Genomic DNA, 143614 nt, shown 5'->3' with positions numbered 1-143614 from the left:
TCAGCAAGAACTTAAGCAGCAGAAGTTGAAAGGATTCATGGAGTTAAAGCAAGGAAGCCTTCCAGTTCAGACCTTCACCGATAAATTCAATGAGTTGGCTCATTATACAACTAGATTGGTGAAGGATGACAATGAAAAAGCCTTCTTTTATCTTGAAAAGCTCTCTCCTAAAATCAAAAGTATGGTCCGACGGGATTCCACTAGCTTTGTTTCAATTTATAATGATGCTTTATGGGCTGAGAATTCATTGAAAGAGATTGAAAATGAAGCTCGTGCAACTAGTTCTAATCTTGGCAAGAGGCCTCTATATCCATCTTCTAGGCCCTTTACTCCTTCACCTAGGTTCATCTCTTCTCCCTCTGACTCAAACAAGAGGAGATTTGTTTATAATGTGCAAGCTAACCGGGGTGGTCAATCTTCAGCTTTTAATGACAATAAAGGTACTAAAGACCGAGTGTGCTATAACTGCAAGAAACCAGCACACCCTGGTAAATGCTTCGTCGATCCTATTATATGCTTTTCTTGTAACAAACCGGGCCACAAGGCCAATGTTTGCCCGGAGAGGAAGGTGATGGCTCCTACTACTCCTGCCGCCCCAGTGAGGCCAGTGAGGCCGAAGGGTCGGATCTTTGTCATGAGCCGAGCAGAAGCTGAGGCACACCCTGATATCATTACTGGTACATTTTCTATTTTTGATGTTCCCTGTTTGATACTATTTGATACGGGTGCATCTTTATCTTTTATTTCAATGAAACTTTCCGATAAATTATCACTTGAATCATCACAAGAAGAAAGCACATCTATATCCTTACCCTCTGGGGATGTCTTTTCCTGTTCTAAAATTTATCCGGAAATCCCTATTTCTATTATGGGATCTATATTTCCAGCAAATCTTTTCCAATTTCCGCTTGAAGAATTTGATGTCATTTTGGGCATGGATTGGTTACATACTTATCATGCTCGATTTGAATGTCGAGATCAGAAAATAATTCTTACAAGCCCTTCAGGTCACCGTGTGTCTTATCAAATGGTTAAAAGACAAACCGGTACTAAATTAATTTCTGCTATGAAGTTTGTCAATGCGATGAAAAAGGGTCATCAAGCCTTTTTGTGTATGGTGACTACTTCAAATTCTTCCTCTCTGCCTCCTAAAGAGAACATTCCTGTAGTATGTGAATTTCCCGAAGTTTTTCCTGATGAGCTACCGGGAATTCCTCCTGAAAGGGAAGTTGAATTTGCTATTGATCTTATTCCTGGTACCGGCCCTATTGCTAAAGCTCCTTATAGGCTGGCACCGTCTGAAATGAAAGAGCTGAAGACTCAGCTGGATGATTTAATTGCCAAAGGTTTTATCCGACCTAGCTCTTCACCTTGGGGTGCTCCTGTTCTCTTTGTAAGGAAGAAGGATGGATCTATGCGATTATGCATAGATTATCGTGAACTTAACCGGGTTACTATCAAGAATAAATATCCTCTTCCTAGAATTGATGATCTTTTCGACCAACTCCGAGGTGCTTCTACTTTTTCTAAAATTGATCTTCGTTCGGGCTATCATCAAATTCCAGTCCGAGAAGCTGATATTCTAAAAACCGCCTTCAGTACGAGATATGGTCATTTCGAGTTTACGGTGATTCCATTCGGATTGACCAATGCTCCAGCAGTGTTCATGGATCAGATGAACCGTACTTTCAGAGAACACCTCGACAAATGCGTTGTAGTGTTCATTGATGACATCCTGATCTATTCTAAATCTGAAGAAGAACATGCCAAACACCTTCGTGCTATTTTGGAGATTTTGCTCCGTGAAAAATGGTATGCTAAATTCTCTAAATGTGAGTTCTGGTTACCTAGAGTGACCTTCCTTGGGCATGTCATTTCAAAAGAGGGCGTTATAGTAGATCCTGCCAAAATTGAAGCCGTTGTTGATTGGAAAAGTCCAACCAATGTTTCTGAAATCCGTAGTTTCCTTGGCTTGGCGGGTTACTATCGGCGATTTGTGAAGGATTTTTCAAAGATTGCTAGGCCGATGACTCGATTCTTTGAAGAAAGAGTCTAAATTTGTGTGGTCTGAGGAGTGTGAGAATGCCTTCCAGGAATTGAAAAAGAGGTTGACTACCGCTCCGGTGTTGACCTTACCTGAAGAAGGAGTGGACTTTGATGTTTACTGTGATGCTTCTAAGAATGGTATAGGTTGTGTCTTGATGCAAAAGAGGAAAGGCATTGCTTATGCCTCTCGACAGCTTAGAGTTCATGAAGTTAACTACCCGACTCATGATCTTGAATTAGCTGCGGTGGTGCATGCTTTAAAGATTTGGAGACACTACCTCATTGGAGTCCATTGCAACATCTACACCTACCACAAGAGCCTGAAATATCTCTTTACCCAAAAAGAGCTGAACATGAGACAAAGAAGATGGTTAGAATTGGTGAATGACTATGATGCCGATCTAATTTATCACGAAGGAAAAGCTAATGTGGTGGCCGATGCTCTTAGCAGAAAATCCTGTCATTCTTTGAATTCTTTTCGGGAATTACCTCCTGAACTTGCTTTAGAACTTCAAAAATTAGGAGTAAGCCTTGTAAAAAGGGGATCTCATCATCTTGATGCCATGTCAGCCGAACCTGACTTCCACCGTGAGATCCGTGCTTGCCTTCCTGATGATCTTACTTTCAAATCCATTCGAGCTAAAATTCAACTTGGGCAAGCTAAGGATTGTAAGATTGATGATGATGGGTATCTTCGTTATCATGGTAGAATCTATGTTCCGAGTGCAGCCGATTTGAGAAAAAGAATTCTTGATGAAGCACACCTCTCTCCTTACTCCATTCATCCGGGAGCTACCAAAATGTACAAAGATTTGAGATTGCAATTCTGGTGGCCTAGGATGAAGATTGAAGTTATGGAGTATGTCAGTAAATGCCTCACCTGCCAGAAAGTAAAGATAGAACATCAAAAGCCCGGGGGTTTGCTTCAACCCTTGGATGTTCCTCTTTGGAAATGGGAGTCTATTTCCATGGATTTTGTGATGGCTTTACCCGGGACTTCCTTTGGGAAGAATCTTTGTTTGGGTGGTTGTGGACCGATTGACTAAGTGTGCTCGGTTTATTCCCATCAAAGAGACCTGGAGATTAGAAGTTCTAGCTGGTGCCTATGTGAATGAAGTAGTGCGCTATCATGGGGTTCCTAAAGATATAGTTTCAGATCGAGACCCTCGATTTTGTTCTCGTTTCTGGACTGCATTACAAGAGGCCTTGGGTAGTAAACTATTGATGAGCGCTGCTTTTCACGCCGCCACTGATGGTCAAATGAGAGAACAATTCAAACTTTAGAGGATCTTCTTCGTGCTTGTGCTTTAGATTTCCAAACTTCTTGGGAGAAATGTTTACCTCTGGTTGAGTTTTCTTACAACAACAGCTATCAAGCCTCCATTAAAATGGCACCGTATGAAGCTCTGTACGGTAGAAAATGCCGTACTCCAGTCTGTTGGGATCAAACCCAAAATGTTCCAATGTTAGGACCTGATTTGGTGACCGAGTCCATTGAACAAGTTAAGCTCATTCGGGAGCGGATGAAGGCCGCTCAGGATCGTCAAAAATCATATGCTGATGTCCGTCGTCGACCACTTTCCTTTGAGGTTGATGATCAAGTATTCCTTAAAGTGTCACCTATGAAAGGGGTAAAACGGTTTGGCGTTAAAGGGAAGCTGAGCCCTAAATATATTGGACCTTTTCGGGTGATTGAAAAGATTGGTCCTGCTGCTTATCGTTTAGAATTGCCCCCAAATCTGAGCAAGGTTCATAATGTCTTCCATGTTTCTCAGTTGAGGAAGTACATTAGTGACCCTAGCCATATCATCCAAGAAGAGATTCTTGAATTGGAGCCTAACTTGGTGGTTGAAGAAAGGCCAATTCGGATTCTTGAAAAAGCCAACAAGCAACTTAGGAGCAAAGTTGTACCTCTAGTCCGTGTTCTTTGGCGTTGTGGAAATGTCGAAGAAGAGACTTGGGAGACTGAAGCTTCTATGTTAGCTAAATATCCTGAACTATTCTCGTAAGGTATTCCTTTTCTTACTCTTTTTCCGAGTTACTAAGCCGTATTTAATCATAATTAGTAAAGATATTATTCTTATTATAGAACTTTAAACTAAAAGTTTGAAAATGCTTTTATGATTTTCAATGGTTTTAACATTAGTGAATGTTAAATCTCGTTGTTGGTGACGTCCCAATAATGGGTTTTCTCATTTATTGGTGTAGAAATATTTTTATGTCTTGATATGAATGTGGATGTTCTTGTCTGATCAACGAGAATATCACCGTTTCATTGAAAAGATACCTGTATTTTCTTATAACTATATTATTAAGATGTTGTATACTATGATTTCTCCTTCAGAGTTTCGAGGACGAAACTTTTTAAAAGGAGGGGTGATTGTAACGCCCCGTAATTTCGGACCGTTAATATATTTCGGAAGTAATTTATTAATCAAGTAAAATTTGATATTAATGTATTTAAAGTAAAAATAATTCAAAGAAATATAATTTTATTATATTTTGAAGAAAAGTATTTATTTTGATAGTTTCGAAATGTTTAAAAATAGTTTAAACCGTGTAAAAACTTTCATTTCGAAATAAGGGCATATCGGGAGGAAAATGACAATTCTATTGAAAATTGGGTAAACGATTTTGGAAATGGGTCGTATGAATACTCAATTTTCTTGTAATCTCGTGTTTAAGAACTTTGGTCTTGTCGGAATTTGCATTTGACCAACGGTTTTAATTATTATCGAAACGAGCCAAAACCGACTCGTAAAATCCCGACTAAACCCGCACCTTTCCTTTCCTTTCTTCCTTTCCCGCGGACACCCCCCTTCCCCCTTTCTTTTTTCTGATTTTCTCACCTAACATCACCTTCTTTATTGTTCTAAAACATTCCATCACCCATAAACACCATTTTTCACATAAAATCCAAGCTAAATTTACCATAACTTTCTCGTTTCTTGACGGTTTTTTACAAAATTTATATTTCCGGAATCCTCTCGACGAGATCTACAACCTAGTATGTTTTAATTTCAGTTTTCTTGAAGTTGTTTTAAGACGAATTTTGGCAAATTTCGGTATTTATACTTATTTATTGTGTTTTTATTGTTTATTTAGGTGAAGAATTGGAAGACGAGTTTGGGGACTCGTATATTGTCGAAGATAGCGGATAGTTGCTTGTTAGGGTTTGGTTTTTAAGGTGCTAATTGCTCATTTTCTAGCTTAAGGTAACATATTTCGAGTTACTCGACGAATAATCGTCACATTCTTTGCTTTTTGTATGTTTTTTGTGATTTTTGGTTAAGTAGTAAGTTTTCACATGTTTAAATGGGTTGCATGCATGTCTAATGCTTGTCTTTTGTTAGTTAAGTTAACATATTTGTATTGGGAACGATTAATTAATGTTCAGACGATGTTAAAATGAACAAAAACGGAAAAAAAGGAGGAGTAGGGGTGGCGGCAGCAGGCCCGGCAGGCCCACGGCAGGCCCACGGCTGGCCCGGGTTTGTCCGTTGCTTGTTTCGCAGTTTTCCATGCAATATTTGTCATTTCGGGTTTATTAATGTCATAGTTAGTATGAGTTAATATGAGTACACTTTTGAATTAAATCATATTAGTAGTAAAAATTATGTTAAAGGTAAAAATTATGTTTATATTGGTAGTTGCACATGTTAGGATAGATTTTAAATTGAAATTGTAATGAATAGGCTCAAAATGAATTTTATAGCGATAATTGTAATGTCTTGATGATTGTGCCGAAACTGAGCCTTGGTCCCTTTGACTGATTCGATGTCAGTCAATTGTGTGATTGGTCAGCCGCAATTTAACCCGTACCTGTCGCAAGACTGGGGTTGCGGGTAAAAATTCGGTTGGATGAAATTTTGAATGAATTAGATAATTGGCCTTTTTCTTGTTTTAGGCCATTTATTATATTTTTATTTCACATATGTAGTTAGTTGGTTTAAGTAGCTTCTTATATTGTAGAAACGGCCCTAGATTCCCTGAAGCCTTTAATATTGTTAATATTGCTAGAAATGGTATTGGTATTAAATACTTTCTTGCAGGTTGTTGTGTTTGTCATAGATAGGTCTTTATAGTCTCTGACGAGTATATGTTCACTGCTTAATAGCCTTTGTGTTCCTGACTAGTGGATTTATATCCAAGTTGGGGCATGACCTCGTTACTTATTTTGATAGTAAGTGGTCAGCTTAAGTACTAGCCAACCCTTTGGTGGACTCCTTAGGGTACTCACTTTGTTTTAGAAAAATTGTGGGTCTTGGGTGCGGTGGTGTGTATCCGCATGTCTAGGTCTGCGCAGATTTTAGGCTAGAGTTGTGTTGTGTCTTGGCCATGTTTTATTAATATTAACCGCTGAGCCAAGATACCGGTTCGATTACCTTCCCTACCTCGTGGTATAGACTCGAGTTACAGAGTGACTATTGACCGTACTAAGAACTTATGCCTGTCTTTGATATATTGCCCTTTCTTGTATGGTGATTTTATGAATTATAATAGGTGAGATGTAAGCCGGTTACAGTTGATAAAGTTTGGATTACTACTTGTTATATGTTTCACATGATAGTTTAAATTGGTCAGTTTAGTATTCGTATGTTAGAATACTTGATAATTGAATTATTTATCATGTTGTTTACATGTTTCATTACATGTTACATTAAATATGACGATTCGTGCCTGGGAGGACTCGAAGTTACTCCCCACTGAATTGTGGCTTTCGTATTTGTATAAAATGCGATTGACAGGTTGATGAATGCTTAGTTGGGGTTCACAGACGAGCTAGTGAGCATAAGGAACCTTGGACCTTGTTTGGCTATTCTTATAGTAAACCTTTTAACTTTTGGTTTTGTACATAATTTGAAGGGACATATGTCTCCCTTTTCTATTTTGGTTTGTATCATTATATTCCCGTGTCTTTAGCGTGGTTATGTAAATTAGTTTATTAGCTTTTGCAGGTATTGGCACTCTTAAATTTGGAGATGTTTGTGAATGGTTTAGGAAAAGTTTTTAAAATTACAGGTTTTGTCTAGTTGAACCAATTACAAACATATCCTACCAGTTTTTCTGTAGATTTTACGTGTTTAATTATCGCGTTATTTAAGGATGTCACACGTTATTTGAGGCTGAAATCGAACAGGTTGATTCCTTAAATCGAACAGGTTGATTCCTGAAATAAGCTCGGACGTGTAATTGAAAAGCAGGGAGAAGAAGAAACGAGGTTAGACGACCTTCCGAGAACGGTCAAATTGAATTGTATATAATACACGGTTTTGAAATTCGGGGTCCTGGAATAAAATTCTCCGGAAATCACATAGAAAGTTCCTCGGGTCAGATAAAGCGGCCACGCAAAGTTTGAGCACCAACGGAAGACATTTGGGGTGCGGTGTGCCACAAACCAAGATTCGCCGAAACTCGGATTATCGTGAAAAATGTGTTAAAGCTCGTTATTTGATTTGAAATCCAACAGGTTGATTTTCAAACCGAACACAGTTGATTCTGCAATGAGCTCGGAAGCGTGATTGAAGAACAAGGAGAAAAAGAAACAGGTTCCGGTACGACCTTCCGAACGGCTGAAATTGAAGTGTATACATACACGGTTTTTCGGGATTCCGGGGTCCCGGAATAAAATTCTCCGGAAATCACATAGAAAGTTCCTCGGGTCAGATAAAGCGGCCACGCAAAGTTTGAGCACCAACGGAAGACATTTGGGGGTGACGGTGTGCCACAAACAAGCATTCGCCGAAACTCGGATTATGTGATTTCCGTGTTAAAGCTCGTTATTTGAGGCTGAAATCGAACAGGTTGATTCCATAAATCGAACGGGTTGATTCCTGAAATGAGCTCGGATGCGTGATTGAAAAACAGGGAGAAAAAAAACAGGTTCCGGTACGACCTTCCGAACGGCTGAAATTGAAGTTTATAATAATACACGGTTTTGAAATTAGGGGTCCCGGAATAAAATTCTCCGGAAATCACATAGAAAGTTCCTCGGGTCGATAAAGCGGCCACGCAAAGTTTGAGCACCAACGGAAGATATTTGGGGTGCCGGTGTGCCACAAACCAGCATTCGCGAAACTCGGATTATCGTGAAAAATGTGTTAAAGCTCGTTATTTGAGGTGAAATCGAACAGGTTGATTCCTGAAATCGAACAGGTTGATTCTGAAATGAGCTCGGACGCGTGATTGAAAAATAGGGAGAAAAAGAAACATGTTCAAAGACGACCTTTCGAACGGTTGAAATTGAAGTGTATAATACACGGTTTTCGGGATTTGTGGTCCGGAATAAAATTCTCCGGAAATCACATAGAAAGTTCCTCGGGTCGATAAAGCGGCCACGCAAAGTTTGAGCACCAACGGAAAATATTTGGTGGTGCCGGTGTGCCACAAACCAAAAGATTATTTGAAACTCGATTATCGTGAAAAATATGTTAAAGCTCGTTATTTGAGGTGAAATCGAGCGAGGTTGATTTCGAAATCGAACGGGTTGATTCTGAAATGAGCTCGGACGCGTGATTGAAAACAGGGAGAAAAAGAAACAGATTCGATACGACCTTCCGAACTATTTGAAATTGAAGTGTATAATACACGGTTTTTCGGGATTCCGGGGCCCCGGAATAAAATTCTCCGGAAATCACATTGAAAGTTGCTCGGGTCAGATAAAGCGGCCACGCAAAAGTTTGAGCACCAACGGAAGACATTTGGGGGTGCCGGTGTGCCACAAACCATCATTCGCCGAAACTTAGATTATCGTGAAAAATGTGTTAAAGCTCGTTATTTGAGGCTGAAATCGAACAGGTTAATTCCTGAAATCGAACAGGTTAATTCCCGAAAGAGCTCGGACGCGTGATTGAAAAACAGGTAGAAAAAGAAACAGGTTCCGGTACGACCTTCCGAACGGCTGAAATTGAAGTGTATATACACGATTTTTCTGGTTTCGGGGTCCTGGAACAAAATCTCCGGAAATCACATAGAAAGTTCCTCGGGTCAGATAAAGCGGCCACGCAAAGTTTGAGCACCAACGGAAGACATTTGGGGGTGCCGGTGTGCCACAAACCAGTATTCGCCGAAACTCGGATTATCGTGAAAAATGTGTTAAAGCTCGTTATTTGAGGCTGAAATCGAACAGGTTGATTCCTGAAATCGAACAGGTTGATTCCTGAAATGAGCTCGGATGCGTGATTGAAAAACAGGGAGAAAAAAAACAGGTTCCGAGACGACCTTCCGAAATTTGAAATTGAAGTGTTTATAATACACGGTTTTTGAAATTCCGGGGTCCCGGAATAAAATTCTCCGGAAATCACATAGAAAGTTCCTCGGGTCAGATAAAGCGGCCACGCAAAGTTTGAGCACCAACGGAAGACATTTGGGGGTGCCGGCGTGCCACAAATCAGCATTCACCGAAACTCGGATTATCGTGAAAAATGTGTTAAAGCTCGTTATTTGAGGCTGAAATCGAACAGGTTGATTCCTTAAATAGAACAGGTTGATTCCTGAAATAAGCTCGGACGCGTAATTGAAAAGCAGGGAGAAGAAGAAACAGCTTCCGGTACGACCTTCCGAACGGCTGAAATTGAAGTGTATATAATACACAGTTTTTGAAATTCCGGGGTCCCAGAATAAAATTCTCCGGAAATCACATATAAAGTTCCTCGGGCCAGATAAAGCGGCCACGCAAAGTTTGAGCACCAACGGAAGACATTTGGGGGTGCCGGTGTGCCACAAACAAGCATTCGCCGAAACTCGGATTATCGTGAAAAATGTGTTAAAGCTCGTTATTTGAGGCTGAAATCGAACAGGTTGATTCCTGAAACCGAACAGGTTGATTCCTGAAACCAAACAGGTTGATTCCTGCAATGAGCTCGGACGCGTGATTGAAGAACAAGGAGAATAAGAAACAGGTTCCGGTACGACCTTCCGAACGGCTGAAATTGAAGTGTATACATACACGGTTTTTCGGGATTCCGGGGTCCCGGAATAAAATTCTCCGGAAATCACATAGAAAGTTCCTCGGGTCAGATAAAGCGGCCACACAAAGTTTGAGCACCAACAGAAGACATTTGCGGGTACCGGTTTGCCACAAACCAGCATTCGCCGAAACTCGGATTATCGTGAAAAATGTGTTAAAGCTCGTTATTTGAGGCTGAAATCGTACAGGTTGATTCCTGAAATTAGCTCGGATGCGTGATTGAAAAACAGGGAGAAAAAGAAACAGGTTCCGATACAACCTTCCGAACGGCTGAAATTGAAGTGTTTATAATACACGGTTTTTGATATTCCGTGGTCCCGGAATAAAATTCTCCGGAAATCACATAGAAAGTTCATCGGGTCAGATAAAGCGGCCACGCAAAGTTTGAGCACCAACGGAAGACATTTGGGGGTGCCGGTGTGCCACAAACCAGCATTCGCCGAAACTCGGATTATCGTGAAAAATGTGTTAAAGCTCGTTATTTGAGGCTGAAATCGAACAGGTTGATTTCTGAAATCGAAACAGTTGATTCTGAAATAAGCTCGGACGCGTAATTGAAAAACAGGAGAAAAAGAAACAGGTTCGATGACGACCTTCCGAACAATTTGAAATTGAAGTGTATAATACACGGTTTTGAGATTCCGGGGTCCGGAATAAAATTCTCGGAAATCACATAGAATGTTCCTCGGGTCGATAAAGCGGCCACGCAAAGTTTGAGCACCAACGGAAGACATTTGGGGGTGTCGGTGTTCCACAAACCAACATTCTCCAAAACTCGATTATCGTGAAAAATGTGTTAAAGCTCGTTATTTGAGGTGAAATCGAACAGTTGATTTCTGAAATCGAACAGTTGATTCTGAAATGAGGTCGACGCGTGATTGAAAAACAGGAGAAAAAAAAAGGTTTGGCACGACCTTCCGAACGGCCTGAAATTGAAGTGTATAATACACGGTTTATCGGGAGATTAGGGGTCCCGGAATTAAATTCTCCGGAAATCACATAGAAAGTTCTCGGGTCGATAAAGCAGCCACGCAAAGTTTGAGCACCAACGGAAGACATTTGGGGGTGCCGGTGGGCCACAAACCAGGATTCGCCGAAACTCGGATTATCGTGAAAAATGTTTTAAAGCTCGTTATTTGAGGTCGAAATCGAACAAAGGTTGATTCCGAAATAGAACAGTTTGATTCTCGCAATGAGCTCGGACGCGTGATTGAAAAACGGGGAGAAAAAGAAAAAGGTTCCGAGTACGACCTTTCGAAGCAGTGAAATTGAAGTGTATATAATACACGGTTTTTCGGGATTCCGGGGTCCCGGAACAAAATTCTCCGGAAATCACATAGAAAGTTCCTCGGGTCAGATAAAGCGGCCACGCAAAGTTTGAGCACCAACGGAAGACATTTGCGGGTACCGGTGTGCCACAAACCAGCATTCGCCGAAACTCGGATTATTGTAAAAAATGTGTTAAAGCTCGTTATTTGAGGCTGAAATCGTACTGAGGTTGATTCTGAAATGAGCTCGGATGCGTGATTGAAAAACAGGGAGAAAAAGAAACGGGTTCCGATACAACCTTCCGAACATCTGAAATTGAAGTGTTTATAATACACGGTTTTTGATATTCCGTGGTCCCGGAATAAAATTCTCCGGAAATCACATAGAAAGTTCATCGGGTCAGATAAAGCGGCCACGCAAAGTTTGAGCACCAACGGAAGACATTTGGGGGTGCCGGTGTGCCACAAACCAGCATTCGCCGAAACTCGGATTATCGTGAAAAATGTGTTAAAGCTCGTTATTTGAGGCTGAAATCGAACAGGTTGATTTCTGAAATCGAACAAAGTTGATTCTGAAATAAGCTCGGACGCGTAATTGAAAAACAGGGAGAAAAAGAAACAGGTTCCGGTACGACCTTCCGAACGGCTGAAATTGAAGTGTATAATACACGGTTTTTCGAGATTCCGGGGTCCCGGAATAAAATTCTCCGGAAATCACATAGAATGTTCCTCGGGTCAGATAAAGCGGCCACGCAAAGTTTGAGCACCAACGGAAGACATTTAGGGGTGTCGGTGTTCCACAAACCAGCATTCTCCAAAACTCGGATTATCGTGAAAAATGTGTTAAAGCTCGTTATTTGAGGCTGAAATCGAACAGGTTGATTTCTGAAATCGAACAGGTTGATTCCTTAAATGAGGTCAGACGCGTGATTGAAAAACAGGGAGAAAAAGAAACAGGTTTCGGTACGACCTTCCGAACGGCTGAAATTGAAGTGTATAATACACGGTTTATCGGGATTCCGGGGTCCCGGAATTAAATTCTCCGGAAATCACATAGAAAGTTACTCGGGTCAGATAAAGCAGCCACGCAAAGTTTGAGCACCAACGGAAGACATTTGGGGGTGCCGGTGGGCCACAAACCAGCATTCGCCGAAACTCGGATTATCGTGAAAAATCTGTTAAAGCTCGTTATTTGAGGCTGAAATCGAACAGGTTGATTCCTGAAATAGAACAGGTTGATTCCTGCAATGAGCTCGGACGCGTGATTGAAAAACAGGGAGAAAAAGAAAAAGGTTCCGGTACGACCTTTCGAACGGCTGAAATTGAAGTGTATATAATACACGGTTTTTCGGGATTCCGGGGTCCCGGAATAAAATTCTCCGGAAATCACATAGAAAGTTCCTCGGGTCAGATAAAGCGGCCACACAAAGTTTGAGCACCAACAGAAGACATTTGCGGGTGCCGGTGTGCCACAAACCAAAGATTCGCGAAACTCGGATTATCGTGAAAAATGTGTTAAAGCTCGTTATTTGAGGTGAAATCGTACAGTTAATTCCTGAAATGAGCTCGGATGCGTGATTGAAAACAGGAGAAAAAGAAACAGGTTCCGATACGACCTTCCGAACTATTTGAAATTGAAGTGTTTATAATACACGGTTTTTGAAATTCCGTGGTCCCGGAATAAAATTCTCCGGAAATCACATAGAAAGTTCATCGGGTCAGATAAAGCAGCCACGCAAAGTTTGAGCACCAACGGAAGACATTTGGGGGTGCCGGTGAGCCATAAACCAGCATTCGCCGAAACTCGGATTATCGTGAAAAATGTGTTAAAGCTCGTTATTTGAGGCTGAAATCGAACAAGTTGATTCCTGAAATCGAACAGGTTGATTCCTGAAATGAGCTCGGATGCGTGATTGAAAAACAGGGAGAAAAAGAAACAGGTTCCGGTACGACCTTCCGAACGGCTGAAATTGAAGTGTTTATAATACACGGTTTTTGAAATTCCGGGGTCCCGGAATAAAATTCTCCGGAAATCACATAGAAAGTTCCTTGGGTCAGATAAAGCGGCCACGCAAAATTTGAGCACCAACGGAAGACATTTAGGGGTGCCGGTGTGCCACAAACCAGCATTCTCCAAAACTCGGATTATCGTGAAAAATGTGTTAAAGATCGTTATTTGAGGCTGAAATCGAACAGGTTGATTTCTGAAATCGAACAGGTTGATTCCTGAAATGAGGTCAGACGCGTGATTGAAAAACAGGGAGAAAAAGAAACAGGTTTCGGTACGACCTTCCGAACGGCTGAAATTGAAGTGTATAATACCCGGTTTATCGGGATTCCGGAGTCCCGGAATAAAATTCTCCGGAAATCACATAGAAAGTTCATCGGGTCAGATAAAGCGGCCACACAAAGTTTGAGCACCAACGAAAGACATTTGGGGGTGCCGGTGTGCCACAAACCAGCATTCGCCGAAACTCGGATTATCGTGAAAAATGTGTTAAAGCTCGTTATTTGAGGCTGAAATCGTACAGGTTGATTCCTGAAATGAGCTCGGATGCGTGATTGAAAAACAGGGAGAAAAAGAAACAGGTTCCGATACGACCTTCAGAACGGCTGAAATTGAAGTGTTTTATAATACACGGTTTTTGAAATTCCGTGGTCCCGGAATAAAATTCTCCGGAAATCACATAGAAAGTTCATCGGGTCAGATAAAGCGGCCACGCAAAGTTTGAGCACCAACGGAAGACATTTGGGGGTGCCGGTGTGCCACAAACCAGCATTCGCCGAAACTCGGATTATCGTGAAAAATGTGTTAAAGCTCGTTATTTGAGGCTGAAATCGAACAGGTTGATTCCTGAAATCGAACAGGTTGATTCCTCAAATGAGCTCGGACGCGTGATTGAAAAACAGGGAGAAAAAGAAAATGGTTCTGGTACGACCTTTCGAACGGCAGAAATTGAAGTGTATAATACACGGTTTTTCGGGATTTCAGGGTCCCGGAAAAAAATTCTCCGGAAATCACATAGAAAGTTCCTCGGGTCAGATAAAGCGGCCACGTAAAGTTTTAGCACCAACGGAAAACATTTGGTGGTGCCGGTGTGCCACAAACCAGTATTCGCCGAAACTCGGATTATCGTGAAAAATGTGTTAAAGGTCGTTATTGGAGGCTGAAATCGAGCAGGTTGATTCCTGAAATCGAACAGGTTGATTCCTGAAATGAGCTCGGACGCGTGATTGAAAAACAGGGACAAAAAGAAACAGATTCCGGTACGACCTTTTGAACGGCTGAAATTGAAGTGGTATAATACACGGTTTTTCAGGATTCCAGGGCCCCGGAATAAAATTCTCCGGAAATCACATAGAAATTTCCTCGGGTCAGATAAAGCGGCCACGCCAAGTTTGAGCACCAACGGAAGACATTTGGGGGTGTCGGTGTGCCACAAACCAGCATTCTCCAAAACTCGGATTATCGTGAAAAATGTGTTAAAGCTCGTTATTTGAGGCTGAAATCGAACAGGTTAAATCCTGAAATGAGGTCAGACGCGTGATTGAAAAACAGGGAGAAAAAGGAACAGGTTTCGGTACGACCTTCCGAACGGCTGGAATTGAAGTGTATAATACCCGGTTTATCGGGATTCCGGGGTCTCGGAATAAAATTCTCCGGAAATCACATAGAAAGTTCCTCGGGTCAGATAAAGCAGCCACGCAAAGTTTGAGCACCAACGGAAGACATTTGGGGTTGCCGGTGTGCCAAACCAAAGATTCGCCGAAACTCGGATTATCGTGAAAAATATGTTAAAGCTCGTTATTTGAGGCTGAAATCGAACAGGTTGATTCCTGAAATCGAACAGGTTGATTCCTCAAATTAGCCCGGACGCGTGATTGAAAAACAGGGAGAAAAAGAAAAAGGTTCCTGTACGACCTTTCGAACGGCTGAAATTGAAGTGTATAATACACGGTTTTTCGGGATTTCAGGGTCCCGGAATAAAATTCTCCGGAAATCACATAGAAAGTTCCTCGGGTCAGATAAAGCGGTCACGCAAAGTTTTAGCACCAACGGAAGACATTTGGGGGTGTCGGTGTGCCACATACCATCATTCGCCGAAACTCGGATTATCGTGAAAAATGTGTTAAAGCTCGTTATTTGAGGCTGAAATCGAACAAGTTGATTCCTGAAATCGAACAGGTTGATTCCCGAAAGAGCTCGGGCGCGTGATTGAAAAACAGGTAGAAAAAGAAACAGGTTCCGGTACGACCTTCCGAACGGCTGAAATTGAAGTGTATATACACGATTTTTCGGGATTTCGGGGTCCCGTAACAAAATTCTCCGGAAATCACATAGAAAGTTCCTCGGGTCAAATAAAGCAGCCACGCAATGTTTGAGCACCAACGGAAAACATTTGGGGGTGCCGGTGTGCCACAAACCATCATTCGCCGAAACTCGGATTATCGTGAAAAATGTGTTAATGCTCGTTATTTGAGGCTGAAATCGAACAAGTTGATTTCTGAAATCGAACAGGTTGATTCCTGAAATGAGGTCAGACGCGTGATTGAAAAACAGGGAGAAAAAGAAACAGGTTTCGGTACGACCTTCCGAACGGCTTAAATTGAAGTGTATAATACACGATTTTTCGGGATTCCGGGGTCCTGGAATAAAATTCTCTGGAAATCACATAGAAAGTTTCTCGGGTCAGATAAAGTAGCCTTGAAAAGTTTGAGCACCAAAAGAAGACATTTGGGGGTGCCGGTGTGCCACAAACCATCATTCGCCGAAACTCGGATTATCGTGAAAAATGTGTTAATGCTCGTTATTTGAGGCTGAAATCGAACAAATTGATTTCTGAAATCGAACAGGTTGATTCCTGAAATGAGCTCAGACGTGTGATTGAAAAACAGGGAGAAAAAAAACAGGTTTCGGTACGACCTTCCGAACGGCTGAAATTGAAGTGTATAATACACGGTTTTTCGGGATTCCGGGGTCCTGGAATAAAATTCTCCGGAAATCACATAGAAAGTTCCTCGGGTCAGATAAAGCAGCCTTGCAAAGTTTGAGCACCAATAGAAGACATTTGGGGGTGCCAGTGTGCCACAAACCAGCATTCGCCGAAACTCGGATTATCGTGAAAAATGTGTTAAAGCTCGTTATTTGAGGCTGAAATCGAACAGGTTGATTCCTGAAATCGAACAGGTTGATTCCTGAAATAAGCTCGGACGCGTGATTGAAAAACAGGGAGAAAAAGAAACAGGTTCCGGAACGACCTTCCGAACGGCTGAAATTGAAGTGTATAATACACGTTTTTTCAAAATTCCGGGGTTCCGGAATAAAATTCTCCGGAAATCACATAGAAAGTTCCTCGGGTCAGATAAAGCGCCACTCAAATTTTGAGCACCAACGGAAGACATTTGGGGGTGCCGGTGTGCCACAAACCAGGATTCGCCAAAACTCGGATTATCGTGAAAAATCTGTTAAAGCTCGTTATTTGAGGTGAAATCGAGCGAGTTGATTCTCGAAATCGAACAGGTTATTCTGAAATGAGCTCGGACGCGTGATTAAAAAACGGGAGAAAAAAAAACAAGTTAAATTTACGACCTTTCGAATTTACTGAAATTGAAGTGTATAATACACGGTTTTTCGAGATTTCAAGGTCCCGGAATAAAATTCTCCGGAAATCACATAGAAAGTTCCTCGGGTAAGATAAAGCGGCCACGCAAAGTTTGAGCACCAACGGAAGACATTTGGGGGTGCCGGTGTGCCACAAACTTGTATTCGCCGAAACTCGGATTATCGTGAAAAATGTGTTAAAGCTCGTTATTTGAGGCTGAAATCGAGCAGGTTGATTCCTGAAATCGAACAGGTTATTCATGAAATGAGCTCGGACGCGTGATTGAAAAAGAGGGAGAAAAAGAAACAGGTTCCGGTGCGACCTTCCGAACGGCTGAAATTGAAGTGTATAATACACGGTTTTTCGGGATTCCGGGGCCCCGGAATTAAATTCTCCGGACATCACATAAAAAGTTCTCGGGTCAGATAAAGCGGCTACGCAAAGTTTGAGCACCAACGGAAGACATTTGGGGGTGCCGGTGTGACACAATCCATCATTCTCCGAAACTCGGATTATCGTGAAAAATGTGTTAAAGCTCGTTATTTGAGGCTGAAATCGAACAGGTTGATTCCTGAAATGAGCTCGGACGCGTGATTGAAAAACAGGGAGAAAAAGAAACTGGTTCTGGTACGACCTTCCGAACGGCTGAAATTGAAGTGTATAAATACACGATTTTTCGGGATTCCGGGGTACCGGAATAAAATTCTCCGGAAATCATATAGAAAGTTCCTCGGGTCAGATAAAGCGCCACGCAAATTTTGAGCACCAACGGAAGACATTTGGGGGTGCTGGTGTGCCACAAACCAGGATTCGCCAAAACTCGGATTATCGTGAAAAATCTGTTAAAGCTCGTTATTTGAGGCTGAAATCGAGTAGGTTGATTCCTGAAATCGAACAGGGTTATTCCTGAAATGAGCTCGGACGCGTGATTGAGAAACAGGGAGAAAAAGAAACAAGTTCCGGTACGACCTTTCGAACGGCTGAAATTGAAGTGTATAATACACGGTTTTTCGAGATTTCAAGGTCCCGGAATAAAATTCTCCTGAAATCACATAGAAAGTTCCTCGGGTAAGATAAAGCGGCCACGCAAAGTTTGAGCACCAACGGAAGACATTTGGGGGGTGCCGGTGTGCCACAAACCAGTATTCGCCGAAACTCGGATTATCGTGAAAAATGTGTTAAAGCTCGTTATTTGAGGCTGAAATCGAGCAGGTTGATTCCTGAAATCGAACAGGTTATTCATGAAATGAGCTGGGACGCGTGATTTAAAAAGAGGGAGAAAAAGAAATAGGTTCCGGTGCGACCTTCCGAACGGCGGAATACACGGTTTTTCGGGATTCCGGGGCCCCGGAATAAAATTCTCCGGACATCACATAAAAAGTTCTCGGGTCAGATAAAGCGGCTACGCAAAGTTTGAGCACCAACGGAAGACATTTGGGGGTGCCGGTGTGACACAAACCATCATTCGCCGAAACTCGGATTATTGTGAAAAATGTGTTAAAGCTCGTTATTTGAGGCTGAAATCGAACAGGTTGATTCCTGAAATGAGCTCGGACGCGTGATTTAAAAACAGGGAGAAAAAGAAATGGGTTCTGGTACGACCTTCCGAACGGCTGAAATTGAAGTGTATAAATACACGGTTTTTCGGGATTCCGGGGTACCGGAATAAAATTCTCCGGAAATCATATAGAAAGTTCCTCGGGTCAGATAAAGCGGCCACGCAAAGTTTTAGCACCAACAGAAGACATTTGGGGGTGCCGGTGTGCCAAAACCAGCATTCGCCGAAATTCGGATTATCAAGAAAAATGAGTTAAAGCTCGTTATTTGAGGCTGAATTCGAACAGGTTGATTCCTTAAATCGAACAGGTTGATTCCTGAAATGAGCTCGGACGCGTGATTGAAAAACAGGGAGAAAAAGAAATAGGTTCCGGTATGACCTTCCAAACGGCTGAAATTGAAGTGTATATAATACACGGTTTTTGAAATTCCGGGGTCCTGGAATAAAATTCTCCGGAAATTACATAGAAAGTTCCTCGGGTCAGATAAAGCGGCCACGCAAAGTTTGAGCACCAAAGGAAGACATTTGGGGGTGTCGGTGTGCCACAAACCAGCATTCGCCGAAACTCGGATTATCGTGAAAAATGTGTTAAAGCTCGTTATTTGAGGCTGAAATCGAACAGGTTGATTCCTGAAATCGAACAGGTTGATTCCTGAAATGAGCTCGGATGCGTGATTGAAAAACAGAGAGAAAAAGAAACAGGTTCCGATACGACCTTCCGAACGGCTGAAATTGAAGTGTATATAATACACGGTTTTTGAAATTCCGGGGTCCCGGAATAAAATTCTCCGGAAATCACATAGAAAGTTCCTCGGGTCAGATAAAGCGGCCACGCAAAGTTTGAGCACCAACGGAAGACATTTGGTGGTGCCGGTGTGCCACAAACCAGCATTCACCGAAACTCGGATTATCGTGAAAAATGTGTTAAAGCTTGTTATTTGAGGCTGAAATCGAACAGGTTGATTCCTTAAATCGAACAGGTTGATTCCTGAAATAAGCTCGGACGTGTAATTGAAAAGCAGGGAGAAGAAGAAACAGGTTCCGGTACGACCTTCCGAACGGCTGAAATTGAATTGTATATAATACACGGTTTTTGAAATTCCGGGGTCCTGGAATAAAATTCTCCGGAAATCACATAGAAAGTTTCTCGGGTCAGATAAAGCTGCCACGCAAAGATTGAGCACCAACGGAAGACATTTGGGGGTGCCGGTGTGCCACAAACCAGCATTCGCCGAAACTCGGATTATCGTGAAAAATGTGTCAAAGCTCGTTATTTGAGGCTGAAATCCAACAGGTTGATTCCTGAAACCGAACAGGTTGATTCCTGCAATGAGCTCAGAAGCATGATTGAAGAACAAGGAGAAAAAGAAACAGGTTCCGGTACGACCTTCCGAACGGCTGAAATTGAAGTGTATACATACACGGTTTTTCGGGATTCCGGGGTCCCGGAATAAAATTCTCCGGAAATCACATAAAAAGTTCCTCGGGTCAGATAAAGCGGCCACGCAAAGTTTGAGCACCAACGGAAGACTTTTGGGGGTGCCGGTGTGCCACAAACAAACATTCGCCGAAACTCGGATTATCGTGAAAAATGTGTTAAAGCTCGTTATTTGAGGTGAAATCGAACAAAGTTGATTCCATAAATCGAACGGGTTGATTCCTGAAATGAGCTCGGATGCGTGATTGAAAAACAGGGAGAAAAAAAAACAGGTTCCGGTACGACCTTCCGAACGGCTGAAATTGAAGTTTATAATAATACACGGTTTTTGAAATTCCGGGGTCCCGGAATAAAATTCTCCGGAAATCACATAGAAAGTTCCTCGGGTCAGATAAAGCGGCCACGCAAAGTTTGAGCACCAACGGAAGATATTTGGGGGTGCCGGTGTGCCACAAACCAACATTCGCCGAAACTCGGATTATCGTGAAAAATGTGTTAAAGCTCGTTATTTGAGGCTGAAATCGAACAGGTTGATTCCTGAAATCGAACAGGTTGATTCCTGAAATGAGCTCGGACGCGTGATTGAAAATCAGGGAGAAAAAGAAACAGGTTCCGGTAGGACCTTTCGAACGGTTGAAATTGAAGTGTATAATACACGGTTTTTCGGGATTTCAGGGTCCCGGAATAAAATTCTCCGGAAATCACATAGAAAGTTCCTCGGGTCAGATAAAGCGGCCACGTAAAGTTTGAGCACCAACGGAAAACATTTGGTCGTGCCGGTGTGCCACAAACCAGTATTCGCCGAAACTCTGATTATCGTGAAAAATATGTTAAAGCTCGTTATTTGAGGTGAAATCGAAAGCAGTTGATTTCTGAAATCGAACAGGTTGATTCTGAAATGAGCTCGGACGCGTGATTGAAAAACAGGGAGAAAAAACAGATTCCGCACGACCTTCCGAACTGAAATTGAAGTGTATAATACACGATTTTTCGGGATTCCGGGGCCCCGGAATAAAATTCTCCGGAAATCACATAGAAAGTTGCTTGGGTCAGATAAAGCGGCCACGCAAAAGTTTGAGCACCAACGGAAGACATTTGGGGGTGCCGGTGTGCCACAAACCATCATTCGCCGAAACTCAGATTATCGTGAAAAATGTGTTAAAGCTCGTTATTTGAGGCTGAAATCGAACAGGTTGATTCCTGAAATCGAACAGGTTGATTCCCGAAAGAGCTCGGACGCGTGATTGAAAAACAGGTAGAAAAAGAAACAGGTTCCGGTACGACCTTCCGAACGGCTGAAATTTAAGTGTATATACACGATTTTTCGGGATTTCGGGGTCCTGGAACAAAATCTCCGGAAATCACATAGAAAGTTCCTCGGGTCAGATAAAGCGGCCACGCAAAGTTTGAGCACCAACAGAAGACATTTGGGGGTGCCGGTGTGCCACAAACCAGCATTCGCCGAAACTCGGATTATCGTGAAAAATGTGTTAAAGCTCGTTATTTGAGGTGAAATCGAACAGTTGATTCCGAAATCGAACAGGTTGATTCTGAAACGAGCTCGGATGCGTGATTGAAAAACAGGAGAAAAAGAAACAGTTCCGGTTCGACCTTCCGAACTATTTGAAATTGAAGTGTTTATAATACACGGTTTTTGAAATTCCGGGGTCCCGGAATAAAATTCTCCGGAAATCACATAGAAAGTTCCTCGGGTCAGATAAAGCGGCCACGCAAAGTTTGAGCACCAAAGGAAGACATTTTGGGGTGCCGGTGTGCCACAAACCAAAGATTCGCGAAACTCGATTATCGTGAAAAATGTGTTAAAGCTCGTTATTTGAGGTGAAATCGAACAGTTGATTCGAAATAGAACAGGTTGATTCTGAAATGAGCTCGGATGCGTGATTGAAAAACAGGGAGAAAAAGAAACAGGTTCGGATACGACCTTCCGAATTTGAAATTGAAGTGTATATAATACACGGTTTTTGAAATTCCGGGGTCCCGGAATAAAATTCTCCGGAAATCACATAGAAAGTTCCTCGGGTCAGATAAAGCGGCCATGCAAAGTTTGAGCACCAACGGAAGACATTTGGTGGTGCCGGTGTGCCACAAACCAGCATTCACCGAAACTCGGATTATCGTGAAAAATGTGTTAAAGCTCGTTATTTGAGGCTGAAATCGAACAGGTTGATTCCTTAAATCGAACAGGTTGATTCTTGAAATAAGCTCGGACGTGTAATTGAAAAGCAGGGAGAAGAAGAAACAGGTCCGGTACGACCTTCCGAACGGCTGAAATTGAATTGTATATAATACACGGTTTTTGAAATTCCGGGGTCCTGGAATAAAATTCTCCGGAAATCACATAGAAAGTTCCTCGGGTCAGATAAAGCGGCCACGCAAAGTTTGAACACCAACGGAAGACATTTGGGGGTGCCGGTGTGCCACAAACCAAAGATTCACGAAACTCGGATTATCGTGAAAAATGTGTTAAAGCTCGTTATTTGAGGCTGAAATCCAACAGGTTGATTCCTGAAACCGAACAGGTTGATTCCTGCAATGAGCTCGGAAGCGTGATTGAAGAACAAGGAGAAAAAGAAACAGGTTCCGGTACGACCTTCCGAACGGCTGAAATTGAAGTGTATACATACACGGTTTTTCGGGATTCCGGGGTCCCGGAATAAAATTCTCCGGAAATCACATAAAAAGTTCCTCGGGTCAGATAAAGCGGCCACGCAAAGTTTGAGCACCAACGGAAGACTTTTGGGGGTGCCGGTGTGCCACAAACAAACATTCGCCGAAACTCGGATTATCGTGAAAAATGTGTTAAAGCTCGTTATTTGAGGCTGAAATCGAACAGGTTGATTCCATAAATCGAACGGGTTGATTCCTGAAATGAGCTCGGATGCGTGATTGAAAAACAGGGAGAAAAAAAACGGGTTAAGACGACCTTCCGAACAGTGAAATTGAAGTTTATAATAATACACGGTTTTGAAATTAGGGGTCCCGGAATAAAATTCTCCGGAAATCACATAGAAAGTTCCTCGGGTCGATAAAGCGGCCACGCAAAGTTTGAGCACCAACGGAAGATATTTGGGGGTGCCGGTGTGCCACAAACCAACATTCGCCGAAACTCGGATTATCGTGAAAAATGTGTTAAAGCTCGTTATTTGAGGCTGAAATCGAACAGGTTGATTCCTGAAATCGAACAAGTTGATTCCTCAAATGAGCTCGGACGCGTGATTGAAAATCAGGGAGAAAAAGAAACAGGTTCCGGTAGGACCTTTCGAACGGTTGAAATTGAAGTGTATAATACACGGTTTTTCGGGATTTCAGGGTCCCGGAATAAAATTCTCCGGAAATCACATAGAAAGTTCCTCGGGTCAGATAAAGCGGCCACGTAAAGTTTGAGCACCAACGGAAAACATTTGGTCGTGCCGGTGTGCCACAAACCAGTATTCGCCGAAACTCTGATTATCGTGAAAAATATGTTAAAGCTCGTTATTTGAGGCTGAAATCGAGCAGGTTGATTTCTGAAATCGAACAGGTTGATTCCTGAAATGAGCTCGGACGCGTGATTGAAAAACAGGGAGAAAAAAAACAGATTCCGGTACGACCTTCCGAACGGCTGAAATTGAAGTGTATAATACACGATTTTTCGGGATTCCGGGGCCCCGGAATAAAATTCTCCGGAAATCACATAGAAAGTTGCTTGGGTCAGATAAAGCGGCCACGCAAAAGTTTGAGCACCAACGGAAGACATTTGGGGGGTGCGGTGTGCTACAAACCAGCATTCGCCGAAACTCGATTATCGTGAAAAATGTGTTAAAGCTCGTTATTTGAGGCTGAAATCGAACAGGTTGATTCCTGAAATCGAACAGGTTGATTCCCGAAAGAGCTCGGACGCGTGATTGAAAAACAGGTAGAAAAAGAAACAGGTTCCGGTACGACCTTCCGAACGGCTGAAATTTAAGTGTATATACACGATTTTTCGGGATTTCGGGGTCCTGGAACAAAATCTCCGGAAATCACATAGAAAGTTCCTCGGGTCAGATAATGCGGCCACGCAAAGTTTGAGCACCAACAGAAGACATTTGGGGGTGCCGGTGTGCCACAAACCAGCATTCGCCGAAACTCGGATTATCGTGAAAAATGTGTTAAACCTCGTTATTTGAGGCTGAAATCGAACAGGTTGATTCCAGAAATCGAACAGGTTGATTCCTGAAACGAGCTCGGATGCGTGATTGAAAAACAGGGAGAAAAAGAAACAGGTTCCGGTTCGACCTTCCGAACGGCTGAAATTGAAGTGTTTATAATACACGGTTTTTGAAATTCCGGGGTCCCGGAATAAAATTCTCCGGAAATCACATAGAAAGTTCCTCGGGTCAGATAAAGCGGCCACGCAAAGTTTGAGCACCAAAGGAAGACATTTGGGGGTGCCGGTGTGCCACAAACCAGCATTCGCCGAAACTCAGATTATCGTGAAAAATGTGTTAAAGCTCGTTATTTGAGGCTGAAATCGAACAGGTTGATTCCTGAAATAGAACAGGTTGATTCCTGAAATGAGCTCGGATGCGTGATTGAAAAACAGAGAGAAAAAGAAACAGTTCGAGACGACCTTCCGAACGGTGAAATTGAAGTGTATATAATACACGGTTTTTCGGGGTCCCGGAATAAAATTCTCCGGAAATCACATAGAAAGTTCCTCGGGTCAGATAAAGCGGCCATGCAAAGTTTGAGCACCAACGGAAGACATTTGGTGGTGCCGGTGTGCCACAAACCAGCATTCACCGAAACTCGGATTATCGTGAAAAATGTGTTAAAGCTCGTTATTTGAGGCTGAAATCGAACAGGTTGATTCCTTAAATCGAACAGGTTGATTCTTGAAATAAGCTCGGACGTGTAATTGAAAAGCAGGGAGAAGAAGAAACAGGTCCGGTACGACCTTCCGAACGGCTGAAATTGAATTGTATATAATACACGGTTTTGAAATTCGGGGTCCTGGAATAAAATTCTCCGGAAATCACATAGAAAGTTCCTCGGGTCAGATAAAGCGGCCACGCAAAGTTTGAACACCAACGGAAGACATTTGGGGGTGCCGGTGTGCCACAAACCAGCATTCGCCGAAACTCGGATTATCGTGAAAAATGTGTTAAAGCTCGTTATTTGAGGCTGAAATCCAACAGGTTGATTCCTGAAACCGAACAGGTTGATTCCTGCAATGAGCTCGGAAGCGTGATTGAAGAACAAGGAGAAAAAAAAAGGTTCGATGACGACCTTCCGAACAATTTGAAATTGAAGTGTATACATACACGGTTTTTCGGGATTCCGGGGTCCCGGAATAAAATTCTCCGGAAATCACATAGAAAGTTCCTCGGGTCAGATAAAGCGGCCACGCAAAGTTTGAGCACCAACGGAAGACATTTGGGGTGCCGGTGCGCCACAAACCAGCATTCGCCGAAACTCGGATTATCGTGAAAAATGTGTTAAAGCTCGTTATTTGAGGCTGAAATCGAACAGGTTGATTCCATAAATCGAACGGGTTGATTCCTGAAATGAGCTCGGATGCGTGATTGAAAAACAGGGAGAAAAAAAACAGGTTCCGGTACGACCTTCCGAACGGCTGAAATTGAAGTTTATAATAATACACGGTTTTTGAAATTCCGGGGTCCCGGAATAAAATTCTCCGGAAATCACATAGAAAGTTCCTCGGGTCAGATAAAGCGGCCAAGCAAAGTTTGAGCACCAACGGAAGATATTTGGGGGTGCCGGTGTGCCACAAACCAACATTCGCCGAAACTCGGATTATCGTGAAAAATGTGTTAAACCTCGTTATTTGAGGCTGAAATCGAACAGGTTGATTCCTGAAATCGAACAAGTTGATTCCTGAAATGAGCTCGGACGCGTGATTGAAAATCAGGGAGAAAAAGAAACAGGTTCCGGTACGACCTTTCGAACGGTTGAAATTGAAGTGTATAATACACGGTTTTTAGGGATTTCAGGGTCCCGGAATAAAATTCTCCGGAAATCACATAGAAAGTTCCTCGGGTCAGATAAAGCGGCCACGTAAAGTTTGAGCACCAACGGAAAACATTTGGTGGTGCCGGTGTACCACAAACCAGTATTCGCCGAAACTCTGATTATCGTGAAAAATATGTTAAAGCTCGTTATTTGAGGCTGAAATCGAGCAGGTTGATTTCTGAAATCGAACAGGTTGATTCCTGAAATGAGCTCGGACGCGTGATTGAAAAACAGGGAGAACAAAAACAGATTCCGGTACGACCTTCCGAACGGCTGAAATTGAAGTGTATAATACACGATTTTTCGGGATTCCGGGGCCCCGGAATAAAATTCTCCGGAAATCACATAGAAAGTTGCTTGGGTCAGATAAAGCGGCCACGCAAAAGTTTGAGCACCAACGGAAGACATTTGGGGGTGCCGGTGTGCCACAAACCATCATTCGCCGAAACTCAGATTATCGTGAAAAATGTGTTAAAGCTCGTTATTTGAGGCTGAAATCGAACAGGTTGATTCCTGAAATCGAACAGGTTGATTCCCGAAAGAGCTCGGACGCGTGATTGAAAAACAGGTAGAAAAAGAAACAGGTTCCGGTACGACCTTCCGAACGGCTGAAATTTAAGTGTATATACACGATTTTTCGGGATTTCGGGGTCCTGGAACAAAATCTCCGGAAATCACATAGAAAGTTCCTCGGGTCAGATAAAGCGGCCACGCAAAGTTTGAGCACCAACAGAAGACATTTGGGGGTGCCGGTGTGCCACAAACCAAAGATTCGCGAAACTCGGATTATCGTGAAAAATGTGTTAAACCTCGTTATTTGAGGTGAAATCGAACAGTTGATTCCGAAATCGAACAGGTTGATTCTGAAACGAGCTCGGATGCGTGATTGAAAAACAGGAGAAAAAAAACGGTTCGGTTCGACCTTCCGAACATTTGAAATTGAAGTGTTTATAATACACGGTTTTGAAATTCGGGGTCCGGAATAAAATTCTCCGGAAATCACATAGAAAGTTCCTCGGGTCAATAAAGCGGCCACGCAAAGTTTGAGCACCAAAGGAAGACATTTGGGGGTGCCGGTGTGCCACAAACCAGCATTCGCCGAAACTCAGATTATCGTGAAAAATGTGTTAAAGCTCGTTATTTGAGGCTGAAATCGAACAGGTTGATTCCTGAAATCGAACAGGTTGATTCCTGAAATGAGCTCGGATGCGTGATTGAAAAACAGGGAGAAAAAGAAACAGGTTCCGGTACGACCTTCCGAACGGCTGAATTGAAGTGTATATAATACACGGTTTTTTGGAAATTCGGGGTCCCGGAATAAAATTCTCCGGAAATCACATAGAAAGTTCCTCGGGTCAGATAAAGCGGCCATGCAAAGTTTGAGCACCAACGGAAGACATTTGGTGGTGCCGGTGTGCCACAAACCAGCATTCACCGAAACTCGGATTATCGTGAAAAATGTGTTAAAGCTCGTTATTTGAGGCTGAAATCGAACAGGTTGATTCCTTAAATCGAACAGGTTGATTCTTGAAATAAGCTCGGACGTGTAATTGAAAAGCAGGGAGAAGAAGAAACAGGTCCGGTACGACCTTCCGAACGGCTGAAATTGAATTGTATATAATACACGGTTTTTGAAATTCCGGGGTCCTGGAATAAAATTCTCCGGAAATCACATAGAAAGTTCCTCGGGTCAGATAAAGCGGCCACGCAAAGTTTGAACACCAACGGAAGACATTTGGGGGTGCCGGTGTGCCACAAACCAGCATTCGCCGAAACTCGGATTATCGTGAAAAATGTGTTAAAGCTCGTTATTTGAGGCTGAAATCCAACAAGTTGATTCCTGAAACCGAACAGGTTGATTCCTGCAATGAGCTCGGAAGCGTGATTGAAGAACAAGGAGAAAAAGAAACAGGTTCCGGTACGACCTTCCGAACGGCTGAAATTGAAGTGTATACATACACGGTTTTTCGGGATTCCGGGGTCCCGGAATAAAATTCTCCGGAAATCACATAGAAAGTTCCTCGGGTCAGATAAAGCGGCCACGCAAAGTTTGAGCACCAACGGAAGACATTTGGGGGTGCCGGTCTGCCACAAACAAGCATTCGCCGAAACTCGGATTATCGTGAAAAATGTGTTAAAGCTCGTTATTTGAGGCTGAAATCGAACAGGTTGATTCCATAAATCGAACGGGTTGATTCCTGAAATGAGCTCGGATGCGTGATTGAAAAACAGGGAGAAAAAACAGGTTCCGATTACGACCTTCCGAACTACAATTTGAAATTGAAGTTTATAATAATACACGGTTTTGAAATTCGGGGTCCCGGAATAAAATTCTCCGGAAATCACATAGAAAGTTCCTCGGGTCAGATAAAGCGGCCAAGCAAAGTTTGAGCACCAACGGAAGATATTTGGGGGTGCCGGTGTGCCACAAACCAACATTCGCCGAAACTCGGATTATCGTGAAAAATGTGTTAAACCTCGTTATTTGAGGCTGAAATCGAACAGGTTGATTACTGAAATCGAACAAGTTGATTCCTGAAATGAGCTCGGACGCGTGATTGAAAATCAGGGAGAAAAAGAAACAGGTTCCGGTACGACCTTTCGAACGGTTGAAATTGAAGTGTATAATACACGGTTTTTAGGGATTTCAGGGTCCCGGAATAAAATTCTCCGGAAATCACATAGAAAGTTCCTCGGGTCAGATAAAGCGGCCACGTAAAGTTTGAGCACCAACGGAAAACATTTGGTGGTGCCGGTGTGCCACAAACCAGTATTCGTCGAAACTCGGATTATCGTGAAAAATGTGTTAAAGCTCGTTATTTGAGGCTGAAATCGAACAAGTTGATTCCTGAAATCGAACAGGTTGATTCCGGAAATGAGCTCGGATGCGTGATTGAAAAACAGGGAGAAAAAGAAACAAGTTCCGGTACGACCTTCCGAGCGGCTGAAATTGAAGTGTTTATAATACACGGTTTTTGAAATTCCGGGGTCCCGGAATAAAATTCTCCGGAAATCACATAGAAAGTTCCTCGGGTCAGATAAAGCGGCCACGCAAAGTTTGAGCACCAACGGAAGACATTTAGGGGTGCCGGTGTGCCACAAACCAGCATTCTCCAAAACTCGGATTATCGTGAAAAATGTGTTAAAGCTCGTTATTTGAGGCTGAAATCGACCAGGTTGATTTCTGAAATCGAACAGGTTGATTCCTGAAATGAGGTCAGACGCGTGATTGAAAAACAGGGAGAAAAAGAAACATGTTTCGGTACGACCTTCCGAACGGCTGAAATTGAAGTGTATAATACACGGTTTATCGGGATTCCGGGGTCCCGGAATTTAATTCTCCGGAAATCACATAGAAAGTTCCTCGGGTCAGATAAAGCAGCCACGCAAAGTTTGAGCACCAACGGAAGACATTTGGGGGTGCCGGTGGGCCACAAACCAGCATTCGCCGAAACTCGGATTATCGTGAAAAATCTGTTAAAGCTCTTTATTTGAGGCTGAAATCAAACAGGTTGATTCCTAAAATCGAACAGGTTGATTCCTGAAATCGAACAGGTTGATTCCTGCAATGAGCTCGGACGCGTGATTGAAAAACAGGGAGAAAAAGAAAAAGGTTCCGGTACGACCTTTCGAACGGCTGAAATTGAAGTGTATATAATACACGGTTTTTCGGGATTCCGGGGTCCCGGAATAAAATTCTCCGGAAATCACATAGAAAGTTCCTCGGGTCAGATAAAGCGGCCACACAAAGTTTGAGCACCAACAGAAGACATTTGCGGGTGCCGGTGTGCCACAAACTAGCATTCGCCGAAACTCGGATTATCGTGAAAAATGTGTTAAAGCTCGTTATTTGAGGCTGAAATCGTACAGGTTGATTCCTGAAATGAGCTCGGATGCGTGATTGAAAAACAGGGAGAAAAAGAAACAGGTTCCGATACGACCTTCCGAACGGCTGAAATTGAAGTGTTTATAATACACGGTTTTTGAAATTCCGTGGTCCCGGAATAAAATTCTCCGGAAATCACATAGAAAGTTCATCGGGTCAGATAAAGCGGCCACGCAAAGTTTGAGCACCAACGGAAGACATTTGGGGGTGCCGGTGAGCCACAAAATAGCATTCGCCGAAACTCGGATTATCGTGAAAAATGTGCTAAAGCTCGTTATTTGAGGCTGAAATCGAACAAGTTGATTCCTGAAATCGAACAGGTTGATTCCGGAAATGAGCTCGGATGCGTGATTGAAAAACAGGGAGAAAAAGAAACAGGTTCCGGTACGACCTTCCGAACGACTGAAATTGAAGTGTATAATACACGGTTTTTCGGGATTTCAGGGTCCCGGAATAAAATTCTCTGGAAATCACATAGAAAGTTCCTCGGGTCAGATAAAGCGGCCACGCAAAGTTTGAGCACCAACGGAAGACATTTAGGGGTGCCGGTGTGCCACAAACCAGCATTCTCCAAAACTCGGATTATCGTGAAAAATGTGTTAAAGCTCGTTATTTGAGGCTGAAATCGAACAGGTTGATTTTTGAAATTGAACAGGTTGATTCCTGAAATGAGGTCAGACGCGTGATTGAAAAACAGGGAGAAAAAGAAATAGGTTTCGGTACGACCTTCCGAACGGCGGAAATTGAAGTGTATAATACCCGGTTTATCGGGATTCCGGGGTCCCGGAATAAAATTCTCCGGAAATCACATAGAAAGTTTCTCGGGTCAAATAAAGCGGCCACACAAAGTTTGAGCACCAACAGAAGACATTTGTGGGTGCCGGTGTGCCACAAACCAGCATTCGCCGAAACTCGGATTATCGTGAAAAATGTGTTAAAGCTCGTTATTTGAGGCTGAAATCGTACAGGTTGATTCCTGAAATGAGCTCGGATGCGTGATTGAAAAACAGAGAGAAAAAGAAAAAGGTTCCGATACGACCTTCAAAACGGCTGAAATTGAAGTGTTTATAATACACGGTTTTTGAAATTCCGTGGTCCCGGAATAAAATTCTCCGGAAATCACATAGAAAGTTCATCGGGTCAGATAAAGCGGCCACGCAAAGTTTGAGCACCAACGGAAGACATTTGGGGATGCCGGTGTGCCACAAACAAGCATTCGCCGAAACTCGGATTATCGTGAAAAATCTGTTAAAGCTCGTTATTTGAGGCTGAAATCGAACAGGTTGATTTCTGAAATCGAACAGGTTGATTCCTCAAATGAGCTCGGACGCGTGATTGAAAAACAGGGAGAAAAAGAAAAAGGTTCCGGTACGACCTTTCGAACTAATTTGAAATTGAAGTGTATAATACACGGTTTTTCGGGATTCTGTGGTCCCGGAATAAAATTCTCCGGAAATCACATAGAAAGTTCCTCGGGTCAGATAAAGCGGCCACGTAAAGTTTGAGTACCAACGGAAGAAATTTAGTGGTGCCGGTGTGCCACAAACCAGTATTCGCCGAAACTCGGATTATCGTGAAAAATGTGTTAAAGGTCATTATTGGAGGCTGAAATCGAGCAGGTTGATTCCTGAAATCGAACAGGTTGATTCCTGAAATGAGCTCGGACGCGTGATTGAAAAACAGGGAGAAAAAGAAACAGATTCCGGTACGACCTTTTGAACGGCTGAAATTGAAGTGTATAATACACGGGTTTTCAGGATTCCGGGGCCCAGGAATAAAATTCTCCGGAAATCACATAGAAATTTCCTCGGGTCAGATAAAGCGGCCACGCAAAGTTTGATCACCAACGGAAGACATTTCGGGGTGCCGGTGTGCCACAAACCAGCATTCTCCAAAACTCGGATTATCGTGAAAAATGTGTTAAAGCTCGTTATTTGAGGCTGAAATCGAACAGGTTGATTTCTGAAATCGAACAGGTTGATTCCTGAAATGAGCTCGAACGCGTGATTGAAAAACAGGGAGAAAAAGAAACAGGTTTCGGTACGACCTTCCGAACGGCTGAAATTGAAGTGTATAATACCCGGTTTATCGGGATTCCGGGGTCTCGGAATAAAATTCTCCGGAAATCACATAGAAAGTTCCTCGGGTCAGATAAAGCAGCCACGCAAAGTTTGAGCACCAACGGAAGACATTTGGGGGTGCCGGTGTGCCACAAACCAGCATTCGCCGAAACTCGAATTATCTTGAAAAATCTGTTAAAGCTCGTTATTTGAGGCTGAAATCGAACAAGTTGATTCCTGAAATCGAACAGGTTGATTCCGGAAATGAGCTCGGATGCGTGATTGAAAAACAGGGAGAAAAAGAAACAGGTTCCGGTACGACCTTCCGAACGATCGAAATTGAAGTGTATAATACACGGTTTTTCGGGATTTCAGGGTCCCGGAATAAAATTCTCTGGAAATCACATAGAAAGTTCCTCGGGTCAGATAAAGCGGCCACGCAAAGTTTGAGCACCAACGGAAGACATTTAGGGGTGCCGGTGTGCCACAAACCAGCATTCTCCAAAACTCGGATTATCGTGAAAAATGTGTTAAAGCTCGTTATTTGAGGCTGAAATCGAACAGGTTGATTTTTGAAATTGAACAGGTTGATTCCTGAAATGAGGTCAGACGCGTGATTGAAAAACAGGGAGAAAAAGAAATAGGTTTCGGTACGACCTTCCGAACGGCGGAAATTGAAGTGTATAATACCCGGTTTATCGGGATTCCGGGGTCCCGGAATAAAATTCTCCGGAAATCACATAGAAAGTTTCTCGGGTCAAATAAAGCGGCCACACAAAGTTTGAGCACCAACAGAAGACATTTGTGGGTGCCGGTGTGCCACAAACCAAAGATTCGCCGAAACTCGGATTATCGTGAAAAATGTGTTAAAGCTCGTTATTTGAGGTGAAATCGTACGGGTTGATTCTGAAATGAGCTCGGATGCGTGATTGAAAAACAGAGAGAAAAAGAAAAAGGTTCCGATACGACCTTCAAAACGGCTGAAATTGAAGTGTTTATAATACACGGTTTTTGAAATTCCGTGGTCCCGGAATAAAATTCTCCGGAAATCACATAGAAAGTTCATCGGATCAGATAAAGCGGCCACGCAAAGTTTGAGCACCAACGGAAGACATTTGGGGATGCCGGTGTGCCACAAACAAGCATTCGCCGAAACTCGGATTATCGTGAAAAATCTGTTAAAGCTCGTTATTTGAGGCTGAAATCGAACAGGTTGATTTCTGAAATCGAACAGGTTGATTCCTCAAATGAGCTCGGACGCGTGATTGAAAAACAGGGAGAAAAAGAAAAAGGTTCCGGTACGACCTTTCGAACGGCTGAAATTGAAGTGTATAATACACGGTTTTTCGGGATTTCAGGGTCCCGGAATAAAATTCTCCGGAAATCACATAGAAAGTTCCTCGGGTCAGATAAAGCGGCCACGTAAAGTTTGAGTACCAACGGAAGAAATTTAGTGGTGCCGGTGTGCCACAAACCAGTATTCGCCGAAACTCGGATTATCGTGAAAAATGTGTTAAAGGTCATTATTGGAGGCTGAAATCGAGCAGGTTGATTCCTGAAATCGAACAGGTTGATTCCTGAAATGAGCTCGGACGCGTGATTGAAAAACAGGGAGAAAAAGAAACAGATTTAAGTCGACCTTTTGAACGGCTGAAATTGAAGTGTATAATACACGGGTTTTCAGGATTCCGGGGCCCAGGAATAAAATTCTCCGGAAATCACATAGAAATTTCCTCGGGTCAGATAAAGCGGCCACGCAAAGTTTGATCACCAACGGAAGACATTTCGGGGTGCCGGTGTGCCACAAACCAGCATTCTCCAAAACTCGGATTATCGTGAAAAATGTGTTAAAGCTCGTTATTTGAGGCTGAAATCGAACAGGTTGATTTCTGAAATCGAACAGGTTGATTCCTGAAATGAGGTCAGACGCGTGATTGAAAAACAGGGAGAAAAAGAAACAGGTTTCGGTACGACCTTCCGAACGGCTGAAATTGAAATGTATAATACCCGGTTTATCGGGATTCCGGGGTCTCGGAATAAAATTCTCCGGAAATCACATAGAAAGTTCCTCGGGTCAGATAAAGCAGCCACGCAAAGTTTGAGCACCAACGGAAGACATTTGGGGGTGCCGGTGTGCCACAAACCAGCATTCGCCGAAACTCGGATTATCGTGAAAAATCTGTTAAAGCTCGTTATTTGAGGCTGAAATCGAACAGGTTGATTCCTGAAATCGAACAGGTTGATTCCTCAAATGAGCTCGGACGCGTGATTGAAAAACAGGGAGAAAAAGAAAAAGGTTCCGTTACGACCTTTCGAACGGCTGAAATTGAAGTGTATAATACACGGTTTTTCGGGATTTCAGGGTCCCGGAATAAAATTCTCCGGAAATCACATAGAAAGTTCCTCGGGTCAGATAAAGCGGCCACGTAAAGTTTGAGCACCAACGGGAGACATTTGGTGGTGGCGGTGTGCCACAAACCAGTATTCGCCGAAACTCGGATTATCGTGAAAAATGTGTTAAAGGTCGTTATTTGAGGCTGAAATCGAGAGAGTTGATTCTGAAATCGAACAGGTTGATTCTGAAATGAGCTCGGACGCGTGATTGAAAAACAGGGAGAAAAAGAAACAGATTCCGCACGACCTTTTGAACTACGAAATTGAAATGTATAATACACGGTTTTTCGGGATTCCGGGGCCCCGGAATAAAATTCTCCGGAAATCACATAGAAAGTTCCTCGGGTCAGATAAAGCAGCCACGCAATGTTTGAGCACCAACGGAAAACATTTGGGGGTGCCGGTGTGCCACAAACCATCATTCGCCGAAACTCGGATTATCGTGAAAAATGTGTTAATGCTCGTTATTTGAGGCTGAAATCGAACAAGTTGATTTCTGAAATCGAACAGGTTAATTTTTGAAATGAGCTCAGACGCGTGATTGAAAAACAGGGAGAAAAAGAAACAGGTTTCGGTACGACCTTCCGAACGGCTGAAATTGAAGTGTATAATACACGATTTTTCGGGATTCCGGGGTCCTGGAATAAAATTCTCTGGAAATCACATAGAAAGTTCCTCGGGTCAGATAAAGCAGCCTTGAAAAGTTTGAGCACCAAAAGAAGACATTTGGGGGTGCCGGTGTGCCACAAACCATCATTCGCCGAAACTCGGATTATCGTGAAAAATGTGTTAATGCTCGTTATTTGAGGCTGAAATCGAACAAAATGATTTCTGAAATCGAACAGGTTGATTCCTGAAATGAGCTCAGACGCGTGATTGAAAAACAGGGAGAAAAAAAAACAGGTTTCGGTACGACCTTCCGAACGGCTGAAATTGAAGTGTATAATACACGGTTTTTCGGGATTCCGGGGTCCTGGAATAAAATTCTCCGGAAATCACATAGAAAGTTCCTCGGGTCAGATAAAGCAGCCTTGCAAAGTTTGAGCACCAACAGAAGACATTTGGGGGTGCCAGTGTGCCACAAACCAGCATTCGCCGAAACTCGGATTATCGTGAAAAATGTGTTAAAGCTCGTTATTTGAGGCTGAAATCGAACAGGTTGATTCCTGAAATCGAACAGGTTGATTCCTGAAATAAGCTCGGACGCGTGATTGAAAAACAGGGAGAAAAAGAAACAGGTTCCGGAACGACCTTCCGAACGGCTGAAATTGAAGTGTATAATACACGTTTTTTCGAAATTCCGGGGTTCCGGAATAAAATTCTCCGGAAATCACATAGAAATTTCCTCGGGTCAGATAAAGCGCCACGCAAATTTTGAGCACCAACGGAAGACATTTGGGGGTGCCGGTGTGCCACAAACCAGGATTCGCCAAAACTCGGATTATCGTGAAAAATCTGTTAAAGCTCGTTATTTCAGTGAAATCGAAAGCGAGTTGATTCCTGAAATCGAACAGGGTTATTTCTGAAATGAGCTCGGACGCGTGATTGAAAAACAGGGAGAAAAAGAAACAAGTTCCGGTACGACCTTTCGAACGGCTGAAATTGAAGTGTATAATACACGGTTTTTCGAGATTTCAAGGTCCCGGAATAAAATTCTCCGGAAATCACATAGAAAGTTCCTCGGGTAAGATAAAGCGGCCACGCAAAGTTTGAGCACCAACGGAAGACATTTGGGGGTGCCGGTGTGCCACAAACCAGTATTCGCCGAAACTCGGATTATCGTGAAAAATGTGTTAAAGCTCGTTATTTGAGGTGAAATCGAGCGGAGTTGATTCCGATATCGAACAGGTTATTCATGAAATGAGCTCGGACGCGTGATTGAAAAAGAGGGAGAAAAAGAAACAGGTTCCGGTGCGACCTTCCGAACGGCTGAAATTGAAGTGTATAATACACGGTTTTTCGGGATTCCGGGGCCCCGGAATAAAATTCTCCGGACATCACATAAAAAGTTCTCGGGTCAGATAAAGCGGCTACGCAAAGTTTGAGCACCAACGGAAGACATTTGGGGGTGCCGGTGTGACACAAACCATCATTCGCCGAAACTCGGATTATCGTGAAAAATGTGTTAAAGCTCGTTATTTGAGGCTGAAATCGAACAGGTTGATTCCCGAAATGAGCTCGGACGCGTGATTGAAAAACAGGGAGAAAAAGAAACGGGTTCTGGTACGACCTTCCGAACGGCTGAAATTGAAGTGTATAAATACACGGTTTTTCGGGATTCCGGGGTACCGGAATAAAATTCTCCGGAAATCATATAGAAAGTTCCTCGGGTAAGATAAAGCGCCACACAAATTTTGAGCATCAACGGAAGACATTTGGGGGTGCCGGTGTGCCACAAACCAGGATTCGCCAAAACTCGGATTATCGTGAAAAATCTGTTAAAGCTCGTTATTTGAGGCTGAAATCGAGCAGGTTGATTCCTGAAATCGAACAGGTTATTCATGAAATGAGCTCGGATGCGTGATTGAAAAAGAGGGAGAAAAAGAAACAGGTTCCGGTGCGACCTTCCTAACGGCTGAAATTAAAGTGTATAATACACGGTTTTTCGGGATTCCGGGGCCCCGGAATAAAATACTCCGGACATCACATAAAAAGTTCTCGGGTCAGATAAAGCGGCTACACAATGTTTGAGCACCAACGGAAGACATTTGGGGGTGCCCGTGTGACACAAACCATCATTCGCCGAAACTCGGATTATCGAGAAAAATGTGTTAAAGCTCGTTATTTGAGGCTGAAATCGAACAGGTTGATTCCTGAAATGAGCTCGGACGCGTGATTGAAAAACAGGGAGAAAAAGAAACGGGTTACGAGTACGACCTTCCGAACATTTGAAATTGAAGTGTATAAATACACGGTTTTTCGGGATTCCGGGGTACCGGAATAAAATTCTCCGGAAATCATATAGAAAGTTCCTCGGGTCAGATAAAGCGGCCACGCAAAGTTTTAGCACCAACAGAAGACATTTGGGGGTGCCGGTGTGCCAAAACCAGCATTCGCCGAAATTCGGATTATCAAGAAAAATGTGTTAAAGCTCGTTATTTGAGGTTGAACTCGAACAGGTTGATTCCTTAAATCGAACAGGTTGATTCCTGAAATGAGCTCGGACGCGTGATTGAAAAACAGGGAGAAAAAGAAATAGGTTCCGGTATGACCTTCCGAACGGCTGAAATTGAAGTGTATAATACACGGTTTTTCGGGATTCCGAGGTCCCGGAATAAAATTCTCCGGAAATCACATAGAAAGTTCCTCGGGTCAGATAAAGCGGCCACACAAAGTTTGAGCACCAACGGAAGACATTTTGGGGTGCCGGTGTGCCACAAACAAGCATTCGCCGAAACTCGGATTATCGTGAAAAATGTGTTAATGCTCGTTATTTGAGGCTGAAATCGAACAGGTTGATTCCTGAAATCGAACAGGTTGATTCCTGAAATGAGCTCGGACGCATGATTGAAAAACAGGGAGAAAAAGAAACAGGTTCCGGTACGACCTTCCGAACGGCTGAAATTGAAGTGTATAAATACACGGTTTTTCAGGATTCCGGGGTCTCGGAATAAAAATCTCCGGAAAACACATAGAAAGTTCCTCGAGTCAGATAAAGAGGCCACGTAAAGTTTGAGCACCAACGGAAGACATTTGGGGGTGCCGGTGTGCCACAAACCAGAATTCGCCGAAATTCGGATTATCGTGAAAAATGTGATAAAGCTCGTTATTTGAGGCTGAAATCGAACAGGTTGATTCCTGAAATTGAACAGGTTGATTCCTCAAATGAGCTCGGACGCGTGATTGAAAAACAGGGAGAAAAAGAAAAAGGTTCCGTTACGACCTTTCGAACGGCTGAAATTGAAGTGTATAATACACGGTTTTTCGGGATTTCAGCGTCCCGGAATAAAATTCTCCGGAAATCACATAGAAAGTTCCTCGGGTCAGATAAAGCGGCCACGTAAAGTTTGAGCACCAACGGAAGACATTTGGTGGTGCCGGTGTGCCACAAACCAGTATTCGCCGAAACTCGGATTATCGTGAAAAATGTGTTAAAGCTCGTTATTTGAGGCTGAAATCGAGCAGGTTGATTCCTGAAATCGAACAGGTTGATTCCTGAAATGAGCTCGGACGCGTGATTGAAAAACAGGGAGAAAAAGAAACAGATTCCGGTACGACCTTTTGAACGGCTGAAATTGAAATGTATAATACACGGTTTTTCGGGATTCCGGGGCCCCGGAATAAAATTCTCCGGAAATCACATAGAAAGTTCCTCGGGTCAGATAAAGCAGCCACGCAATGTTTGAGCACCAACGGAAAACATTTGGGGGTGCCAGTGTGCCACAAACCATCATTCGCCGAAACTCGGATTATCGTGAAAAATGTGTTAATGCTCGTTATTTGAGGCTGAAATCGAACAAGTTGATTTCTGAAATCGAACAGGTTAATTTTTGAAATGAGCTCAGACGCGTGATTGAAAAACAGGGAGAAAAAGAAACAGGTTTCGGTACGACCTTCCGAACGGCTGAAATTGAAGGGTTTAATACACGATTGAAGTGTATAATACACGATTTTTCGGGATTCCGGGGTCCTGGAATAAAATTCTCTGGAAATCACATAGAAAGTTCCTCGGGTCAGATAAAGCAGCCTTGAAAAGTTTGAGCACCAAAAGAAGACATTTGGGGTGCTTGCAGGTGTGCCACAAACCATCATTCATTCGAAACTCGGATTATCGTGAAAAATGTGTTAATGCTCGTTATTTGAGGCTGAAATCGAACAAAATGATTTCTGAAATCGAACAGGTTGATTCCTGAAATGAGCTCAGACGCGTGATTGAAAAACAGGGAGAAAAAAAAACAGGTTTCGGTACGACCTTCCGAACGGCTGAAATTGAAATGTATAATACACGTTTTTTCGAAATTCCGGGGTTCCGGAATAAAATTCTCCGGAAATCACATAGAAATTTCCTCGGGTCAGATAAAGCGCCACGCAAATTTTGAGCACCAACGGAAGACATTTGGGGGTGCCGGTGTGCCACAAACCAGGATTCGCCAAAACTCGGATTATCGTGAAAAATCTGTTAAAGCTCGTTATTTCAGGCTGAAATCGAGCAGGTTGATTCCTGAAATCGAACAGGGTTATTTCTGAAATGAGCTCGGACGCGTGATTGAAAAACAGGGAGAAAAAGAAACAAGTTCCGGTACGACCTTTCGAACGGCTGAAATTGAAGTGTATAATACACGGTTTTTCGAGATTTCAAGGTCCCGGCATAAAATTCTCTGGAAATCACATAGAAAGTTCCTCGGGTAAGATAAAGCGGCCACGCAAAGTTTGAGCACCAACGGAAGACATTTGGGGGTGCGGTGTGCCACAAACCAGTATTCGCCGAAACTCGGATTATCGTGAAAAATGTGTTAAAGCTCGTTATTTGAGGCTGAAATCGAAAGGAGTTGATTCTGAAATCGAACAAAGTTATTCATGAAATGAGCTCGGACGCGTGATTGAAAAAGAGGGAGAAAAAGAAACAGTTCGGCGCGACCTTCCGAACTAGTGAAATTGAAGTGTATAATACACGGTTTTTCGGGATTCAGGGGCCCCGGAACAAAATTCTCCGGACATCACATAAAAAGTTCTCGGGTCAGATAAAGCGGCTACGCAAAGTTTGAGCACCAACGGAAGACATTTGGGGGTGCCGGTGTGACACAAACCATCATTCGCCGAAACTCGGATTATCGTGAAAAATGTGTTAAAGCTCGTTATTTGAGGTGAAATCGAACAAAGTTGATTCTGAAATGAGCTCGGACGCGTGATTGAAAAACAGGGAGAAAAAGAAACGGGTTCTGGTACGACCTTCCGAACGGCTGAAATTGAAGTGTATAAATACACGGTTTTTCGGGATTCCGGGGTACCGGAATAAAATTCTCCGGAAATCATATAGAAAGTTCCTCGGGTAAGATAAAGCGCCACGCAAATTTTGAGCACCAACGGAAGACATTTGGGGGTGCCGGTGTGCCACAAACCAGGATTCGCCAAAACTCGGATTATCGTGAAAAATCTGTTAAAGCTCGTTATTTGAGGCTGAAATCGAGCAGGTTGATTCCTGAAATCGAACAGGGTTATTCCTGAAATGAGCTCGGACGCGTGATTGAAAAACAGGGAGAAAAAGAAACAAGTTCCGGTACGACCTTTCGAACGGCTGAAATTGAAGTGTATAATACACGGTTTTTCGAGATTTCAAGGTCCCGGAAATCACATAGAAAGTTCCTCGGGTAAGATAAAGCGGCCACGCAAAGTTTGAGCACCAACGGAAGACATTTGGGGGTGCCGGTGTGCCACAAACCAGTATTCGCCGAAACTCGGATTATCGTGAAAAATGTGTTAAAGCTCGTTATTTGAGGCTGAAATCGAGCAGGTTGATTCCTGAAATCGAACAGGTTATTCATGAAATGAGCTCGGATGCGTGATTGAAAAAGAGGGAGAAAAAGAAACAGGTTCCGGTGCGACCTTCCGAACGACTGAAATTAAAGTGTATAATACACGGTTTTTCGGGATTCCGGGGCCCCGGAATAAAATTCTCCGGACATCACATAAAAAGTTCTCGGGTCAGATAAAGCGGCTACACAAATTTTGAGCACCAACGGAAGACATTTGGGGGTGCCCGTGTGACACAAACCATCATTCGCCGAAACTCGGATTATCGACAAAAATGTGTTAAAGCTCGTTATTTGAGGCTGAAATCGAACAGGTTGATTCCTGAAATGAGCTCGGACGCGTGATTGAAAACCAGGGAGAAAAAGAAACGGGTTCTGGTACGACCTTCCGAACGGCTGAAATTGAAGTGTATAAATACACGGTTTTTCGGGATTCCGGGGTACCGGAATAAAATTCTCCGGAAATCATATAGAAAGTTCCTCGGGTCAGATAAAGCGGCCACGCAAAGTTTTAGCACCAACAGAAGACATTTGGGCGTGCCGGTGTGCCAAAACCAGCATTCGCCGAAATTCGGATTATCAAGAAAAATGTGTTAAAGCTCGTTATTTGAGGTTGAACTCGAACAGGTTGATTCCTTAAATCGAACAGGTTGATTCCTGAAATGAGCTCGGACGCGTGATTGAAAAACAGGGAGAAAAAGAAATAGGTTCCGGTATGACCTTCCGAACGGCTGAAATTGAAGTGTATAATACACGGTTTTTCGGGATTCCGAGGTCCCGGAATAAAATTCTCCGGAAATCACATAGAAAGTTCCTCGGGTCAGATAAAGCGGCCACGCAAAGTTTGAGCACCAACGGAAGACATTTGGGGGTGCCGGTGTGCCACAAACAAGCATTCGCCGAAACTCGGATTATCGTGAAAAATGTGTTAATGCTCGTTATTTGAGGCTGAAATCGAACAGGTTGATTCCTGAAATCGAACAGGTTGATTCCTGAAATGATCTCGGACGCTTGATTGAAAAACAGGGAGAAAAAGAAACAGGTTCCGGTACGACCTTCCGAACGGCTGAAATTGAAGTGTATAAATACACGGTTTTTCGGGATTCCGGGGTCTCGGAATAAAATTCTCCGGAAAACACATAGAAAGTTCCTCGAGTCAGATAAAGCGGCCACGTAAAGTTTGAGCACCAACGGAAGACATTTGGGGGTGCCGGTGTGCCACAAACCAGAATTCGCCGAAATTCGGATTATCGTGAAAAATGTGTTAAAGCTCGTTATTTGAGGCTGAAATCGAACAGGTAGATTCCTGAAATCGAACAGTTGATTCTTGAAATGAGCTCAGACTCGTGATTGAAAAAAAGGGAGAAAAAGAAACAGGTTCCGCTACGACCTTCCGAACGGCTGAAATTGAAGTGTATATAATACACGGTTTTTCGGGATTCCGGGGTCCCGGAATAAAATTCTCCGGAAATCACATAGAAAGTTCCTCGGGTCAGATAAAGCGGCCACGCAAAGTTTGAGCACCAACGGAAGACATTTGGGGAATAAACTTTTGGGCAAAGTTTGAGCACCAACGAAAGAAATTCGGGTCAGATAAAGCGGCCAACGTTGGTTTCCCACGTTTGGACCACGGCAAACGTTGGTTTCCAACGTTTGGTCCATGGCTGAACGTTAGATCTCAAAGTTTGGTCCTTGGTTCAACCTTGGGGTACAAATATCAGATTTACGCAGAAAAATTGCAATGTTTGTTATTACTAAGTCAATACGTGACGTAAATCAATTATCGAATAGATTTAACGGTGCACAAAAAAAAAATTAACCAAATAATGAAGCGATTAAGTTGTTTAAGTACCGATGATTCGAAATCCGTCGTGTTGTTAATTGTTTTTTTTTTTTTAATTTAGTTGAAGTTGAGAGGAAATTTTTTAGAGAGAGAAAGTGTTGGATGAGTGGAATGGCGGTTATCGTCTTTTTTTTAAAAACGTCGTCGATATTTACTAAAACGTCGTCGATATAAATCAGCCCTCAAATTAATTTAGAGTTATGCGTTTAATTACATAAATGTGATAAAGTAAACAAGCAGCCATCTTAGCTCAGCTGGTAGAGCGCACGACTTTTAACCGTGTGGTCGTTGGTTCGATTCCCACACACGGCGTTATAAAATTATTTTCACTTTTTTTTGTGAAGCCTCTTGTTTAACGTATTTAGTAATTAGATTAAGGAACCCCAATCTTGTTACAATGTCTGCCATACCAAATTACAGGTTCCGGTACGACCTTCCGAACGGCTGAAATTGAAGTGTTATAATACACGGTTTTTCGGGATTTCAGGGTCCCGGAATAAAATTCTTCGGAAATCACATAGAAAGTTCCTCGGGTCAGATAAAGCGGCCACGCAAAGTTTGAGCACCAACGGAAGACATTTGGTGGTGCCGGTGTGCCACAAACCAGCATTCGCCGAAACTCGGATTATCGTGAAAAATGTGTTAAAGCTCGTTATTTGAGGCTGAAATCGAGCAGGTTGATTCCCGAAATCGAACAGGTTGATTCCTGAAATGAGCTAGGACGCGTGATTGAAAAACAGGGAGAAAAAGAAACAGGTTCTGGTACGACCTTCCGAACGGCTGAAATTGAAGTGTATAAATACACGGTTTTTCGTGATTCCGGGGCCCTGGAATAAAATTGTCCGGAAATCACATAGAAAGTTCCTCGGGTCAGATAAAGCGGCCACACAAAGTTTGAGCACCAACGGAAGACATTTGGGGGTGCCGGAGTGCCACAAACCATAATTCGCCGAAACTCGGATTATCGTGAAAAATGTGTTAAAGCTCGTTATTTGAGGCTGGAATCGAACAGGTTGATTCCTGAAATCGAACAGGTTGATTCCTGAAAGAGCACGGACGCGTGATTGATATACACGGTTTTTCGGGATTCCGGGGTACCGGAATAAAATTCTCCGGAAATCACATAGAAAGTTCCTCGGGTCAGATAAAGCGGCCACGCAAAGTTTTAGCACCAACGGAAGACATTTGGGGGTGCCGATGTGCCAAAAACCAGCATTCGCCGAAATTCAGATTATCAAAAAAAATGTGTTAAAGCTCGTTATTTGAGGCTGAAATCGAACAGGTTGATTCCTGAAATCGAACAGGTTGATTCCTGAAATGAGCTCAGACGCGTGATTGAAAAACAGGGAGAAAAAGAAACAGGTTTCGGTACGACCTTCCGAACGGCTAAAATTGAAGTGTATAAATACACGGTTTTTCGGGATTCCGGGGTACCGGAATAAAATTCTCCGGAAATCATATAGAAAGTTCCTCGGGTCAGATAAAGCGGCCACGCAAAGTTTGAGCACCAACGGAAGACATTTGGGGGTGCCGGTGTGCCAAAAACCAGCATTCGCCGAAATTCGGATTATCAAGAAAAATGTGTTAAAGCTCGTTATTTGAGGTTGAAATCGAACAGGTTGATTCCTGAAATGAGCTCAGACGCGTGATTGGAAAATAGGGAAAAAAAGAAACAGGTTTCGGTACGACCTTCCGAACGGCTGAAATTGAAGTGTATAAATACACGGTTTTTCGGGATTCCGGGGTACCGGAATAAAATTCTCCGGAAATCACATAGAAAGTTCCTCGGGTCAGATAAAGCGGCCACACAAAGTTTTAGCACCAACGGAAGACATTTGGGGAATCAACTTTTGGGCAAAGTTTGAGCACCAACGAAAGAAATTCGGGTCAGATAAAGCGGCCAACGTTGGTTTCCCACGTTTGGACCACGGCAAACGTTGGTTTCCAACGTTTGGTCCATGGCTGAACGTTAGATCTCAAAGTTTGGTCCATGGTTCAACCTTGGGGGTACAAATTTCAGATTTACGCAGAAAAATTGCAATGTTTGTTATTACTAAGTCAATACGTGACGTAAATCAATTATCGAATAGATTTAACGGTGCACAAAAAAAAAATTAACCAAATAATGAAGCGATTAAGTTGTTTAAGTACCGGTGATTCGAAATCCGTCGTGTTGTTAATTGTTGTTTTTTTTTTTTAATTTAGTTGAAGTTGAGGGAAATTTTTTAGAGAGAGAAAGTGTTGGATTAGTGAAATGGCGGTTATCGTCTTTTTTTGAAAAACGTCGTCGATATTTACTAAAACGTCGTCGATATAAATCAGCCCTCAAATTAATTTAGAGTTATGAGTTTAATTACATAAATGTGATAAAGTAAACAAGAAGCCGTCTTAGCTCAGCTAGGAGAGCGCACGACTTTTAACCGTGTGGTCGTGGGTTCGATTCCCACAGACGGCGTTATAAATTATTTTCACTTTTTTTTTGTGAAGCCTCTTGTTTAAAGTATTTAGTAATTAGATTAAGGAACCCCAATCTTGTTACAATGTCTGCCATACCAAATTACAGGTTCCAGTACGACGTTCCGAACGGCTGAAATTGAAGTGTATAATACACGGTTTTTCGGGATTCTGGGGCCCCGGAATAAAATTCTCCGGAAATCACATAGAAAGTTCCTCGGGTCAGATAAAGCGGCCACCCAAAGTTTGAGCACCAACGGAAGACATGTGGGGGTGCCGGTGTGCCACAAACCAGCATTCGCCGAAACTCGGATTATCGTGAAAAATGTGTTAAAGCTCGTTATTTGAGGCTGAAATCGAACAGGTTGATTCCTGAAATGAGCTCGGACGCATGATTGAAAAACAGAGAGAAAAATAAACAGGTTCCGGTACGACCTTCCGAATGGCTGAAATTGAAGTGTATAATAAATACACGGTTTTTCGGGATTCCGGGGTCCCGGAATAAAATTCTCTGGAAATCACATAGAAAGTTCCTCGGGTCAGATAAAGCGGCCACGCAAAGTTTGAGCACCAACGGAAGACATTTGGGGGTGCCGGTGTGCCACAAACCAGCATTCGCCGAAACTCAGATTATCGTGAAAAATGTGTTAAAGCTCGTTATTTGAGGCTGAAATCGAACAGGTTGATTCCTGAAATGAGCTCGGACGCGTGATTGAAAAACAGGGAGAAAAAGAAACAGGTTCCGGTACGACCTTCCGAACGGCTGAAATTGAAGTGTATAAATACACGGTTTTTCGGGATTTCGGGGTCCCGGAATAAAATTCTCTGGAAATCACATAGAAAGTTCCTCGGGTCAGATAAAGCAGCCACGCAAAGTTTGAGCACCAACGGAAGACATTTGGGGGTGCCGGTGTGCCACAAACCAGCATTCGCCGAAACTCGGATTATCGTGAAAAATCTGTTAAAGCTCGTTATTTGAGGCTGAAATCGAACAGGTTGATTCCTGAAATCGAACAGGTTGATTCCTGAAATGAGCTCGGACGCGTGATTGAAAAACAGGGAGAAAAAGAAAAAGGTTCCGGTACGACCTTTCGAACGGCTGAAATTGAAGTGTATAATACACGGTTTTTCGAAATTTCATGGTCCTGGAATAAAATTCTCCGGAAATCACATAGAAAGTTCCTCGGGTCAGGTAAAGCGGCCACGTAAAGTTTGAGCACCAACGGAAGACATTTGGGGGTGACGGTGTGCCACAAACCAGCATTCGCCGAAACTCGGATTATCGTGAAAAATGTGTTAAAGCTCGTTATTTGAGGTCGGAATCGAACAAGGTTGATTCTCGAAATGAGCTCGGACACGTGATTGAAAAACCGGGAGAAAAAGAAACAGGTTCCAGTACGACCTTCCGAACGGCTGAAATTGAAGTGTATAAATACACGGTTTTTCGGGATTCCGGGGTCCCGGAATAAAATTCTCCGGAAATCACTTAGAAAGTTCCTCGGGTCAGATAAAGCGCCACGCAAATTTTGAGCACCAACGGAAGGCATTTGGGGGTGCCGTTGTACAAAACCTGGCATTCATTCCGAAACTCGGATTATCGTGAAAATCTGTTAAAGCTCGTTATTTGAGGCTGAAATCGAAAAGGTTGATTCCGGAAATCGAACAGGTTGATTCCTAAAATGAGCTCGGACGCGTGATTGAAAAACAGGAGAAAAAAAACAGTTCGGTGCACGACCTTCCGAACTATTTGAAATTGAAGTGTATAATACACGGTTTTTCGGGATTCCAGGGCCCCGGAATAAAATTCTACGGATATCACATAGAACGTTCCCCGGGCCAGATAAAGCGGCCCCGCAAAGTTTTAGCACCAACGGAAGACATTTGGGGGTGCTGGTGTGCCACAAACCATCATTCGCCGAAACTCGGATTATCGTGAAAAATGTGATAAAGCTCATTATTTGAGGCTGAAATCGAACAGGTTGATTCCCGAAAGAGCTCGGACGCGTGATTGAAAAATAGGTAGAAAAAGAAACAGGTTTCGGTACGACCTTCCAAACGGCTGAAATTGAAGTGTATAAATACACGGTTTTTCGGGATTCCGGGGTCCCGGAACAAAATTCTCCGGAAATCACATAGAAAGTTCCTCGGGTCAGATAAAGCGGCCACGCAAAGTTTGAGCACCAACGGAAGACATTTGGGGGTGCCGGTGTGCCACAAACCAGCATTCGTCGAAACTCGGATTATCGTGAAAAATGTGTTAATGCTCGTTATTTGAGGCTGTAATCGAACAGGTTGATTTCTGAAATCGAACAGGTTGATTCCTGAAATGAGTTCAGACGCGTGATTGAAAAACAGGGAGAAAAAGAAACAGGTTTCGGTACGACCTTCCGAATGGCTGAAATTGAAGTGTATAAATACACGGTTTTTCTGGATTCCGGGGTCTTGAAATAAAATTCTCCGGAAATCACATAGAAAGTTCCTCGGGTCAGATAAAGCAGCCTTGCAAAGTTTGAGCACCAACAGAAGACATTTGGGGGTGCTTGGTGTGCCAAACCAAAGATTCGCCGAAACTCGGATTATCGTGAAAAATGTGTTAAAACTCGTTATTTGAGGCTGAAATCGAACAGGTTGATTCCTGAAATAAGCTCGGACGCGTGATTGAAAAACAGGGAGAAAAAGAAACAGGTTCCGGAACGACCTTCCGAACGGCTGAAATTGAATTGTATAATACACGGTTTTTCGAAATTCTGGGGTCCCGGAATAAAATTCTCCGGAAATCACATAGAAAGTTCCTCGGGTTAGATAAAGCGCCACACAAATTTTGAGCACCAACGGAAGACATTTGGGGTTGCCGGTGTGCCACATACCAGCATTCGCCGAAACTCGGATTATCGTGAAAAATGTGTTAAAGCTCATTATTTGAGGCTGAAATCGAACAGGTTGATTTCTGAAATGAGCTCGGATGCGTGATTGAAAAACAGGAAGAAAAAGAAACAGGTTATGGTACGACCTTCCGAACGGCTGAAATTGAAGTTTATAATACACGGTTTTTCGGGATTCCGGAATTCCGGAATAAAATTCTCCGGAAATCACATAGAAAGTTTCTCAGGTCAGATAAAGCGGCCACGCAAAGTTTGAGCACCAACGGAAGACATTTGGGGGTGCCGGTGTGCCACAAACCAGCATTCGCCGAAACTCGGATTATCGTGAAAAATGTGTTAATGCTCGTTATTTGAGACTGAAATCGAACAGGTTGATTTCTGAAATGAGTTCGGACGCGTGATTGAAAAACAGGGAGAAAAAGAAACATGTTCCGGTACGACTTTCCGAACGGCTGAAATTGAAGTGTATAATACACGGTTTTCGGGATTAGGGGTTCCGAATAAAATTCTCCGGAAATCACATAGAAAGTTTCTCGGAGTCGATAAAGCGGCCACGCAAAGTTTGAGCACCAACGGAAGACATTTGGGGGTGCGGTGTGTGCCACAAACCAAAGATTCGCCGAAACTCGGATTATCGTGAAAATGTGTTAATGCTCGTTATTTGAGACGGAAATCGAACAGGTTGATTTCTGAAATGAGCTCGGACGCGTGATTGAAAAACAGGAAGAAAAAGAAACAGTTCCGATTCGACGACCTTCCGAACTATTTGAAATTGAAGTGTATAATACACGGTTTTTCGGGATTCCGGGGTTCCGGAATAAAATTCTCCGGAAATCACATAGAAAGTTCCTCAGGTCAGATAAAGCGGCCACGCAAAGTTTGAGCACCAACGGAAGACATTTGGGGTTGCCGGTGTGCCACAAACCAGCATTCGCCGAAACTAAGATTATCGTGAAAAATGTGTTAAAGCTCGTTATTTGAGGCTGAAATCGAACAGGTTGATTCCTGAAATCGAACAGTTGATTCTTGAAATGAGCTCAGACGCGTGATTGAAAAATAGGGAGAAAAAGAAACAGGTTTCGCTACGACCTTCCGAACGGCTGAAATTGAAGTGTATATAATACACGGTTTTTTGGGATTCTAAAATTCTCCGGAAATCACATAGAAAGTTCCTCGGGTGAGATAAAGCGGCCACGCAAAGTTTGAGCACCAACGGAAGATATTTTGGGAATCAACTTTTGGGCAAAGTTTGAGCACCAACGAAAGAAATTCGGGTCAGATAAAGCGGCCAACGTTGGTTTCCCACGTTTGGACCACGGCAAACGTTGGTTTCCAATGTTTGGTCCATGGCTGAACGTTAGATCTCAAAGTTTTGTCCATGGTTCAACCTTAGGGTACAAATTTCAGATTTACGCAGAAAAATTGCAATGTTTGTTATTACTAAGTCAATACGTGACGTAAATCAATTATCGATTAGATTTAACGGTGCACAAAAAAAAATTAACCAAATAATGAAGTGATTAAGTTGTTTAAGTACCGGTGATTCTATATCCGTCGTGTTGTTAATTGTTGTTTTTTTTTTTAATTTAGTTGAAGTTGAGAGGAAATTTTTTAGAGAGAGAAAGTGTTGGATGAGTGAAATGGCGGTTATCGTCTTTTTTTGAAAAACGTCGTCGATATTTACTAAAACGTCGTCGATATAAATCAGCCCTCAAATTAATTTAGAGTTATGCGTTTAATTACATAAATGTGGTAAAGTAAACAAGCAGCCGTCTTAGCTCAGCTGGTAGAGCGCACGGCTTTTAACCGTGTGGTCGTGGGTTCGATTCCCAGAGACGGCGTTAAAATTATTTTCACTTTTTTTTTGTGAAGCCTCTTGTTTAACGTATTTAGTAATTAGATTAAGGAACCCCAATCTTGTTACAATGTCTGCCATACCAAATTACAGGTTCCGGTACGACCTTCCGAACGGCTGAAATTGAAGTGTATAATACACGGTTTTTCGGGATTTCAGGGTCCCGGAATAAAATTTTCCGGAAATCACATAGAAAGGTCCTCGGGTCAGATAAAGCGGCCACGCAAAGTTTGAGCACCAACGGAAAACATTTGGTGGTGCCGGTGTGCCACAAACTAGCATTCGCCGAAACTCGGATTATCGTGAAAAATGTGTTAAAGCTCGTTATTTGAGGCTGAAATCGAGCAGGTTGATTCCTGAAATCGAACAGGTTGATTCCTGAAATGAGCTCGGACACGTGATTGAAAAACATGGAGAAAAAGAAACAGGTTTCGGTACGACCTTCCGAACGGCTGAAATTGAAGTGTATAATACACGGTTTTTCGGGATTTCAGGGTCTCAGAATAAAATTTTCCGGAAATCACATAGAAAGTTCCTCGGGTCAGATAAAGCGGCCACGCAAAGTTTGAGCACCAACGGAAGACATTTGGGGGTGCCGGTGTGCCACAAACCAGCATTCGTCGAAACTCAGATTATCGTGAAAAATGTGTTAAAGCTCGTTATTTGAGGCTGAAATCGAACAGGTTGATTCCTGAAATCGAACAGTTGATTCTTGAAATGAGCTCAGACGCGTGATTGAAAAATAGGGAGAAAAAGAAACAGGTTCCGCTACGACCTTCCGAACGGCTGAAATTGAAGTGTATATAATACACGATTTTTTGGGATTCCGGGGTCCCGGAATAAAATTCTCCGAAAAACACATAGAAAGCTCCTCGGGTCAGATAAAGCGGCCACGCAAAGTTTGAGCACCAACGGAAGACATTTGGGGGTGCCGGTGTGCCACAAACCAGCATTCGCCGAAACTCGATTATCGTGAAAAATGTGTTAAAGCTCGTTATTTGAGGCTGAAACCGAACAGGTTGATTCCTGAAATCGAACAGTTGATTCTTGAAATGAGCTCAGACGCGTGATTGAAAAATAGGGAGAAAAAGAAACAGGTTCAGCTACGACCTTCCGAACGGCTGAAATTGAAGTGTATATAATACACGGTTTTTTGGGATTCCGGGGTCCCGGAATAAAATTCTCCGAAAAACACATAGAAAGTTCCTCGGGTCAGATAAAGCGGCCACGCAAAGTTTGAGCACCAACGGAAGACATTTGGGGAATCAACTTTTGGGCAAAGTTTGAGCACCAACGAAAGAAATTCGGGTCAGATAAAGCGGCCAACGTTGGTTTCCCACGTTTGGACCACGGCAAACATTGGTTTCCAACGTTTGGTCCATGCCTGAACGTTAGATCTCAAAGTTTGGTCCATGGTTCAACCTTGGGGTACAAATTTTTGATTTACGCAGAAAAATTGCAATGTTTGTTATTACTAAGTCAATACGTGACGTAAATCAATTATCGATTAGATTTAACGGTACACAAAAAAAAAATAACCAAAAAATGAAGCGATTAAGTTGTTTAAGTACCGGTGATTCGAAATCCGTCGTGTTGTTAATTGCTGTTGTTTTTTTTTTTTAATTTAGTTGAAGTTGAGAGGAAATTTTTTATAGAGAGAAAGTGTTGGATGAGTGAAACGGCGGTTATAGTCTTTTTTTGAAAAACGTCGTCGATATTTACTAAAACGTCGTCGATATAAATCAGCCCTCAAATTAATTTAGAGTTATGCGTTTAATTACATAAATGTGATAAAGTAAACAAGCAGCCGTCTTAGCTCAGCTGGTAGAGCGCACGGCTTTTAACCGTGTGGTCGTGGGTTCGATTCCCACAGACGGCGTTATAAAATTATTTTCACTTTTTTTGTGTGAAGCCTCTTGTTTAACGTATTTAGTAATTAGATTAAGGAACCCCAATCTTGTTACAATGTCTGCCATACAAAATTACAAGTTCCGGTACGACCTTCCGAACGGCTGAAATTGAAGTGTATAATACACGGTTTTTCGGGATTTCAGGATCCCTAAATAAAATTCTCCGAAAATCACGTAGAATGTTTCTCGGGTCAGATAAAGCGGCCACGCAAAGTTTGAGCACCAACGGAAGACATTTGGTGGTGCCGGTGTGCCACAAACTAGCATTCGCCGAAAATCGGATTATCGTGAAAAATGTGTTAAAGCTCGTTATTTGAGGTGAAATCGAGCGAGTTGATTCTGAAATCGAACAGGTTGATTCTGAAATGAGCTCGGACGCGTGATTGAAAAACAGGGAGAAAAAAAACAGGTTTGATCGACGACCTTCCGAACGGTCAAATTGAAGTGTATAAATACACGGTTTTTTGAATTCGGGGTCTCGGAATAAAATTCTCGGAAAACACATAGAAAGTTCCTCGAGTCAGATAAAGTGGCCACGCAAAGTTTGAGCACCAACGGAAGACATTTGTGGGTCTTTGGTGTGCCACAAACCAAAGATTCGCCGAAATTCGGATTATCGTGAAAAATGTGTTAAAGCTCGTTATTTGAGGTTGAAATCGAACAGGTTGATTCTGAAATGAGCTCGGACGCGTGATTGAAAAACAGGGAGAAAAAAAAAGGTTAGATCACGACCTTCCGAATTTGAAATTGAAGTGTATAATACACGGTTTTCGGGATTAGGGGTTCCGGAATAAAATTCTCGGAAATCACATAGAAAGTTCCTCAGGTCAGATAAAGCGGCCACGCAAAGTTTGAGCACCAACGGAAGACATTTGGTGGTGCCGGTGTGCCACAAACTAGCATTCGCCGAAACTCGGATTATCGTGAAAAATGTGTTAAAGCTCGTTATTTGAGGCTGAAATCGAGAAGGTTGATTCCTGAAATCGAACAGGTTGATTCCTGAAATGAGCTCGGACGCGTGATTGAAAAACATGGAGAAAAAGAAACAGGTTTCGGTACGACCTTCCGAACGGCTGAAATTGAAGTGTATAAATACACGGTTTTTCGGAATTCCGGGGTCTCGGAATAAAATTCTCCGGAAAACACATAGAAAGTTCCTCGAGTCAGATAAAGTGGCCACGCAAAGTTTGAGCACCAACGGAAGACATTTGTGGGTGCCGGTGTGCCACAAACCAGCATTCGCCGAAATTCGGATTATCGTGAAAAATGTGTTAAAACTCGTTATTTGAGGTTGAAATCGAACAGGTTGATTCCTGAAATCAAACAGATTGATTCCTGAAATGAGCTCGGACGCTTGATTGAAAAACAGGGAGAAAAAGAAACAGGTTCCGGTACGACCTTCCGAACGGTTGAAATTGAAGTGTATAATACACGGTTTTTCTGGATTCCGGGGTTCCAGAATAAAATTCTCCGGAAATCACATAGAAAGTTCCTCAGGTCAGATAAAGCGGCCACTCAAAGTTTGAGCACCAACGGAAGACATTTGGGGGTGCCGGTGTGCCAAACCAAAGATTCGCCGAAACTCGATTATCGTGAAAAATGTGTTAAAGCTCGTTATTTGAGGCTGAAATCGAACAGGTTGATTCCTGAAATCGAACAGTTGATTCCTGAAATGAGCTCGGACGCGTGATTGAAAAATAGGGAGAAAAAGAAACAGGTTCTGCTACGACCTTCCGAACGGCTGAAATTGAAGTGTATATAATACACGGTTTTTTGGGATTCCGGGGTCCCGGAATAAAATTCTCCGGAAAACACATAGAAAGTTCCTCGGGTCAGATAAAGCGGCCACGCAAAGTTTGAGCACCAACGGAAGACATTTGGGGAATCAACTTTTGGGCAAAGTTTGAGCACCAACGAAAGAAATTCGGGTCAGATAAAGCGGCCAACGTTGGTTTCCCACGTTTGGACCACGGCAAACGTTGGTTTCCAACGTTTGGTCCATGCCTGAACGTTATATCTCAAAGTTTGGTCCATGGTTCAACCTTGGGGGTACAAATTTCTGATTTACGCAGAAATATTGCGATGTTTGTTATTACTAAGTCAATACGTGACGTAAATCAATTAACGATTAGATTTAACGGTGCACAAAAAAAAATAACCAAATAATGAAGCGATTAAGTTGTTTAAGTACCGGTGATACGAAATCCGTCGTGTTGTTAATTGCTGTTGTTTTTTTTTTTTTTAATTCAGTTGAAGTTGAGAGGAAATTTTTTATAGAGAGAAAGTGTTGGATGAGTGAAATGGCGGTTATCGTCTTTTTTTGAAAAACGTCGTCGATATTTATTAAAACGTCGTCGATATAAATCAGCCCTCAAATTAATTTAGAGTTATGCGTTTAATTACATAAATGTGATAAAGTAAACAAGCAGCCGTCTTAGCTCAGCTGGTAGAGCGCACGGCTTTTAACCGTGTGGTCATGGGTTCGATTCCACAGACGGCGTTATAAAATTATTTTCACTTTTTTTGTGTGAAGCCTCTTGTTTAGCGTATTTAGTAACTAGATTAAGGAACCCCAATCTTGTTAGAATGTCTGCCATACCAAATTACAGGTTCCGGTACGACCTTCCGAACGGCTGAAATTGAAGTGTATAATACACGGTTTTTCGGGATTTCGGGGTCTCGGAATAAAATTCTTCGGAAAACACATAGAAAGTTCCTCGGGTCAGATAAAGCGGCCACGCAAAGTTTGAGCACCAACGGAAGACATTTGGGGAATCAACTTTTGGGCAAAGTTTGAGCACCAACGAAAGAAATTCGGGTCAGATAAAGCGGCCAACGTTGGTTTCCCACGTTTGGACCACGGCAAACGTTGGTTTCCAACGTTTGGTCCATGCCTGAACGTTAGATCTCAAAGTTTGGTCCATGGTTCAACCTTGGGGGTACAAATTTCTGATTTACGCAGAAAAATTGCGATGTTTGTTATTACTAAGTCAATACGTGACGTAAATCAATTAACGATTAGATTTAACGGTGCACAAAAAAAAAATAACCAAATAATGAAGCGATTAAGTTGTTTAAGTACCGGTGATACGAAATCCGTCGTGTTGTTAATTGCTGTTATTTTTTTTTTTTTTAATTTAGTTGAAGTTGAGAGGAAATTTTTTATAGAGAGAAAGTGTTGGATGAGTGAAATGGCGGTTATCGTCTTATTTTGAAAAATGTCGTCGATATTTATTAAAACGTCGTCGATATAAATCAGCCCTCAAATTAATTTAGAGTTATGCGTTTAATTACATAAATGTGATAAAGTAAACAAGCAGCCGTCTTAGCTCAGCTGGTAGAGCGCACGGCTTTTAACCGTGTGGTCGTGGGTTCGATTCCACAGACGGCGTTATAAAATTATTTTCACTTTTTTTGTGTGAAGCCTCTTGTTTAACGTATTTAGTAATTAGATTAAGGAACCCCAATCTTGTTACAATGTCTGCCATACCAAATTACAGGTTCCGGTACGACCTTCCGAACGGCTGAAATTGAAGTGTATAATACACGGTTTTTCGGGATTTCAGGATCCCTGAATAAAATTCTCCGGAAATCACGTAGAAAGTTCCTCGGGTCAGATAAAGCGGCCACGCAAAGTTTGAGCACCAACGGAAGACATTTGGTGGTGCCGGTGTGCCACAAACTAGCATTCGCCGAAAATCGGATTATCGTGAAAAATGTGTTAAAGCTCGTTATTTGAGGCTGAAATCGAGCAGGTTGATTCCTGAAATCGAACAGGTTGATTTCTGAAATGAGCTCGGACGCGTGATTGAAAAACATGGAGAAAAAGAAACAGGTTCCGGTACGACCTTCCGAACGGCTGAAATTGAAGTGTATATATATAATACACGGTTTTTCGGGATTCCGGGGTCACAGAATAAAATTGTCCGGAAATCACATAGAAAGTTCCTCGGGTCAGATAAAGCGGCAACGCAAAGTTTGAGCACCAACGGAAGACATTTAGGGGTGCCGGTGTGCCACAAACCAGCATTCGCCAAAACTCGGATTATCGTGAAAAATGTGTTAAAGCTCGTTATTTGAGGCTGAAATCGAACAGGTTGATTCCTGAAATGAGCTCGGACGCGTGATTGAAAAACAGGGAGAAAAAGAAACAGGTTCCGGTACGACCTTCCGAACGGCTGAAATTGAAGTGTATAATAAATACACGGTTTTTCGGGATTCCGGGGTCCCGGAATTAAATTCTCCGGAAATCACATAGAAAGTTCCTCGGGTCAGATAAAGAGGCCACGCAAAGTTTGAGCACCAACGGAAGACATTTGGGGGTGCCGATGTGCCACAAACCAGCATTCGCCGAAACTCAAATTATCGTGAAAAATGTGTTAAAGCTCGTTATTTGAGGCTGAAATCGAACAGGTTGATTCTTGAAATGAGCTCGGACGCGTGATTCAAAAACAGGGAGAAAAAGAAACAGGTTCCGGTACGACTTTCCGAACGGCTGAAATTGAAGTGTATAAATACACGGTTTTTCGGGATTCCGGGGTCCCGGAATAAAATTCTTCGGAAATCACATAGAAAGTTTCTCGGGTCAGATAAAGCGGCCACGCAAATTTTGAGCACCAACGGATGACATTTGGGGGTGACGGTGTGCAACAAACCAGCATTCGTCGAAACTCGGATTACAGTGAAAAATGTGTTAATGCTCGTTATTTGAGGCTGAAATCGAACAGGTTGATTCCTGAAATCGATCAGGTTGATTCCTGAAATGAGCTCGGACGCGTGATTGAAAAACAGGGAGAAAAAGAAACAGGTTCCGGTACGACCTTCCGAACGGCTGAAATTGAAGTGTATAAATACACGGTTTTTCGGGATTTCGGGGTCTCGGAATAAAATTCTTCGGAAAACACATAGAAAGTTCCTCGGGTCAAATAAAGCGGCCACGCAAAGTTTGAGCACCAACGGAAGACATTTGGGGGTGCCGGTGTGCCACAAACCAGCATTCGCCGAAACTCGGATTATCGTAAAAAATGTGTTAAAGCTCGTTATTTGAGGCTGAAATCGAACAGGTTGATTCCTAAAATGAGCTCGGACGCGTGATTGAAAAACAGGGAGAAAAAGTAACAGGTTTCGGTACGACCTTCCGAACGGCTGAAATTGAAGTGTATAATAAATACACGGTTTTTCGGGATTCCGGGGTCCCGGAATAAAATTCTCCGGAAATCACATAGAAAGTTCCTCGGGTCAGATAAAGCGGCCACGCAAAGTTTGAGCACCAACGGAAGACATTTGGGGGTGACGGTGTGCCACAAGCCAGCATTCGCCGAAACTCAAATTATCGTGAAAAATGTGTTAAAGCTCGTTATTTGAGGCTGAAATCGAACAGGTTGATTCTGAAATAAGCTCGGACGCGTGATTGAAAAACAGGAGAAAAAGAAACAGTTCCGTGACGACCTTCCGAACAATTTGAAATTGAAGTGTATAAATACACGGTTTTTCGGGATTCCGGGGTCCCGAAATAAAATTCTCCGGAAATCACATAGAAAGTTCTTCGGGTCAGATAAAGCGGCCACGCAAATTTTGAGCACCAACGGAAGACATTTGGGGGTGACGGTGTGCAACAAACCAGCATTCGCCGAAACTCGGATTATCGTGAAAAATGTGTTAATGCTCGTTATTTGAGGCTGAAATCGAACAGGTTGATTCCTGAAATCGATCAGGTTGATTCCTGAAATGAGCTCGGACGCGTGATTGAAAAACAGGGAGAAAAGGAAACAGGTTCCGGTACGACCTTCCGAACGGCTGAAATTGAAGTGTATAAATACACGGTTTTTCGGGATTTCGGGGTCTCGGAATAAAATTCTTCGGAAAACACATAGAAAGTTTCTCGAGTCAGATAAAGCGGCCACGCAAAGTTTTAGCAGCAACGGAAGACATTTCAGGGTGCCGGTGTGCCACAAACCAGCATTCGCCGAAACTCAAATTATCGTGAAAAATGTGTTAAAGCTCGTTATTTGAGGCTGAAATCGAACAGGTTGATTCCTGAAATAAGCTCGGACGCGTGATTGAAAAACAGGGAGAAAAAGAAACAGGTTCCGGTACGACCTTCCGAACGGCTGAAATTGAAGTGTATAAATACACGGTTTTTCGGGATTCCGGAATAAAATTCTCCGGAAATCACATAGAAAGTTCCTCGGGTCAGATAAAGCGGCCACGCAAAGTTTGAGCACCAACGGAAGACATTTGGGGGTGCGGTGTGCGAAAGCTTGACGATTCGAAACTCAAATTATCGTGAAAAATGTGTTAAAGCTCGTTATTTGAGCTGAAATCGAACAGGTTGATTCTGAAATAAGCTCGGACGCGTGATTGAAAAACAGGGAGAAAAAGAAACAGGTTCGTGACGACCTTAACGGTTGAAATTGAAGTGTATAAATACACGGTTTTTCGGGATTAGGGGTCCGGAATAAAATTCTCGGAAATCACATAGAAAGTTCTTCGGGTCGAGATAAAGCGGCCACGCAAATTTTGAGCACCAACGGAAGACATTTGGGGGTGACGGTGTGCAACAAACCAAAGATTCGCGAAACTCGGATTATCGTGAAAAATGTGTTAATGCTCGTTATTTGAATTTGAAATCGAACAGGTTGATTCTGAAATCGATCGGTTGATTCTGAAATGAGCTCGGACGCGTGATTGAAAAACAGGGAGAAAAGGAAACAGGTTCCGGTACGACCTTCCGAACGGCTGAAATTGAAGTGTATAAATACACGGTTTTTCGGGATTTCGGGGTCTCGGAATAAAATTCTTCGGAAAACACATAGAAAGTTTCTCGAGTCAGATAAAGCGGCCACGCAAAGTTTTAGCAGCAACGGAAGACATTTCAGGTGCGGTGTGCACAAACCAAAGATTCGCCGAAACTCGGATTATCGTGAAAAATGTGTTAAAGCTCGTTATTTGAGGCTGAAATCGAACAGGTTGATTCCTGAAATGAGCTCGGACGCGTGATTGAAAAACAGGGAGAAAAAGAAACAGAATCCGGTACGACCTTCCGAACGGTTGAAATTGAAGTGTATAATAAATACACGGTTTTTCGGGATTCCGGGGTCCCGGAATAAAATTCTCCGGAAATCACATAGAAATTTCCTCGGGTCAGATAAAGCGGCCACGCAAAGTTTGAGCACCAACGGAAGATATTTTGGGGTGCCGATGTGCCACAAACCAAAGCATTCACTGAAACTCAAATTATCGTGAAAAATGTGTTAAAGCTCGTTATTTGAGGCTGAAATCGAACAGGTTGATTCCTAAAATGAGCTCGGACGCGTGATTGAAAAACAGGGAGAAAAAGAAACAGGTTCCGGTACGACCTTCCGAACGGCTGAAATTGAAGTGTATAAATACACGGTTTTTCGGGATTCCGGGGTCCCGGAATAAAATTCTCCGGAAATCACATAGAAAGTTCCTCGGGTCAGATAAAGCGGCCACGCAAATTTTGACCACCAACGGAAGACATTTGGTGGTGACGGTGTGCAACAAACCAGCATTCGCCGAAACTCGGATTATCGTGAAAAATGTGTTAATGCTCGTTATTTGAGGCTGAAATCGAACAGGTTGATTCCTGAAATCGAACAGGTTGATTCCTGAAATGAGCTCGGACGCGTGATTGAAAAATAGGGAGAAAAAGAAACAGGTTAAATGACAACCTTTCGAACGGTGAAATTGAAGTGTAAAATACACGGTTTTCGGGATTAGGGGTCCCGAATAAAATTCTCCGGAAATCACATAGAAAGTTCCTCGGGTCAGATAAAGCGGCCACGCAAAGTTAAAGCACCAACGGAAGACATTTGGGGGTGCCGGTGTCCCACAAACCAGCATTCGCTAAAACTCGGATTATCGTGAAAAATGTGTTAATGCTCGTTATTTGAGGCTGAAATCGAACATGTTGATTCCTGAAATCGAACAGGTTGATTCCAGCAATGAGCTCGGACGCGTGATTAAAAAACATGGAGAAAAAGAAACAGGTTCCGGTACGACCTGCCGAACAGCTGAAATTGAAGTGTATAATACACGGTTTTTCGGGATTCCGGGGTTCCGGAATAAAATTCTCCGGAAATCACATAGAAAGTTCCTCAGGTCAGATAAAGCGGCCACGCAAAGTTTGAGCACCAACGGAAGACATTTGGAGGTGCCGGTGTGCCACAAACCAGCATTCGCCGAAACTTAGATTATCGTGAAAAATGTGTTAAAGCTCGTTATTTGAGCCTGAAATCGAACGTGTTGATTCCTGAAATCGAACAGTCGATTCTTGAAATGAGTTCAGATGCGTGATTGAAAAATAGGGAGAAAAAGAAACAGGTTCCGCTACGACCTTCCGAACGGCTGAAATTGAAGTGTATATAATACACGGTTTTTCGGGATTCCGGGGTCCTGAAATAAAATTCTCCGGAAATCACATAGAAAGTTCCTCGGGTCAGATAAAGCGGCCACGCAATGTTTGAGCACCAACGGAAGACATTTGGGGAATCAACTTTTGGACAAAGTTTCAGCACCAACGAAAGAAATTCGGGTAAGATAAAGCGGCCAACGTTGGTTTCCCACGTTTGGACCACGGCAAACGTTGGTTTCCAACGTTTGGTCCATGGTTGAACGTTAGATCTCAAAGTTTGGTCCATGGTTCAACCTTGGGGGTACAAATTTCAGATTTACGCAGAAAAATTGCAATGTTTGTTATTACTAAGTCAATACGTGACGTAGATCAATTATCGAATAGATTTAACAGTGCACAAAAAAAAAAAATTAACCAAATAATGAAGCGATTAAGTTGTTTAAGTACCGGTGATTCGAAATTCGTCGTGTTGATAATTGTTGTTTTTTTTTTTAATTTAGTTGAAGTTGAGAGGAAATTTTTTAGAGAGAGAATGTGTCGGATGAGTGGAATGGCGGCTATCGTCTTTTTTTGAAAAACGTCATCGATATTTACTAAAACGTCGTCGATATAAATCAGCCCTCAAATTAATTTAGAGTTATGCGTTTAATTACATAAATGTGATAAAGTAAACAAGCAGCCGTCTTAGCTCAGCTGGTAGAGCGCACGGCTTTTAACCGTGTGGTCGTGGGTTTGATTCCCACAAACGGCATTATAAAATTATTTTCACGTTTTTTTTGTGAAGCCTCTTGTTTAACGTATTTAGTAATTAGATTAAGGAACCCCAATCTTGTTACAATGTCTGCCATACCAAATAACAGGTTCCGGTACAACCTTCCGAACGGCTGAAATTGAAGTGTATATATAATACACGGTTTTTCGGGATTTCAGGGTCCCGGAATAAAATTCTCCGGAAATCACATAGAAAGTTCCTCGGGTCAGATAAAGCGGCCACGGAAAGTTTGAGCACCAACGGAAGACGTTTGGTGGTGCCGGTGTGCCACAAACCAACATTCGCCGAAACTCGGATTATCGTGAAAAATGTGTTAAAGCTCGTTATTTGAGGCTGAAATCGAGCAGGTTGATTCCTGAAATGGAACAGGTTGATTCCTGAAATGAGATAGGACGCGTGATTGAAAAACAGGGAGAAAAAGAAACAGGTTCCGGTACGACCTTCCGAACGGCTGAAATTGAAGTGTATAATACACGGTTTTTCGGGATTCCGGGGCCCCGGAATAAAATTCTCCGGAAATCACATAGAAAGTTCCTCGGGTCAGATAAAGCGGCCACACAAAGTTTGAGCACCAACGGAAGACATTTGGGAGTCCCGGAGTGCCACAAACCACCATTCGCCGAAACTCGGATTATCGTGAAAAATGTGTTAAAGCTCGTTATTTGAGGCTGAAATCGAACAGGTTGATTCCTGAAATTGAACAGGTTGATTCCTGAAAGAGCTCGGACGCATGATTGAAAAACAGGTAGAAAAAGAAACAGGTTCCGGTACGACCTTCCGAACGGCTGAAATTGAAGTGTATATACACGATTTTTCGGGATTCCGGGGTCCCGGAACAAAATTCTCCGGAAATCACATAGAAAGTTCCTCGGGTCAGATAAAGCGGCCACGCAAAGTTTGAGCACCAACGGAAGACATTTGGGGGTGCCGGTGTGCCACAAACCATCATTCGCCGAAACACGGATTAAAGTGAAAAATGTGTTAATGCTCGTTATTTGAGGCTGAAATCGGACAGGTTGATTCCTGAAATCGAACAGGTTGATTACTGAAAGAGTTCGGACGCGTGATTGAAAAACAGGTAGAAAAAGAAACAGGTTCCGGTACAACCTTCCGAACGGCTGAAATTGAAGTGTATATACACGATTTTTCGGGATTCCGGGGTCCCGGAACAAAATTCTCCGGGAATCACATAGAAAGTTCCTCAGGTCAGATAAAGCGGCAACGCAAAGTTTGAGCACCAACGGAAGACATTTGAGGGTGCCGGTGTGCCACAAACCAAAGCATTCGCCGAAACTCGGATTATCGTGAAAAATGTGTTAAAGCTCGTTATTTGAGGCTGAAATCGAATAGGTTGATTCCTGAAATGAGCTCAGACGCGTGATTGAAAAACAGGGAGAAAAAGAAACAGGTTTCGGTACGACCTTCCGAACGGGTGAAATTGAAATGTATAATAAATACACGGTTTTTCGGGATTCCGGGGTCCCGGAATAAAATTCTCCGGAAATCACATAGAATGTTCCTCGGGTCAGATAAAGCGGCCACGCAAAGTTTGAGCAACAACGGAAGACATTTGGGGGTGCCGGTGTGCCACAAACCAGCAATCGCCGAAACTCAAATTATCGTGAAAAATGTGTTAAAGCTCGTCATTTGAGGCTGAAATCGAACAGGTAGATTCCTGAAATGAGCTCGGATGCGTGATTGAAAAACAGGGAGAAAAAGAAACAGGTTCCGGTACGACCTTCCGAACGGCTGAAATTGAAGTGTATAAATACACGGTTTTCGGGATTAGGGGTCCCGAAATAAAATTCTCCGGAAATCAGATAGAAAGTTCCTCGGGTCAGATTAAGCGGCCACGCAAAGTTTGAACACCAACGGAAGACATTTGGGGGTGACGGTGTGCAACAAACCAGCATTCGCCGAAACTCGGATTATCGTGAAAAATGTGTTAATGCTCGTTATTTGAGGCTGAAATCGAACAAGGTTGATTTTGAAATCGATCAGTTGATTCTGAAATGAGCTCGGACGCGTGATTGAAAAACAGGGAGAAAAAGAAACAGTTAGTGACGACCTTCCGAACTTTGAAATTGAAGTGTATAAATACACGGTTTTTCGGGATTCCGGGGTCCCGGAATAAAATTCTCCGGAAATCACATAGAAAGTTCCTCGGGTCAGATAAAGCGGCCACGCAAATTTTGACCACCAACGGAAGACATTTGGGGTGACGGTGTGCAACAAACCAGCATTCGCCGAAACTCGGATTATCGTGAAAAATGTGTTAATGCTCGTTATTTGAGGCTGAAATCGAACAGGTTGATTCCTGAAATCGAACAGGTTGATTCCTGAAATGAGCTCGGACGCGTGATTGAAAAACAGGGAGAAAAAGAAACAGGTTCCGGTACAACCTTTCGAACGGCTGAAATTGAAGTGTATAATAAATACACGGTTTTTCGGGATTCCGGGGTCCCGGAATAAAATTCTCCGGAAATCACATAGAAAGTTCCTCGGGTCAGATAAAGCGGCCACGCAAAGTTAAAGCACCAACGGAAGACATTTGGGGGTGCCGGTGTCCCACAAACCAGCATTCGCCGAAACTCGGATTATCGTGAAAAATGTGTTAATGCTCGTTATTTGAGGCTGAAATCGATTATGTTGATTCCTGAAATCGAACAGGTTGATTCCTGCAATGAGCTCAGACGCGTGATTAAAAAACATGGAGAAAAAGAAACAGGATCCGGTACAACCTTCCGAACAGCTGAAATTGAGCTGTATAATACACGGTTTTTCGGGATTCCGGGGTTCCGGAATAAAATTCTCCGGAAATCACATAGAAAGTTCCTCAGGTCAGATAAAGCGGCCAAGCAAAGTTTGAGCACCAACGGAAGACATTTGGAGGTGCCGGTGTGCCACAAACCAGCATTCGCCGAAACTTAGATTATCGTGAAAAATGTGTTAAAGCTCGTTATTTGAGCCTGAAATCGAACGTGTTGATTCCTGAAACCGAACAGTTTATTCTTGAAATGAGTTCAGATGCGTGATTGAAAAATAGGGAGAAAAAGAAACAGGTTCCGCTACGACCTTCCGAACGGCTGAAATTGAAGTGTATATAATACACGGTTTTTCGGGATTCCGGGGTCCTGAAATAAAATTCTCCGGAAATCACATAGAAAGTTCCTCGGGTCAGATAAAGCGGCCACGCAATGTTTGAGCACCAACGGAAGACATTTGGGGAATCAACTTTTGGACAAAGTTTCAGCACCAACGAAAGAAATTCGGGTAAGATAAAGCGGCCAACGTTGGTTTCCCACGTTTGGACCACGGCAAACGTTGGTTTCCAACGTTTGGTCCATGGTTGAACGTTAGATCTCAAAGTTTGGTCCATGGTTCAACCTTGGGGGTACAAATTTCAGATTTACGCAGAAAAATTGCAATGTTTGTTATTACTAAGTCAATACGTGACGTAGATCAATTATCGAATAGATTTAACAGTGCACAAAAAAAAAAAATTAACCAAATAATGAAGCGATTAAGTTGTTTAAGTACCGGTGATTCGAAATTCGTCGTGTTGATAATTGTTGTTTTTTTTTTAATTTAGTTGAAGTTGAGAGGAAATTTTTTAGAGAGAGAATGTGTCGGATGAGTGGAATGGCGGCTATCGTCTTTTTTTGAAAAACGTCATCGATATTTACTAAAACGTCGTCGATATAAATCAGCCCTCAAATTAATTTAGAGTTATGCGTTTAATTACATAAATGTGATAAAGTAAACAAGCAGCCGTCTTAGCTCAGCTGGTAGAGCGCACGGCTTTTAACCGTGTGGTCGTGGGTTTGATTCCCACAAACGGCATTATAAAATTATTTTCACGTTTTTTTTGTGAAGCCTCTTGTTTAACGTATTTAGTAATTAGATTAAGGAACCCCAATCTTGTTACAATGTCTGCCATACCAAATAACAGGTTCCGGTAAAACCTTTCGAACGGCTGAAATTGAAGTGTATATATAATACACGGTTTTTCGGGATTTCAGGGTCCCGGAATAAAATTCTCCGGAAATCACATAGAAAGTTCCTCGGGTCAGATAAAGCGGCCACGGAAAGTTTGAGCACCAACGGAAGACGTTTGGTGGTGCCGGTGTGCCACAAACCAGCATTCGCCGAAACTCGGATTATCGTGAAAAATGTGTTAAAGCTCGTTATTTGAGGCTGAAATCGAGCAGGTTGATTCCTGAAATGGAACAGGTTGATTCTTGAAATGAGATAGGACGCGTGATTGAAAAACAGGGAGAAAAAGAAACAGGTTCCGGTACGACCTTCCGAACGGCTGAAATTGAAGTGTATAATACACGGTTTTTCGGGATTCCGGGGCCCCGGAATAAAATTCTCCGGAAATCACATAGAAAGTTCCTCGGGTCAGATAAAGCGGCCACACAAAGTTTGAGCACCAACGGAAGACATTTGGGGGTGCCGGAGTGCCACAAACCATCATTCGCCGAAACTCGGATTATCGTGAAAAATGTGTTAAAACTCGTTATTTGAGGCTGAAATCGAACAGGTTGATTCCTGAAATTGAACAGGTTGATTCCTGAAAGAGCTCGGACGCGTAATTGAAAAACAGGTAGAAAAAGAAACAGGTTCCGGTACGACCTTCCTAACGGCTGAAATTGAAGTGTATATACACGATTTTTCGGGATTCCGGGGTCCCGGAACAAAATTCTCCGGAAATCACATAGAAAGTTCCTCGGGTCAGATAAAGCGGCCACGCAAAGTTTGAGCACCAACGGAAGACATTTGGGGGTGCCGGTGTGCCACAAACCATCATTCGCCGAAACCCGGATTATCGTGAAAAATGTGTTAAAGCTCGTTATTTGAGGCTGAAATCGAGCAGGTTGATTCCTGAAATCGAACAGGTTGATTACTGAAAGAGCTCGGACGCGTGATTGAAAAACAGGTAGAAAAAGAAACAGGTTCCGGTACGACCTTCCGAACGGCTGAAATTGAAGTGTATATACACGATTTTTCGGGATTCGGGGTCCCGGAACAAAATTCTCCGAGAATCACATAGAAAGTTCCTCGGGTCAGATAAAGCGGCAACGCAAAGTTTGAGCACCAACGGAAGACATTTGGGGGTGCCGGTGTGCCACAAACCAAAGATTTCGAAACTCGGATTATCGTGAAAAATGTGTTAAAGCTCGTTATTTGAGGCTGAAATCGAACAGGTTGATTCCTGAAATGAGCTCAGACGCGTGATTGAAAAACAGGGAGAAAAAGAAACAGGTTTCGGTACGACCTTCCGAACGGGTGAAATTGAAATGTATATAATAAATACACGGTTTTTCGGGATTCCGGGGTCCCGGAATAAAATTCTCCGGAAATCACATAGAATGTTCCTCGGGTCAGATAAAGCGGCCACGCAAAGTTTGAGCAACAACGGAAGACATTTGGGGGTGCCGGTGTGCCAGAAACCAGCATTCGCCGAAACTCAAATTATCGTGAAAAATGTGTTAAAGCTCGTCATTTGAGGCTGAAATCGAACAGGTAGATTCCTGAAATGAGCTCGGATGCGTGATTGAAAAACAGGGAGAAAAAGAAACAGGTTCCGGTACGACCTTCCGAACGGCTGAAATTGAAGTGTATAAATACACGGTTTTTCGGGATTCCGGGGTCCCGAAATAAAATTCTCCGGAAATCACATAGAAAGTTCCTCGGGTCAGATTAAGCGGCCACGCAAAGTTTGAACACCAACGGAAGAAATTTGGGGGTGACGGTGTGCAACAAACCAGCATTCGCCGAAACTCGGATTATCGTGAAAAATGTGTTAATGCTCGTTATTTGAGGCTGAAATCGAACAGGTTGATTCCTGAAATCGATCAGGTTGATTCCTGAGATGAGCTCGGACGCGTGATTGAAAAACAGGGAGAAAAAGAAACAGGTTCCGCTACGACCTTCCGATCGGCTGAAATTGAAGTGCATAAATACACGGTTTTTCGGGATTTCGGGGTCTCGGAATAAAATTCTTCGGAAAACACATAGAAAGTTCCTCGGGTCAGATAAAGCGGCCACGCAAAGTTTGAGCACCAACGGAAGACATTTGGGGGTGACGGTGTGCAACAAACTAGCATTCGCCGAAACTCGGATTATCGTGAAAAATATGTTAATGCTCGTTATTTGAGACTGAAATCGAACAGGTTGATTCCTGAAATCGATCAGGTTGATTTCTGAAATGAGCTCGGACGTGTGATTGAAAAACAGGGAGAAAAAGAAATAGGTTCCGCTACGACCTTCCGAACGGCTGAAATTGAAGTGTATAAATACACGGTTTTTCGGGATTTCGGGGTCTCGGAATAAAATTCTTCGGAAAACACATAGAAAGTTCCCCGGGTCAGATAAAGCGGCACGCAAAGTTTGAGCACCAACGGAAGACATCTGGGGGTGCCGGTGTGCCACAAACCAGCATTCGCCGAAACTCGGATTATCGTGAAAAATGTGTTAAAGCTCGTTATTTGAGGCTGAAATCGAACAGGTTGATTCCTGAAATCGAACAGGTTGATTCCTGAAATGAGCTCGGACGCGTGATTGAAAAACAGGTAGAAAAAGAAACAGGTTCCGGTACGACCTTCCGAACGGCTGAAATTGAAGTGTATAATACACGGTTTTTCGGGATTCCGGGGTTCCGGAATAAAATTCTCCGGAAATCACATAGAAAGTTCCTCAGGTCAGATAAAGCGGCCACGCAAAGTTTGAGCACCAACGGAAGACATTTGGGGGTGCCAGTGTGCCAAAAACCAGCATTCGCCAAAATTCGGATTATCAAGAAAAATGTGTTAAAGCTCGTTCTTTGAGGCTGAAATCGAACAGGTTGATTCCTTAAATCGAATAGGTTGATTCCTGAAATGAGATCGGACACGTGATTGAAAAAGAGGGAGAAAAAGAAACAGGTTCCGGTACGACCTTCCAAACGGCTGAAATTGAAGTGTATATAATACACGGTTTTTCGGGATTCCGGGGTCCCGGAATAAAATTCTCCGGAAATCACATAGAAAGTTCATCGGGTCAGATAAAGCGGCCACGCAAAGTTTGAGCACCAACGGAAGACATTTGGGGTTGCCGGTGTGCCACAAACCAGCATTCGCCGAAACTCGGATTATCGTGAAAAATGTGTTAATGCTCGTTATTTGAGGCTGAAATCGAACAGGTTGATTCCTGAAATCGAACAGGTTGATTCCTAAAAGAGCTCGGACGCGTGATTGAAAAACAGGTAGAAAAAGAAACAGGTTCCGGTACGACCTTCCGAACGGCTGAAATTGAAGTGTATAATAAATACACGGTTTTTCGGGATTCCGGGGTTCCGGAATAAAATTCTCCGGAAATCACATAGAAAGTTCCTCAGGTCAGATAAAGCGGCCATGCAAAGTTTGAGCACCAACGGAAGACATTTGGGGGTGCCAGTGTGCCAAAAACCAGCATTCGCCGAAATTCGGATTATCAAGAAAAATGTGTTAAAGTTCGTTCTTTGAGGCTGAAATCGAACAGATTGATTCCTTAAATCGAATAGGTTGATTCCTGAAATGAGATCGGACGCGTGATTGAAAAACAGGGAGAAAAATAAACAGGTTCCGGTACGACCTTCCAAACGGCTGAAATTGAAGTGTATAATACACGGTTTTTCGGGATTCCGGGGTCCCGGAATAAAATTCTCCGGAAAACACATAGAAAGTTCCTCGAGTCATATAAAGTGGCCACGCAAAGTTTGAGCACCAACGGAAGACATTTGCGGGTGCCGGTGTGCCACAAACCAGCATTCGCCGAAATTCGGATTATCGTGAAAAATGTGTTAAAGCTCGTTATTTGAGGTTGAAATCGAACAGGTTGATTACTGAAATCAAACAGTTGATTCTTGAAATGAGCTCAGACGCGTGATTGAAAAATTGGGAGAAAAAGAAACAGGTTCCGCTACGACCTTCCGAACGGCTGAAATTGAAGTGTATAATAAATACACGGTTTTTCGGGATTCCGGGGTTCCGGAATAAAATTCTCCGGAAATCACATAGAAAGTTCCTCAGGTCAAATAAAGCGGCCACGCAAAGTTTGAGCACCAACGGAAGACATTTGGGGGTGCCGGTGTGCCACAAACCAGCATTCGCCGAAACTCAGATTATCGTGAAAAATGTGTTAAAGCTCGTTATTTGAGGCTGAAATCGAACAGGTTGATTCCTGAAATCGAACAGTTGATTCTTGAAATGAGCTTAGACGCGTGATTGAAAAATAGGGAGAAAAAGAAACAGGTTCCGCTACGACCTTCCGAACGGTTGAAATTGAAGTGTATATAATACACGGTTTTTCGGGATTCCGGGGTCCCGGAATAAAATTCTCAGGAAATCACATAGAAATTTCCTCGGGTCAGATAAAGCGGCCACGCAAAGTTTGAGCACCAACGAAAGACATTTGGGTAATCAACTTTTGGGCAAAGTTTGAGCACCAACGAAAGAAATTCGGGTCAGATAAAGCGGCCAACGTTGGTTTCCCACGTTTGGACCACGACAAACGTTGGTTTCCAACGTTTGGTCCATGGCTGAACGTTAGATCTCAAAGTTTGGTCCATGGTTCAACCTTGGGGGTACAAATTTCAGATTTACGCAGAAAAATTGCAATGTTTGTTATTACTAAGTCAATATGTGACGTAAATCAATTATCGAATAGATTTAACGGTACACAAAAAAAAATTAACCAAATAATGAAGCGATTAAGTTGTTTAAGTACCGGTGATTCGAAATCCGTCGTGTTGTTAATTGTTGTTTTTTTTTTTAATTTAGTTGAAGTTGAGAGGAAACTTTTTAGAGAGAGAAAGTGTTGGATGAGTGGAATGGCGGTTATCGTCTTTTTTTGAAAAACGTCGTCGATATTTACTAAAACGTCGTCGATATAAATCAGCCCTCAAATTAATTTAGAGTTATGCGTTTAATTACGTAAATGTGATAAAGTAAACAAGCAGTCGTCTTAGCTCAGCTGGTAGAGCGCACGGCTTTTAGCCGTGTGGTCGTGGGTTCGATTCCTACAGACGGCGTTATATAATTATTTTCACTTTTTTTTTGTGAAGCCTCTTGTTTAACGTATTTAGTAATTAGATTAAGGAACCCCAATCTTGTTACAATGTCTGCCATACCAAATTACAGGTTCCGGTACGACCCTCCGAACGGCTGAAATTGAAGTGTATAATACACGGTTTTTCGGGATTTCAGGGTCCCGGAATAAAATTCTCCGGAAATCACATAGAAAGTTCCTCGGGTCAGATAAAGCGGCCACGCAAAGTTTGAGCACCAACGGAAGACATTTGGGGGTGCCGGTGTGCCACAATCCATCATTCGCCGAAACACAGATTATCGTGAAAAATGTGTTAAAGCTCGTTATTTGAGGCTGAATTCGAACAGGTTGATTCCTGAAATAGAACAGGTTGATTCCTGAAAGAGCTCGGACGCGTGATTGAAAAACAGGTAGAAAAAGAAACAAAGTTACTGACGACCTTCCGAACTAATTTGAAATTGAAGTGTATATACACGATTTTTCGGGATTCCGGGGTCCCGGAAAAAAATTCTCCGGAAATCATATAGAAAGTTCCTCGGGTAAGATAAAGCGGCAACGCAAATTTTGAGCACCAACGGAAGACATTTGGGGGTGCCGGTGTGCCACAAACCAGCATTCGCCGAAACTCGGATTATCGTGAAAAATGTGTTAAAGCTCGTTATTTGAGGCTGAAATCGAACAGGTTGATTCCTGAAATGAGCTCGGATGCGTGATTGAAAAACATGGAGAAAAAGAAACAGGTTCCGGTACGACCTTCCGAACGGCTGAAATTGAAGTGTATATATATAATACACGGTTTTTCGGGATTCCGGGGTCCCAGAATAAAATTCTCCGGAAATCACATAGAAAGTTCCTCGGGTCAGATAAATCGGCCACGCAAAGTTTGAGCACCAACGGAAGACATTTGGGGGTCGGTTTGCCAAACCAAAGATTCGCCGAAACTCAGATTATCGTGAAAAATGTGTTAAAGCTCGTTATTTGAGGCTGAAATCGAACAGGTTGATTCCTGAAATGAGCTCGGACGCGTGAGTGAAAAACAGGGAGAAAAAGAAACAGGTTCCGGTACGACCTTCCGAACGGCTCAAATTGAAGTGTATAAATACACGGTTTATTGGGATTCCGGGGTCCCAGAATAAAATTCTCCGGAAATCACATAGAAAATTCCTTGGGTCAGATAAATCGGCCACGCAAAGTTTGAGCACCAACGGAAGACATTTGGGGGTGCCGGTGTGCCACAAACCAGCATTCGCCGAAACTCGGATTATCGTGAAAAATGTGTTAATGCTCGTTATTTGAGGCTGAAATCGAACACGTTGATTCCTGAAATCGAACGGGTTGATTCTTGAAATGAGCTCGGACGCGTGATTGAGAAACAGGGAGAAAAAGAAACAGGTTCCGGTACGACCTTCCGAACGGCTGAAATTGAAGTGTATAAATACACGGTTTTTCGGGATTCTGGGGTCTCGGAATAAAATTCTCCGGAAAACACACAAAAAGTTCCTCGAGTCAGATAAAGCGGCCACGCAAAGTTTGAGCACCAACGGAAGACATTTGGGGGGTGCCGGTGTGCCACAAACCAGCATTCGCCGAAATTCGGATTATCGTGAAAAAAGTGTTAAAGCGCGTTATTTGAGGTTGAAATCGAACAGGTTGATTCCTGAAATCAAATAGGTTGATTCCTGAAATGAGCTCGGACGCTTGATTGAAAAACAGGGAGAAAAAGAAACTGGTTCCAGTACGACCTTTCGAACGGCTGAAATTGAAGTGTATAATACACAGTTTTTCGGGATTCCGGGGTTCCGGAATAAAATTCTCCGGAAATCACATAGAAAGTTCCTCAGGTCAGATAAAGCGGCCACGCAAAGTTTGAGCACCAACGGAAGACATTTGGGGGTGCCGGTGTGCCACAAACCAGCATTCGCCGAAACTCAGATTATCGTGAAAAATGTGTTAAAGCTCGTTATTTGAGGCTGAAATCGAACAGGTTGATTCCCTAAATCGAACAGTTGATTCTTGAAATGAGCTCAGACGCGTGATTGAAAATTAGGGAGAAAAAGAAACAGGTTCCGCTACGACCTTCCGAACGGCTGAAATTAAAGTGTATATAATACACGGTTTTTCGGGATTCCGGGGTCTTGGAATAAAATTCTCCGAAAATCACATAGAAAGTTCCTCGGGTCAGATAACGCGGCCACGCAAAGTTTGAGCACCAACGGAAGACATTTGGGGAATCAACTTTTGGGCAAAGTTTGAGCACCAACGAAAGAAATTCGGGTCAGATTAAGCGGCCAACGTTGGTTTCCCACGTTTGGACCACGACAAACGTTGGTTTCCAACGTTTGGTCCATAGCTGAACGTTAGATCTCAAAGTTTGGTCCATGGTACAACCTTGGGGGGTACAAATTTCAGATTTACGCAGAAAAATTGCAATGTTTGTTATTACTAAGTCAATACGTGTGACGTAAATCAATTATCGAATAGATTTAACTGTGCACAAAAAAAAAAATTAACCAAATAATGAAGCGATTAAGTTGTTTAAGTACTGGTGATTCGAAATCCGTCGTGTTGTTAATTGTTGTTTTTTTTTTTTTTAATTTAGTTGAAGTTGAGAGGAAATTTTTTATAGAGAGAAAGTGTTGGATGAGTGGAATGACGGTTATCGTCTTTTTTTGAAAAACGTCGTCGATATTTACTAAAACGTCGTCGATATAAATCAGCCCTCAAATTAATTTAGAGTTATGCGTTTAATTACATAAATGTGATAAAGTAAACAAGCAGCCGTCTTAGCTCAGTGTTTGGGCTAAAAATAGCACAATGAAGAAGGCCCACTTAATAAAGCAAAGGCTATGGATAGAGTGGTAAGGAGGAAGGGAGCCCGCGGTCAGGGAAATAGGGAAACGGGCTTAAGAAAGATCAGGAGCCCATCATAGAAGGCGCCCGCATTAAGGAAAGAAGTGTCAGAGAGAAGTTAGGGAGAAGTTAGGGAGATCAGAGAGAATTGGAAAGGAAGTCCGGGTTTGGAAAGAGTCCTTATGGAAATTATATTCACTTTCCATATTCAAGGTAGGACATAACTAGGGTTCTTACCCTATAAATAGCCAAGGAAGCAAATCAAGAAGGACATTCAACACACTATATTCGAGACATTCGCACTTGTTCATCCACATTAACACCACGACATATTACCCTCAAAAGTACATTCACCTAAGATCTTGCAGGCCTGACATCTAGCGCCAGCGAGATTGGAATTACGTTACTATTGTAATCATCCTCCAATTCATATAGTGCAATACTTGGCAGGGTACCGTCCATCCCGCGGTTGTTCCCACATTGGGTTTTCCGCGTCACCAAAATCTAACGTGTCAATTTACATTACGCACGTTATTTTCCTATTTACTTATTGACAAACGAACGATCATACAATCAACCAACGAATAAAGACTACATTGACCCGAATTAATCGACTTGGGTAAAAATACCTAAACAGTTTGGCGCCCACCGTGGGGCATTTTGGTCGTCAATCGTTGATATTCTAGATATACAATGGAAAAGCAAGCATCTGAAGCCGTGTCAGGGAGCAGGAAACCATCGCCACCACTGCCGTCTACCGAAAATCCAACATCAACAGTGGCCACGCAGGCTCCCGGACACACCTCAAGAATCATACCGACAGCAAAAAACTCTTTACCTCCCAAGACTCCTGCTGTCACAGCTCAGACCAGATTAGACAAAGGAACATCAAGCTCAGGCGTCACTCCGCAACCTAGTCCCACGCAAATCTTGCTCACTGGCGTGGAGAATCTTCAGAAAGCTATGGAAAACATCAGAGAAGACCAAAGGAGAGCAGATACTGAAGCGAGAAGGAGAGACAGAGAGCTCTGGGCACAGATTGATCTCCTAAAGCAGCAGTCCGACACTCCAGCAAACAGGACAGGTGAAGGAAGATCTCCCTTGATAGATCTGACACAAAGAGCATCAGGCAGCAGGCAGATACCAGCTGAAATAATAACAAGATTGGATTTGGCTACGGTACCATCAGATGGAAGAATAACCCCACGAGGGTTAGGATACCTCACACTAGATACCTGGCAGCCGGCTAACTGCATAGGGACACAAACAGGTGGCCCCCCCGTCAGGAGTCCCACAACAATCGATCAGACACCTGTAGCAGGATCCGAGTCAAACCAACAAACGAACTGGCAGCAGGGGACAATCGTTACTACAACCCCCCTGGCTGCCGGAGCCTATCAGAACCTTCCAGAACCCGGATCAGGAGGAAATATGCAGACAGCTGACAGGCGGACCCCAGATTCAGCCAGTATAACTAATCAGCAGTACTTAGAGCTAAAGGAGATGTTGAGCAGGGTTCCAGGGCTACCGCCTCCACTCGAGAAAGCAACTCTAGACAGTTACGCCGACTCACCGTTCGTGGACACCATATCCATCACAGCCATGCCAAAGGGATTCACAAATCCGAATATGCCTCTCTTCGACGGCACAGCAAATCCCTTTGATCATGTTAGCCAGTATAAACAGAAAATGATGACGGTAACAGCTATAGGGCAAGTCAAGGAGGCTTGCATGTGCAAAGGGTTCGGGTCCACCCTAACAGGACCAGCACTCCGATGGTTTGTTAGCCTCCCCAACAGGTCGATATCTACATTTGCTGAATTGGTGAACGCATTCACTCAACATTCAAGCAAAGAGAAAACCACGAAGCATGCGAGGAGACACGTATGTAATCGTCCGGGGCAGGAGAGAGCATTGGAGAATACAATACCAGGTTCAACAATGAGAAGGTAGCAGTACGGGAGTGTGATGTTTCAACAACAGTAGAAGCCTTCAGAAGAGGCCTCCACCATGACTTCGACCTATACAAGCAGCTAACTATGCATCCCTGCCACACGATTTGCAAAGTGCGAGAAAAAGCAATTTGCCGCGATCAGATTGGAGGAAGATATCCTAGCCAGAGCTAGCTTACAGAGCACACCAAGTATTTCTAGTACCTCAGCCGTGGAGAAATCAGGAAGGAAGCAAACAACCAGCAAGAAGGACGAGAGATATAGACCATATGGGAGGGGAGTTAACAGTGTAGACACCTCATTTCTGCACCTCCCGCAAACCACCCGGTGATGATTGGGCCGCATGTTTGGTACGCGGAACGATTTGTGACAGTTCGTAAGTTTATCGTCAAGTGATCGCTCAAACACTTATGTCTACCTCATGGTCGTCATCTAGGTGTCATTACGGTCGTTTTGGCAATAATTAGAGTATATTTGGAGTCCGGGTCAAAAACCGTCTTCATTTCCTAAAACCGTTAAATCCCGAGTCAAAGCAATGTCCTTGTCTACCTAAGATTAGGATGTCATAAAATGTCGTGAGTATATCTCATTTTGAGTCCTATGTCACTTCTTTGGGCTAAACTAAAAGTTTGCATTACAAAATGTGCATTTCATTTGGCTAAAATGATAACCTGACCTTTAGGCCCGTTTTACGAGGTGAAAACGTCTTTGTTGGGTCAGGCCTATTTCACAGAAAGTTCTAGATCTCTTTCTTAGCTTTCCAACGCCACCGAAATCACCTTATTCCGAGTCTTGTAGAGAAAGTTATGCCTAAAATACGACAGGCTGTCAAACGCGTTTTCTACGCGCAGAGGAACCTATCCGGGAAAGGACGCAGCAAGTGCTGCGTCTCTTCCAAGGGACGCAGCACCTGCTGCGCCTTTTCCCAGGGCTTTCTTTTTGTCCAAGTTTCCGTGTTTTAACCTAAGTCGGTTATTTCCGGATCTTTCCTTCCGTATCCTAGTCTTACCATAATTCCTTCACGTGATTAGTATAAATAGGAGTCTTTGCTCCTCATATTTCTCACGCGAGTGTCCGCCCTTCTCTTCTCCCTTTGCATTCTAGACCTTTGTTCTTACTTTTTGGCGTCTACGTGCTTGAACATTCGACCACGTAAGCTCGGATCCTTCTGAGTACCAGCCTCGTTTGCATGACCGACCAATTTGACCAACTACACAATCAATCAACTTAATTAATCTGTTCGTTTTCCTCTTACGAGGGCACTTTCTTTACATTCGCGTCGAGCATCACTAATCGATATCTTAGTCCTTCTCGTTTCGTCAAACATGTAAGTCTGAGGGTGTATAATCTCTCTTTTATTTATTGTATTTTATCTTATTGTAATCATCAATTGTAAGGTTTATGTCGAAAATACCAATTAAAACCGATTTCTAAAACCCTTTGTTTAAAACCCTTTTTACGGATTTCCAGTAGATGACCGTCGAGAAAGGACGCAGCAACTGCTGCGCCTCTTCGAAGGAGCGCAGTACCTGCTGCGCCTCTTCGTGAGGCTGCCGCAGTTCCTGCTTCCTTTCTTCTTCCTTCGTCCTCTGTAATTCATCACTTTTATTTGTTTTTCGTTTGTTCGTTAATTCTTTGACACGATAGCATAATAATTCACATGTATATTATTTATCATCATTAGCACGTTTAATTTGTCATTAAATCCGACTTAAATCTCAAGTAATCAATATTTGCGGGTTTTTGTCATTAAATTCAATTCGGGTTGTAGAAATTCGATTTGTTCATATCAGGTTTCTGGAATTCGATCTTTGATATATTCTCATATTCATCATGTTCGTCATTAATTTGTTGTTAATTCATCATGCTTAGTCTTTTTCATTCACCCATGTCACTAATCCATCGTTCATTCATGTAAATAATTCGTAATATTCCGTCTCATTCGTGTTTTATTGTTTTATGACCCATCATTCATATGTAAATAACCTATTAATCACTTTCATCCGAATAAATAATTTAATCAATCATTAAATTCATCAATTAGTATTAACGACACGCAATTCCGGCTTCACAACCAGAATTCAGGTCAGGAACAGACGCAGCAACTGCTGCGCCTATTCCAAAGGACGCAGCTCTGCTACGCCTGTTCCGGGTTGAATTCTGTCTCTGAACTTCCGTTGTTGTTTGGCTTAGTTATTTAACTTACGTATAATTGACTATTATCCATATTATCACCTTCTGATTTGTTCGTTAATTTCTTTCTTTTATTCTTTTTCTCAAATTATCCGTTTTAAAGGTATTTTCGACATAAATCGCCTAATCCGTTGTAATTATTGTAATTTTCATTATTGTAATTTGTATTCATTGTATTTCATATCATTTGTATGTTTTCACATGTAATTGAACTTAAATATCCAACTTTGACATTAATTGTATGTTAAACTAATTGTTAACCGACTTAGTATTAATCTTCACATGCTAGGATTAAAACTTGGATGTTGCATTGCATGCATATAACCGACGATATATCAAGTACGAATAACTTCCCTAATCATTAGTAGAGGCCGCTATCGAGGCGGGCGGGATTAGGTGTTCGATCAAAAGAGCTTCCTAATACGTACCTTCACCCCTTATTCCAGATCTCCGTGAACACCCGTGTTCATTGACATCCACGAGAGTCATTATAGACATAGAATGATAAGGGTAACGATTGCTTAGTGTTCATGTCATTACTTTATGTCTTGACATGACATGAGGTATTCGAACGGTTCCAATTTCCCATAAAAATTGGTGGCGACTCCAACAAAATGCAAACGCTTGTTTCTCTTTCCTCCCAAGCGCCCCCGTGGGCCCCCGCTGTCCACAGTTTGGCGACTCCGCTGGGGAATATACACTTACGTGTAGCCAAAAGGGTGAAACTTGAACAAGGTTAGGGAATAGTTCGTACAAGACAATTGTCGGTTTTCATAACTCGGTCTTCCTAGATCGTCTTAATCGGCCTTCCTAGGCCCAACCCAACCCATTCGACCAATCGTCCCGTCTAAACGGTCCTAATTCTTATTTGGGCCTAAGGATGGATAGCGATTGACGTCATCCATACCATGATGCTTACTCTTGTTTGTATCAAGGACTTTCACTACTTGAAAAAATGGACTAGGAATCGGCCTTACTCTTGTTTGGTACGAGCCTCTCCACAGACTTCGGGTTTGATTGTTCGGTATGGCAACCCACCCTTCAAACCAAAACCCTTTTAAATGCACTCAGCATCCCGTTATAATGCCTGTATGAATGCTTGTATCATATGTGATCACCATTTTCTAAACAAAACTATGACAAGATTTTGTAAAATAAAATCCTTTTCAAAATGTAAACATTTTCAAAATAGCACAAAATAAGCCGAAACTCTGTCCAAATGTCGAGTCAAACTTCGGGCCTAATACCCATTTCAAAATCCGTGTAAAATAAAAAAGTCCAAAAAAAAAAAACGAAAAAAAAAAAGTCCAATAAAAGTCCGAAAAAAAAAATCAAAAAAAAAAAAACAAAAACGCTTTAATCAAAATATTTTTCAAAACATGTAAATGTAAATATGTAAATTCAATTGGGCTAAGTTAGAGTCAAAGTTCAAACGGACTATGTCCTAGTCCGAACTCCGTCGAGTCATGAACCCGTCTTCCTTTACATTTTGGGTCTTTTCAAATTCAAGTCAAGTCCTAAGGCGTCACGCCGTCATTTTGGACCCCCTACCCCAATTCAGTTAGGATTTAAACAATTCCACAGCTCGACTCACACACTCGAGGCTAACACATCGAGTCATTCCAATATCCGTTTCTTGAATTCTCCTAATGACACGTTCGGGATACACATACCCGAACCTCGAGTCAAGTCTGTCTTAAACACACAAGTTAGAATCAACATGTGTCATCAATTCCGTCAATAAGGTCAATCATATGAGGGTCACTCCGTCAAAGTCAACCCTCGAGTCTAAAATTAAAGTCAAGCACCGTGAATTCAAACACGAGAAGTCGCTCACGGCATTTCACGAGTTCACAAGTCAAGTCTAGATGTGTCATCTTGTCCCTTCCTTTGTTTGTTTCCTTAGTATGCGTGATCCCATGTCGAACCGAGTGTAATGCGCGTCATTTCTGTCGAGTAGGAATCCAGCAAGTTCTGTCAACCAGCAAGGTCACGAAGCAGATCAAGCCACAATCACCATGTCTCTCCAGGACGTTTATGCCATGGTCCTACGAGTTCAAGCTACAATGGAAAATTTGAGCATTCGCGTCCTCACCCTCGAGAATGGAATGGTGGAAAAGAACACACCACCTAGAGAAACCTCTAGTCTGGGTCATCCAAAGCTTACCTCTTGCAATAACCATCGTCCTAGAAAGCCGAAAACAACCGAAAGGAAACCTGGGAGGCATAAAAGGGTGCTTACCGATTTAGGCATGTCTTATGCCGATGCTTTGAAGAGACTTGCTGCCCAAGGCAAGCTACATCCTATAGGACCGACTCCGGATCCACCTTTAGAGAAGCAAGTAAACCTCTGGAAGGGCAACAAATACTGCTTATTTCACCAAGGTAGAGGCCATGATATTGAAGAGTGTTTTCTCTTGAAACACACCATCCAAGATATGATCGAAGAGGGCAAGCTTCCTAAGCCACCTTCTGTCAAGAAATCCGAGAAAATCAACCCTCTTGGGTCTAGTATCATTAAACATGACGAAGAATCATCCCTAGACTATTCTCACCTCCTCGCTCCTCATGGTAGTGAAGAAATCAATGTCCTCGAAGATGAAGATATCCAAAATGGGATGCTCATGCTTTCCATGGCCTTCAACAATAAATTCTCCAAAATAGAAGGAGCCATTGATATCCTAAACTCTCGACTTTCCAACATAGAGAACCAGTTTGCTGAAATGGGTAAGAAGCTTGATGCCCAACCTCTCAAGATGAAACGTTTCCAGACAAACCCTCAACCTAATAGTCCTAAAGCAAAAACTGAGCAATGTGTCTTTAGTTCTTTTAATCCAAGAATCAAAATCAACAAAGGCAACCTCATGGAGCCTTCGGGGTCATTTACTAATGCTTCCGAAAATAAGGGCACACCTCCTAGGAAATTTACCAACATTGGCATTAGATATGCCGATGCCTTTCAGAGACTCATGGAACAACGAATGTTGAAGCCTATAGGACCTACCCCCGAACCAGAAAGGAAATCCAAGTTCTGGGATGAGAATGCCTACTGCAAATACCATAGAGGCAAAGGGCATGATACAGAGAAATGTTACAAATTAAGAAACGTCATTCAGGATATGATCGAAAGCGGGAAGTTGTCCCTCTCAAATTTTAATCCACAAGGTAGCTCAGGCAATCCTCATGGATACACCACTTATCAAGAAACTCTTCTTGACTATTATCCTTCCAATATTCCCAATGATGAGGATGAGGTGCTCAAATGGGTGAATGCTCAAATTCAGATGCCAAAGCCGGTTGCTAGAAGAGTAAACGTTCAAGCGTGGGCCGATGATTACGAGCCTAGATCTGAAATCGAGTCAAAATCTGGGTCCGAGTCCGAGTCTTAGGCTTTCTTTCCCATAATTGTTCTAGTGTCTTTCTCCATTTCCATTTCTAGTGACAACCTGGGGGCTGTCCCACGAGTCACATGTCTTCTCGAGTCTATGTTAAATACATTCATCATCCATTTCAATAAAAGTACACTCTTCAATTCATATATTCTATCCTATTCTCTTCCTTTATCCTTTTCCTGTGACAACAAGAATTGATTTGAGACATTTTAAAACGAACGACAACAACATGTCCGTCGATGTGAGTGCACTTAGATGATGTTCCATTCCAAGTTGTAGAGGACCTGAAACTCCGCGTTCATTTTTCTTTACCTATTCCATGTCTGGCAATAGAAACCACAATATACCCTAGTTTAGGACGAGCCTATCTCTAGAGATTCTAGGACGAATCCAGACCGTCTCCCTTGTTAACGATCCATGACGGAAGGCAAGCCCATTCCCCACAATAAACAACCCGTGTTACTAAAAACTAACCCGTTTCACACTAAATGTGCTAGTCTAACTCAAATCCATGGTAACAAACAAATCCAAGACAATACGAGCCATGATCAAAGACAAAGGCTCAATCAAGAGAAATACCCGAGATCAATATCCAAGACAAAAGAGTCAAAATAAGAACAAGGCTCAATCAAGCAAGTCAATATTCAAAGTCAAAGTTATATTCAAAAACCTGATCAAAAATCTAAGCAAAAATCTGAGATATATTCTAGACCAAGAATCTAAGTCTGAATCAAGAACAATATTGAGCGGAATACTGCTGAAGTCTATATAGAATCAAGACATCGATGAAGATGGTCAGCTAGCACCCTCATTTAGCCTTTCATACATCACACACCCTAAGTCCTTCTCGAGACCGTTATGGGGAGATAGTTAGGAATTTTGAGAATCCTCTCAAGCTCGTCAAGTATACCCATCCTTTAGGGCCAAGACATGGAAACTTGATCCCACGTCAATTAACCTACCTTTATGTGCTCAGGCTACATCAAGCCAAGAGACTCCATTTCCAAGCCATATTACAAGCCATAACCCCATCAAGCCTTAACTCCACAAAATCAAAGCTCCAGAGATTTGTTCATCAAAGCCTCTTATTACCGAGCTCCACATTCCAAATATTCAATCCAGTTTCACCTTGACCCATACACGGAGTCTTCGAATACTTTGCTACCTAGGACGGGACATACCCATATTCATCCTTAGGGTCCACTTTTAGGTGTGCTCACATGATAAGGAAATTTTTACAAACTTAATTATACCTCTTTGGTCTATGATCAGGGGAGTTATCTCAAATCAATTCTTCGAGTCACCAAAGGAATATTACCCTTGTGACCCATCCACTTTAAGGTCCTAACAACATAGCTTAGGCACACACTTGAACTACGAGCATGGTTTGATTTCACCTTTTCAGGTGGATACGTAGGCAGTCTTTTCTTACACAAGAAGGATACAACCACAACATCCAAACAAAATTAACCAAACCTCAGAACTACGATCTGGTTTGATTTCACTTCACGTGAATACGTAGGCAGTCCTCAAGGACACAACCATCCCCACTTTTAACTTTCAATCTCAATTATCAACCATCTCAACCATCACAATTTTCAACCTTCCAACCTCAATTAACATCCCTTCCATAACCAACACCTTTATACTGGGGGCTCCTTATTGTCGCCCAACCTCTTTTTTACCAAAGTCCAGAGTCATCTTCTCATCCTGGGGGCTTCTCTTCCAAGATGCCACCCTTCCTTTATTCCTCTAAGTCTAGCTAGTACTCGGTCCGGACAATGACAAAGGTCTTAGATCGATTCTCCAAGTTATCGTTCCTCAAGAGGGGTCTCTTTTACAACAAACGATGTCAAAAGGTGTCCAAGTAGACAGATGATCCATGGCTCATGCCTTGCCTTTATATGCCTTCATCATTCTTGCAATTCTTATACCTTTGGAACTGATACGCATTGTCACCCACACTCGGCTAGGGGTTACGCATACTTAAGCGAAGTCTGTCAAGGTCATCCCTGTGTCACAGTTGGTGTCGCATCAGTCAAACCTAAGTCTACATTTCGCGTCACGTCCTAGTAGGTCTGTGTCATGACAAGTCATGTTTCTAGAGCCCATTTGAATCTGCATAACGCATTACAAACAACAAACTTCTTTGAGCGAGTTTTAAACAACTTTTATAAAGAAACAACTTTTGTGTTTCCTCATTCGAGGTCCATGTGAAAATTGCTTACGTGCATATATTAGATTGCATTCTTGTGTGGCTACTAGCCATGCAGGAAGGTATCAGAAGCAGTACTTTATCAAGACCTCGCTTGCCACAACGAGCGAATATTCTTTGACTGGTGTTTCGACACATCTCTATTATGTTTCCCAAACGAGAGCAAGCGGATGGACTTTCCCTCTCGAGACATGGAGATTAATTTCCGAGTTTGTTCCCCAACGAGAGTAAGCGGATAGACTTTCCCTCTCAAGACATGGAGATTAACATCTACCCAAGCAGATTTCTCCTCAGCAGTTCCCGCCTGTGTCCTGCCACTTCCAATGTTTCTTGAAGACGACCCAAGCAGATTTCTCCCGGCAGTTTCTACCGACATTTTTGTTTCCTCACAGAGTTCGGCAAAAGGTGTCGTTCTCCAGAAATACCCAAACCAGCGTCTCCTTCCTTAGGTTCATAAACCCAAAGTTAGGATTCTTACCCCCTAGATTCTTAGATCCCAAAATGGCTTCCTTTAGGTTCATAAACCTTTAAGCTCCCACACCAACATCCTTAGGTTCATAAACCCATAAATCCTTTTGGAGTTCTCATACCTCAGAAAGCTTAAACGCACGCGTTTAAAATAAGAATTAGTAACCCAATAGTTCCTAAACTTAACCCTAGAATCCCAAATCCTCTTAGGTTCACAAGCCTTTAAGTTCCCGTACCAGCTGTCCTTTATACTCAGGTTCACTCACCTTGCTTCTTTTAGGTTCCCAAACTCCCTAGAGTTTGTACACTTTTCCTTTTAGGATCATATTCCTTTAGGATCCTTTTTTCCCCTTAGGATCACATTCCTTTAGGATCACCTTTTCTTAGAGTTCCTACACCTAAACCTTGGTTACCCCTCAGGTTGAGATTATATTTGGCCTCCTTCCCGTCGATGCTTTCCTTTAGGGCCCCACACCCTAGCACAATCCTTACATAACTTTTAGGTCCTACCCATAGCTCTTATGCACCTCCGGAAGCATCTCGAGAAAGAAGTCTCAGGTATGGTCTCTTCTTATGGCTGGCGAGCTTCCTTACGTAGTCTAATGGACTTTAAACGACCCTCCCCGATAGTCGACAGACTCTAAAATGTTCCCGACGACAGGTCCTTGGCTCAGACCCCTTGAGCCGCCTCGCGTCGCCATAGTCGTCAGGTTGTAATCTTCGATTGACCTGATGGCTATACTTTGACTTTCGCCTTATCCAAGCCTCGGTCAAAGTGGGGCTCAGAGACACCTCATTTCGCACCTCCCGCAAACCACCCGGTGATGATTGGGCCGCATGTTTGGTACGCGGAACAATTTGTGACAGTTCGTAAGTTTATCGTCAAGTGATCGCTCAAACACTTATGTCTACCTCATGGTCGTCATCTAGGTGTCATTACGGTCGTTTTGGCAATAATTAGAGTATATTTGGAGTCCGGGTCAAAAACCGTCTTCATTTCCTAAAACCGTTAAATCCCGAGTCAAAGCAATGTCCTTGTCTACCTAAGGTTAGGATGTCATAAAATGTCGTGAGTATATCTCATTTTGAGTCCTATGTCACTTCTTTGGGCTAAACTAAAAGTTTGCATTACAAAATGTGCATTTCATTTAGCTAAAATGATAACCTGACCTTTAGGCCCATTTTACGAGGTGAAAACGTCTTTGTTGGGTCAGGCCTATTTCACAGAAAGTTCTAGATCTCTTTCTTAGCTTTCCAACGCCACCGAAATCACCTTATTCCGAGTCTTGTAGAGAAAGTTATGCCTAAAATACGACAGGCTGTCAAACGCGTTTTCTACGCGCGCAGGAACCTACCGGGAAAGGACGCAGCAAGTCTTTGCGTCTCTTCCAAGGGACGCGCAAACACTTCTTTGCGCCTTTTTCCAGGGCTTTCTTTTTGTCCAAGTTTCCGTGTTTTAACCTAAGTCGGTTATTTCCGGATCTTTCCTTCCGTATCCTAGTCTTACCATAATTCCTTCACGTGATTAGTATAAATAGGAGTCTTTGCTCCTCATATTTCTCACGCGAGTGTCCGCCCTTCTCTTCTCCCTTTGCATTCTAGACCTTTGTTCTTACTTTTTGGCGTCTACGTGCTTGAACATTTGACCACGTAAGCTCGGATCCTTCTGAGTACCAGCCTCGTTTGCATGACCGACCAATTTGACCAACTACACAATCAATCAACTTAATTAATGCATTCGTTTTTCCTCTTACGAGGGCACTTTCTTTACATTCGCGTCGAGCATCACTAATCGATATCTTAGTCCTTCTCGTTTCGTCAAACATGTAAGTCTGAGGGTGTATAATCTCTCTTTTATTTATTGTATTTTATCTTATTGTAATCATCAATTGTAAGGTTTATGTCGAAAATACCAATTAAAACCGATTTCTAAAACCCTTTGTTTAAAACCCTTTTTACGGATTTCCAGTAGATGACCGTCGAGAAAGGACGCAGCAACTGCTGCGCCTCTTCGAAGGAGCGCAGTACCTGCTGCGCCTCTTCGTGAGGTCGCGATTCTCGCTTCCTTTCTTCTTCCTTCGTCCTCTGTAATTCATCACTTTTATTTGTTTTTCGTTTGTTCGTTAATTCTTTGACACGATAGCATAATAATTCACATGTATATTATTTATCATCATTAGCACGTTTAATTTGTCATTAAATCCGACTTAAATCTCAAGTAATCAATATTTACGGGTTTTTGTCATTAAATTCAATTCGGGTTGTAGAAATTCGATTTGTTCATATCAGGTTTCTGGAATTCGATCTTTGATATATTCTCATATTCATCATGTTCGTCATTAATTTGTTGTTAATTCATCATGTTTAGTCTTTTTCATTCACCCATGTCACTAATCCATCGTTCATTCATGTAAATAATTCGTAATATTCCGTCTCATTCGTGTTTTATTGTTTTATGACCCATCATTCATATGTAAATAACCTATTAATCACTTTCATCCGAGTAAATAATTTAATCAATCATTAAATTCATCAATTAGTATTAACGACACGCAATTCCGGCTTCACAGCCAGAATTCAGGTCAGGAACAGACGCAGCAACTGCTGCGCCTATTCCAAAGGACGCAGCTCTGCTGCGCCTGTTCCGGGTTGAATTCTGTCTCTGAACTTCCGTTGTTGTTTGGCTTAGTTATTTAACTTACGTATAATTGACTATTATCCATATTATCACCTTCTGATTTGTTCGTTAATTTCTTTCTTTTATTCTTTTTCTCAAATTATCCGTTTTAAAGGTATTTTCGACATAAATCGCCTAATCCGTTGTAATTATTGTAATTTTCATTATTGTAATTTGTATTCATTGTATTTCATATCATTTGTATGTTTTCACATGTAATTGAACTTAAATCCAACTTTGACATTAATTGTATGTTAAACTAATTGTTAACCGACTTAGTATTAATCTTCACATGCTAGGATTAAAACTTGGATGTTGCATTGCATGCATATAACCGACGATATATCAAGTACGAATAACTTCCCTAATCATTAGTAGAGGCTGCTATCGAGGCGGGCGGGATTAGGTGTTCGATCAAAAGAGCTTCCTAATACGTACCCTCACCCCTTACTCCAGATCTCCGTGAACACCCGTGTTCATTGGCATCCACGAGAGTCATTCTAGACATAGAATGCTAAGGGTAACGATTGCTTAGTGTTCATGTCATTACTTTATGTCTTGACATGACATGAGGTATTCGAACGGTTCCAATTTCCCATAAAAATTGGTGGCGACTCCAACAAAATGCAAACGCTTGTTTCTCTTTCCTCCCAAGCGCCTCCGTGGGCCCCCGCTGTCCACAAACAGAATCGAGGAAAATCAGCTACTCCCCACTCTGGCAGAATATGGATTCACCACAGGTATCGCAGGAATCTTGAAGGCACTCAGAGAGATGGGAGATGGAGTCAAGTGGCCCAACCCACCAGTAGAAGAGCAAGCTTGGAGGAAGGATAGCAAGAAGAAGTGTGAGTTCCATCGTGATATCGGACACAACACTGAGGATTGCTACACATTAAGAAGAGAGATCAAGCGCCTCTACGAACAAGGAAAGTTGAGCCACCTATTACCACGTGGGGGCAAGCAGCAAGATAAGGTAGGCTCCGCCAAGCCGGCAGACCCACCCACATGCACCAAAATTATAAACGTGATAACAGGCGACTCAGACTTAAGCGGCCTGACATACTCAGCAGCTAAGAGACATGCCACCGAGATCAAAGGAGACATGCCAGCTAATTCTTGCAGAATTTCTCACAGTGATCTGCCAGCAGTAAGCTTTGATGAAGGAGATACATACGATGAACGAGAACATCATGACGCACTTATTATCACCTTATCAATGGCCAATTGCACGATCGAGAAAGGTCTTGGTAGATACAGAAGCTCGGTCAACCTAATCATGCCGAAAACCATAGAAAACATGGGATTCGGCGAGAAGGATTTCTGAAGAAGACTATTCCTCTAGTAGGCTTCGGTGGAGAAACAGCCAGCTCGCTAGGTGAGATAGTCATCCCCACCTATGTGGGAGGAGTCAACAAGCAAGTCAGGTACCTGGTTATAGATGGCCCCTCTACTTACAACGTCATCTTGGGAAGACCATGGTTGCACCAGATGAAAGCAGTCTCTTCAACATACCACCAGTGCATAAAGTTCCCCACACCATGGGGAGTAGAAACAATAAGAGGAGATCAGGAGGAAGCTAGAGGCTGCTATAAGAAGGCACTCAAGTGCACTCCCAGGCCCCTCGCATAGTAATTTGAAGCGACCTATCCAGACGAATACATCGAACCTCCAGCAGAAGAGCTGGATCAAATCAATCTGGATAAGCTGCACCCAGAACGAACCGTGCTCATTGGAGCAGGATGCACAGGAAGCTTAAGACAGCAGCTAGTCAAGTTCTTGCAGGATAACATGTATTGCTTTGCATGGTCACACGATGATATGATAGGAATAGATCCATCCATCATAACGCATAAGCTTAGCGTGGACCCAAAGTGTAAACCCATTCAACAGAGAAGAAGAAAGTTTGCAGCGGAGAGAAATAAGGTGATCAACCAGGAAGTAGATAGCCTGCTGGCAGCAAAGAAAATAAGAGAAGTAAAATATCCAGAATGGCTGTCTAATGTAGTGGTGGTGCCTAAAAAGAATGGAAAGTGGAGAGTATGTGTGGACTTCACCGATCTCAACAAAGCATGCCCTAAAAATCCATTCCCGTTGCCTCATATTGATGCAATGGTGGACGCAACAGCTGGACATGAGATGTTAACATTCCTGGACGCATGGAGTGGGTACAATCAGATCAAGAGAAGACATCATTTATATCCGAAAGAGGAATATATTGCTACAACGTCATGCCATTCGGCCTAAAAAACGCAGGCTCCACATATCAAAGGTTGGTTAACCGAATGTTCAAAGAATAAATAGGAAGAACAATGGAGGTGAATATTGATGACATGGTGGTGAAATCAGAAAAGGCCAAAGATCATATGCAGCATCTGGCAGAAACATTCAACACCCTCAGAGATTACAAAATGAAGCTAAATCCATCTAAGTGCACCTTCGGAGTATCTTCTAGCAAATTCTTAGGCTATATAGTAACCCAAAGAGGAATAGAGGCTAGCATCGAAGCGGATCAAAGCCATCTTTGTTTGGAGTCACCGAAAAGCCTAAAGATGTTCAAAGACTAGTCTGGGAAGGTAGCAGACCACGAACAGAGTTCTTTTCAAGATCTTGAGATAAATGCAGCTGTTTTTACGACGTACTAAGGAAAAGCCGAAGTTTGAATGGACCTCGGAACACGAGCAAGCCTTCGAGAGTCAAGCACAATCTCGTGCACCCCATTCTTTGTCAAAACCAAAGCCAGGAGAACCATTATTCCTATACCTAGTGTCACGAAGTGGCGGTGAGTCTTTGTCCTGGTCGAGAGCAAGAAAAGGAGCAGAAGCCAGTATACTACGTGAGCAAGTCTCTGCTGCCGGCAGAGACCAGGTACACATCTCTTGAAAAGTTAGTACTAGCATTGGTAGTAGCATCTCGCAAACTGCGCCCCTATTTTGAGTCACACATCATACATGTCGTGACCAACTACCCGCTAAAAGCTATCATGAGGAAGCCTGAACTGTCAGGAAGAATGTCTAAATGGTATGTACACCTCAGTGGATACGACATCCAATACGACCCTAGAACATCAATCAAATCACAAGCACTGGCCGATTTCGTGTCAGACTTCAGTCCTGCCATCCAGAATCTGGCAGATACAGAGATCCTCACTTTAGAAGAAAGCAAACAGACAGAAGTCTGGCAGATGCATATTGACGGAGCCTCCAACCAAAGAGGGGCAGGTGTAGGATTAATTCTGCGATCACCACAGGGAGACCTGATAGCGCAAGCTGTAATATGTGAATTCAAGGCAACCAACAATGAAACAGAATACGAGGCCTTGATATTGGGAATGAAGCTAGCTTTGGAGTCAGGGGTCAGGCACCTGCTCATATCCAACGACTCTCTGTTAATAGTCAACCACGTGAATGATGAGTTTATAGCCAGAGATTCGAAGATGATTGCATACCTAAAAGTAGCAAAGGAATTAAAACAAAAATTCGAAACTTGCAAGCTTAAACAGATCCCCAGAGATCAGAACGTGGAAGCAGATGCCCTAGCAACCCTGGGGGCAACATTCAAACCAACAGAGCTATCCAGCATTCCAATAGCACATATGCTGGAACGTTCTATCCAGAAGGCAGACGAAATAGACAGGGGTGAACTGGAGGATCCACAGAGCGAGAAGGAAATCCAAGCAGTTACAGAGTAAGGTGAGAGCTCCCGGCCAAACAGGCAGGCGCCTGACCAAATAGCCGATCCAGCGGACGACTGGCACACACCTTACCTAGACTGGTTGCGCCATACAAGCTACCAGACGATAAGAAGGAAGTGAGAGCTTTTAGAATAAAGGCCTCCAGATTCATACTTATTGATGATATATTATTCAGAAAATCGCTAGCAGGCCCCTACCTACGGTGCCTGGACAAGCAAGAAGCACAGACTGTGTTACATGCTCTCCACAGTGGCGAATGTGGAAACCATGCGGGGGGCAGGAGTCTGGCAAATAAAGCCTTCAGACAGGGATACTATTGGCCTACAATGAAGGCAGATGCAGCAGAGTATGCACGAAAATGTGACGCCTGCCAGCGCTCAATACCCATGATCCACCAGCCAGCAGCGCCCCTGCACCCTATCATTTCTCCCTGGCCGTTCATGGCATGGGGCATGGACATAGTAGGCCCTCTACCACGGGCCACAGGAAACAGAACCTGGATGTTAGCAATGACAGATTACTTCTCCAAGTGGATAGAGGCAGAAGCATTCACGGATGTAAAAGATAAACAAGTCATTTCGTTCATAAAACGAAACATCATTTGCAGATTTGGTATCCCATCAGAAATCATATGTGACAATGGCTCACAATTCATCTCCAACGATACCGAGGATCTTGTGCCAGGTGGAACATCACCTTAAAAAGTCAGCACCTAGGACTCCAAAGTCCAACGGACAATCTGAATCCAGCAACAAAATCATTATGGACAATCTGAGAAGGAGGTTACAGGAGTTAGGAGGAAAGTGGGCAGATGAATTGCCACTAGTGTTATGGTCAGACAGAACGACACCAAAAGTAGCAACAGGTCAAACACCCTTCAGCCTGGTGTTTGGCGCAGAAGTAGTCATTCCGTCAGAAGTTCTAGTTCTCACTCACAGGTATGAAAATATGACGAGGGAATTGAACAATGCAGAGATGACCAGAAGCCTGGACACAATTGACGAGCTGCGAGCAAGCGCAAAAATCCGTCTGGTCGCCTACAAACAATCAAGTGGCAGGAGTTATAATAAGAATGTAAAAATCGGGCTCCGGAGGTAGGAGACTGGTTCTCCGAGAGGTGTTTCAGAACACCAAGAATCAAAAAGCGGGCAAATTCGCCTACAAATGGGAAGGACCATACCAGGTAGAAGGAGTTGTTGGCCATGGCGCATACAGACTGATGACTATGGACGGTCAAATCATACAACGCCCATGGAACATACTTCACCTGAAGAGATATTACTTTTAATAATAAGTAGACTATAGCTTTCAGACTAATGTACTATGAGAAGCCAAATCATTTTTAAAGATAAAATAAAAATCCGGTAGTAGGCATACTGCCAATTTCACTTTTATTTCTGGTGTCTTTAGTTATTTTTAAGGCTTTAAACTACTATTGGATGGTGTGGTCTGGCAGCGTCCTGGGACCACAATTGCTCTGGTACCCCATGAGATGGCGACAAGTACTTCACATCATTCTAATGGCTTTTCTTATTTTCAGGCTTCTCTAAGTATATCACTTTAAATCCTAGTGTCTATGGTACTTTGAAAGGATGTCTAGCAGGACTGTCAACTGCCAACGCGGGGTGACAAGGCACATGGCACTCCAACATGCCTAACCTATTTTCTCCACAAGGAGCACCCTCACCAAAGGGACCGTGGAACATACGAAAGGGAGCCTGGTTGATACGGTGAATACGCTTATCCAGCTACCCCTGATACCACCCCCTGGACGTAGCTCGCACTAATCGCAATTAATCAGGGCCTCAGCATGCATGCACAAACGAACATGGAACGTAGGGATATCTGCGCTACCAGAATCCTGCAGCGTCTCCATTGGTCCTAGAATGACGATAAACTTGCCTCAATGACGCCCCTGCTGGCATAAAATGAGATGAACACACCTTGCGTCATGAACAAGGTTAAGTAGTCCAAAAATTGCGGCATACGCCTAAATCAGCCATCCTGACGACACGGACTAGCCTAGCTTAGTCCTGGATCGGCCTTTTCAGCCGACCAGCCGGTCTAAATCTAAATCAGCCTCCAAGGTTGACACGGCCACTCCTCCTTACATTGCGGCATACGCCTAAATCAGCCATCAGGCTGACACGGCAGCTAGCTTAGTCAGAACGTCAGCCTTTTCAGGGTGACAGGACTCGCCTAAATCAGTCAAGAAGGCTGACACGGCAAAAACTTCCTAAAAATAGGGAAGATAAACAACGAACACACGATGTGTAAGATAAAACCTTGGCAAAGTATGACAAGGGATATTTCAAAATATAGGCCAAAGTACGGCCCAAAAGTTTAATCGCCACCTTGGCGGGGCAACCACAAAAGGACAAGTTTAAAACTTACAAAGTCTGCCACCTCTGGGCCAGACTACCAAACGTTCACTGATAAAAAAAATCAATTGTCGGTCACATTGATGACCTCCACCTCTGGCATCTCTTCTCCGCCTCGCCGACTTCTCATTTCGTGCATCGCATCGGCTGAGCATCCTCGGCCGCCATAGCTCCCGAGCTCCACAAAAGACATCCTGGGACATTTAAGCATCACCCCCAGCAGCCTGCTCAGCCAATGCAGGAGAATTCAACTCACCAACCTCAGGCATCAGCACACTTAGATCAGGTTGGGTGGGGTAGAGCATCTCCAGCTGCTTCTCCTCTTCCTCTATGGCCTGCTGGGTGGGAGCTTCCTCGAGGGCAGCACGCATCCCGCTGATCTTTCCCCGCCAGGTGGCATAGGCGACAACGTTGGTGGCCAGGGAGATCAACTCACTGATCTTCTCGTCAGAATGCTTAAGAGAGTCAGGGAAAGTGCTGCACACCGCTTGAGTTCGAGCTAGCTGATCAGCCCCTTCCTTCAGCTTCTTCCTGGTGACAGCAAGCTCAGTCTTCAACTCCACCACACGCTCCTTCAGATCAACCCGTTGCTGTGCCAGATCTGCAACAGTCTCCTTCAGCTCCTGGTTCTTGGCACTGGTAGCACGGCTGGTAGTTTGCACTATGTTGATCATCTTCCTATTATAGAGTGTAGATCAAGAGTCCGGGGGGGAATAATCGAGGTCAAAGCAAAGAGTTAAGCGAGAGAATTTGAGCAAGAAGCGGGATTTAACAGACAGGTAGAAAATGAAGAGTATTTACCATGAAGGCATTATGCACGTCATTCTCAGCCATCTCCTCTGGGGAGAACTCCGAGAATGTCTCTTTAACAGGAGGAAAGAACAACTGGTCAATCTCCGGCCAGTACGGCACCTTGTCCACATTCCCGAAGCCCTCTGGGAAATGAGCAGTGATACCTCCGCTGGATGAAGCGCGAGGACTGGTAGGAGGAGTAGGTGGATGACGAGACAATGGGTTAACTTCCAAGGGTTCTGGAGCGGCTGAACTGGAAACTGTGGGAGGAGTCTGAAAAGAGGCAGCAGGAGCACTCCTCTTGGAGGCAGAGGCCACATCAGGACTGGCAGAAGGTCTCTTTCTTTTAGAACTTTGGAGGATGAGTTCCAATTGATCAACTTTTGAACCTGCAAGCATATATAGTCTCAGACAACAAGATGCTTAAAGCGTCAGCAGAAATAGCATGCAAGTTGAAACGGCTGTAGAAGTCTTACCAGAAGACATACTGTGAGCCGACTGGGGAGGATTGGAGGAGGAAGCAGGTGAAAAACCAGGAAGCAGGTCTGGGAACTTTCTCTCAGATTCAGAGATGCTAAACAATTTGTTGCGGGCAGGGATCTTGGCACCAATACGGGTAAGGTCACAGGGGCCTGCACGAAGACGATGAAGTAAGCTAGTAAGCAGCGAGATAAAATAAATCAGGCGACAGGGAGGCTACTTACTCGAAGTCAGAACCCACTTCTCGAAAATATAATCAGCATGAGGCTGGATGGAGTCCTTCCTCACATAGAAGAAGTCCCCAAACCATTTATCATCACGGGATTTTGACGCGTGTTTGAAGGGAGCCTCTTCATGACCCCGGAATGAGAACAGACCCCTGCCCAGGGATCTGATGCTGTACATGTGGGCCAGATCGCCCAAAGTAACATGTTTACCAGTACTCTGACCAGCGGCCAGAGAATAGAGAAGAACTCTCCAAATGGCAGCAGAAATTTGTGCCATGGCAAAGTTGTTGGTGAAGATGAAGTCTTGAAAAAGTTTAAGGAAAGGAAAACGGAGGCCATATCTAAACGGGTACAGGTAGAAACTAACCCACCCTGGACGGAGGGCGTCAGCTTTTTGCCCCGGTTCAGGGATGACGATATCCACCCCGTCACCAAGACCAAGCAGATTCTTGATCATCGGAATATCGGCCGGAGTTAGGGCGGAGTCACAGTCATGTGGGTGCTTAAAAAGTCCCCGAGAAGGGAAAGTGGGGTCAAGATTACGGTCGAAGGGTGTGGGGTTGACGAGGATTGTCGAGTTTTACCCATGGTGGAGAGAGAAAATGAAGATTAAAGAAGGAAGGAGGAAGGATTACCTGATGAAGAAAACGGAGGAAGAGGAACAGTGAAGCAGGCGAGGAATGAAGGAGAAGGAAGGTTGAGGGTTTAAGAGAGAATATTTTTTTTGAAATGATTTGGGATTAATGAGAGTGGAAGATGGACGTTGGAGTTATAAAGAGGATAGAGGGAGTTGAGCGCAAGAAAAGAGGAGAAGGGCGGCTGGAAATGATGGATTGCATGGGAAGGAGTAAAAAGACGGCGTAGGGTTTTCAGCATTTGGTTACGTAAAATTCCTTGCTCGATACTTGAAAGCGTACTTCACAAGAAATTTGGGGCAAACTGTTTGGGCTAAAAATAGCACAATGAAGAAGGCCCAATTAATAAAGCAAAGGCTATGGATAGAGTGGTAAGGAGGAAGGGAGCCCGCAGTCAGAGAAATAGGGAAACGGGCTTAAGAAAGATCAGGAGCCCATCATAGAAGGCGCCCGCATTAAGGAAAGAAGTGTCAGGGAGAAGTTACGGAGATCAGAGAGAATTGGCAATGAAGTCCGTGTTTGGAAAGAGTCCTTATGGAAATTATATTCCCTTTCCATATTCAAGGTAGGACATAACTAGGGTTCTTACCCTATAAATAACCAAGGAAGCAAATCAAGAAGGACATTCAACACACTATATTCGAGACATTCGCACTTGTTCATCCACATCAACACCACGACATATTACCCTCAAAAGTACATTCACCTAAGATCTTGCAGGCCTGACATCTAGCGCCAGCGAGATTGGCATTACGTTACTATTTTAATCATCCTCCAATTCATATAGTGCAATACTTGGCAGGGTACCGTCCCTCCCGCGGTTGTTCCCACATTGGGTTTTCCGCGTCACAACGTGTCAATTTACATTACGCACTTTATTTTCGTATTTACTTATTGACAAACGAACGATCATACAATCAACCAACGAATAAAGACTACATTGACCCTAATTAATCGACTTGGGTAAAAATACCTAAACACTCAGCTGGTAGAGCGCACGGCTTTTAACCGTGTGGTCGTGGGTTCGATTCCCACAGACGACGTTATAAAATTATTTTCACTTTTTTTTGTGAAGCCTCTTGTTTAACGTATTTTGTAATTAGATTAAGGAACCCCAATCTTGTTACAATGTCTGCCATACCAAATTACAGGTTCCGGTACGACCTTCCGAACGGCTGAAATTGAAGTGTATAATACACGGTTTTTCGGGATTTCAGGGTCCCGGAATAAAATTCTCCGGAAATCACATAGAAAGTTCCTCGGGTCAGATAAAGCGGCCACGCAAAGTTTAAGCACCAACGGAAGACATTTGGTGGTGCCGGTGTGCCACAAACCAGCATTCGCCGAAACTCGGATTATCGTGAAAAATGTGTTAAAGCTCGTTATTTGAGGCTGAAATCGAGCAGGTTGATTCCTGAAATCGAACAGGTTGATTCCTGAAATGAGCTAGGACGCGTGATTGAAAAACAGGGAGAAAAAGAAACAGTTCGATTTACGACCTTCCGAATGGTTGAAATTGAAGTGTATAATACACGGTTTTTCGGGATTCCGGGGCCCCGGAATAAAATTCTCCGGAAATCACATAGAAAGTTCCTCGGGTCAGATAAAGCGGCCACGCAAAGTTTGAGCACCAACGGAAGACATTTGGGGGTGCCGGTGTGCCACAAACCATCATTCGCCGAAACTCGGATTATCGTGAAAAATGTGTTAAAGCTCGTTATTTGAGGCTGAAATCGAACAGGTTGATTCCTGAAAGAGCTCGGACGCGTGATTGAAAAACAGGTAGAAAAAGAAACAAGTTCCGGTACGACCTTCCGAATGGCTGAAATTGAAGTGTATATACACGATTTTTCGGGATTCCGGGGTCCCGGAACAAAATTCTCCGGAAATCACATAGAAAGTTCCTCGGGTCAGATAAAGCGGCCACACAAATTTTGAGCACCAACGGAAGACATTTGGGGGTGCCGGTGTGCCACAAACCAAAGATTCGCGAAACTCGGATTATCGTGAAAAATGTGTTAAAGCTCGTTATTTGAGGTGAAATCGAACAGGTTGATTCCTGAAATGAGCTCGGACGCGTGATTGAAAAACAGGAGAAAAAGAAACAGTTCCGACGACCTTCCGAACTTTGAAATTGAAGTGTATAATAAATACACGGTTTTTCGGGATTCCGGGGTCCCGGAATAAAATTCTCTGGAAATCACATAGAAAGTTCCTCTGGTCAGATAAAGCAGCCACGCAAAGTTTGAGCACCAACGGAAGACATTTGGAGGTGCCGGTGTGCCACAAACCAGCATTCGCCGAAACTCAGATTATCGTGAAAAATGTGTTAAAGCTAGTTATTTGAGGCTGAAATCGAACAGATTGATTCCTAAAATGAGCTCGGACGCGTGATTGATAAACAGGGAGAAAAAGAAACATGTTCCGGTACGACCTTCCGAACGGCTGAAATTGAAGTGTATAAATACACGGTTTTTCGGGATTCCGGGGTCCCGGAATAAAATTCTCCCGAAATCACATAGAAAGTTCCTTGGGTCAGATAAAGTGGCCACACAAAGTTTGAGCACCAACGGAAGACATTTGGGGGTGCCGGTGTGCAACAAACCAGCATTCGCCGAAACTCGGATTATCGTGAAAAATGTGTTAATGCTCGTTATTTGAGGCTGGAATCGAACAGGTTGATTCCTGGAATCGATCAAGTTGATTCCTGAAATGAGCTCGGACGCGTGATTGAAAAGCAGGGAGAAAAAGAAACAGGTTCCGGTACGACCTTCCGAACGGCTGAAATTAAAGTGTATAAATACACGGTTTTTCGGGATGTCGGGGTCTCGGAATAAAATTCTTCGGAAAACACATATAAAGTTCCTCGGGTCAGATAAAGTGGCCACGCAAAGTTTGAGCACCAACGGAAGACATTTGGGGGTGCCGGTGTGCCACAAACCAGCATTCGCCGAAACTCGGATTATCGTGAAAAATGTGTTAAAGCTCGTTATTTGAGGCTGAAATCGAACAGGTTGATTCCTGAAATGAGCTCGGACGCGTGATTGAAAAACAGGGAGAAAAAGAAACAGGTTCCGGTACGACCTTCCGAACGGCTGAAATTGAAGTATATAAATACACGGTTTTTCGGGATTCCGGGGTCCCGGAATAAAATTCTCCGGAAATCACATAGAAAGTTTCTCGGGTCAGATAAAACGGCCACGCAAAGTTTGAGCACCAACGGAAGACATTTGGGGGTGCCGGTGTGCCACAAACCAGCATTCGCCGAAACTCGGATTATCATGAAAAATGTGTTAATGCTCGTTATTTGAGGCTGAAATCGAACAGGTTGATTCCTGAAATCGATCAGGTTGATTCCTGAAATGAGCTCGGACGCGTGATTGAAAAACAGGGAGAAAAAGAAACAGTTCCAGACGACCTTCCGAGTGAAATGAAGTGTATAAATACACGGTTTTTCGGGATTTCGGGGTCTCGGAATAAAATTCTCCGGAAAACACGTAGAAAGTTTCTCGGGTCAGATAAAGCGGCCACGCAAAGTTTGAGCACCAACGGAAGACATTTGGGGGTGCCGGTGTGCCACAAACCAGCATTCGCCGAAATTCGGATTATCGTGAAAAATGTGTTAAAGCTCGTTATTTGAGGCTGAAATCGAACAGGTGGATTCCTGAAATCGAACAGTTGATTCCTGAAATGAGCTCGGACGTGTGATTGAAAAACAGGGAGAAAAAAAAAACAGGTTCCGGACGACCTTCCGAACAATTTGAAATGAAGTGTATATAATACACGGTTTTTCGGGATTCCGGGGTCCCGGAATAAAATTCTCCGGAAATCACATAGAAAGTTTCTCGGGTCATATAAAGCGGCCACGAAAAGTTTGAGCACCAACGGAAGACATTTGGGGAATCAACTTTTGGGCAAAGTTTGAGCACCAACGAAAGACATTCGGGTCAGATAAAGCGGCCAACGTTGGTTTCCCACGTTTGGACCACGGCAAACGTTGGTTTCTAACGTTTGGTCCATGGCTGAACGTTAGATCTCAAAGTTTGGTCCATGGTTCAACCTTGGGATACAAATTTCAGATTTACGCAGAAAAATTGCAATGTTTATTATTACTAAGTCAATACGTGACGTAAATCAATTATCGAATAGATTTAACGGTGCACAAAAAAAAATTAACCAAATAATGAAGCGATTAAGTTGTTTAAGTACCGGTGATTCGAAATCCGTCGTGTTGTTAATTGTTGTTTTTTTTTTTTAATTTAGTTGAAGTTGAGAGGAAATTTTTTAGAAAGAGAAAGTGCTGGATGAGTGGAAGGGCGGTTATCGTCATTTTTTGAAAAACGTCGTCGATATTTACTAAAACGTCGTCGATATAAATCAGCCCTCAAATTAATTTAGAGTTATGCGTTTAATTACGTAAATGTGATAAAGTAAACAAGCAGCCGTCTTAGCTCAGCTGGTAGAGCGCACGGCTTTTAACCGTGTGGTCGTGGGTTCGATTCCCACAGAGGGCGTTATAAAATTATTTTCACTTTTTTTTTGAAAAATGTGTTAATGCTCTTTATTTGAGGCTGAAATCGAACAGGTTGATTTCTGAAATCGATCAGGCTGATTCCTGAAATGAGCTCGGACGCGTGATTGAAAAACAGAGAGAAAAAGAAACAGGTTCCGGTACGACCTTCCGAACGGCTGAAATTGAAGTGTATAAATACACGGTTTTTCGGGATTCCGGGGTCCCGGAATAAAATTCTCCGGAAATCACATAGAAAATTCCTCGGGTCAGATAAAGCGGCCACGCAAAGTTTGAGCACCAACGGAAGACATTTGGGGGTGCCGGTGTGCCACAAACCAGCATTCGCCGAAACTCGGATTATCGAGAAAAATGTGTTAAAGCTCGTTATTTGAGGCTGAAATCGAACAGGTTGATTCCTGAAATCGAACAGTTGATTCCTGAAATGAGCTCGGACGCGTGATTGAAAAACAAGGAGAAAAGGAAACAGGTTCCGCTACGATCTTCCGAACGGCTGAAATTGAAGTGTATAATACACGATTTTTCGTGATTCCGGGGTCCCAGAATAAAATTCTCCGGAAATCACATAGAAAGTTCCTCGGGTCAGATAAAGCGGCCGCGCAAAGTTTGAGCACCAACGGAAGACATTTGGGGAATCAACTTTTGGGCAAAGTTTGAGCACCAACGAAAGACATTCGGGTCATATAAAGCGGCCAATGTTGGTTTCCCACGTTTGGACCACGGCAAACGTTGGTTTCCAACGTTTGGTCCATGGCTGAACGTTTGATCTCAAAGTTTGGTCCATGGTTCAACCTAAGGGGTACAAATTTCAGATTTACGCAGAAAAATTGCAATGTTTGTTATTACTAAGTCAATACGTGACGTAAATCAATTATCGAATAGATTTAACGGCGCTCAAAAAAAAAAAATTAACCAAATAATGAAGCGATTAAGTTGTTTAAGTACCGGTGATTCGAAATCCGTCGTGTTGATAATTGTTGTTGTTGTTTTTTTTTTATTTAGTTGAAGTTGAGAGGAAATTTTTTAGAGAGAGAAAGTGTTGGATGAGTGGAAGGGCAGTTATCGTCTTTTTTTGAAAAACGTCGTCGATATAAATCAGCCCTCAAATTAATTTAGAGTTATGCGTTTAATTACGTAAATGTGATAAAGTAAACAAGCAGCCGTCTTAGCTCAGCTGGTAGAGCGCACGGCTTTTAACCGTGTGGTCGTGGGTTCGATTCCCACAGACGGCGTTATAAAATTATTTTCACGGTTTTTTTTGTGAAGCCTCTTGATTAACGTATTTAGTAATTAAATTAAGGAACCCCAATCTTGTTACAATGTCTGCCATACCAAATTACAGGTTCCGGTACGGCCTTCCGAACGACTGAAATTGAAGTGTATAATACACGGTTTTTCGGGATTTCAGGGTCTCGGAATAAAATTATCCGGAAAACACGTAGAAAGTTCTTCGGGTCAGATAAAGCGGCCACGCAAAGTTTGAGCACTAACGGAAGACATTTGGGGGTGCCGGTGTGCCACAAACCAGCATTCGCCGAAATTCGGATTATCGTGAAAAATGTGTTAAAGCTCGTTATTTGAGGCTGAAATCGAACAGGTGGATTCCTGAAATCGAACAGCTGATTCCTGATATGAGCTCGGACGTGTGATTGAAAAACAGGGAGAAAAAAAAAACAGGTTCCGGTACGACCTTCCGAACGGCTGAAATTGAAGTGTATATAATACACGGTTTTTCGGGATTCCGTGGTCCCGGAATAAAATTCTTCGGAAATCACATAGAAAGTTCCTCGGGTCATATAAAGCGGCCACGAAAAGTTTGAGCACCAACGGAAGACATTTGGGGAATCAACTTTAGGGCAAAGTTTGAGCACCAACGAAAGACATTCGGGTCAGATAAAGCGGCCAACGTTGGTTTCCCACGTTTGGACCACGGCAAACGTTGGTTTCTAACGTTTGGTCCATGGCTGAACGTTAGATCTCAAAGTTTGGTTCATGGTTCAACCTTGGGGTACAAATTTCAGATTTACGCAGAAAAATTGCAATGTTTATTATTACTAAGTCAATACGTGACGTAAATCAATTATCGAATAGATTTAACGGTGCACAAAAAAAAAATTAACCAAATAATGAAGCGATTAAGTTGTTTAAGTACCGGTGATTCGAAATCCGTCGTGTTGTTAATTGTTGTTGTTTTTTTTTTTTAATTTAGTTGAAGTTGAGAGGAAATTTTTTAGAGAGAGAAAGTGCTGGATGAGTGGAAGGGCGGTTATCGTCATTTTTTGAAAAACGTCGTCGATATTTACTAAAACGTCGTCGATATAAATCAGCCCACAAATTAATTTAGAGTTATGCGTTTAATTACGTAAATGTGATAAAGTAAACAAGCAGCCGTCTTAGCTCAGCTGGTAGAGCGCGCGGCTTTTAACCGTGTGGTCGTGGGTTCGATTCCCACAGACGGCGTTATAAAATTATTTTCACTTTTTTTTTTGAAAAATGTGTTAATGCTCGTTATTTGAGGCTGAAATCGAACAGGTTGATTCCTGAAATCGATCAGGCTGATTCCTGAAATGAGCTCGGACGCGTGATTGAAAAACAGAGAGAAAAAGAAACAGTTCCGTGACGACCTTCCGAACGGTGAAATTGAAGTGTATATATACACGCTTTTTTGGATTCGGGGTCCCGAATAAAATTCTCTGGAAATCACATAGAAAGTTCCTCAGGTCGGATAAAGCGGCCACGCAAAGTTTGAGCACCAACGGAAGACATTTGGGGGTGCGGTGTGGTGTACCCAAACCAAAGATTCGCCGAAACTCGATTATCGTGAAAAATGTGTTAAAGCTCGTTATTTGAGGCTGAAATCGAACAGGTTGATTCCTGAAATCGAACAGTTGATTCCTGAAATGAGCTCGGACGCGTGATTGAAAAACAAGGAGAAAAAGAAACAGGTTCCGCTACGATCTTCCGAACGGCTGAAATTGAAGTGTATAATACACGGTTTTTCGGGATTCCGGGGTCCCAGAATAAAATTCTCCGGAAATCACATAGGAAGTGCCTCGGGTCAGATAAAGCGGCCACGCAAAGTTTGAGCACCAACGGAAGACATTTGGGGAATCAACTTTTGGGCAAAGTTTGAGCACCAACGAAAGACATTCGGGTCAGATAAAGCGGCCAATGTTGGTTTCCCACGTTTGGACCACGGCAAACGTTGGTTTCCAACGTTTGCTCCATGGCTGAACGTTTGATCTCAAAGTTTGGTCCATGGTTCAACCTAAGGGGTACAAATTTTAGATTTCGCAGAAAAATTGCAATGTTTGTTATTACTAAGTCAATACGTGACGTAAATCAATTATCGAATAGATTTAACGGCGCGCAAAAAAAAAATTAACCAAATAATGAAGCGATTAAGTTGTTTAAGTACCGGTGATTCGAAATCCGTCGTGTTGATAATTGTTGTTGTTGTTGTTGTTTTTTTTATTTAGTTGAAGTTGAGAGGAAATTTTTTAGAGAGAGAAAGTGTTGGATGAGTGGAAGGGCAGTTATCGTCTTTTTTTGAAAAACGTCGTCGATATTTACTAAAACGTCGTCGATATAAATCAGCCCTCAAATTAATTTAGAGTTATGCGTTTAATTACGTAAATGTGATAAAGTAAACAAGCAGCCGTCTTAGCTCAGCTGGTAGAGAGCACGGCTTTTAACCGTGTGGTCGTGGGTTCGATTCCCACAGACGGCGTTATAAAATTATTTTCACGGTTTTTTTTGTGAAGCCTCTTGTTTAACGTATTTATTAATTAAATTAAGGAACCCCAATCTTGTTACAATGTCTGCCATACCAAATTACAGGTTCCGGTACGGCCTTCCGAACGACTGAAATTGAAGTGTATAATACACGGTTTTTCGGGATTTCAGGGTCTCGGAATAAAATTCTCCGGAAAACACGTAGAAAGTTCATCGGGTCAGATAAAGCGGCCACACAAAGTTTGAGCACCAACGGAAGACATTTGGGGGTGCCGGTGTGCCACAAACCAGCATTCGCCGAAATTCGGATTATCGTGAAAAATGTGTTAAAGCTCGTTATTTGAGGCTGAAATCGAACAGGTGGATTCCTGAAATCGAACAGTTGATTCCTGAAATGAGCTCGGACGTGTGATTGAAAAACAGGGAGAAAAAAAAACAGGTTCCGGTACGACCTTCCGAACGGCTTAAATTGAAGTGTATATAATACACGGTTTTTCGGGATTCCGGGGTCCCGGAATAAAATTCTCCGGAAATCACATAGAAAGTCCTTGAGTCATATAAAGCGGCCACGAAAAGTTTGAGCACCAACGGAAGACATTTGGGGAATCAACTTTTGGGCAAAGTTTGAGCACCAACGAAAGACATTCGGGTCAGATAAAGCGGCCAACGTTGGTTTCCCACGTTTGGACCACGGCAAACGTTGGTTTCTAACGTTTGGTCCATGGCTGAACGTTAGATCTCAAAGTTTGGTCCATGGTTCAACCTTGAGGGTACAAATTTCAGATTTACGCAGAAAAATTGCAATGTTTATTATTACTAAGTCAATACGTGACGTAAATCAATTATCGAATAGATTTAACGGTGCACAAAAAAAAATTAACCAAATATTGAAGCGATTAAGTTGTTTAAGTACCGGTGATTCGAAATCCGTCGTGTTGTTAATTGTTGTTTTTTTTTTTTTTTAATTTAGTTGAAGTTGAGAGGAAATTTTTTAGAGAGAGAAAGTGCTGGATGAGTGGAAGGGCGGTTATCGTCATTTTTTGAAAAACGTCGTCGATATTTACTAAAACGTCGTCGATATAAATCAGCCCTCAAATTAATTTAGAGTTATGCGTTTAATTACCTAAATGTGATAAAGTAAACAAGCAGCCGTCTTAGCTCAGCTGGTAGAGCGCACGGCTTTTAACCGTGTGGTCGTTGGGGGGTTCGATTCCCACAGACGGCGTTATAAAATTATTTTAACTTTTTTTTTGAAAAATGTGTTAATGCTCGTTATTTGAGGCTGAAATCGAACAGGTTGATTCCTGAAATCGATCAGGCTGATTCCTGAAATGAGCTCGGACGCGTGATTGAAAAACAGAGAGAAAAAGAAACAGGTTCCGGTACGACCTTCCGAACGGCTGAAATTGAAGTGTATAAATACACGGTTTATCGTGATTCCGGGGTCCCGGAATAAAATTCTCCGGAAATCACATAGAAAGTTCCTCAGGTCAAATAAAGCGGCCACGCAAAGTTTGAGCACCAACGGAAGACATTTGGGGGTGCCGGTGTGCCACAAACCAGCATTCGCCGAAACTCAGATTATCGTGAAAAATGTGTTAAAGCTCGTTATTTGAGGCTGAAATCGAACAGGTTGATTCCTGAAATCGAACAGTTGATTCCTGAAATGAGCTCGGACGAGTGATTGAAAAACAAGGAGAAAAAGAAACAGGTTCCGCTACGATCTTCCGAACGGCTGAAATTGAAGTGTATAATACACGGTTTTTCGGGATTCCGGGGTCCCAGAATAAAATTCTCCGGAAATCACATAGAAAGTTCCTCGGGTCAGATAAAGCGGCCACGCAAAGTTTGAGCACCAACGGAAGACATTTGGGGAATCAACTTTTGGGCAAAGTTTGAGCACCAACGAAAGACATTCGGGTCAGATAAAGCGGCCAATGTTGGTTTCCCAGGTTTGGACCACGGCAAACGTTGGTTTCAAACGTTTGGTCCATGGCTGAACTTTTGATCTCAAAGTTTGGTCCATGGTTCAACCTAAGGGGTACAAATTTCAGATTTACGCAGAAAAATTGCAATGTTTGTTATTACTAAGTCAATACGTGACGTAAATCAATTATCGAATAGATTTAACGGCGCGCAAAAGAAAAATTAACCAAATAATGAAGCGATTAAGTTGTTTAAGTACCGGTGATTCGAAATCCGTCGTGTTGATAATTGTTGTTGTTGTTTTTTTTTAATTTAGTTGAAGTTGAGAGGAAATTTTTTAGAGAGAGAAAGTGTTGGATGAGGGGAAGGGCAGTTATCGTCTTTTTTTGAAAAACGTCGTCGATATTTACTAAAACGTCGTCGATATAAATCAGCCCTCAAATTAATTTAGAGTTATGCGTTTATTTACGTAAATGGGATAAAGTAAACAAGCAGCCGTCTTAGCTCAGCTGGTAGAGCGCACGGCTTTTAACCGTGTGGTCGTGGGTTCGATTCCCACAGACGGCGTTATAAAATTATTTTCACGGTTTTTTTTGTGAAGCCTCTTGTTTAACGTATTTAGTAATTAAATTAAGGAACCCCAATCTTGTTACAATGTCTGCCATACCAAATTACAGGTTCCGGTACGGCCTTCCGAACGACTGAAATTGAAGTGTATAATACACGGTTTTTCGGGATTTCAGGGTCCCGGAATAAAATTCTCCGGAAATCACATAGAAAGTTCCTCGGGTCAGATAAACCGGCCACGCAAAGTTTGAGCACCAACGGAAGACATTTGGTGGTGCCGGTGTGCCACAAACCAGCATTCGCCGAAACTCGAATTATCGTGAAAAATGTGTTAAAGCTCGTTATTTGAGGCTGAAATCGAGCAGGTTGATTCCTGAAATCGAACAGGTTGATACCTGAAATGAGCTCGTACGCGTGATTGAAAAACAGGGAGAAAAAGAAACAGGTTCCGGTACGACCTTCCGAACGGCTGAAATTGAAGTGTATATATAATACACGGTTTTTCGGGATTTCGGGGCCCCGGAATAAAATTCTCCGGAAATCACATAGAAAGTTCCTCAGGTCAGATAAAGCGGCCACGCAAAGTTTGAGCACCAATAGAAGACATTTGGGGGTGCCGGTGTGCCACAAACCATCATTCGCCGAAACTCGGATTATCGTGAAAAATGTGATAAAGCTCGTTATTTGAGGCTGAAATCGTACAGGTTGATTCCTGAAATCGAACAGGTTGATTCCTGAAAGAGCTCGGACGCGTGATTGAAAAACAGGTAGAAAAAGAAACAGGTTCCGGTACGACCTTCCGAACGGCTGAAATTGAAGTGTATATACACGATTTTTCGGGATTCCGGGGTCCCGGAACAAAATTCTCCGGCAATTACATAGAAAGTTCCTCGGGTCGGATAAAGCGGCCACGCAAAGTTTGAGCACCAACGGAAGACATTTGGGGTGCGGTGTGCCCAAACCAAAGATTCGCCGAAACTCGGATTATCGTGAAAAATGTGTTAAAGCTCGTTATTTGAGGCTGAAATCGAACAGGTTGATTCCTGAAATGAGCTCGGACGCGTGATTGAAAAACAGCGAGAAAAAGAAACAGGTTCCGGTACGACCTTCCGAACGGCTGAAATTGAAGTGTATAAATACACGGTTTTTCGGGATTTCGGGGTCCCGTAATAAAATTCTCCGGAAATCACATAGAAAGTTCCTCGGGTCAGATAAAGCGGCCACGCAAAGTTTGATCACCAACGGAAGACATTTTGGGGTGCCGGTGTGCGACAAACCAGCATTCGCCGAAATTCGGATTATCGTGAAAAATGTGTTAAAGCTCGTTATTTGAGGCTGAAATCGAACAGGTTGATTCCTGAAATCGAACAGTTGATTCCTGAAATAAGCTCGGACGCGTGATTGAAAAACAGGGAGAAAAAGAAACAGGTTCCGGTACGACCTTCCGAACGGCTGAAATTGAAGTGTATATAATACACGGTATTTCGGGATTCCAGGGTCCCGGAATAAAATTCTCCGGAAATCACATAGAAAGTTCCTCGGGTCATATAAAGCGGCCACGCAAAGTTTGAGCACCAACGGAAGACATTTGGGGAATCAACTTTTGGGCAAAGTTTGAGCACCAACGAAAGACATTCGGGTCAGATAAAGCGGCCAACGTTGGTTTCCCACGTTTGGACCACGGCAAACGTTTGCTTCCAACGTTTGGTCCATGGCTGAACGTTAGATCTCAAAGCTTGGTCCATGGTTCAACCTTGGGGGTACAAATTTCAGATTTACGCAGAAAAATTGCAATGTTTGTTATTACTAAGTCAATATGTGACGTAAATGAATTATCGAATAAATTTAACGGTGCACAAAAAAAAAAATTTAACCAAATAATGAAGCGATTAAGTTGTTTAAGTACCGGTGATTCGAAATCCGTCGTGTTGTTAATTGTTTTTTTTTTTTTTAATTTAGTTGAAGTTGAGAGGAAATTTTTTAGAGAGAGAAAGTGTTGGATGAGTGGAAGGGCGGTTATCGTCTTTTTTTGAAAAACGTCGTCAATATTTACTAAAACGTCCTCGATATAAATCAGCCCTCAAATTAATTTAGAGTTATGCGTTTAATTACGTAAATGTGATAAAGTAAACAAGCAGCCGTCTTAGCTCAGCTGGTAGAGCGCACGGCTTTTAACCGTGTGGTCGTGGGTTCGATTCCCACAGACGGCGTTATAAAATTATTTTCACTTTTTTTTTTGTGAAGCCTCTTGTTTAACGCCCCAATCTTGTTACAATGTCTGCCTTTTTTTTTTGTGAAGCCTCTTGTTTAACGCCCCAATCTTGTTACAATGTCTGCCATTGTCGGGTTTTCCTGCAATCAGCAAACATACGCAGGAGCCATAACATTATAGGCGGACATCAGTGGCAAGACGGACTCGTGCATAGTCTAATGGGTACTGCCATAACATTATAGGCATAAATAAGAAAGGTAACGTTAACAGAGGCGATTCGTACATCTTGGTAACCATGTAGCTCCCATAAGGTAAATAGTAAATAGTAGAACACAAAGGGAAATGCCTGCAATAAGGAAAAGGGAAATGACGCCTTCATGTTAAAACACGACGAACCTGCCTAGATTACACAGAAGATAACTGTTGAACCAATGTAACTCTGGGGATGCAAAAGCATCAAAAGCATGTTGTTTCTTCTCCGCCATTTTGCATAAATCGTCTCACCTACAAGAATGTAAGTTGACATTATATAGCTATGATGCTTGAATAATAGGAAGTGAATTGATGTTCAAACAGTCCATTTTCAAATTAATAAACTGAAAAACAGGATCACATATACAATGGCGGAGCCAGGATTTGAACTTAGGGGGCGAAATTTTTTAGCGGGGACGAACGACTAATTTCATAAGATACACTCGAAATTTTTTTGAAAAAATTTAACTAAATATTTCAAAATTTTCATCCGCCACGGAGGGCGACGGCCTCTGCTTTTGTTTAAAAGAGTGATTTTGAAAGTGGGTGATACGACATTTGTATTTGAATGATGGGTTTTTAGACTTTTTCGAGTAGGTTAAGTTTAGAATTTTAAGCGACTTGGTACCTGTAGGCTGTAGTAGAAAAAAATTAATTAATATTTTGGTATTGATTATACTAACTATTGATTATGTTGAACTCATTTTGGAAAATGGTTCTTATATTGATATTTATCAATTAACCCAAAAAAATATTTGAGTTAATACGGAGTATTTGATTGAATAGGTGATATGATGAGTAACTTGAATTGTACTTGGTAGAAGAAAATTCGGTAAAATTGATTATAGATCGAAATAACTCGAACTGAGTAATCGATCTTGACCTAAAATCTGAATTAAACAAATAAAATTAGGCCCGAACATTCTTTATTAGTGACCATTATAACTAAATGACTTTATAATATAACAATTTCGAAAATGGCTCCAACTCAAATATGCAATGGAAAGAAATACAGGACTCGTCAAGTCGTGTAAACCACACGACCTGGCCTGGGACAGGTCGTGTAGAATACAGGACTCAGCCTAGGCCAAGTCGTCCATAACAGCCTGAAAATTTCGTTAATTAACAAGCGAATTTTCTAACCATTCCCATGAAATTCAATCAATTACTTCCTACATTGTTAACCATTAATTAATAGTTCGTATATATATTTGCTATGATACCGCGAACATCACTTAGCAGGCGTCTGAAGCATCGAGAATGTCATGTAGACGAATCCAAACTGAGCCAAGAACTGAGCAATGCTATGGATCATATATGGAGTTGCGCCTTTGAACAAGGAAGAAACACCTTCAGTCTTGACAATTTGATAAAACGCGTCCAATACACCTCCGTATCTCCTAGCTTCTCCTGAAGTCATCATCATTCTTCGACTCACCGTGATACATGGGTAGAAAAGAACAGGCACAGTCAAGGTAAATAGCATCACCGCCAACAATGTTGGTTTTTTCTGCAATCATCAAACATGATTAATCATTAGCATTAGGGTATTTTAGATACCTGCTCAGATTTTATGCGAGCAGACGTAAAAACAGAAAATAGACGAAGCAAAAAATAAAACCAACCCGGTCCTGATTTCAGAAATGTAGTCACAACCCTGCTCAGATTTTATGCGAGCAGACGTAAAAACAGAAAATAAACGAAGCAAAAAATAAAACCAACCCGGTCCTGATTTTCAGAAATATAGTCACAACCCTGCTCAGATTTTATGCGAGCAGACGTAAAAACAGAAAATAGACGAAGCAAAAAATAAAACCAACCCGGTCCTGATTTCAGAAATGTAGTCACAACCCTGCTCAGATTTTATGCGAGCAGACGTAAAAACAGAAAATAGACGAAGCAAAAAATAAAACCAACCCGGTCCTGATTTCAGAAATGTAGTCACAACCCTGCTCAGATTTTATGCGAGCAGACGTAAAAACAGAAAATAGACGAAGCAAAAAAACAAAACCAACCCGGTCCTGATTTCAGAAATGTAGTCACAACCCCAATGATTAATGTTACTGGAACTGTAATAATAATACCAATAATAAGTGCCAAGAAGAAGAGCGAGACCTGGTTGTGTTTCTCGTTCCTGGAAGCAGGATCGAAGCTATTAGTCATGAAATGCGCGAAATGTCCAATGCAAGCGACAGAGATACCCCGGTAAAGACCAGGAAGGCCATCCAATTGTAGTGTCTTCTTGTAAACATCACTTCTATCATTGAACTGCCTTTTCCCAATAACGTTTCTAGAAACGTCTAGAGAAAACTTTAATGGCGCAGCAGATTTCACATCAGTAGCAAGACGGACTCGTGCATAGTCTAAAGGGTAAGAACTCAAATAGAAAGGGACCAGAAGGAAAGGTAACACCCACATAGGCGATTCGTCTGTCTTTTTGTCCATGTAGTTCCAGTAAGGTAATTTTACCATTAGAAAGGTAAATATCTGCATATAAGTTAAAACATCAATTGCTTGATAAGCGGAAACACGTCTTATCAAATCATAAACCAGAAATAACAAGAGAGACGGACATTCTTATGACAGTGTTTAAGCACATTCAGACTGTTACCGCGCCAAAGGGAAAGGACGCCTTCATGTTTGATTGTTCTACGGAAGCAATCTTCCATTCCTTTGTAAGGAGTTGATAAACGACCGGCTTTAATCATCTCATTCTGACATTGCATTAAGATATAGACCCTCTCAATTGGAGCCACGGCTGTTACAGAAGCAAGTGTAACAAGGAAATCATTGTGTTTAGTCGCGTCTTTCCCATTTGGAGACTTCCCGTGTGACTTGGGCAAATGCGGAGATGGTTTAGAGGAGTTTCCGTGATCAACCAGTTGGTGGTTTTCATTGTCTCTGTTGTTAGCGGATATGCTAAGCAAGTTTCGCACCAATTCATTCCTCATATGACCGTGAGAAGATCCAAGCGGGTTGTTGAGCCAATGCAACTCCGGAGATGCAAAAGCATACTGTCTCTTCTCTGCCATTTTGCATACAAGGCCTCACCTACAAGAATAACATCAGAGCCTTAATCCCAAATGATTTGGGGTCGGCTGACATGAATCATCATTTAGAACCGTCCAATCACTAATGGACCCAAAAACACACTACCCTCCATGTTTGGGAAACGGTGGAATAACTCAAAAACTCGATAATTTGTGTGGGTTATTGTATGGTGAAACAGTAACTGGTCAATGCAATTCTCGACTCAGTTTTCATTATAGGTCGACTAGTCAACTACCATAAACAATCTTAAGGGTTCCCACAAATTGCGGGTAAGGGAGGGTCAAATGTACAGAGCCTTACCCTAGTGTTCCCAATTTTGGCAATTAGTCTCACGTAAAACCGTTGCTACACCATATACAACGATCTTATTTAAGAATTCGCGTTATTTTGGGGATTCACCACTTCTATTTGCCAATACGATAAAATTAAACCCACAAATATCATAATCATTCATAACTTACGACCGCCACAAATAAGAAATTGCGAGTCACTTAACCAAAATCCATAAACTAACAATGACAAATATACAACAGTACAAGAACAAATTCCAAGAAAAATACAAACTTTTCATGAAATTCTTCTTTGTAAGGCCAAAATCTAAGATACCCAGAAATTAAAATCACTAAAATGGGAATTTAAAGCAACAATCTTTTACAACCAAGCAATTATACAAAATTACAAATACTACTACTAATGTTGGTTACAGAAATCAAGAATTTAACAATATTAACATGTTAAATTTAAGAAATAATGAGAAGGGTAATTAAAAAATTACCTGAAAGAGGTAGAAATAGTTGAAGCTTACTGGTCAAGAAAGAGTGTGAGAAAGAACATGTACGAGTGACTGTGTGTGTGAGTTTTTAAGCTACGCGCTGCAGGAGTTGAAATTATTTGAAATATATTCCTATTTTTGTGTCTCTCCTCGTGAGGTCGAAGTCGTAGAACCGGCAAACGGGTTAATTGAGTCGGGTGCGAGTTACTCCGTACTAATTAGTTTGGGATAGGTTAATTTCAGATTTACTAAAATTCATGTCATATGGAGTTCGGGCTATTTTCGGGTAGTTATTACTTATTATCAAGTTATTTAAGGGAACGATCAGTGTGTAATCATAAACATTCGATTCGGGTCATATTAGGTGGGATCAGTTCAGTTACGGTTCAAGCACAGGTCCCGGGTTTCGATGTCAAGTCGAGTACGGGCCGAGTCAATTGGGTTGGGCCATTTGGGTCATATTAGGTGGGTCAATTCGGTTTACGGGTCTTCGGGTCCTCATTTGTAATACCGAGTTGGGTGCGGGTTGTTATACGGGCCCAGTCAATTTTATCGGGTCTACCTTGGGAAGTGGTAGTTCAGTTACGGTTCAAGCCCGGGTCCCGGGTTTCGATGTCAGGTTGAGTACGGGCCGAGTCAATTGGATTGGGCCATTTAGGTCATATTAGGTGGATCAATTCGGTTTACGGGTATTTGGGTCCTCATTTCTAATACCGGGTCGGGTGCGGGTTGAGTTATACGGGGCCAGTCAATTTTATCGGGTCTACCTTGAGAAGTGGTAGTTCAGTTACGGTTCAAGCACGGGTCCCGGGTTTCGATGTCATGTCGAGTACGGGCCGAGTCAAACGGGTCGGGCCATTTGGGTCATATATTAGGTGGGTCAATTCGGTTTACGGGTCTTCGGGTCCTCATATCTAATACCGGGTCGGGTGCGGGTTGAGTTATACGGGCCCAGTCAATTTTATCGGGGCTACCTTGGGAAGTGGGAAGTGGTAAATCAAAATTTTGGAAGATCCATTTGAGCCCGAACTATCGAAAATGATCTGGCTCGGCCTGCGCCCAAAATACAGGAGCACAACCCAATTAAGGTTGAGCTGACCGAAATAAGCCGGAGTTAAATCAAACTGAAATCCAAATGACGACAATCTCCCTGATTAATGATATAGTCTTATTTATCTCCGTCACAAATGAGAATTTGTGCTAGACCAATTTTACTCCGTAGTTAACTGAATTTTATTCTAGTGATATAACATTGGGAAATTGACAAAAAGATTGTTGAAGAATATTTGTATCGCCATAAACAAATGAAGAATAATAATGTTCATAAATTTTCGGATTATATGCGTAATTTGCAGGTTAACCCGTCAATGAATTGATCCCTTTGAAATTTGAATGAATGAACTGCATACAGAAAACATACTTTGGTTTGACATGAACAAAAATGAGTCATTAAACTGTCTGCGCTGCGCTGCGCTTTATATATTGTGAAACCGTATTTGGTTACTTGGTTAATGTAATTCTCGACTCGATTTTCATTATATCTCAATTATAAACAACCTCTATTTTTAATTCAGAATAGTACGAGTATTTGTTATGGATTTATGAAACGGATAAATATTAACAATATATCACGTAAATATTCGGCTTTATCTCTTCGTTAATTACTTTATCCTTTTTATCGTAGAACTCTTATCTTATTTGATATAAATTACAGTTTGATTAAGACACTAATTCCCTAGATTTCGCAAATTCTACATAAATTACACTTTGATCAGGACTCTAATTTCCTCAATTTCGAAAAGTATAAATAGCTCCCTATTTCACACAATTTATTCCTGCAATTCTCGAATTCTCGATACGAGTATAATACAACCTTTCCCCTATTCTCTTAATTCTTAAAACTTTTCAAAGATGGTGAATCCGAGCACAATAAGAAGCATTATTGGAATTATCGGGAATGTCATCTCGTTCGGTCTTTTTCTCTCCCCGGTACCAACAATATGGAAAATTTATAAGAATAAATCGGTACAACAATTCAGTGTCGTTCCATATATTGCAACCATATTAAATTGTGTCATGTGGGTCATCTATGGACTCCCTACCGTCAACCCGGACCATATCCTAGTCGTCACCATCAACGGCATTGGATTAGGGCTTGAGGCCATCTACGTCGCAATCTTTTTTTTCTACTCCACCGGTTGGTGTCTTACCAGGGTACGTTATTTTTTCCTTTAGATATATTCCATTTATACGCGTTAATAATTATATTTCATTATCATATTAATCTTTTCTCTATCGTTCCAATTCAATTTGTTGCGTGCATACAAAAATCACCTTTGAACTGATAGGTCTTAGATATATATCGCGTTTACACGTGTTAATCATTAAATTTTCCCGCCTAAATGAATTTGGCTATAATTGGCTTTTTATTATATTATATCTACAATTGGCCTTTTATTATCATATTTGTAATTGAGTTTTCATTATATTATATCTATAACTGCATTATACTGAACTTTCTTTTTTCCACCGATTAATACAAAACATTAATAAATAATAAATTTTACAGTTAAATATCAGTTGTATAATTATTATTTTCTTTAATATTCCTATCTAAAAAACCGCGCGTGATCGTGATCTATACAAGTTACTATAATACTATTTTTTTTTTGTATCGTTCCAATTCAATTTATTGCAGAAAAAATCACTTTTAGACTGATAGGTCTTGGATATATCTCGTTTACACGTGTTAATCATTATATTACATTATATTACATTATTATACTAATTTTTTCTGTATCGTTCCAATTCAATTTGTTGCAGAAAAAAATTACCTTTGGACTGATAGGTGAGGCGATCTTTACTTTAATCGTAACAATGATTACCTTCTATGTTTTGCACACGACGAAAAAGAGGACCGTATTAATGGGAGCATTATGTGTGGCATTCAACATTATCATGTATATCTCGCCTTTGACGGTCATGAAACAAGTGATTAAAACGAAGAGTGTCAAATACATGCCGTTTCCGTTGTCACTTACAAACTTCCTTAACGGAGTTTGCTGGACCGCTTATGCATGCATCCATTTCGATGTCTGGATGGTGGTTCCGAATGGTTTGGGAGCGATTTCTGGACTGGTTCAGCTGATGTTGTATGGCTACTACTACAAAACAACTGACTGGAGCGACGACGGCCCATCTGACGGCCCAAAAGAAATCGAACTCAAAGGAGATCAAGCCGTTTAAATACCTAGCTCGTTATGGATTACTATTGAATTGTTTACGTTAATTAGTTACCAAAAAGTTTTGTTTACGTTAATTAGTTAAACTAAATTAATTACTCACTCATTATTTGATTTTAATACAGTATTGTTGATTTAAGATTACTCTTCTTATTTTTCAATTATTTTGACATTTAATCTCTTGTCAAATCTTCATGGCGTCATACAACAGTCTATGGTCAACAATTTCAAACATAATAATTATTAACCGGAACGAAAGAAGTAAATATTCTTTGAAGGAACGGATATATTGCATAACAGAAAATATACAATAGTTTGTTAGAAATTGGTAGTACTTTTTTACAACTTCTTTTGTTGTTGAAATACCAGATCCAATCGATTTTATCTTTCGTACTGCTTTATATTCGAACTTGCTAAAGTTCCACAAACTCGAACCTGTTTCGTGCCAAATCGAACACTAAATCATAAGTTGATATCAGACTACAAGTTGTATATACAACTTAATTAATGAAGTTGAACTCTGTTATAAAGTTATCGAGCTCTACTAACAAAATTATCGAATTATACGATACAAAGTTATTGAGCTTAACAGAATAATTATTAAGCTCAGGGGCGGATCTCTTCTTACCTGCACAGGGGCCAGGCCCCCCCTGTCATTTAGCCCAAACTCCAAATTCTAACAAATAGGCCAATTTAACAAGTTAACCAAACAGCTGGCCCCCCTAATGCTCACACCACAACTCCACAAGACAATAGTGTTCCTAATCTTTTCTATTTCAAAGCCCAATGTGTAGGAGTATGAGACTAAATACACTATCCATTTTCTCATATAAAAAGTCCAACATCTATTTTTTTTCCCCTAGTGATTTATTCAAACATACACAACAATTTGATTTTAATAAATACGACCAGCGATTATTAAGTCTATTATTATCATTTACAAGTTTATCTATTTTAGCGGTTTCTTATCTTATTTAATTTACCAACTTATAATATAATTTACTCTGCATATTAACTTGTGCAATAATTAAACCATATAAATGAATTTTATATAAAAAGACCGTCGCATACTACAAGATCGTCTTATTCTACAATTTTTATAAATTGTTAGTTGAGACAATTTTGTTACGTTCTATTTTCGCATCTTAGGATCGTCTTTATTATAAGCATAAAGTTATTATGGAAAAAAAAAAAAACTAAAATTTACTTGATTTTCGCATTTTAGGATCGTTTCCATTATAAGCATAAAGTCAACCCTCTTCCGTTTAAATTGTAATTTGTTTCAATTTTCAAATGCGTGATCGGTTTATAATTTTAGGAAAAAGTAAGATGAAAAATTATGAAATTTATATCATTAGATACACGATAAGGAATGTATTCATAAGAATGTACGGAGAATCTCAAACTCAAAATATATGAACAGCCACTATTGAAGCACGAAATATGCAAACTCGCCTTTTATTCATTGAATTCGGCCCCCCTTAAAAATCTGACCAAGATCCGCCACTGATTAAGCTCAATAACTTCATAAATAGTTCAACAATTTTGTGTAAGAGTTCATCAAGAGATCAAGGCCAGGATCGGACCTGGTTGCGTTTCTCTTCGCTGGATGTCGGTTTGAGCATCCGACTTATGTAATACTGAGCCCATAATTCAACGCAAAACACGGAGAAATCCCGGTAAAGACCATAGATGTGATTCCTTCATCTTCGTAACCATGTAGTCCATGTAAAGGTAATTGGGCGTACATTGCAGTAGGAAATGCCTGCATATAAGCAAAACAATAGTCCACCTTTTTTTTTTTGATAAAAGACGGGATAAACCCAAGACCTACAGCGAGTAGGGTCTCAAAACCGAACGCAAAACAACCAAACAAGAAAACAAACAAACAAAAAACAAAGGGAAGAGCAAGGCTACACACAGCCAAAACAATCTACTCAAAGTACCTGACATTAAAACTTTGACCGATAATTATTCTATGCCTCCATTGTTTGATATTCCCGTCCTCATATTTCAAATTTCAAACAATGAAGTTATTGACTGAGACGGAGGAAGTACAGTATTTTTTTTTTCTCTCTCTAATTATCGATTCCTATAATATTCTTTGATGAATGGAATGGAAATATTGCATAACAGAAAATATACAATAGTACTTTGTTACAACAACTTTCGTTGTTGAAATACCAGAATCGATCGATTTTATCTTTCGTAGTGCTTTATATTTGAACTTGCTAATGTTCCAAATTTTATTATATTTTTTCGAAAGGTTTTTGGAAAATTGTTTCGTAAATTGATAATCTAAATCGGTTTTTTTACTGATATGTGCTGGCATCGAGATAAACATTACGAACTTATATTGAGAAAAATGTAAAATTATCGGTAAATAAAATAAGAAAACTTTCAACAACGATAAAAATAAGCACCAACATTAGGAAAATGATTATCGACCATTCACATCAAAAGCGTTGCATTGAAAATATAGAGGTTACACGAAACTAACAGTAGTTGGTTAATGCAATTCTCGACTCGATTTTCATTATAGATCAATTATTATAAACAACCTCTATTTTGAACTCAGAGTACATCTTTTATGCGGAGTAGCTCAATTATAAATATTAATAAGAATATTAATATCACATAAATATTTCGCTTTATCTCTTCGTTAATTACTTTATCCTTTTAATTGTAGAACTCTTATCTTATTTGATAATAAATTACAGTTGGATTAAGACACTAATTCCCTAGATTTCGCAAATTATATGTAAATTACACTTTAATCAGACCTCTAATTCCTCGAAATTATATCTTATATAAATAGTTCTCTATTTCACGCAATTTATCCCTGCAATTCTCAATACCGAGTATAATAAACCCTTTCTTTTAATTCTTCAACTTTTTTAAAACTTTTTTAAAGATGGTGAATCCGAGCACAATAAGGAGCATTATTGGAATTATCGGGAATGTCATCTCGTTCGGTCTATTTTTGTCCCCGGTACCAACAATGTGGAAAATTTATAAGAATAAATCGGTACAACAATTCAGTGTCGTTCCATATATTGCAACGATATTAAATTGTGTCATGTGGGTCATCTATGGACTCCCTACCGTCAACCCGGACCATATCCTAGTCGTCACCATCAACGGCATTGGATTAGGGCTTGAGGCCATCTACGTCGCAATCTTTTTTTTCTACTCCACCGGTTGGTGTCTTACCAGGGTACGTTATTTTTTCCTCTTACATATATCCCGTTTACACTTGTTAATCATTATATTACATTATCATACTAATTTTTTCTGAGCTTATTTATATTTTTTTCGAGCTTTTATAATTTTTTATTTATATTTTACTTTTTTGATGTCAAAAATAAAATCTAATGAGTTCATAAATATATACTGTATATACATATATTATTTTTTTAGTTTCATTGTAATTTAATAATCTACTTACTGATCTTTTCTGTATCGTTCTAATTCAATTTGTTGCAGAAAAAAATTACCTTTGGACTGATAGGTGAGGCGATCTTTACTTTAATAGTCACAATGATTACCTTCTATGTTTTGCACACGACGAAAAAGAGGACCGTATTAATGGGAGCTTTATGTGTGGCATTCAACATTATCATGTATATCTCGCCTTTGACGGTCATGAAACAAGTGATTACAACGAAGAGTGTCAAATACATGCCGTTTTGGTTGTCACTTACAAACTTCCTTAACGGACTTTGCTGGACCGCTTATGCATGGATCCATTTCGATGTCTGGATGGTGGTTCCCAATGGTTTGGGAGCGATTTCAGGAATGGTTCAGCTGGGATTGTATGCCTACTACTACAGAACAACTGACTGGAGCGACGGCCCGTCTGACGGCCCAAAAGAAATCGAACTCAAAGGAGATCAGGCAGTTTAAATTCCTAGCTCGTAATGGAATACTACTCGTATTATATACGCATCCACCCCCTTGAATTGTTTATTATTAATTATTAATTAGAATTGTTTAATTTAATTAGTTATCTAAGAGTTTTATAAGCGTAGGAAAATATATTGCACTAGTTTTAACCCCGTGCAAATTGCACGAATATGTTATTATAAATATTATTATTTTCAATTTATTTTGAAACATGTAAGTTTTATGTGTATGTCATATTTAAATTTTAGTTGATAAATTACATTTGCAATTACGCTTGTCCAAGACGAACCTAATATGGACACGGGGAATTATGTTTCACATAAAAAAAATATACTGTATCAAAAGAGGTTATCACCTATAAATATAAAAAAAAAAAAAAAAATCCAAAATACTACACAGTATAATAATAAATGATGATACTAAAAATAAAACGGTTCAAATAATACATCATGTATAAATGGGACAAATCTTTTGGCAATCTCAATTCTCAATACACTCTGTTTTTATCTTATATATAATATTTGATTGATCCGCCTTTAATTTAAGACGGTAGACCGTCTTAAATGAGAATTTGTGATTGTATGGAATTTAAGTACCCATTTATTTTGTAGTAGTATTCTCGGCCTATCTTGATAGGGTAAGACTGTAATCTGTAAGTCTATTTTAATCTTAAGACGGGTATATTCGTCTTAAGAATGAAACGGGTCAAGTAATACCCACTGGTATGGATAAGACAAATAATTTGTTTTGACTATGTATTATGCCATTGTCTTATCCCTTTTTTATATTAGCATACTTAACCCGTATTAAGCTTAAGACGGATATCTTCGACTCTTCGTCTTAAATAAAAATTTGTAATCCTAATAATACCATAGCAATTTACCATTCTAATTTGGACCCTCATTTCATTCAACTCAAATAAGGACCATAGCCTCAATACTTCCGTCTCGCCTCACCTCACCTCACCTCAGTACCTCTCACCTTGCTCTCTCAACCATAGCATCTATCCCACAAAAACAACTATCATCACCTTAACTACAGTCGATAAATCATCATCACAAACTTCATATTTTTGCAACTTCATCATTATCTTTGGATTAAACTTGCATGCCTCCTTTAATGGTTAATTAGTGCTTAAAAATTCAAGAGGAAGAGCCAACTCGAAAAGTTAAAAGGCTTTTTTTTTTTGCAAAATATTGCTCTTCAAATGCAGACACTATTGTTGATCTGGCGTCTTTTTTTTTTTACATTTTTTTATGAAGATTTTTCATGTTTTTCCTTTTATTACTATATGTAAATGTATTTTTCTAAAACAAATTTTGGCCTGTTTAATTTACCATACCGTATATTTTTTCAATATATTACCTTTTAGAGTACTTTTTAGGTGATTCTTGCATTTTATTGAGGACTTGAAATCGAAACTTTACAATTTTGAAGATTTTATGCAGTCAAAACGCATGTTTAATAACTTCCTTGCCATTTTAACATATGTTTGTAATACTCATGTTTAATAAATTTACATATGAACAAATATTTAACTAAAATTTCAAAATTATCATCCAATAATATCGACATGTGCACATCTGCAATTTTTCACTCTTTTTTTTTTCTCATTTGTTCATTATTTTTTGCATCCACATGCAACTTAATTTTCTTTTTTTCATAAATTGAAAAGTTCACAGATGGCCATAGTTCTTAATTAACTTGTAATTTTACTTTTATTTTTTTTAAATTGATTTTTTTATTTAATTTTTACATAGTTGTAATAATTATAAAAATTGAAAATGGCAAGTTCAGCTATTCTGTGCATTCAAGTATTCAACTGCCACTCATGTAGACAAATTGTCTGATACCACGTTCCACGATTTCTTTTTTATGAAAATAAAAATAAAAATTAAATTTTCTGTACATAGTGACGTGGATGCATAATATTGCCCTAAATGATCTTAAGATTATTTGATTTTGCAACGGTATACTCCGTATTTGATTTAATGTTACTCTCCTTATGTTTGAATTATTTTCGGAATACAATTGTCTTATTTGAGAATTTGTACATGTTATTTTCGGGAATCGCAAATTGCATTTGATGGCACATTAAAACCATTAATCTCATCGTCAATTGACCAAAATTCATATTCATATACTTTAACAAATTAAAGATTATGCGACAAACAAAGGAAAATAAATCAAGCAATAATAACAAAGGAAATTAGTATAATATTACCATGTTGTTTACTTACGTCTCGGATTATATAGTTTGTTAGGAGAACATTGTTACAACAATGATAACATGTTACTTACTTACGCCTCCGATTATATAGTTTGTTAGGATTGTTAGGAGAACATTGTTACAACAATGATATTAACATGTTATTCACTTAGGCCTCCGATTATATAGTTTGTTAGGAGAACATTGTTGTTACAACAATGATATTAACATGTTATTTACTTACGACTCCGATTATATAGTTTGTTAGGAGAACATTGTTACAACAATGAGAACAATTATTAATATATTTTGCTTACGTCTCGGATTACTTTTTGACATACAAACTTTACTCTTTTATATACGTTTTTTTCATAAATTTTTCATATTATACCCATTTTCCTAAATCTAATCAAATTAATTCTTACAAAAACCTTTTTCCTAGCAATTGGTCTCCCTTGTGACGGGTTACCATTTGTGACGGATATTTTGTGAGATAAAATGATAACAAAATGGGTTAGTGGAGAAAGGGGACCACATGAATAGTGTTGCAGAGAGAGAAAAAGTGGGTACATTGTGAGGTAAAATGGTATCCGTCTTCAGCTTGTGACGAATATGTCATGTCTTCAATGAGAATTTGTGTTTTCCTAGAATCGAATTTAATTGCTCTATAAACATGAACAATTGATTATAATATTCAAATTAATGAATTGATTTTGTTGTTTTACAACTATTAATATATTTTGCTTTTTTGAAATTATTAGGGTTTATCAATTAGTGAAATTCATATTTACTTTTTATCAATTAAACTCTGTCATTGTTTGCACCATATCATTTAGCGATGCCCAAATCTATAGATAAGCATTTGCACTATATTATCAATATTATGTGACGATTTGCATATGATGTTGTAGGCCACAAGTGTAATATGCAGACTTGATTTTTCGTTAATTTGTTGCTAAATCTAGCAGATCGACTTTGTTTTTCTTTAATTTGTTGCTAGATCAAATACCTTTAATTTCACCTTCGATCATTGTATTGCTAACACCGACGGAGCAAGGGGTGGCTGGAGCGAGGTCGGCCGAAGAAACATCGAACGGTGACTAGACTGATCGAGCAAGGGGTGTTGAACGGAGGTGGTGTTGGTGGTGAAGGGAAATGAGTGAAGGAAGAAAAAAAATCAATTGGTCAGAGAATGAAAAATAAATGACAAGGGTAACATTGTAAAAAACGTATGTGAAAGAGTAATATCCGTATGTGAAAAAGCACGTCCCTAAATTTATTATTGGTGGTAGGTTGATTGGGCCGTTGTAGTGTACTGAGACTCAGTGTGTACTGAGGCCACTCGGTGGTGGTACGTTGATTGGCCGTTGTAGATTGGGCCGTTGTAGTGTACTGAGACGTATTTAAATTTATTATCGGTGGTACGTTGATTGGGCCGTTGTAGTGTACTGAGACTCGGTGGTACGTTGATTGGGCCGTTGTAGTGTACTGAGACTCGGTGGTACGTTTATTGGGCCGTTGTAGTGTACTAAGACAGTGAGACGTGGTATATTATAGTTAAAAAATATGCAAGCGAGTCCAGATATATATGAGTCAAGAATTAATTACGGAGTATATAAGAAAGAAAAACTTTCAACAACAAAATAAGGACCAACATTATGAAAAAGATTATCGACTTTAACAATGCGACCATTTACATGAAAAAGGGAACTGAGAATATAGAGGTTACTTTAATTTCGAGTAAAGAGATGTTCGATAAATCATTGAACGAGTATTTAATTAAAGAATGCTACAAAACTATCAAGTTATATGAAAGATCTTAATTTGCCAATCCCTGATACTGAAATTACAATGCAGTATAAATTGTTACACAATACAAAACAATGTCAATTTTCCGACTGGTTATCCAGCAACAGTTAATACTGCACATACAGATTGAACTCCAATCTACTTTAGTCAATCTTGAGGTTAGATTCACCGTCTTTAGGCCTCAAACCAATTTCCTGCATCTGGTGTTCGACTGAGACTAGCCCTGTCTGTTCAAGAAATCTGCAGCAAATTCACAGACTAAGTTACCGTGACATTAGAATGAAGAGTCAGGGTGCGCATGTTGAGTTTACAGGAATGTCGGATTGACACGCTACATGCAACCAAAGATAAGTGCCGAACAATGAGCATTCACTGTATGAAAACCAGTTCACATACATTTTAGGTATAACTAAGGTTTAGAACTCCCGATCGAATGAAAACTTGCATGAAAAGGAGAAATTCAGGAACCAGATCTTTAGAAGAATTCTAGAAATAAAGCGGGTTTCGGGAAAGATTTCTACAGGTTTATTATTGACATTCTAGTATAGGTGCCCTTGTGTTGCGTGTCCAAGACATGATACTTCACACTTCATTTTAGGGCAAAAGCATGAAAAACAGTACAATAAATAGTTGTGTCGACACTCAAATACAATTACCTCATGCAGACAATAAGGGCAGTAGGTGGATTATACATCTGATGTATTACCACCAATTCTATAGTTTCTGAGCATTATAATAAAAATTTTGAGTTTTGTTTTAAAAATTATGAGTTTTACTATAAAGTTTCTGGGTTTATTCACTTAAACATTAAGTTAAAAAAAATTAGAATAAAACTCAAAAACATTACATATAAATTTAGTAAAATTTGAGTTTTGATGGAAAAAAATTACTATAACTTATAAATTTTAATAAACTCAAAAAAAATATACATATGCTCAAAAACAAATAAAATTTAAGATAATAAGCTCAAAAAATATACATATATGCAAAAGTTGGAGGTAGTACATCCGATGTATGTTCCTTTTTCTCCAATACGGGTTAGATATTCAATGGGGAATTTTGGTACTTGTAATATAACAAAGGAAAGTTCATGAATTTTGAAACCATATTTTCAATAAAATGTCCAATTGGATGACGGATCTAATGCATCTCTATGATACTAATGTAAAACCAAAGGACGTGTTAACTGATTAAATTTGACAGCAAATCCAAAGACGGTGACATAATTGCTACCCAACATTACCCTAGTCCCAGGACCTCAAGGGCTCCCTCAAATTGCCGGGCAATAATGGGAGATACGTAACAAGTAACAAGTAACAAGTAACAACCTCTATGTCAAATCCTATTAGTAAGGATTGTATGCGATAATGAAGTTTCGCTGTATGGTTCTACACAAACAATACGATGATGGAAACAAATGCACGAAAGTGGATCTTTACTTCCTTAATATTGAAAGCTATCGTCTTTCCAATTCCCACCAAAATCAAACAAAATTGAGCCATAGAATTCAAGAGCTAAGCTCAAAACCCCAAACACAGTTCGTCACAGTAGCATTACCAGGACTTTTAGTTAGGGGTAAAAATTTCCCGAGGGACGAACCCAGCAGAGGAGTGCGTTCATCCGTGGACGGTTCTAAAGAATGATTCATGTCAGCCGACCCCAAATCATTTTTGGATTAAGGCTCTGATGTTGTTGACGAACCAGTAATGCAATAAGGGAAACTAGACAAGAATTCGAAAATCTTAACTAAAAGTTTTCAAATTTTCTGCTACTAATCTTTCTGAGGGTATAAAGCACTACGAAATAAGTTGTTGATCAAAGAACTACGACAATATCGGAAATTAATCAAAGGTAAACAAATGATCTCTGGCAGAGGGAGTACAAAATCTCAAGTTCAATTTATAATCAAGGGATTTTCACACAAACAAACAAAATTAGTCAAACAATGAACTCATAATTACCAAAAAAATAAAATTAAACAAAAAAGAAGAAATCTTTGATCAAGAACATACCTAGCAAGAAGGAAGAAAAGGGTAAAACTGATGAAAACAAGAAATCCAACATGAAGAATCAACCCTAAATCACTTGAATTAAATCCCAAAATTAACATGAATGTTAGACTAAAACCCAGCATTACAAATACAAATTTCATTGTATTCCATGTTGGAACCTGCAAATTTATAGAATTAAATAAAATTAATTGAATATAATCAAATTAAAAGAACAAAAGATCAAAACTTTGATTGAATTAGTAAAAGATTAGAGGGTTTATGAGACTAACATTGACTCCAGGAGCTAATGCTCCAAACAAAATTGCTTCTGCTGATGATATTTCTTGGGTTTCAGATGATTTGGTCTCCATTTGGTTGTGATTTCATATGATTTGCAAATTGGTAAATTCGGACTTGGTTATGGTTAGATTGATCGACTTTGGAATATGTCCGAGAAGGGTGAGCAAAATCGGGTATCCGAAATAAATTAGTAATCGGTTTGTTTGTTTGTTTGTTTATTTACTCCGTATTTATTTATTCATTGGCTCTATTCTATTAATAGTCCGATTTTGAAAAGTAATGTTTGAAATTTTAAGTTTTTGAGATATTGCAAGTATTATTGTATTAGGATTCCTTTTAGGAGTTAAGTTCCTCGGTCTTAAATAATGTTTTATTTATCTTATATGTTGGGTTCTGTTTGGTAAAATTAAGGTAGCTAAACCTGAATAGAAGGTAACTGAAAACTAAAAAGTTAACTGAAACCTAGAAATTAAATGATAAGGTAGCTAAAAATTGAACCCTAGGTGGCCTAGAAGGGATAGGGTGGAACTAGTCCTTAACAAATTGGCTTCAGCAATACAATTCCAAAAGCTATCATCAATTCTAATTTCTAAATGTTACTTCGTCGACATTTCACTTTGACTGCATCATGTGCCGCGGCACTCAGGCAGATTCAATTTAGGTCATAAACATGAAATATTATGCAAAATAGCCGTGTTTAACATCTCGACAAGCAACCAAGTCCAACATATGCTGCTGAGTGCCTAAGTCTCGGGTACACTATCGATAATGTATACAAAGCGCAAAAAAAAAGGAAAAAATTGAACCATAGGTCGCCTATAAGGCGACAACCAAATGCCATTAGAAGAGATTGTAAATCAAGTTGCAGTATACATAGGATTACAATTGAATCATTTTTGCACATATGAACCAGTAAACCGCGACTCCTGCTGAAGCTGCCATTCCCGCTGCTTGAGATACTGCAGAAGCGGGCGTGGTTCAGAAATGTGAATATCCCTTCTTTGCTCGTGTAAACCGTGAAGAAGTGATGGACTGGGATTAAACAATGGTGGGGTGCCTTCACAATACACTGTCGGTAAAGAAGCCAACGGGTCATTACGACTCCAGTGATCCAAAAGCCCAAACCCTGAGGGATCATCGGCCTTTTGAATATCGTGAGCTGGGTACTTCGGAAAATTGGTTGCAGCAAATGGTGAAGAATGATTGATAGAGGTAGGGATGCCCGGACTTCTTTTATCAAAATCGGGGTTTTCAGCAGTCCGACCACTTTGAGGACCAAAAACAGGTGAGCTGCATGAAACCCCGACTGCACCTGGATTTAACAACGGCTCACTAGGAGTGTCCTCGGCGATAGATTCTAACACGGTTTTTCCTGGCCCACGGCTTTTTGTTATGTCTCCGCTTAGAACCCATGAACTAAGAGATGGGGGACCAGCGGCTATGACGCTCTCAGAAACCATGCTAGTAGAGATAGTAGGAGACGATGAAATCAAAGAGTCGATTAAAGCTCTATTTTGTGCTACGAGTAATGAAGAGGCACGCCGCAAGCACTCGTCAGACGCTTCTAGAATCTCTCCGTCCATTATTGTTATTGGTTCCGAATTATGACGTGCGATTGGCTTAAACACAATGTCCTCTTCTTCTTCCATCATATTCGGCTCTTCCCCATGCGTAAACTTTTTACTCGACCTATTATATACGAGCCATTTACGAGAATCGTCGTTGAATCTCTGAGCAATCCTGATTGCGGCTTGAATGATGCGATGAGCACGGTACTTGTTCTTCATTTTATAGTTTATTTCATCCTCCCAATGACTTGAAAAATCCAACGACTCGTGGATGGTAGACAACGGTATGAATCCTCTTAATTCATAGTCTTCCCATAAAGCAACATTACACGGTGAGTCGAACTGAGCCGTGTTTTCTTGGAGATGTTGCAGAAGTTTAACAAAGGAATCAAAGAAGTAGGATACTGACTTTTCACACTTCTCGTCAAGAGCGTCAAGTTTTACCGCAGGATCCACCAACCACTCAACAAATACAAGCACAGCGGGTAAAACCGGGAAGTAAACAACGGGACTGCCCATCAAACATCGATCAACAAGACGACCCATGAATGTAAAAGTCACAGTCAAAGCCAAGCTCACCAGTTCAGACTGTTGTCCATTTTCCGTTGGCTTCCATATCTTTCGGTCAGGATCTACTGTTAAGTTGTAGATAACAAAGAGTAGCACAGAAATGACGTGTAAGGCCCGATAAGGACCCGCCTTTAATAAGTTCATATTTTGGTAGGATTGTAATGCTGAACTCAGATTACCAACATCAAGTGCTAGAAGTGCCTCGAATTCTCTTAAAGCGGAAGTGAAAGTGCTGGCAAAGCTTTCTAACCTGCAATAAAACAGCGGAACTTACTAAGAAACATACTCCGTATATAAACTTTCTCAGAGAAACATTGAATATTCGGCTTCGTTTGAAATGGAAAAAAGAATTAACTAGAACAGCAGATTGGCTAAAAATAGTATCGCCAAGGACGTGAACACAATAAGATAACAAATCTGTCATCAGTTTAAATGATGTGTCGAATGCAGTGTAGTAGTATAATACCGTGACTCCAAGAAGAAGAAACTAGTCATCCTGATGAAAAGAGTCCATAAATCACTTGCAGGAGTTGCAGCAGACGGATCACATTCTGTAACTTTCGATGTTCTGCAGCTCGTGGAAATTTTATTTGTACGGTCCTTGGAAGACTTAGAAATCCAATCTGATGGCTTGCAGAAATCAAACTCCTCATTTGTCAGGGATGCAATGTTACTTGACCTGTTCTGCAAGATTAAAACACGGAACATTCAAATGCCAACCGTAAAAATGGAAAAAGGAATAAAAAAGAGCAATTGAATTCACACTGCATAGTGCATACCCTTTCAAAGAGCAACATTAGGTTTTGCAAAGCGTCCGGGAAAGGTTCTTTAACAGCCAAGCTTCTAATACAATGGTATAAAGCAAGGAATTCTTTTCCAATGTATGTTGCCAGCACTGCCAACTAGGAAGCATCACAATGACAAATATAATATTCCACGATATGTTTGTGAACGGTGAGTCTTTGTGGATTTCTGTGTTAAGATTTTTATAACACGTGAGACGGGACTAGGAAAGTACCTGATTTTGTGGGTTTCCACCATCAGGATATATCTTAGCAGCTTCTAAGTAGTAACCTGCAGCAACAGCCCAGTTTCTCTGATCATGGCTGGGCTTTTCATACAACTCTAGATACCTCGCCAGATCCCCGAGACAAATACAAAGACGATGACAAACAAATTGACATTTATGCAATATCGTCTGGTCAATGCGACCTGACACTCCATCATTCTTATAAAACCAAGGCTCGTCGAACAGGCTGTTATACCTTTTAATACTTCGTATCAAATCTTGGTAAAATTTAGTCGCTTCTGACAAAAACAATCTGAATCCTTCCTTATGTACATTAACATTTTTCACTGTACTGTCACTCTTCGCCTCGTTAGCTTTACTTTGGCATATAATTTTCCGAAATTCGTCAATATGCTTGTAGTGAAGCCTCCACAATAGATACTCAATGTTCTGAAGTTCTTGTAGTTCGTTATCACTGAGAAAGAGCTTCTCGTAGATTGAGCATGTCTTGCGGTATAGATCTTTAACGCCCTTATCGAGCACTCCATGGGATTGGATACGTGCCCAAAGCTGCTTTTCAACCTCAGAAACCTAATGGAATTATAACGAACTTAAGCAAAACGAAGAAGAAACAAAGGAAGGTTCGAGATTAGTTCTGATCAACTCTGTTAGTTACCTGAGCAAACCAAGCTCTTTTCTTTCTTGTATCTCTGAGATTATCAGTAGGCATGATCAAACAGTTTCCGTATCAGCAATCTAACAACCGAGAATATGTAATACGCTCCACTCAAAGTACCCGAAGGAGCTTCCTAGCACAGCAAATAAACAGCATTACTGAGAGATAAACTTACAGCAACAACAACAACAACAACAACAACAACATCAGAGCCTTAATCCCAAAATGATTTGGGGTCGGCTGACATGAATCATCCTTTGGAACCGTCCATGAGAAATAAACTTACAGCGAACATCTCAAAAACCATAAAGATCAATACACTCTCGGTTTAATTATATTGTTTACGTATTCCATTTTAGTCTATCTTATCTAATAGTTTCCGTTTCCTTCCCTTTCCCGTCATGACTTCATCTACCTTCATCACCCCACCAAAACATACTACATTACAATCTTTGTAAACTACCCCCTCTGTTCCGGTCAATTGTTGTCCTTTGGTTTTGACACAGAGACCAAGGAAAGAGAAGGGGGCCAATTAGTAAATGACAAGTGGACCAAATTGAGCGTGAATGATCAAATTGTTCATCAAGTTCATTCTTAAAATAGAAATGACGACAATTAATTGAGACACCCAAAATGGAATAAAACAACAAATGAACGGGACAGAAGGAGTAGCTTCTATTCAAACACAATACTTCCAGTTACCATCTTCACCGACTCAAATTCTTATATAAGACAGTCTCATAATAAAATCCTCATAAGTCAATAATCCCTCGATTTAATTCATTTTCATACTTTTATTCAAAATTCTCCTCACATATATTGAACAAACGTATGAAAATGACTTGAAAAGACGGAGAACTTGCTAAGAAACTTGTCGGTAGAACTTTAAATGAACAGTAATCCACTTCTGATATAACCCTATGATGCATTATCATTGAAGATCTCCATACCCAAATAAGAAACAGGAAACATGAGAGTATATGATTTGTATAACAGATCAAATTACCAGAAAAAATTAACAACAATCTAAATATAATCACTTAAATTAAATAAATATATTTACAATTTATCAAAACCCAACATCCATAACAACAATCTCACAGCATTAATTTTACTTCTATTGCAGGATGAGGGAGAGGTCGGATGTACGTAACCTTATCCCCGTGTTAACAACACAAAGAGACTGTTTCCGAATTCTAATCATGATAAATATGAAACATAAATATTAAGCATACAACAATCAAATTAGAATCAAACACCAACTAAAAACACACTGATTTAGCAAATTAATATGAAATCAAAGAATATAAACAAATCCCACTTCAGTTTTCACATATATAGTCCAAATATATACAAAAGATTTCACCTTTATCAAACCAAATGAGAGTAAAGTCTCGCTTAAGACGGAGTAATAAAATTGAATAAAGTAAGACAAAATACTACCTGCAGAAAAAATGCTCTGAAGACAAGAATGGCAACTGAAATACCCAACAAAATATTAAATTTTAATATTTTAGAGGTGAAATATAATTAAAGACTAAAACTTTAATAAAAAATAATAAAAATAAAATTATTTATATGGTATAAAAGACAGATTTTTTGGGGATGAAAAAGCTGCAGAAGTGGATGTTTGAGACAGAATTTATGTAATTGTGAAACAGACAAAGTGAAAGGTGGGCTGATGATGATGAATTGATGAGTAGATTGGACAAAGTTTTATTATCTGATAACTTGTCACTCCTACACCTTGTTTTCATGTCTATTTCATGGTCTTAAATGACATCCCCACTAAAAAAATACATTGAATATTTGAGTGTGTTTTTTCCTTGTAAAGTAGTGATTAATAAAAGAGCATTAAATCAATTTAAAATTTAAGTTGATAAGTAGTTTGATTATCAAATACTAATATTGATTGGGTTCGGTTCAGTTCAACTCAGTTGAGATTCAATCAGTTTAGTTTAGTTCAGTTTAGTTCAGTTGAGACCCTGTTCAGTTTAACTTCATCCAGTTTAGTTAATCTCTTCCCAAACTAAGAGTTTGTTCTTTTCCGCTAATAGGAGTTGAACTGAATTGAATGAAGTTTGGTTGAACTGAATGGAACTGAGCTGAACTGAATGATGAAATAAGGGTCAATTTTTAAAGAAAATAGGTGAATTGAGCTTAACCGAACTAAATGAAGCTGAACTGAATTGAATAAAAATGAGTCAAAACTAAAGATAGATGTCATTATACAATAAGTCAACAAAGTTTAAGGTTTTAAAATGAGGTTTATCCCTTGTAATGCACGCTAATCGAAACACTAATACAATTGTAAATCATATCTACATGATTATAGTCATCCATGAATAGTAGAGGCAATACTACTTTATAAAATAAATTGTGAAAGAAAATCAACGCAAATGAACGACGTAAATAAAGACGGATTAATTTGTGGGGAATTATAATTATTTGCATAAAAGGGAGACGAAAAATATGGATTGATGTTGATCATATATTTTTGTGATGCATGCATATTTCGTAAGAATGACAATTATTAACGATTTGATTCGACGTTTGATATTAAGTCAAATGGTTTGGTAAGTTTAAAACGTATTTTAAATGCCTTTTTCTCCTAAATTGAGTTTTATGGAGCCAAAAACATAATCAAATATTCAAGCTGAACTACATTTAATTTGAGTATATATAGCTTAACTGAAAGAAAATAAGCTGAATGAATCAAGGTAACACGATTTATTTGAACTCAGATAACGCAATACGTTGAGTGAATTAGAACGCAAAATATAAAATATGAATTAAATCGTCCTCGCTCGGTAAATGTACATAATCCACGTATTACTATGTTTCTTGACCCATTTTCGATTCCTAAATTAAGTCAGTATCTTAATCTCCAATATATATGTTAATTAAAAATGAGTTAGATATAAAAATTTAGTTAAATTTTAGAAAAAAATTCACCTCGTTCGCCCCCGCTGAAATTTTTCACTTGTGAGAAAAAGGAACATACATCGGATGTAGTATGTACTACCTCCAACTTTTTTGTTTTTTGAGCATATATGTATTTTTTTTTAGCTTATTATCTCAAACTTTATTTGTTTTTGAGCATATGTGTATTTTTTTGAGCATAATAAAGTTTATAAGTTAGATTTTAATATTTTTTCGTCAAAACTCAAATTTAACTAAACTTATATGAAATGTTTTTGAGTTTTATTGTAATTTTTTAGAGCTTAATGTTTAAATGAATAAACTCATAAACTTCATAGTGAAACTCAGAAACATTAAAACAAAACTCAAAAACTTTATTATAATGCTCAGAAACTATAGAATTGGAGGTAGTACATCAGATGTATAATCCTCTTACTGTTCACTTGCCTCCGCCACTGACCCTAAGCATTTTACTTTTTGCCTCATTTTTTTATTTGACCCATTTTTTATTTAAGATGAATATAACCGTCTTAAACAGGAGCATGGGACTACTTAATCCGACCCCAAATTCACACAAATACTATTATACAACTGGTTGTACAAGAGTATTGTACAACCATAATCAATCTTGTTGAGCTTATGTGTATTTTTTTCGAGCTCTTATAATTTTTTATTTATATTTTAATTTTTTGATGTCAAAAATTAAAATTTAATTGAGCTCCTATATATTATTTTTGAGTTTTATTATAATTTTTTAAGTTCAATATTTTTATAATAAAGCTCGGATTCTTTTAAACAAGGCTTATAATCTATAGGTCTAAGCTCAACTAAATAATTATAAAGCTCGGATTCTTTTCTATACAACCAATACAACTGGTTATATAGTCTATTTACTGCCAAATTCAACCAAATAACCAACTAAATTGAATGCATATGATGAGGTAGGAAGTGGGTAGTTAAAATTTCAATATCTTCCAAATTTCAAAGGACAAATGCACAAAAATGAAGGTGTATGATGCTGATTAATGGGTCCCTTGATGGATAGGAAGGTCAATTTAATTTGATTACTAGAGAGCACCAGATTATATAATCTCAATGATAGCTACAGTATATGAAAGATTAAATTGACTCAAATTCTGAATTGTTGTGTGTTACGTGTCTTTCTACCTTACGTAGTCTACTTCATCGAATATTTTGCACAAAATCTCATTGAAGACGGGCGATATCCGTCACAAGCTTGTGACGGATATCGTTTCCTCTCACAAAATGTTCATTGAAAGGTGAGTGGGAAGCACATTGGGGGTGCCCCCACCTTGTCCCCTCTCCCTTTTTGTGAGAGGTCACAAGCTTGTGACGGGATTAGCCCGTCACAAGCAAGACTAGCTGAATATTTTGTCACTTAGATTGTGTATTTTAATACATCAAACTCATAGATTTAATGCATTAGGTGAGGTGGAACTTGGAAATGAAAGCAAAATTGAGAGAGCTCTTGTATTATTATTGTGTATAATTAAGATCTTAATTAGGTTTAAAATTAGAAGAATTAACAGATCTGTTTAAGATTTGGATAATTAGAAACAGGTTATAAAACACACCGCGATTACATGTTAAAATTTGTAATTTAAAATTTTAGAGGGAATAATACTGAGTAAGGCTTTATTTTTCTTGTTTAATTTCAACTATCATTCAGCTCCCTTTTATTCAGCTCACCTTATTTTAGCTCTATTCATCTCAGCAAATTTCAATTCAGTTTAGCTTCCAAAAAAAAAAAAGCCTCAAAGTTCAGTAATATACTATTGTCATGTTGTGTATGTATAGTAAAATACTGAGTATTAGATTTTTTTTTTTTTTTTTTGACAGCGGTAAAGAAAGTTTTACATTGCGGTGGTACGGCTCACTAAGCCATACCTATAGGAAACAACATAAAACAAAGTACTACTAGTAGCATAAACGAAAAAGACAAAGTAATTGCATCGGTTAAAAGCAACGTGTTGATGTCGTTCGACGGAAGTCTGAACACTGCCTTCAAAATAAACTCCCCTTATAATCTTTAAGGGACAAGCATCGCTGATCAAAGGAAACCACTCATCTTTGTTTGTCATAATTGATGAAGCTTCGGAGAAATACCTGCAACAAGACCCCAAAGAAAGTCTCGGAGATTCATCTCCTTGGCTGTGATAAACTTCCTCAGAAAACCAACGAGCCCCCATAAACTTATCTATACTCGTCTTCATTGATACAGCTTCAGAGAAATACCTGCAACAAGACCCAAGAAAGCGTCTCGGAGATTCATCTCCTTGGCTGTGGTACACGTCATCAGAAAACCAACGAGCCCCTTGACCCAACGAGAGAAAACAAAGTGCACTTACGCCCCAAGGACGTAGAAAGAAACGGCGGATAACAGACCACAAAAATCTGTCTCCAAAGGCGGATAACAGACCACAAAAATCTGAGTATTAGAATTTACACAAAATCTCATTATAGACGGCAACTATCCGTCTATAACTAAAGACGGGCCAAGTAACATACCATATTGCGTATAAGACAAACAACAACTTGCGTGGTGGGGCCCAAAAATGGCACCACTTTAAAGGTATTTGACCCGTCTCTTGCTATAGACGGATATATCCGTCTATAGCAAGACTTGCTGTAGAATTTAAGGGACATGTTACATTCAAAAATTTGGAAATAAACTTTTGGATCACATATGTTAACCACGTTCTGTAACAGTAGTAAGTACTAAGTAGACCTTCACTATAATGACCAATGAGAGAAAAGTCATTGCTTAAATTTATCTTATTGCATATAAAAAAAGTACTTGTTTGTTTTTGTTATGAAACATTGGTTTCAATTCTTAATAATTGAGTAAAAGAAAAGAAGTAATAGTGTCAAGTTCAAAAATCAAATACTCCGTATTATACTATTTCTTTTGTTATAATTTTTTCTTTATTACTTTTGGTAAAAAAAATAAAAAAAAATGAAGAAACATATATTGTTCTATTATTTTGTTATTTGATCAAAAATGGACAAATAGCATTTTTATGTAATCGAAATGATCAATGCATAAATAAAAACAATTAGAAAATAAGAAAATCAAAATTTTGAATGAGACATTGCATATTGGAAATGCATAATACATGAACAAACGGAGTGATCATTTAAATCAGAAAATAAGAAAACCAAACAGTTATTTGGGTGTTAAAGGAGTCACAATAGCAATATAATGGCGTTGTTGGGTAAACGGCATATTGGCCAATTTTTAGCATATTCAAGGGTTTTAACATGTTTGACCAATCAATATGCTAATTTTAGTGTTTGGTAAACAGCATATTGAAACGGCATATTTGTGGTCAATATGCTGTTTTACAATATGCTGCTTACCCCAGCATATTGGTTAGCATATTGTAAAATAGGAAATTTTTCTCCATTTTACAAAGAGAACTAACAAACTACTAATCGTAATCTGCCAATTACCAAACACTCAAATTAATTCTGCTAATTATAATATGCTAGTCAAACCTTCTGATAAAATATGTCATTTATAATCTGCTTTTGCAATCTGCTTATGCTGAAATTAATCCGCTATTTATCAAACAGGGCTAATATCGGAGGTGAATTTTCAGAAACTGGCCATCCACCGTACCTCTCCGTTGAGTTTTACTTAAAACATTGTGTACATATTATGACATTAGACATTATTACACCCAAATAGCACAATCTAAGGTGTTCTAATTGGAAGGAATAGCAAGACATGCCTTGAGGGTTTGGGCTACCAGAGAGATCTGCAATAGCTTTTGTAGTTGGGCCAATGATGCTATGTGTTGTGGGGGTATGGAGTAGACAAACCTGCGAAGAAGTTAGCCCTTCATATCAAACTTCATTGGTCCCAAACTAAACATAAATTTTTTATTCAACGGCACATTAGCCCATCTCAACTACCCATTAACCCATTTCAACTATCGATAAGTTAACTCGGGATATAATAGTGTAAGCCTCTGTTAAACAGTTTTACAATATCACATTGTAAAACCATATAACAAAAGAAATTAATGCCCTTATTATGAAAAGTGGTGATTGATTGAAATTATTTTAGTAGGTGTTTTAAGGTAAACATTCACTTGGTTTTACAATATTAGATATGTAAAAACGGTTTTTTTATGTAGAAGTTGTTAGTTGGATATAATAACTCATCTCGGTCTTTCTTAAATTAAATTTGTTAACTTGATACTTTATAATAACGAGTGACCTATATAAACAAGTTAGATCTAATCATAAAATACCAGGTTGTCAAAAGAAAATAGAAAAACTCAATTGTTACTATTTTTATTTAAATTTAGACTTACAATAATTGGGTTAGTCTCATGGGTAGAGCTGGACATCGGGCCGGGTTGGTGCGGGTCAGGCCGGGCTGTAGGCGGGCCGGGCTGGTGGATAGGGAGGCCGAGCCCACAACACGGGCTGAGGGTGTGCGGGCTGGGGCGGGCCAGGCTGGAGAAATTATGGCCCTGAACCGGCCCGATTGGGGTAAATGGGCTAGAAAAAGGGTGGGCCAGGCGGGCTGGGTGGTGTGGGCTGGGGTAGAGGGAGTCCGGGACCGGCCCGGGTATAGGGGCGGGCTGTGCGGGCCAAGGGAACGGGCTGAGGAAATCTAGACCCGGTTGGGCGGGTCGGAATAGTGTGGGCCGGGCTGACCCGCACCAAAGTCCACCTCTACTCATTGGTAGATGGTCTACTCCTATTAGACCTATCAAAACTCGACCCGACTTGAAAATTCAACTCGTCCGACCCGTTTTTTAGGGTTACAAACCCGGTTTATTTTTACGTGACTCATTTGACCTGAACCCAAAAAGACCCGTTATTTTAGAGTCGAGACCCGGCCTGAACGGGTCGACCTGTTGGGTCAAAGGTAAATCAAGAATTTTATTAAAATATTAATATTTATATATTATAATTGAAAAAATAGTTAAAAAATTATTTTTTTTATTACTTAAAATTACGAACACAACTAAAAAGTCAATTTTATATAATTTTTATAATATTTAATAATAAAATAATTATTAAAAAAATATTATTTTAATAATTATGTCAATATAATTAATGTAAACGTTGAATATGATTAGAATATTAATTTTAAATATGTTTTACTTTTTTTAAAAAATATTTTTTTAATTAAAAAAATCGTTTAAAAAAAACGTTAAAAATTACGGAAAATTCACGTGGTACCCTCAAACTTTGCCATTTTGCACGTGGTACCCAACTTTTTAAGTTTGTGCACATGTTATCCTTGAAATTTGATTTTGAAGCACAACGTACCCTTTTTATCGTTTTTAAATTTTCAATTGAGCATAAATCATAAACCAGAAATCAGAATTGACTAATTTTTTTTTTTTCAAATTGATTATCAGTTCGCGATCTATAGATTGATAAAACGAAAATGGTCATTCGGAAATTTAAGATCGAAAATATGGTTGATTTGAGATTTTCGTTTAATAAAAACCCTATAAAATGTCAGTCGACAATTTTTTTTTCTCAAATCGTAGATTATGAAGAGAGAATCATTTTAGGAAAAAAATTTGTCCGATTCTGAATTTCGGTGTAGGAGTTATGCGCAGTTGAGTTTTTTTATAGCGACAAAAAGGGCATGTTGTACATGAAAATCAAACCTGAAGGGTATTATGTACACAAACTTAAAAGGTTGGGTACCACGTGCAAAATTGCAAAGTTCGAGGGTACCACGTGAATTTTCCGTAAAAATTATTTTTTGACCCGTATTTTGACCATAACCCGACCCGTGACCTGTATGACCCGACATGTATTCGACCCAATCCAGGACCCGATCCGCCCGATCCATTTGACAGGTCCAACTTCTATATATTATCAAGCCATGGTTACACCTTGTCAAAGAAAAATTAAAGTCCATATTATCACATTTGAGTAACCAGTTCCAAGACTATACAACTGGATGTACAATGAGCATTGTACATCCAAGGTTATTTTAGTCTTTTTCCAAATACTTTTACAAAAAAAAAATAACGTAATCCAATTTTGAATCAAATCCTCCTTCTCTCTGACTGCTTCCATATTTTTCTAACTACTCTCCATCTTCATCCATCATCCAGCTAATGAATCATATTTTCCTTTAAATTATTATAATTAATTGATTATATGGAACAAATCAATATGACGTGACTCGTGAGGAAGGAATTTTTTTATCCAAAATTTCTAATGCATGAAAATAGTTGAAGCTCGTATTCTTTTTACATTAGCTCGTATTCTTATCTTTATAGCTCGTATTCTTATGTGCTCGTATTTTAAAGCTCTTGATCCTTTTAAGCTCGTATTCTTTTTACATTAGCTCGTATTCTTATCTTAATAGCCCATATTCTTATGTGCTCGTATTTTTAAGCTCGTGATCCTTTAAACTCGTATTCTTTTTACATTAGCTCGTATTATTATCTTAATAACTCGTATTCTTATGTGCTCGTATTTTTAAGTTTGTGATTCTTTTAAGCTCGTATTCTTTTTACATTAGCTCATATTCTTATCTTAATAGCTCGTAATCTTATGTGCTCGAATTTTTTAGCTTGTATTCTTCTAATAATAGTTCGTATGATTGGTGTAGAAATTTACCTCAAAGTATTATTAGATCCATTTTTCCTTCTTGATGATAATGTAAATTGCTTCTCGTTCACCAAAATATTGTTAGATGCGTTTTTCCTCCTTGATTATGATGTCAATTGCTTCACTTTCACCATATTAGAATCAGAATTACGGAGAAAGGAGGTTTGTCGTCGTTTAAGAGAAATTTAGAGAAGAGAAAGAGGAGGTAGGGTTTGTCGGCTAAAGAGAAATCAGAATAAGGAAAAAATGGAGATGTGTAGAATTTTTTTTTTATTGGGCTTAGATAGTTTAATATGTAATATATGGGCATGTTGTACAATGCTACTGTACAACAGGTTGTAGGATCCTATTTGTGTTTGAGTAACCATATAACATACTCACTAAAACATCCATTATAGAATAAGATTTTGTTTTTTTGAACTTAAAAAAATGAATTAATTTGAAATTATTTCTCAAAAGAACAAGGTATGAATGTTATTAAGAAGACCAATGTAAAAGAGAAAAGTTAAAAAAAAAATTAAAAAAAATTGCCATGCAACATAGCTTGTCTTTCCCTTTCCTCATCTTTTCAAAATCCGATCTTACAAAGAAATTTGCTCAAAATAATTCTTAAGTTCGCCTCATTTTGCTCTCTTTCTTAAGCATTGCTTTATGAGGAAAGGAGTTTAAATAATCTAAATTCTTAAAGGGTTTTTCTATCCTAGGCATAGGATAAGAAACCAAAAAGGGAAAGAATTAATGATGTTTTTATGGGAAATTGCAATATCTTATCACTTTACAAGAAAAACATCATTAATTCTTTCCTTTTTAGGTTTCTTATCCTATGCCTAGTGGGCATAGGATAGAAAAACCGATTCTTAAATTATATTAAGGGAGAATAAGTGAATTCGCTGAATTCATAACACCAGCTGGTCTCCCTTGTTACAATTATAAGTTACAACGAAAAAAATGTGACCATTTTTCTAAAAAAAAGTAACAAATTTGCCACCAGGTTATTATTAGAAAGTACTACTCCCTCATATATTCTCTATGTTCTCCCACAATTGTTTTTGGGTAGAATTTAATGGGAGGATGATATGTGGATGTAAATGAAAATAAGAGAGAGAATGTGAGGTCATAAGATATTATAACCACAAAAGATAAATAAGAAAAGTGGAAGATCTTTGTGAATTTGCCGTTTTAGAAAATGTGAAAGATGTTAGAGAATAAGAGGGAGTACTTTGTAATCGTTAGAGCGATCATTTTTATCATAAAATAGCAAACCTTTTATCTATAAAAATAACATTTATGTGTTCGTAATTTGTAATTTACGATCATTGCAATGTGAATTTGCCCCATACCATCTAACGAGACGTTGGACACGTTCAACAGATAAGTCATAGACCACTTCCATGATGCAGAGTCGTAATTGAGACAAAAAGTTTTCACAATCTTTTGACCGTCATAAGCAAGAAGGGTTGATTCTTATCTATAACAGATTAGTACATTATTAGTATTCTTGGTGTTGACCAGACTATTAGTTTTTTTTTGTGTTGACCAGGAGTATCCCTTACCGACAGCTGGGGCAATCTCCTTCGGGATACTGAAGGCAATTTAATGGGTTGACCTCTCTCAAGTTCGGCTTTTTCATTCGCAAGAGTCAAAAATCGAATCCCTGACCACTTATTTAAGAGATGAGAGCTCTCACCACTCACACCACCAATTTTGATATTAGTACACTATTAGTAAAACGTCAAAAATGAAAACAAATGTGCAGAAAAATCCACAAAACTTTTTCAACGCAAAACGGAAAGTGTCTAAGCGTTTATAAATGGCATATAGATCGGCGCAGAAGTGAGCCACATGAATGTTTCAACTTTCAAACAGTAACAACCAATTCAATGACCCACCAACCCCATAAGGGTCTAAAGTCCACACAACCTTACGAAACATCCAAACAAGTTAAACAAACCCCCACATATTTACGACATTTGTCGATATCAACTAGATTAGCTTGTAAAGTCCTAAAAATTGGTAATTATGACGTGGGTTCAAATCCTGTCAGCAACATGATTTACAACATTTTATCAACGTTAATCAGTGTAAATAGTAGATAATCTCGTTTTCTAAACAAGTACGGAATAATCAATGATCAGATATTCTTTTCCTACTTCCAAACGAGAAAACAAAAGGTGTGAACGGTCTTTCGTTAACTTGCCTTCAACTATCAAGAACACAATAAAAAATGTGTTATCATATTGGTTAAGATGGAAGTATTTTCAATTGTGTATTAGGTGCTATATAAATACCTCCATGTCTTATTTAGTTATTTGATACTACCAAGAAAAAAGGGAATTTGTTTTCAACGTTACAGATTTCGAGCAAGCCTATCAGGCTATCTATCACCCCGGTTAAAAGGGTGACTGGCCTGAAATGCGTAATTTACAGGCTATCATGTATATATGATCATATGGAATTCATTAAGTGTGCAGCTTGTAAAGAGGCACTAGTTGCGATTTTTTCTCGTCATCAAAGAAAAACAAAACAGTAATCTCAACTATCGCAGCTGGTAAAGAGGTACTAGTTGCGAATTTTCTCGTCATCAAACAAAAACAAAACAGCAATCTCAACTATCGATAAGGGGTACTCGGCAACGGAAGAAAACAAAAAAAGGGACAATGCCCTTCCTACCACGTTTCCTAAGGTTGTTTTTCTCAAGCATCACGCCCTCTAAATTGTGATCACTTAAAACCTCTTTTTTTCAACCTTTCATCATCATTCAAGTCCCACTCAATAGAGGTTATAATGAGAGGGGGCCTTGTTGGTCTCTTAAGAGTCAAAAAGAGACTTCATGAGCCTTAGAATTATTTCATTATTGGACCACATCACTTGAATACTTCCTCTTCTCTATCTTGTTTTTGTAGGCCTACTAGGAGGTGCAATTAAATTATCATGGTTATATAATGGGAGAATTCAAATTTAAATTTTGGATAGATTTTGGAGTAAAATAGGTAAAAGAAAGTCATCTAATTCTGAGGAATAATAACGTCAAAGAGGATACGTATTGTTCTCATCTAGTGGGAGTTGAGTGACAGAGTATATAACTGAGTGATGTTGTTCTCATCTTGTGGGAGTTGAGTGACAGAGTATATAACTGAGTGACGTTATAACCATCTTTAGACAAAATGTTTCAACAGCCTCATAAAATCTCAATGCTATAATTATCCGAGATTGCATTGGTCTCAATAAGACAAAATGAAATGTTTCTTTTACATTCAAGATGTACATAATATGAGTTGACTTAAGTGACTAATTTTTTTTTAAAGGGAACCACAACGACAATATAATGTTAACGTGATTTAAACCTAGGTTATGAGTATCAACACTTGTGACTTTACTTGCTAAGCTATCTGAGAACATCTGCACTTAAATGAATAAAATATAAATGACCAATTTATAGATCTCATATCAAACTATTAAGAGATTGATTTTGGTTTATAATTATACTTAATGTTTGCTATTCAGGCAAAGAAAATGGTTAACTGCGTGTTTATGATTTGAAGGCAATCACGTATACTCGATAATCCAATCTATGCAAGCCAAAAGTAGTCGTTCCGTTATCCACCATTATGGAAGAAACAATAAGGAGTGGCGGAGTTAGGGAGTGCTAGTAGGGACGTTCGTCTTAGTTGGAAAACGAAAACTTTTTACAAGTTTTTTATGTCATTATTTATTCACTCTCACTGAAAATTTACACCTCTTAAGGCCTAACTACAAATCTTAGCTCCGTTACTGATAAGAAGCGTTGCGTTTAGCATACAAGTGATTAAGATTAAGTGAAGATGTGCAATTAACTCTAACTTAAGCTAGTTGTTAATAGTTTATGATAAACACAACAACTTACACGCATCAAATACAAAAGTTGCATTGATTGGCCTAACACAAATAAAACTAACAAGGATGTTGGCCTTTCTCATTTCTTTCCGTTTCAACAAACATTGGGTCCCCTTTTATAACTCTAATAAACAAGAGGGACCTCTCTACTCTAGTCAAAGGATTCGTAATGAAACTAGATTAGTCTTATCAACTTATTCCTTTTTTTGATTGTTAGTTCACAACTTTGCATACTTATTGTTGAAAACCAATAAATACTTAATCCAAGAAACAAACAAGATAATAAAATAGTAAAAATAGGCTAAACTATTTTAAGTGGTTGATTTGTTTTGCAAGCTCATTTTATAGTATCTATGGCAAAATAGGTTTAATTTCGTATCGGCTTGACCAACTATACCATAAGTATAGGGTTTGAAACAAGTCTAGATGTAGTGTTGCAATTTGTATCCACCTAGTAGTGAACTAGCCATAAATTATAAAACCAAAACCAGAGCTTGAACCAATAGAGCTGATGAACCTGATTAAGATCCTGGAGCGCTAGTTCGACCCATATCCACGAAGACAATAGAAGAGGGAAGGCGAATGAAGATTCTGAATATGACAAAAGAAATTGAAAAATTGGGAAAATGGTTTAAAAAGTTTATTATACGTAACAATCAACGACCTCTTCTATTCTTGAATTGTCAATTTCTAGCTCTATCATGTGGTCCGAATTCATTTGTTAGTGAATTTGTTTATATGTCATCTTTTAAATTAGTGAAAAAATAGAGATGAATAACTCTTGCTACTTATCATACTGTAAATATGCTATAAAATTATATATCTCCTTTTCATTTGATTTCACTACATGATTTTAGATATATAACGAATTCAACGAAATGAAGTTATAAATAAATGTTGACCATTAATAAAATATGGATCATCTATGATCTATCCCTCTCAAGTCCAACTAATTATCAAGATCTTTACTCAATTGCTATAAGTACATTTTATGTTGTAACCCTAAAGTCAAAAAGTTATTTCAAAGCAATAGAAAGAGTGTACTCCAAGTGGACATTAACACATAAATCACTCACTTTGCAAAAGAGAAGACAATTCCCATGAAATAAAGGTATAGTACTTGAAAGTTGAAACACAAGCACAACAATGGAATCAAATTTTAAAACGGGTCAAGTCTTATCCATTAAGAACGATTTTCACAATATTTAAATTCAGTTTATGAGTATCACATCTCATAATTATACCAACTAAATCAGCTGATATTTGTAATTAATATTTATATAAATTATCTTATATTTAACCTGTTTTAATTACAAAACGAATACCTCCATCTTAAAGAACCGGACTATAAGACCATCCCCAAGCAAGGTCACGAGGGAGGTCGCGATCTTGTTGGGTCGCCTTAACCAACAATTAAGCATGAGATTAGCGTGACCTTTTGGTTGCTCTTGACCTATAAGGTCAATTTGTGACCTCTTTGGTTGCTCTTGACCTTATTAGGTCAATTGGTGACCCAATGGGTGTCAAATTATCATTGATCGTAAACAAAACAAAAAAGGTTGGAAGGTGAAAAATGACTGGGTTGATGACCTAGGTCGCGACCTTCTGCTTGAGAGGTAAAAATGGGTCAAGGTTAATAAGGTGAAATTAAGAATAAAATCGGATCGCGACCTAATTAGCGCGACCACTGTTTGGGATGATTTAAGTCAATTTGCAAAATTTCCACTTGAAAAAGTCATAAAACACCCACAAACAAATAAAGAGTCAAGATTCTTTCCTTGCCCATTCCTCCACTCTTCCTTTGACAGCTATCTCCCTTTGCCATTTTCCTCATTCACCATCATTCTTGATCAAAATACACTTTTCCTCTTCCCTTTTTCAACATTTTTCTAGTCAATTTTTGAGTAATTTTTTTGGTTGGATTTTTTACTTTTGCATGGAAATTAAGTTGACCTCAAAATAAGTTTAATTTTTAGTGTCACCCTATAAAGTCCATTTTCTCTTCATATATGGATAGGGATAACTACAAGGGACGGTGTTATGGTAT

The 143614-nt window shown here is 40.7% G+C and overlaps 5 protein-coding genes and 16 non-coding genes across 23 annotated transcripts; 18 read left to right on the top strand and 3 right to left on the bottom strand.

Annotated features, from left to right (window-relative positions):
- The first annotated feature begins 42789 nt into the window (after positions 1-42789).
- On the top strand, positions 42790-42862 carry TRNAK-UUU (transfer RNA lysine (anticodon UUU)). Its single transcript has one exon. It is a non-coding gene; the product is annotated as a tRNA-Lys (tRNA).
- A 2070-nt stretch (positions 42863-44932) lies between these two features.
- TRNAK-UUU (transfer RNA lysine (anticodon UUU)) lies at positions 44933-45005 on the top strand. Its single transcript has one exon. It is a non-coding gene; the product is annotated as a tRNA-Lys (tRNA).
- A 4649-nt stretch (positions 45006-49654) lies between these two features.
- TRNAK-UUU (transfer RNA lysine (anticodon UUU)) lies at positions 49655-49727 on the top strand. Its single transcript has one exon. It is a non-coding gene; the product is annotated as a tRNA-Lys (tRNA).
- Positions 49728-51547: 1820 nt separating this feature from the next.
- On the top strand, positions 51548-51620 carry TRNAK-UUU (transfer RNA lysine (anticodon UUU)). The gene has a single exon. It is a non-coding gene; the product is annotated as a tRNA-Lys (tRNA).
- A 2459-nt stretch (positions 51621-54079) lies between these two features.
- Positions 54080-54151, top strand: TRNAK-UUU (transfer RNA lysine (anticodon UUU)). Its single transcript has one exon. It is a non-coding gene; the product is annotated as a tRNA-Lys (tRNA).
- An 819-nt stretch (positions 54152-54970) lies between these two features.
- TRNAK-UUU (transfer RNA lysine (anticodon UUU)) lies at positions 54971-55042 on the top strand. The gene has a single exon. It is a non-coding gene; the product is annotated as a tRNA-Lys (tRNA).
- Positions 55043-60706: 5664 nt separating this feature from the next.
- On the top strand, positions 60707-60779 carry TRNAK-UUU (transfer RNA lysine (anticodon UUU)). The gene has a single exon. It is a non-coding gene; the product is annotated as a tRNA-Lys (tRNA).
- Positions 60780-64570: 3791 nt separating this feature from the next.
- On the top strand, positions 64571-64643 carry TRNAK-UUU (transfer RNA lysine (anticodon UUU)). The gene has a single exon. It is a non-coding gene; the product is annotated as a tRNA-Lys (tRNA).
- Positions 64644-69782: 5139 nt separating this feature from the next.
- Positions 69783-69855, top strand: TRNAK-UUU (transfer RNA lysine (anticodon UUU)). Its single transcript has one exon. It is a non-coding gene; the product is annotated as a tRNA-Lys (tRNA).
- Positions 69856-98266: 28411 nt separating this feature from the next.
- Positions 98267-98339, top strand: TRNAK-UUU (transfer RNA lysine (anticodon UUU)). The gene has a single exon. It is a non-coding gene; the product is annotated as a tRNA-Lys (tRNA).
- Positions 98340-99515: 1176 nt separating this feature from the next.
- On the top strand, positions 99516-99588 carry TRNAK-UUU (transfer RNA lysine (anticodon UUU)). Its single transcript has one exon. It is a non-coding gene; the product is annotated as a tRNA-Lys (tRNA).
- Positions 99589-100743: 1155 nt separating this feature from the next.
- Positions 100744-100816, top strand: TRNAK-UUU (transfer RNA lysine (anticodon UUU)). Its single transcript has one exon. It is a non-coding gene; the product is annotated as a tRNA-Lys (tRNA).
- Positions 100817-102013: 1197 nt separating this feature from the next.
- On the top strand, positions 102014-102086 carry TRNAK-UUU (transfer RNA lysine (anticodon UUU)). The gene has a single exon. It is a non-coding gene; the product is annotated as a tRNA-Lys (tRNA).
- A 1153-nt stretch (positions 102087-103239) lies between these two features.
- Positions 103240-103316, top strand: TRNAK-UUU (transfer RNA lysine (anticodon UUU)). Its single transcript has one exon. It is a non-coding gene; the product is annotated as a tRNA-Lys (tRNA).
- A 1195-nt stretch (positions 103317-104511) lies between these two features.
- TRNAK-UUU (transfer RNA lysine (anticodon UUU)) lies at positions 104512-104584 on the top strand. The gene has a single exon. It is a non-coding gene; the product is annotated as a tRNA-Lys (tRNA).
- Positions 104585-106721: 2137 nt separating this feature from the next.
- Positions 106722-106794, top strand: TRNAK-UUU (transfer RNA lysine (anticodon UUU)). The gene has a single exon. It is a non-coding gene; the product is annotated as a tRNA-Lys (tRNA).
- Positions 106795-107968: 1174 nt separating this feature from the next.
- LOC141594006 (ADP,ATP carrier protein 1, mitochondrial-like) lies at positions 107969-110983 on the bottom strand. Of its 2 annotated transcripts, none has more exons than XM_074414226.1 (4): positions 110875-110983; positions 109622-110146; positions 109164-109535; positions 107969-108558 (listed from the first exon to the last, which is right to left on the bottom strand). In XM_074414226.1, the coding sequence occupies exons 2-4, from the start codon at positions 110078-110080 to the stop codon at positions 108280-108282; spliced, it is 1110 nt and encodes a 369-aa protein (XP_074270327.1). In that variant the 5' UTR covers positions 110081-110146; positions 110875-110983; the 3' UTR covers positions 107969-108279. The 2 variants fall into 2 exon arrangements, with proteins under 2 accessions (XP_074270327.1, XP_074270326.1); XM_074414225.1 differs by having other exon boundaries at positions 109622-110099; positions 110875-110982.
- A 1716-nt stretch (positions 110984-112699) lies between these two features.
- Positions 112700-114252, top strand: LOC141596102 (bidirectional sugar transporter SWEET5-like). Its single transcript, XM_074416132.1, has 2 exons — positions 112700-113085; positions 113695-114252. The coding sequence occupies exons 1-2, from the start codon at positions 112783-112785 to the stop codon at positions 114115-114117; spliced, it is 726 nt and encodes a 241-aa protein (XP_074272233.1). The 5' UTR covers positions 112700-112782; the 3' UTR covers positions 114118-114252.
- Positions 114253-116699: 2447 nt separating this feature from the next.
- On the top strand, positions 116700-118236 carry LOC141596100 (bidirectional sugar transporter SWEET5-like). The gene is made up of 2 exons (XM_074416128.1): positions 116700-117330; positions 117600-118236. Exons 1-2 carry the CDS (start codon positions 117028-117030, stop codon positions 118017-118019), a joined length of 723 nt encoding a protein of 240 aa, XP_074272229.1. The 5' UTR covers positions 116700-117027; the 3' UTR covers positions 118020-118236.
- A 3622-nt stretch (positions 118237-121858) lies between these two features.
- Positions 121859-124662, bottom strand: LOC141596099 (uncharacterized). The gene is made up of 3 exons (XM_074416127.1): positions 124319-124662; positions 124050-124207; positions 121859-122277 (listed from the first exon to the last, which is right to left on the bottom strand). The coding sequence occupies exons 1-3, from the start codon at positions 124397-124399 to the stop codon at positions 122181-122183; spliced, it is 336 nt and encodes a 111-aa protein (XP_074272228.1). The 5' UTR covers positions 124400-124662; the 3' UTR covers positions 121859-122180.
- A 466-nt stretch (positions 124663-125128) lies between these two features.
- LOC141596098 (nonsense-mediated mRNA decay factor SMG7-like) lies at positions 125129-129887 on the bottom strand. 2 transcript variants are annotated; one of them, XM_074416125.1, is made up of 6 exons: positions 129595-129887; positions 128152-128284; positions 127485-128066; positions 127246-127368; positions 126933-127150; positions 125129-126716 (listed from the first exon to the last, which is right to left on the bottom strand). In XM_074416125.1, the coding sequence occupies exons 2-6, from the start codon at positions 128203-128205 to the stop codon at positions 125219-125221; spliced, it is 2475 nt and encodes an 824-aa protein (XP_074272226.1). In that variant the 5' UTR covers positions 128206-128284; positions 129595-129887; the 3' UTR covers positions 125129-125218. The 2 variants fall into 2 exon arrangements, with proteins under 2 accessions (XP_074272226.1, XP_074272227.1); XM_074416126.1 differs by having other exon boundaries at positions 129518-129607.
- Positions 129888-143614: the final 13727 nt, after the last annotated feature.

The sequence above is a fragment of the Silene latifolia genome, chromosome 8, assembly GCF_048544455.1.
Source record: "Silene latifolia isolate original U9 population chromosome 8, ASM4854445v1, whole genome shotgun sequence".
Lineage (NCBI taxonomy): Eukaryota > Viridiplantae > Streptophyta > Magnoliopsida > Caryophyllales > Caryophyllaceae > Silene > Silene latifolia.
This window is presented reverse-complemented; position numbering and strand designations above follow the sequence as displayed.

Excerpts from the sequence above, each read along its gene's own strand:
- LOC141594006 (XM_074414226.1), bottom strand. The coding sequence starts at position 110,080 with ATGGCAGAGAAGAGACAGTATGCTTTTGCATCTCCGGAGTTGCATTGG. Across the intron at positions 109,536-109,621 it reads TTAAACACTGTCATAAGAAT|ATATTTACCTTTCTAATGGT; the intron begins GTCCGTCTCTCT and ends ACTTATATGCAG. Across the intron at positions 108,559-109,163 it reads GGAACGAGAAACACAACCAG|AAAAAACCAACATTGTTGGC; the intron begins GTCTCGCTCTTC and ends TGATGATTGCAG.
- LOC141596102 (XM_074416132.1), top strand. The coding sequence starts at position 112,783 with ATGGTGAATCCGAGCACAATAAGAAGCATTATTGGAATTATCGGGAAT. Across the intron at positions 113,086-113,694 it reads CCGGTTGGTGTCTTACCAGG|AAAAAAATTACCTTTGGACT; the intron begins GTACGTTATTTT and ends AATTTGTTGCAG.
- LOC141596100 (XM_074416128.1), top strand. The coding sequence starts at position 117,028 with ATGGTGAATCCGAGCACAATAAGGAGCATTATTGGAATTATCGGGAAT. Across the intron at positions 117,331-117,599 it reads CCGGTTGGTGTCTTACCAGG|AAAAAAATTACCTTTGGACT; the intron begins GTACGTTATTTT and ends AATTTGTTGCAG.
- LOC141596099 (XM_074416127.1), bottom strand. The coding sequence starts at position 124,399 with ATGGAGACCAAATCATCTGAAACCCAAGAAATATCATCAGCAGAAGCA. Across the intron at positions 124,208-124,318 it reads CATTAGCTCCTGGAGTCAAT|GTTCCAACATGGAATACAAT; the intron begins GTTAGTCTCATA and ends ATAAATTTGCAG. Across the intron at positions 122,278-124,049 it reads CTTTTCTTCCTTCTTGCTAG|ATTTCTTGAACAGACAGGGC; the intron begins GTATGTTCTTGA and ends AATTTGCTGCAG.
- LOC141596098 (XM_074416125.1), bottom strand. The coding sequence starts at position 128,205 with ATGCCTACTGATAATCTCAGAGATACAAGAAAGAAAAGAGCTTGGTTT. Across the intron at positions 127,369-127,484 it reads GTGGAAACCCACAAAATCAG|TTGGCAGTGCTGGCAACATA; the intron begins GTACTTTCCTAG and ends GATGCTTCCTAG. Across the intron at positions 126,717-126,932 it reads TTCTTCTTCTTGGAGTCACG|GTTAGAAAGCTTTGCCAGCA; the intron begins GTATTATACTAC and ends GTTTTATTGCAG.